This window comes from Neoarius graeffei, chromosome 5, assembly GCF_027579695.1.
Source record: "Neoarius graeffei isolate fNeoGra1 chromosome 5, fNeoGra1.pri, whole genome shotgun sequence".
Lineage (NCBI taxonomy): Eukaryota > Metazoa > Chordata > Actinopteri > Siluriformes > Ariidae > Neoarius > Neoarius graeffei.
The window spans coordinates 47,344,254-47,450,623 of NC_083573.1; the positions used below are offsets into that span (position 1 = coordinate 47,344,254).

A 106,370-nucleotide genomic window follows, 5' to 3' on the forward strand; every position below is an offset into this window, starting at 1 on the left:
GAGAGAGGCCTTTCACCCAAAATATTGTAATTCTATTGATATAAGATCTAACTCATTGATACGTGACAGTTAAAAGTTCAACTGTAGCTGTGTACAGCATTATAATGTTTTGGATATGTGCTTTATTTTTAATGTGTAAACACTACTGAGAACAGAGGCGTCACTAGGAATTAGGTTTTACTGGGGCACTGCCCCCCCGACACACACACAAAATCCCCCCCGCACAATGCACCTTAACGTTCCTGTCCCCAACCTATGCAAAGTGGATAATTCTCATGCTCTCGTGGATGAAGTTATGCGAGGAATAGGTCAACGAGACGGAAAACACATCCCAGTCCCCAAAAAATGTATTGTTGGCATTTGGGCTTTTAATGCATGCTGATGCTAAACGTGTCACCTCAACTCTCACGATTCACGAACTTAGCTGGTTAGTTATGACTGACTAGCACATAGCCTACAACCTTAATCTTACCTCTCTCACCCTCCTCCTCATCTGTCACTGTTTCCCTGCCCCTGTCTCTGCTTCGTGAGAAGAATTGTCTGATATCCATCTGGAAAAGTAATTTAATATTGTTTAATTCGATGGGTTTGTTAGAATATGGTTTGCTTAGTTTTGTTGCAAAAACTTCGCGCTACCTTAACTCATCCAGAGCCCGTTCTTTGACTCATCCAAAGAGTAGACTCATCTCTCCAGTAGGCTAAATGGACTCATGGTATGCCGCACGCACGCTATGTTTACAGTGAGAATCTCCCAGACCAATCAGAAAATTAGTTAGAAAGAAGAGGCGATAGAAGTTTGAAACACACTCTGTTCTACAACTTACAGTAGATAAATGATCTGCCAAAGAAACTAGTTTGTTACGTAAATCTTTCAACATTTTCTTACTGGGGCACAGCTGATTTTTACTGGGGCACGTGCCCCAGTAAAAAAGGCCTTGTGACGCCCCTGACTGAGAAGTGTGGCAGTAATCTTTGATCTTTGTGGAAGTCTAATATTTTTAGTGATTAAAGTTTTTCTGGTTGAAGTAATAAAAGTCTGTGTTAAGAGTTTTAAGATTTAGGTCAGTCAGCTTTCTCACGGGCGGCACGGTGGTGTAGTGGTTAGCGCTGTCGCCTCACAGCAAGAAGGTCCTGGGTTCGAGCCCCGGGGCCGGCAAGGGCCTTTCTGTGCGGAGTTTGCATGTTCTCCCCGTGTCCGCGTGGGTTTCCTCCAGGTGCTCCGGTTTCCCCCACAGTCCAAAGACATGCAGGTTAGGTTAACTGGTGACTCTAAATTGACTGTAGGTGTGAGTGTGAATGGTTGTCTGTGTCTATGTGTCAGCCCTGTGATGACCTGGCGACTTGTCCAGGGTGTACCCCGCCTTTCGCCCGTAGTCAGCTGGGATAGGCTCCAGCTTGCCTGCGACCCTGCAGAAGGATAAAGCGGCTAGAGATAATGAGATGAGATGAGCTTTCTCACTTAACTGACCTGACAAAACTGAATTTTCAATAAAATGTTGAAAAATTAAGTAATTCTTGTGTATATCACTCAACACTACTGATATCATGGGGGTATAATTTGGCCTGAGGAGTATGAATTGGCCTAGGCTATAATATACCCCAGAGTATAAATTGTCCGAGGCCATAACATACCCAGGGTATAATCTAGCCTAGGCCGCTTTAACCCCAGGTATAGTCCGGACTGGGGGTATACTATGGCCTGTTACACCGGTTCTTTGCCGCCATTGCTGTGAAGATGATCCAGAGATAAAAACATTACTACACATACTGTAAATTCAGTAGTAGTAGTGCACTTCATTATAATGTAACTGTATTGGGATGGTGCTCCCTGCTCGTTACATAAGCGGTATTTAAAGTAATTTAATTAAGTTAAATTAACTGAAGCAATATGTAGTTCAAATGTATTGCATATTACTTGAGGTTAAAGAAGTTAACTGCTGTGCTACAGGAACTCATCCACACAAATGAAGACATTTTAATTAGCTCTGCTCTGTCCTGGTGCTTCCTAAAGGCCCACTGTTACCGATTCCCTATTCAATTAGACAATCTTAGGTCAGCTCACCTGTAAGGAACCTGCTAAGAAGAATATCTCTTAGTAGGACTGAATAGTGGTTGATGCTTGTGTAAGTACAGTATATTGATCTATTTTCAGTACCATGAGCAACATAGGACCACTCTTTCTGTCCGTCCATCTCCACACCCCAATGCGCGGTAGTGTATCCCCTTTATGAGGCAGGCCATCGTTCAGGCTGATAGCAGTGACACTACAGCACAAAGCCTGTCCTCACCTCCTTTGTGTTTTCCCACTCAAAGTCCGATCTGTGTGCTGCATTTTGAATCACATGCTGAAAGGCCAGTCTTGAAAGCTGTACAGTTGGGCGCAGTGTCTTGTCTAGAGAGCCTTCCCAGTCTACCTGTTCTTCAACACGTCAGTGTTTTTAAAAACTTCTTGCTGAGAAGCGAATAATTTCAAGTCAAATTCATAATCCGATTCATAATGACTGGACACCCACTAAGCTCAGGTCAAACATAATACTGTATGTCCCCATGAGGACTTTCAGCCTTAAGCCTGAGGAATTTAATTCGGCTGAAGCGCAATGTTCTTTTTATTAGCATGCAATGGGATTTAAAAAGTGAAAGAAAAACAAATGTTCTGTCATGTGTCACAGTATGACTCACATAACAAGAAGAAAGAAAGCACAACTTTATTTATCACACACTTGTGAAATTTCCTCTCTGCATTTAACCCATCTGAAGCAGTGAACACACACGTATGAGCAATGAGCACACACACATACCCAGAGCAGTGGGCAGCCATGCTAACAGCGCCCAGGGAGCAGTTGGGAGTTAGGTGCCTCGCCCAGCCCATATAAACCTAACCGCACGTCTTTGAACTGTGGGGGAAACCGGAGCACCCAGAGGAAACCCACGCAGACACAGGGAGAACATGCAAACTCCACACAGAAAGGCCCTCGCTGGCCGCTGGGCTCGAACCCAGAACCTTCTTGCTCTGAGGCGACAGTGCTAACCACTTACACCACTGTGCCACCCAACAGTCATGCAAGGAGTTATTACACATGCAACTAAGAAGTCAGAAAATTAGAAACACCCCCTTCCAAGTTGTTATAGAATACTGGCTATATATGGTACTTATAGTGGGGGGGGAGATATAATTGAGTGTAATATTGCTAGCTTACAGTTTAAATGGGTTTCAACTAAGACAGAGCTTTTCTTAAGCCTAGGTCATAACCGGGCGTACGATTTTTTGGCCGTGCGATTTTTGGCGTTTCCCAAATCACTGCGTTTTTTTTGTTCATGGAGAAAGACGCGCGTTGGCCCTAAGTTTGTCTTGCAACCTGAAAAAAATGTAAGCGCCCGTAGAGTTTGTTTGACATGACAAAGAACCTCTGCGGCCGGTCTGCAGCCAGTCTATGGCTCAAAAATCAGCACGTCACACGCGCGCCCTCCGTGCGTTTCTTGCGTTTTTTGCACATAGACTGGCCGTAGGAGCACGTACGGCCGGTTGTGACTGAGGCTTTACCTGTCCCCTGGCCTATGGCAATTTACATTCTGTTCCAGTACTACTGGCACCCCTGGGCATGTTCTCCCCATGTCCGTGTGGGTTTCCTCCGGTTTCCCCCACAGTCCAAAGACATGCAGGTTAGGTTAACTGGTGGCTCTAAATTGACCGTAGGTGTGAGTGTGAATGGTTATTTGTCTCTGTGTCAGCCCTGTAATAACCTGGTGACTTGTCCAGGGTGTACCCCACCTCTCGCCTATAGTCACCTGGGATAGGCTCCAGCTTACCTGCGACCATCTAGAACAGGATAAGCGGCTACAGATAATGGATGGGTGGATGGATAGTTAATGTTCATCTAACTGTTTATTTAAGACATTGCATAGGCTTTTATTCATTTCATTTGCACCCTCTTCAGTGTAAGTACACTGTCAGAAAATAAAGTACATTATTGTACCTGTAGGAGTACAACAGTTTATCACTGGGGCAGTACCTTCTAAGGTACTTATTTGTACCCTTTATATACCGCTTGGGAACAGATACACTACTGTGCAAAAGTCTTTGGCTGATGATACATGGGGCAACTTTTTGGGCAATGTTGCCGGCAACGGGCAACCAGGTGAGACACAGGGCAACAACGAATCAGATAAGAGCAAATTTATTGCCAGGGAGACAGACACCACAAAGACAGACACTGAAACATTTGCAGCGGTAACTTTTGTCTTGGCTTCAGCCTTTACTTTGCTCGAGTATCATGTCTGGAACAAAACTGAATAGATACACTGGTCAAAAGATAATTTGCCATTATTTTAACATTTATACGTCAAAATAACCACATTATTCTGTTAATAATAAACACTTAAAATCTCTTTAAAAATGCTCCTAGCCTCAATCACATAAGCTATAACTAATAACTGACATATACATCACAAAAACATAATGGTTAAAAAAAAATCGTTTAATTCTCATCTCAGCAAAAAAGAGAAAAGGACATGGACCAGGAGACGGCTGCTGAGGAAGAAAAGAGGGTGACAGAGCTCCTGAAAGGTTTTCTCTCTCTTTTTTTTTTTTAAAGATCCCAAAGTTTGTACTGTTTCGTCCTTGGGTTCCACAAGTAGTCGTGTTCTGTCTGTGAATTAGATCAGACAATAAGTTAGACAATCTCTATTACAACTAAAATAAAATAAATCATGAGCTGCTCATCACTTTTAACTTGACGCAAGACAGCTAACATTATCCCTACATAGCTAGCGATAAGTTTCAAACTGTGTTAGCAAAAACCACTGCTAGTTAGCTAAATACCATTCAATCTCTATGGAGTGGTGGTTGGCTTATGGCAGTTTACACTTAGCTGAAAAAAAAATCAATATCTTAATTACAACATGAGCACATAAAAATAGATGTCTGTTGGTTTTCTAAGCATTTGATGAGGTAAATTCACCACTTTGGGTTTACAAACAACTTACCGGCATAAAAAGATACAAGTTCTCTCTTTTTCTTCGCTCCACTGCCGTTGAGATGCCGCCACCTTTGTTGAAAATTTCAGAAGTTCTCAGGTGGTCATGTGATTCACTGCTAGCACTCTGATTGGATGATCTTTAAAAATTGCCCAAAATAATCAGAATTGTTCAGATAGAAATTATGTCACCCAATCTCAATGGGAAAATGTCGGCGCGCAATTGCCTGGCAACACTGTCCAAAAAGTTGCCCCGTGTATCATCACCTTTTGGCACCCTATTTTTTTATACAAACTTTGTTATAGATTTCTATTTTATGACTTCTACATAGGGCGGCACGGTGGTGTAGTGGTTAGCGCTGTCGCCTCACAGCAAGAAGGTCCGGGTTCGAGCCCCGGGGCCGGCGAGGGCCTTTCTGTGTGGAGTTTGCATGTTCTCCCCGTGTCCGCGTGGGTTTCCTCCGGGTGCTCCGGTTTCCCCCACAGTCCAAAGACATGCAGGTTAGGTTAACTGGTGACTCTAAATTGACCGTAGGTGTGAATGTGAATGGTTGTCTGTGTCTATGTGTCAGCCCTGTGATGACCTGGCGACTTGTCCAGGGTGTACCCCGCCTTTCGCCCGTACTCAGCTGGGATAGGCTCCAGCTTGCCTGCGACCCTGTAGGACAGGATAAAGCGGCCAGAGATAATGAGATGAGACTTCTACATTATCGAGTCAGTACAAAAACATTTTAGAATCCAAACGTTCGTTTTCCAGCACAAAAGTAAATGTTACAGAACATAAAAGTTTGTATATGAGCAGCATATTACATAAGAGCGCACTTTTCAGATTAAAAAAGAAAGCATAATGAAGGCTACTGAGTTTTGCTATAAAATTAAAACGCGAGTGTGACAAAGTGTCCAGAAGAACTGTGGCTGGTTCTGTAAGATGCTCAGTAAAACCTACAACTCATTTCCTTATCAAACTGCACTCATTGTACCTGAGACCACTATTTTTTTAAAGCAAAAGGCCGTCTCACACCATTTGTTTCATTTATTATGGCTTACTGCTGTTTATAGTATTTTTTTAAATGTTGAAACATTTCATTTGATTATTTTTAAGCCATTTTTGTTCTACTGCATTTATTTACATGTGCCTAAGACTTTTGCACACTACTATATGTACCTTTTTGGCCCTAAAAAGGTACACATAATTACTGTGAGGTCCAATAATGAGCCCTAGGGATTACATTAGTGTAGACCGTACCTTGAGGAAGAGAAATGGACTCCTACTGTACCCCTATTTCTGATAGTGTTCTGTAAGAGCCAATACAATTATATTAGCTAACAAACCTTTCTAAAAAGCAGTCATGACATGACCCATGGTAGAGCCACTGCACCAAAGGACTTTTCCCTACCACCTGCCATTTAACATTTACGTAACGTTAAATTCCCCCTTTAATTAAAGCTTTAATTAAAACAAGAATGTTTCAGTCATGGCTCTGAACTTAATCTCTACAAGAATGAGCTCTATTTAGAGTAAAGCCCTCAGTTGCCTGTGAGAGCCCAAACTGTCTCACCATCTCTAACTTTGGAGAAGATAATATACAAGGTGTCCCAAAAGTCTCCATACTTTGGGTTGGTCAGATCAACAATTTCTCGGTTCTTCGACTGGTTGCTATGGACACGTGGAATGACCTCTGAGATCATCAGATTTCAGCCCATTTGATTTTTACCTGTGGGGGCATGTGAAGGCCATGGCATACCAGGAAAGGATGCAGCGCAAAGATCAGTTAAAGGAACACATTTGAAATGCAATTACACACAAAAAAACAGATGTAACACGAGTTCAGCATGAGTGGGAGAGATGACTCTGTGTGTGTGTGTGTGTGTGTTTACAAAGAAATGGAAATCATGGAGGGCGGCATGGTGGTGTAGTGGTTAGCATTGTCGCCTCACAGCAAGAAGGTCCCGGGTTTCTGTGTGGAGTTTGCATGTTCTCCCCGTGTCTGCGTAGGTTTCCTCCGGGTGCTCCGGTTTCCCCCACAGTCCAAAGACATGCAGGTTAGGTTAATTAGTGGCTCTAAATTGACCGTAGATGTGAATGTGAGTGTGAATGGTTGTTTGTCTCTATAAGTTAGCCCTGCAATAACCTGGCGATTTGTCCAGGGTGTACCCCGCCTCTCACCCGTAGTCAGCTGGGATAGGCTCCAGCTTGCCTGCGACCCTGCACAGGATAAGCGGCTACAGATAATGGATGGATGGATGGAAATCATGGAGATATTTTGGAAATAAGTGGTTACATTTTGCTAAAAAGCAAAAAAAAAAAATCCCTCATGGATGAAGACTTTTGGGACACCCTGTAATTACTGCAGAGACAAATGGCAATATATTAGGTTAACAAACAAACAAATCTTAATCCTAAAATGTGGTTGCCTTTCTGGATAAGTAAACTTCATGATATTTTCTGGACTCATGGACAGAAAAAATATGTTGAATCACTGAGAGCAGTGCAGAGGAGCATCTGGGGGTTTGTTTGTTTGTTTGTTTGTTTGTATCCATTAATAGTTTACCTTGTCATAGTGTTATGAACACAGCCTCACTCCAACTATTAAACAGTTACAGCTTTCCTAGCATCAAGCAGAATCCGTGCAAATCCGAGTTACAATCCACTTCAATCTGATTTCCTCCTGATGATCAGACACTGACTGCTGTGCATGGAGAAGAAAAACAATCCAAAATCCTGCAATAATAATTAAAAAAAAGATCTTACCTCCAGTCATGCAGACTTCACCTACAAACCATCGCATCCTTTATAGCGACAAATAAAACACGTTTCTTCTTCCTGAACAACACACAGTCGAATCCTAGCACTTTTCCGGCTGTAAAACTCCATTTCTGAAATATACCTGTTAAACATCAGGAGGAAAGTGCAGCAGGGTGAGATGCTGGTGTGCAGTGACACTGCAGCAGGTGAGCTCAGTCCGGTATCCGGTAAAATCAGCGCGCGCGCGGCGATGTGAAAGCGTCACCACTCAGCGCATCACTGCGTCATGACGCAGAACCCGAGCTCCTGCAGCCCACTCCGGGCTCTAACTCACACAGCATTTCTCTCAGTCACAATTCTCTTCTCACAAGTCAGAATGGCAATTAAAGATCTCCACAATAACATTCTTACTAGTACTGTTTCAGCTCATCTCATTACCTGTAGCCGCTTTATCCTTCTACAGGGTCGCAGGCAAGCTGGAGCCTATCCCAGCTGACTACGGGCGAAAGGCGGGGTACACCCTGGACAAGTCGCCAGGTCATCACAGGGCTGACACATAGACACAGACAACCATTCACACTCACATTCACACCTACGGTCAATTTAGAGTCACCAGTTAACCTAACCTGCATGTCTTTGGACTGTGGGGGAAACCGGAGCACCCGGAGGAAACCCACGCGGACACGGGGAGAACATGCAAACTCCACACAGAAAGGCCCTCGCCGGCCACGGGGCTCGAACCCGGACCTTCTTGCTGTGAGGCAACAGCGCTAACCACTACACCACCGTGCCACCCTGTAATTAAGATATCTAAAAAAAAAATCCTTAAAAAGTACAATTGTGCGTTTTAATTATATCTCTAGACTTGATATGCTTTATACTGCAAATAAAGAACATTTCAGATATTCACAACGTCATTCTTCCTACGAAAAAGTGATGTCACTCTGTCATGTGTATTGGGATTTCAATTTCAGACGTCCACAATGATATGTTTTTTGATATCTACAATGAGCATTCTGGATATCCATCCATTATCTCTATAGCCGCTTTATCCTGTTCTACAGAGTCGCAGGCAAGCTGGAGCCTATCCCAGCTGACTACGGGCGAAAGGCGGGGTACACCCTGGACAAGTCGCCAGGTCATCACAGGGCTGACACATAGACACAACCAACCATTCACACTCACATTCACACCTACGGTCAATTTTAGAATCACCAATTAACCTAACCTGCATGTCTTTGGACTGTGGGGGAAACCGGAGCACCCGGATGAAACCCACACAGACACGGGGATAACATGCAAACTCCACACAGAAAAGCCCTCGCTGGCCACGGGGCTCAAACCCAGAACCTTCTTGCTGTGAGGCAACAGTGTATTGGCCCAAGTACAATTTCAGATATCCTCAATTATGGCTAGAAACAAAGCAGTTGGGGTGGCACAGTGGTGTAGTGGTTAGCACTGTTGCCTCACAGCAAGAAGGTTCGGGGTTTGAGCCCAGTGGCTGACGGAGGCCTTTCTGTGTGGAGTTTGCATGTTCTCCCTGTGTCTGCGTGGGTTTCCTCCGGGTGCTCCGGTTTCCCCCACAGTCCAAAGGCATGCAGGTTAGGCTTATTGGTGGCTCTAAATTGACCGTAGGTGTGAATGTGAGTGTGAATGGTTGTTTGTCTATGTGTCAGCCCTTTGATGATCTGGCGACTTGTCCAGGGTGTACCCCGCCTCTCACCCATAGTCAGCTGGGATAGGCTCCAGCTTGCCTGCGATTCTACACAGGATAACCGGTTATGAATAATGGATGGATGGACAAATCAGCTGCATATATCCACAAATGTACTGTGGATACAATGGTGCTCGAAAGTTTGTGAAACTTTTTAGAATGTTCTATATTTCTGCATAAATTTGACTTAAAATATCATCAGATTTTCACATAAGTCCTAAAAGTAGATAAAGAGAACCCAATTAAATGAATGAGACAAAAACACTATACTTGGTCAATTATTTATTGAGGAAAATAATCCAATATTTCATAACTGCATGGCAAAAGTATGCATTAGCAGTTCATTTTAAAGTTAAAGTTAGAGTCGGGTGTTTTCAATCAATGGGGTGACAACCAGGTGTGAATGTGAGCCCTGTTTTATTTAAACATGGATCTATTAAAGTCTGATCTTCACAACATGTGTTTGTGGAAGTATATCATGGCATGAACAAATTAGATTCCTAAGGAACTCAGAAAAAGAGTTGCTGATGCTCATCAGGCTGGAAAAGCTTATGAAAACATCTCTAAAGAGTTTGGACTCCACCAATCCACAGTCAGAGAGATGAAGGAAATTTAAGATCACTGTTACCCTCCACAGGAGTGGTCAACCAACAAAGATCACTCCAAGACCAAGGCATATAATAGTCTGCAAGGTCACAAAGGAACCCAGGGTAACTTCTAAGCAACTAAAGGCCTCTCTTGCATTGGCTAAATTTAGGAGAGCACTGAACAACAAGAGTGTGCATGGCAGGGTTGCAAGGAGAAAGCCACTGCTCTCCAAAAAGAACATTGTTACCAGTCTACAGTTTGATTAAGATCTCCTGGACAAGCCAGAAGGCTACTAGGAAAAAAAACTTGTGGATGGATGAGACCAAAATATAATTTTTTTTTGTTTAAATGAGAAGTTTGGAGAAAAGGAAACACTGCATTCCAGCATAAGAACTTTATCCTACCTGTGAAACATGGAGGTGGTATTATTATGGTTTGGGCTTGTTTTGTTGCATCTGGGCCAGGATGGCTTGCCATCATCGATGGAACAACAAATTCAGAATAATACCAGTGAATTCTAAAGGAAATGTCAGGACATCTATCCAAACTAAATCTCAAAAGAAAGTGAGTCATGCGGCATGACAATAATCTGAAGCACACAAATCGTTCTACCAAAAGGGTTCAAGAATAAAGTTAATCTTTTGGAATGTCAAAGTCAAAATCCTGATCTTAATCCAACAGAAATGCTGTTTGAGCAGTTTATGTGAGGAAACCCATAAATATCCTAGAGTTGAAGCTGTTTTGCATAGAGGAAAGGGCTAAAATTCCTCCAAGCTGATATGCAGGACTGAGCAACAGTTACTGGAAACATTTAGTTGCAGTTATTGCTGCATAGGGGGTCACACCAGATACTGATAGCAAAGTTTCACATACTTTTGCTACTCACCGATTTGTAATATTGCATAATTTTCCTCTCTCTCTCTCTCTATATATATATATATCAAATCAATCAATGTCCTTCCCACACCATGTGGCACCAATCTCCATAGCCCTCATCCTCTCACGTAGCTAGGGTTACAGTGGAGGGCTAGTCCTCTGGTAACCACAAGAGTTTGACTCCCCATTCACATTACAGCATGCCTTGCCAGTAGGTACCATTTTTATGATGGTCTTTGGTATGACCCGACCATGAATAGAACTCACAATCTCCCATTCAAGAGGCGGACACGCTAACCACTAGGCCAACTCATGCTGTGTGTGTTATATACAGTACCAGTAAAAAGTTTGGAAACACATTCAAATTCGATGAAAACATGTCTGTGAAGATTCTCAATCATCCAGGTCATAGTAAACTGTGGGTGGTAGAAATGGGCAACTGGACTTGCTTGAAGATTCTTGAAAACATTTCACCTCTCGTCCAAAAGGCTTCCTCAGTTCTGTCTATTAGTCAGACAGAACTGAGGAAGCCTTTTGGACGAGAGGTGAAACGTTTTCAAGAATCTTCAAGCAAGTCCAGTTGCCCATTTCTACCACCCACAACTTCAAATTCGATGTTGTTTTTTTTTTTCCTACATTATAAATTAATACTGAAGTCATCCAGACTATGCAGCAACACGTAAGGAATCATTTAGTAAACTTTAAAATGTTAATCAAACCAAAATATGTTTTAGATTCTTCAAAGTAGGCACCTTTTGCTTTGATTACAGCTTTGCACACTCTTGACATTCTCTCAATCAGCTTCATGAGGTCATCACTCGAAATGGTTTTCCAACAGTCTTGAAGGAGTTCCCAGAGGTGCTGAGCACTCGTTGGCTGCTTTGCCTTCACTCTGCGGTCCAACTCATCCCAAACTTTTTCGGACTGACTGACCTTCATTTCTTAAAGTAATGATGGACTGTTGTTTTTCTTTACTTAGTTGAGTAGTTCTTGGCATAATATGGATTAGAACAGTACTCAAATAGGGCCATTCACTGTATACCAACTCTACCTCTTCACAACACAACTGATGGTCTCAAACACATTAAGAGGTCAAGAAATTCAAGAAATTAACTCTTGACAAGGCACAGCTGTAAACTGAAAGCCATTCCAGGTGACTACCTCATAAAGCTGACTGAGAAAATGCCAAGATGTGCAAAGCTGTCATCTAAGCAAAAGGTGCCTACTTTGAAGAATCTAAAATATAAAACATATTCTGGTTTGATTAACACTTTTTTGTTTACCAAATAATTCCATATATATATTTCTTCATAATGTCGATGACTTTCGTATTAATCTACAATTCAGAAAATTTAAAATAATGAAAAGCCACTGAATTAGAGGTGTTTCCAAACTTTTGACTGGTACTGTGTACACACACACACATAGAGAGAGAGACCTGAACAGGATAAGCAGCTACAGATAATGGATGGATGGATAATATTTTATCTCATTTGTTTAACTAGGTTCTCTTGATCTACTTTCAGGACTTGTGTGAAAAGCTGATGATGTTTTAGGTCAGTCATATTATACAGAACATATAGAAAATTCTAAAGGGTTCACAAATGTTCAAGCACCACTGTATCTCTTTACAGGTAGATAGATAGATCACCATTTTAATGTGAAAAGGGTTCTGTTATGGTAAAACAGCTTGCCATAAGCTCCTCAGTGTGACCTGCTCACATCTCAACACCTAACGCACTAATCACTGCATTAAATAACAGCCTGTGGGCAGCTTGCAGTCACTTTGGACCGAGATTGCTATAAACAGACAATATGATGAGCAAATGCCTGAATATCTAAATGATTATTAAATACTGTAAAGCAGGAGACTGTTTTATATATTGCATATGTGGGCAGAGAAGAACCCAATTCCCCACTGAAGTGCCTTGAAAAGGGAATGTGGGAGTCCAGTTTTGTTAGACTTTTCTATTTTGTTATTACACAAGGCCATTATTATCGACTAAAGTCCTTCCCGCACCATGCAATCGGGTGGCGCTGATCTCCGTTTCCATAGCCCTTGGCCTCTTGCCTGTATAGCTAGGGTTACAGTGAGGAGCTAGTCCTCTGGTAACTGCAAGAATTTGACTCCCCACTTGCATCTGTATTGCAGCGTGCCTTGCCAGATGGCAGTAGGTATCATTTTTTTGATGGTCTTTGGTATGACCCGACTACAAGTAGAACTTGCGATCTCCCAATCGAGAGGCGAACATGTTAACGACTAGGCCAACTCGCGGTATTATTACCTACACACTATTTAAAAATGTTACATCAAGAACACCAATATTTTATTTGGATTTCTCCTTGGAGGACCACTTTAAAGGCCCCATGTAGAATGCAACAACAATGGCTTTAATTGTCAGAGAGGGTTCCAAGCAGATCCCCTTTAGGAAGATAAGACCCCTATCAAAGAGTGTAATATACCTAGTCCACTGTGGTGGCTTTTGCTTAGATATTTCAAACATATTTGTGGCAGTATCAACTGGGGAAAGTCCTAAATGAAAGTGAACCCTCAGCAAGAAATAAATACAGTGCCTTGCATAAGTGTTTACCGTTCTCCTCATGTTTGTGTGAGTTTCCTCACAGTTTTTTCTCACTTTCCAAATACATGTCAGTAACTGGATTGGTCATGCTAAATTACTCTAAATGTGTTTGTGCATGTATGGTGACCTGCAATGGACCAGTGTTCCATTCAGTGTGTGTTCCTACTGTACTTCATGCAGGGTTACTGGGAAAGACTCTGGATCTACCACAACTCTGACAAGAATTAAGTAGTTACTGAAGATGAATGAATGAATGAACGAACGAACGAACAACCTGGAACTGAAATGGACAGATTTGAGATTATATTGCAAGTAGCCCATGACATTGAAGTGTGGGGAAAAATCAATATAGATATTTACAAAAAGCAAAATTATTTACAAACAAATTGTGCTTGCATAAATATTCACCCCCACTGGTGTGAAATTTCTCAATAGTTGTGGTGTGTCAAGTTCATCTCATCTCATTATCTCTAGCCGCTTTATCCTTCTACAGGGTCGCAGGCAAGCTGGAGCCTATCCCAGCTGACTACGGGCGAAAGGCGGGGTACACCCTGGACAAGTCGCCAGGTCATCACAGGGCTGACACATAGACACAGACAACCATTCACACTCACATTCACACCTACGGTCAATTTAGAGTCACCAGTCAACCTAACCTGCATGTCTTTGGACTGTGGGGGAAACCGGAGCACCCAGAGGAAACCCACGCGGACACGGGGAGAACATGCAAACTCCACACAGAAAGGCCCTCGCCGGCCCCGGGGCTCGAACCCAGGACCTTCTTGCTGTGAGGCGACAGCGCTAACCACTACACCACCGTGCCACCCGGTGTGTCAAGTTGAATCACATAATCACTATAAAAATACACTTTTCCTGGAAGGCTTGAGCATTTCTAAGAAAATATACAGTGCCTTGCAAAAGTATTCATCCCCCTTAGTGTTTGTCCTGTTTTGTCACATTACAAGCTGGTATTAAAATGGATTTTTGGGGGGTGAGCACCATCTGATTTACACAACATGCCTACCATTTTAAAGGTGCACTTTTTTTTTTTATTGTGACACAAACAATAATTAAGATGAAAAAAACAGAAATCTGGAGTGTGCATAGGTATTCACCCCCCTCAAAGTCAATACCTTGTAGAGCCACCTTTTGCTACAATTACAGCTGCAAGTCTCTTGGGGTATGTCTCTATTAGCTTGGCACACCTAGCCACGGGGATTTTTGCCCATTCCTTAAGGCAAAAACTGCTCCAACTCCTTCAAGTTAGATGGGTTGCGTTGGTGTACAGCAATCTTCAAGTTATGCCACAGATTCTCAATTGGATTGAGGTCTGGGCTTTGACTAGGCCATTCCAAGACATTTAAATGTTTCCCTTTAAACCACTCCAGTGTAGCTTTAGCAGTATGTTTAGGGTCATTGTCCTGCTGGACAGTCAACCTTCATCCCAGTCTCAAACCTCTGGCTGACTCAAACAGATTTTCCTCCATAATTGCCCTGCATTTAGTGCCATCCATCTTTCCTTCAGTCCTGACCAGCTTTCCTGTCCCTGCAGATGAAAAACATCCCCACAGCATGATGCTGCCCCCACCATGCTTCATTGTGGGTATGGTGTTCTCAGGGTGTTGGGTTTGCACCACACATGGCGTTTCCCATGATAGCCAAAAAGTTCAATTTTTGTCTCACTTGACCAGAGAATCTTCTTCCATGTGTTTGGGGAGTCTGCCACATGCTGTTGGGCAAACTCCAAACGTGTTTTCTTCAGCAATGACTTTTTTTCTGGCCACTCTTCCATAAAGCTCCATTCTGTGGAGTGTACAGCTTAAAGTGGTCCTATGGACAGATACTCCCATCTCCACTGTGGATCTTTCCAGCCCCTTCAGTGTTATCTTTGGTGTCTTTGTTGCATCTCTGATTAATGCCCTCCTTGCCCGGTCTGTGAGTTTTGGTGAGCGGCCTTCTCTTGTCAGGTTTGTAGTGATGCCATATTCTTTCCATTTTGCTATAATGGATTTAATGGTGCTCCCGTGGATATTCAAAGTTTGGGATTTGTTTTATAACCCAACCCTGATCTATACTTCTCCACAACTTTGTCTCTGACCTGTTTGGCGTGCGCCTTGGTTTTCATGTTGCTTGTTTAGTAGTGTTGCAGAGTCCGGGTCCTTCCAGAACAGGTTGATTTATACAGACATCATGTGACAGATCATGTGACACTTTGATTGCACACAGGTGGATCTTAATCAAATAATTATGTGACTTATGAAGTGAATTGGTTGGACCAGCTCTTATTTAGGGGTTTCGTACGAAAGGGGGTGAATACCTATGCACACACCAGATTTCTGTTTTTCATCTTAATTGTTGTTTGTGTCACAATAAAAAAAAAAAATAATTCACCTTTAAAGTGGTAGGCATGTGTAAATCAAATGGTGCTAACCCCCCAAAAATCCATTTTAATTCCAGCTTGTAATGCGACAAAACAGAACAAACACCAAGGGGGATGAATACTTTTGCAAGGCACTGTACAAACAAACAAAAGACCAAAAGAGATATCAAAACAACTCCAGTATCTGTCAGGGTATGGGTATAAAAATATCCCACACATTGAAGGTCCCACAGAGCACCATTAAAGCTAATCTCATCTCATTATCTCTAGCCGCTTTATCCTTCTACAGGGTCGTAGGCAAGCTGGAGCCTATCCCAGCTGATTACGGGCGAAAGGCGGGGTACACCCTGGACAAGTCGCCAGGTCATCACAGGGCTGACACATAGACACAGACAACCATTCACACCTACGGTCAATTTAGAGTCACCAGTTAACCTAACCTGCATGTCTTTGGACTGTGGGGGAAAACGGAGCACCCGGAGGAAACCCACGCGGACACGGGGAGAACATGCAAACTCCACACAGAAAGGCCCTCGCCGGCCACGGCGCTCGAACCCGGATCTTCTTGCTGTGAGGCGACAGCACTAACCACTACACCACCATGCCGCCCCATCATTAAATCATTATTTAAAAATTGGGAAAAAAAGATAACTCTGCCTAAATGAAGCTGTCTAACAAAATCAGAGGACATTAATCAGAGAACCAACCAAGCCAAGGATAACTCTGAAGAAGCTGGAGAGATTCACAGCTCAGATGGGAGAAGCCACTCTATAGCCACTGACACTTCACAAAGCTGAGCTTTTTGGAAGAGTGGTGAGCAAAATGAAATCCAATTTCAAGGCACATTGGAGATTCAAAAACAAGTGGAAAAGGGTTCTCTGGTCTGATGAGAGCAAAATTGAATTGTTCACCTTGGCACAAAGCCCCCATCCCAACACTGGTCATTAACACGAGATCACTACTCCCACAGTGAAGCATGGTGATGGTAGCATCATGGTGAGCATTACCTTTGGCCTTTTGGTTGTTAAACTGTAGGATGCATCTGTATAAAGCTGCATTGTAGCTGTTTAAGTGGCCATATCAAGTCATGAAATAGCTCTGTATTACCATGTTTTCTTCTGTTTTTCACACTCTGGTATCAGCCACAAAGTAATTTGCTTGATTCTTTATCAATGTTTTAGGAACTGTGCTTGCACAACATTTTGAAGAGGTGGAATGTTAAAATTAATGAATTCGGCCTTTGGTTAACTTGAATCAGGTTTACATTTTAATCTTTGCTTCAGACAGTGAAAGCAACAATATCAGTCATGGAAAATATCAACACTGTTTTGCCTGAAAGTTTTAATCATTTAATGGAGTCAACAGCTACTCTCTAAATGTAGCTTAGTCTAGAGTGTTAGTGTATAAATATGTTTTTGCCTGATTTACATCTGATATGCACACTCACTGAACACTTTATTAGGAACACCTGTACATCCATCCATTATCTGTAGCCACTTATCCTATACAGGGTCGTAGGCAAGCTGGAGCCTATCCCAGCTGAGGTACACCCTGGACAAGTCACCAGATCATCGTGGGGCTGAGACAAACAACCATTCACACTCACACCTACGGTCAATTTAGAGTCACCAATTAGCCTAACCTGCATGTCTTTGGACTGTGGGGGAAACCGGAGCACCCGGAGGAAACCCACGCAGACAACATGCAAACTCCACACAGAAAGGCCCTCGTCAGCCACTGGGCTTGAACCCAGAACCTTCTTGCTCTGAGACGACAATACTAACCACTACACCACTGTGCCGCCCACCTGTACAGCTATTCATTAATTCATTATCTAATCAGTCAATCATGCGGCAACAGTACAAGGCATAAAATCATGCAAATATGAGTCAGCAGCTTCAGGTAGTGTTCACATCAACCATCACCAATATGATTTTGTGATTTTGACTGTGGCATGATTGTTGGTGCCAGATGGGCTGGTTCTGATCTCCTGGGATTTTAATGCATAACAGTCTCTAGAGTTTACTCAGAATGGTGCAATAAAGAAAAACATTCAGTGAGCAGCAGTTCCACAGATGGAACTGTTTTGTTGATGAAAGACGTCAATGGAGAATCGCCAGACTGGTTTGAGCTGACAGAAATGCTACAGTAACTCAGATAACCACTCTGTACAACTGTGGTGAGCAGAAAAGCATCTCAGAATGCACAACACTTTGAAACTTTGAGGCGAACGGGCTACAACAGCCGAAGACTTTGTTGGGTTTCACTTCTTGCAGCCGAAGACAGAAAGCTGAGTCTGCAGTGTGCACAGGCTCACCAAAACTAGACAGCTGAAGACTTAAAAAAAAAACAAATAAACACACAAAAAAACCCTTAGCCTGGTCTGATGAATCTCGATTTCTACTGAAGCACACAGATGGTAGGGTAGGAATTTGGTATCACAGCATGAATCCATGGACCCAACCTGCCTTGTGTCAACACTCCAGGCTGGTGGAAGTGGTGTGGAGAACGTTTTCTTGGCACACTTTGGGTCCGTTAATACCAATCAATCATCACTTGAATGCCACAGACTATTTGAGTATTGTTGCTGATCATGTGTATCCCTTCATGACCACAATTTACCATTTTCTAATGACTACATCCAGCATGATGATTACATTACAGTACATTACAGGCATTTAGCAGACACTCTTATCAAGAGCGACGTACAAGTGCAAAAGTCAGGTACAAGAAGTGCTGAACTTCTAGACAAGAAAGTTCTAGTGCCAAATGAACAAGTGACAGAATAATGTCCAGTGTAATATTCTGCTGAAGTAACAAAAATCAGCAAAGACCGCTACGTGATTACACAGGGAGGCAGGGGAGAGGTGCAGCCTGAAGAGGTGGGTCTTCAGTCTGCACTTGATGGTGGTCAGGGAGTTGGCAGTTCTGACCTCGATGGGAAGGGTCATTCCACCAACAGGAAGCCGGGACAGACAGCAGTCTTGAGCGGGCTGGCCAGGAGTGGAGAAGAGGAGGAGGGGCCAGACAACCAGTAGCAGTGGAGCATAGGGATCTGGCTGGCATGTAGGGTCAGATCAGTCTCTGGAGGTATACTAGACCTAACCACGGGCGCAGATAGAGGGGGGGACGGGGGGGGATTCGTCCCACCCAGATTTAAATTCACCTCGTTCGGTCCCCCCCCCACTTATAGGGAGGAAAAATCATCTATGCTGTCTTTCTTTGCATAAGGCAAACCTCACGGAAAAATCAAAAGACTAATTACCATTCGGTTTATTGAGGTGCACAGCAGTACATTTTTTTTTGATTGATTGATTTCGCAATAGAAACATATACATAACATGTGAACATATAATATAAATATAAATATTGCGGAGGATAACACAAAAAGTAAAAATACTTATTTCCATTGTGGTCCTCGAAATACATACGTAGTTGCAACTGCGCAGACTGCACAGGTTGCGAGCTCGAGCTTGGTTGCTATGGTTACCGACAACATGTTTGACAGGCATATCAGGGACAGCGCCTCCTAGTTCAGGACCCCAACACGGCATGATGAAGGGTGCCAAAAGGCAGAAAACGATTGCATCGTTTTTTAAAAAAAAAAAAAAACGACTGTAAGTAAACTGTGCCTTACTTTATCATATCACCTTGCAATTTTTTGATAGTCTGTTCAAAGTAATGTCGTAGTGAAAGTAAAATCGTACGGAGTAGAGAAGCCTTTCTGGTAGCCTCCTTCTTTCGGTGGCAGCCTGTAGATACAGTGCTCAGAAGGCAGTTTTAATGTTTAATCTGGCGTTCCCTGCCATAATTTCAGCGAGCATATTGTTTCATAAGGAAACTTTGCGAAGAGTTGTTGACTGACTGCCACTCATGCAACACACAGGCATAGTTAGAAAGTCAGGATGCACTGGTTTACACTTTACACACACGTAGCCCAGCCTCTCGCTATGTTTAACAGTTGGAACTTAGCGGTTTTAAAACTAGTTTTGCAGTTTTGCAATTTCTGTGCGTGATGATAATGTGTAAACTTTGGATTTCCATAGGCTATGTTAAAATGTTATCATTGTCCTGGCCTGCAGGTAGTTCCTGGTGATGGCAGTGAGGGAGGTGAAAATAACATGTATATACACTACCGTTCAAAAGTTTGGGGTCACCCAGACAATTGTGTGTTTTCCATGAAAAGTCACACTTTTATTTCCCACCATAAGTTGTAAAATGAATAGAAAATATAGTCAAGACATTTTTCTGGCCATTTTGAGCATTTAATCGACCCCACAAATGTGATGCTCCAGAAACTCAATCTGCTCAAAGGAAGGTCAGTTTTATAGCTTCTCTAAAGAGCTCAACTGTTTTCAGCTGTGCTAACATGATTGTACAAGGGTTTTCTAATCATCCATTAGCCTTCTGAGGCAATGAGCAAACACATTGTACCATTAGAACACTGGAGTGAGAGTTGCTGGAAATGGGCCTCTATACACCTATGGAGATATTGCACCAAAAACCAGACATTTGCAGCTAGAATAGTCATTTACCACATTAGCAATGTATAGAGTGGATTTCTGATTAGTTTAAAGTGATCTTCATTGAAAAGGACAGTGCTTTTCTTTCAAAAATAAGGACATTTCAAAGTGACCCCAAACTTTTGAACGGTAGTGTACACACACACACACATATATACACAAAATGGAATCATTTGCTGACAGCTCAGTCCCCCCCAGTTCAAAAATCCTATCTGCGCCCCTGGACCTAACCCCTTGACTGCCTGGTAAGCTAGCACCAACGTCTTAAATTTGATGTGAGCTGCGACAGGCAGCCAGTGAAGGGCAGAGAGCAGAGGGGTAGCATGGGAGGAATGAGGGAGGTTGCAGACCAGGCACCGTTCTGGATGAGCTATAGGGATCTGGTGGCAGATGCTAGAAGGCCAGCGAGGAGAGAGTCGCAGTAGTCCAAGCAGGAGAGGATCAGTACTTAGACCAGGAGTTGAATAGAGTTGGAGATAATGCATCATGTCACAAGGCAAAAGATGTCTCAAACTGGTTTCACTGAGAGTAAAGGGAGGTCCTACCCGGTATTAGTATAGTGTTCCTAATAAAGAGTTCTGTGAGTGTATGTTTGTTCTTTAAAATGTAGGTTTCCTTACTGATTACACATATACTGACATCAAAGTCAAAGTCCCTCCGTGCCAGGACCTGGTCTTCCCAGGCAGTCTCCCGTCCCAGTACTAACCAGGCCCTTAAGGCATACTGGGCGGTGCTGATCTCGGTTTCTATAGCTCCCGGCCTCTCACCTACTACATACCTAGGATTACAGTCGGGGGTCAATCCTCTGATAACCACAAGAGTTTGAGTCCCTACTTGCATCTGTATTATGGTGTGCCTTGCCAGATGGCAGCCTATACTGTTAAAAGTATAACGTTAACACTATAATTTATTTTAGATTCCCTTAGTATCTTAATGCTGTATTGTCACAGTCTGAAAAAGCTGGCACATTAACACTCTGACTTCAGCAAACTAAAATAAGAACAATTTCACACAATATCAATATCAGTCTTGGAGGCAGTGCTGTATTCAGTAATCCAGTGGTAGTATTTCAAGTCCTATCTAGGGCAAATTTTCATCACAGAAATGTGATTGGAAATGCTGTATAATCCATAAGTGAAGAAGAAAATGGATGCTGCGACAAGGAGAGCAGGACAATCAGCAGATCATTTGAGATTATGCACACTGTTTCAAGATTAGATTTGAATATGGCATCAGTAGATTTAATCAATATTTATAACAGGACATGTGTCCTGTGTCCTTTTTGCTCCAGGTCTCCCAGAAAGAATGTAGTTCACGTTTCATCTGAAAATGAAACTGAAGCTGTTATTATGAAATCCCTGGGAGAGGAAAGGCAGATGTGACCTGGCTGTGGTCACATGACTGTGCAGAATCTGGATTTGGTCCTTTGTGTGGATGTGGATTCCTCACTGTGAAGATGTGCTGGAGGTAAGTCCTCAGTGCTCTCTTCCAATGGGGGCATACTAAAAATGGACAAAGTCCACCATCAGTCAGATTTCACTATCAACATCTGGTTAGACAATTATAATAACTGAACTGGAGTCTCATACCTACTTAATTCCAGTGGGGTCTGTTTGGAGGTTTCACACATGGCTTCATCTGTGGTAAAATATACATTGCTTCACACAGTGTAATCAGTGCAAAGTTAAAAAAAAAAACTCCAAATTTTAAGTATCATCTTATGAACGAGCAGCTCTTAATAGACATTCGAGTCTGCATATACCTACCCTGCTGCACGATCAAATGGGAGTCTGTAGAATTCTGACATTCAAGACGAGGTTTCTCGTATGTGTTATTCAGATTCCTGCCATGAAAAATCATTTACATTTTAAAATCAGTATGAGACCTTATTAAATTGCACATTAAGTAAAAACTAAAATTGGTATTCTACGGGAGCAGCACAGAAAGAGAGGTGGGTTGATAAAACGCCGAGAAATATAATGCCTATGGGACGTCACTACATTCTGTGCAGCTTTCCATCAAAGGAGAGCCTCTGTCCTTATGGAAAAATTGCTGCCCCAAAGGGAAATTTCCTTCTCTTCAGTTTTATTTAAAAGTCACATGTGGAGCTTAGCATTGTGTGTAAAAACTCAGGCTGAGTTTGAGTAGTTACTGTATATTGTATGCCAGTAAAATGATGAGAAATACCATGTTTCCCCAAATGTAGACACATTTGTACCTTTCCTGTGAGGTTTGCGTACTGTTACCTCGACCGCAACGGAGTAAACGGGGCGAGGTATTGTAATCAGCGAGGTTTGTTTTTACTTGCGAAAATCGGAGATTTTTGCAAGTACAGTATGTTGATCTGTCCATTTGTTTGTTGGTGCTCTAGCGTCATCATTTCTTGACCAATCTTCACCAAAATGCACAGGACAACTCACTAGGGTCACACAAAGACATCTTTAGTTTTTGGTGGGTCAAGGTCAAAGGTCAAGGTCAAATCTTGTAAAAACACCTAATCGGCCATTTCTTTGTGATTTTCGCAAGTATCGTGCTCTGCACGACTTTTCATTTTTATTTGCGTGTCTGTCTGTTAACAATCTAGCGTCTAGACAGTTGCACCGATTGACTTCAAATTTTCTTGGTAGGTAGGCAATGGTCCATAGAGTCTCGTCTCATCTCATGTCATTATCTGTAGCCGCTTTATCCTGTTCTACAGGGTCGCAGGCAAGCTGGAGCCTATCCCAGCTGACTACGGGCGAAAGGCGGGGTACACCCTGGACAAGTCGCCAGGTCATCACAGGGCTGACACATAGACACAGACAACCATTCACACTCACATTCACACCTACGGTCAATTTAGAGTCACCAGTTAACCTAACCTGCATGTCTTTGGACTGTGGGGGAAACCAGAGCACCCCGAGGAAACCCACGCGGACACGGGGAGAACATGCAAACTCCACACAGAAAGGCCCTCGCCGGCCCCGGGGCTCGAACCCGGACCTTCTTGCTGTGAGGCGACAGCGCTAACCACTACACCACCGTGCCGCCCCGGTCCGTAGAGTGTATGATTAAATTTTGGGGGTAATCGGTCAAAGTCAACGGAAAGGTCAACCTTTCGGTCAAAATAACATTTTCCATGATAACTCAAAAACGGTTGCCGATAGACAGGTGTTTACTATTATGAGCATATAGGAACTCCCATATGGCCTTTCATTCAGCACCATGATCTTTGACCTTGAGTGACCTTGATAGGTCAAACTCAAGGTCACAGATTTTCAGAGGGATGTAACTTGAAACGGTTGATCGTAGACAGATGTTTACTGTTATCAATGGAATGACTTTGAAATGTCAAACTCAAGGTGTAGTGAAAGTTCATTATGTCTAACTATTATAACTATTCTTTAAGTTCGTTTCTTAAGACACGTATTTTTTAGGATGTTACCTTGTTTGTTGACAGTTTCGGCAAACACTTCTGCCTTCTTCAAAACAGTCACCAGATGTCGAGTGGTGACGTGCCTTATCAGGTGATGTACTCTATGGAGGCATGAACGTCCCGCCCAATTTGACAGCTAGTCCACGCCTCCTGCTGTCAGGTCGCTGCCCCAGGACTGCGCTCCAGGTGTGTGACAGCACATACGCTCCCTCATCCCGGTTCATGGTCCTCTGCGCCCGCTTGCGTATCTCCACTGCCTCCAAAATCCAACGCTGGTATCTATTCTCTTCAGCGCGAATGACTCTGGCCTCTTCCCAATTCATAATATGATTTTGCCGTTTGCAGTGATCTGAAATGGCTGATATTAAGTTTTCTTGGTTTGCTTTTTCTTTTTCGGATCTTGTGAGTCTTTTTGTTGTTTCTTTTTCACATTCTAATTGGTGTTCTTTCCTGCGAGTGTGGAAGCATCTGCCCGTTTCACCAATATAGACTTTATTGCATGAGCGGCAAGGGATTTCATATATGATGTTGCATTTATTGTCCAGTTGTATTTTGTCTTTGGGGTGAAAAATGTGAATGTGAAATAGAATGAGGGAGCGTACACGCTGTCACACACCTGGAGCGCAGTCCTGGGGCAGCGACCTGACAGCAGGAGGCGTGGACTACCTGTCAAATTGGGCGGGACGTTCACGCCTCCATAGAGTACATCAGCTGATAAGGCACGTCACCACTCGACATCTGGTGACTGTTTTGAAGAACGCGGAAGTGTTCGCCGAAACTGTCAACAAACAAGGTAACATCCTAAAAAATACGTGTCTTAAGAAACGAACTTAAAAAATAGTCAAACTCAAGGTCATGGATTTTCATAGGACTATAACCTGACAGCTGATGATTGAGAAATATTACCATTATCAACATATAGGTATAAAATAAGTGCTGCCAGACGAGGTTTGTTTTTTGCCTGGCAACACTTGTTCAAAGATGTACTGGATTCAATAAATGCCCAACTGTACAGAAAGTTCTCAAATGTTATTGGAGGTACACATGTTGTTAAAGCCTCATGTCACTTTGAATAACACATCTGTGCTAATAGCTGTTCACTGTTGTAGTTACAGGAGAATAAACAGAAATGTTTGGAAAATAGTACATGAAAGCACTATTGAATGACCAGCCAACTAGAATGCATCATTTCCTGTTGTACTCACTGACACAGAATTTTTCTCCATATGGACAGAACTCAGATGGCTGCATTAATGCACATGTATTCATAAACTGTTCCTAAACATGCACATGTGACCCACAAAATAAACTCTCATTCATCAAAGATACATAAAATTAAGTAAAAACTTGATCATATGGAATGACATACAACAAATCTGCTTTCGATTCTGGAAATGATGACTTGATCATGCTGTACAATATCAAAATGAACAGTAATTTTAGTGCAGTTGATGGAAACAAGTCCCTTCCACTCACTAGTCCCTTATTTACATGTCAGATTTATACAGAATACCCAAATCTTCTCATATCCTTGACTTGCAAGTGATGTCAAAGCAAAATAGAAACCTGGATGTCGGTCATGTTGGTGGAGATACAAACGCGGGGTTAAGCGACATTCCATACAAAACGCAACTCTCTGTTTTTCCACTGCTTTAAGCATTCTTTTAGCTATGCCATATCTTTGTGCGGTATATGGTCGTGGTCGGACGGCACGGTGGTTAGCACTGTCGCCTCACAGCAAGAAGGTCCTGGGTTCGAGCCCAGCAGCTGGCGAGGGCCTTTCTGCATGGAGTTTGCATGTTCTCCCGTGTCTATGTGGATTTCCTCTGGGTGCTCCGGTTTCCCCTACAGTCCAAAGACATGCTGGTTAGGCTAATTGGTGGCTCTAAATTGACCGTAGGTGTGAATGGTTGTTTGTCTCTATGTGTCAGCCCTGCAATAACCTGGCGACTTGTCCAGGGTGTTGCCTGCCTCTCGCCCATAGTCAGCTGGGACAGGCTCCAGCTTGCCTGTGACCCTGTAGAACAGGACAAGCAGCTACAGATAATGGATGGTTGTGGTCACAACAGAACTCGTGACCGTGGCACGTTCTGATTTTTTAGAATTCCGTTCGTGATTCCGAAAGAGGAAACTCTGAGGCTTAGTACGGAGAGGAGACGAAGGGATCAGGACATTTCATCCAATAGTTAAGACATTCTGTCCAAAGCCTTTTTCAGATGCGCTATCAATTATTTTATATTTCAGGTATTCCTCGTGAATGAAAGCCCCGCGAGAGTGCTGCAAGAGTGCCTAAAGATTTAACATGATCCAGCCAGCTTTAAAAATTAATAACTCGGCCAATGGAGCTCTCAGCAAAGCCAAATTTGACAGGCACCTCCCTCTAAGCCTCGAAAGAGCATGGTCTCGGGTTGGTAGGACCGTGCCTTGGCCCGGGATTCACAAACGAAGCCCCCGTGAGAGCATTGCTTGGCGCCTAAAGCTCTAACATGATCCATACTATGGCACTAATTTGCTTTACAAAAATGTGTTTTGCTTCGGTCAAATTCCATTGAGAATTCCTCCTTTTTTTTTTTTTTTAGAACAAACAAATACCTGAAATATAAAACAACCGATAGTGCATATGAAAAGGGCTTTGGACGAAATAGCCTGTATTTGTACTTGATGTACTATTTGTACTAGAAGCATCTTATCTTCAGGAAAGCCTGACTTTTTTTTAAATAATATGGGTCAAAACCACACACATCTATCTTCGCTCGATTGTTTAAATCGTGGCAATACTGAGAAAATTCAGCATTGTTTACAGACACGCTTTCAGCAGCAACCATCCTAGTTGCTTTGTATATCCACCATCATGGCGGATGCTCATGACGTAGCACATTTTGATCACATGGTTGCAAGTCATCTATACAGTACTGTGCAAAAGTCTTAAGCACCTTATCTTTTCCATACAAACTTTGTTATAGATTTTTATTTGATGACTTCTACATTATCGAGTCAGTACAAAACATTTTAGAGTCCAAACGTTCGTTTTCCAGCACAAAATTAAATGTTACAGAAAAAAAGTTTGTATCTGAGCAGCATATTACACAAGGGTGCACTTTTCAGATTAAAAAAGAAAACATAAGGCTGCTGGGTTTTGGTGCAAAATGAAGAAGCGAGCGTGACAGTCAAAGTGTCCAGAAGAACTGTGGCTGGTTCTGGAAGATGCTCAGTAAAACCTACAGCTCATTTCCTTACCAAACTGCACTCACTGTACCTCAGACTACCATTTTTTCAAAGCAAAGGGTCGTCTCACACCAAATATTGACTTTGTTTCATTTATTATGGCTTACTGCCGTTTATGGTATTTTTTTTTCATGTTAAAACATTTAATTTCATTATTTTTGAAGCCATTTTTGTTCTACAGCATTTCTTTACATGTGCCTAAGACTTTTGCACACTACTGTAGACCTAATTTAAATGAAACACATTATGTCGCACTAATACAGGGTGTTTCAAAAAAATTTGATGATATTTCACAACCTACTAACTTTGCCAATTCTCGTTCAACTGACCTCAAATTTTAACAGCATGTGTGGAAACAGGTCAAAGTTTTATATTTAAAGCATATACCCAGAGCAATGGCCTCACTTTTGTTTATAAATGCCTTGAGACCTCAAGAATGGCACAGGAATAGTTTTAAGCATTAACAATAAATCTAATATAGTAATTTTTACGATTAAAGTGATTCATATAGGTAGCGGTGTGAGTGAATGACCTTGACGTCCGTAACATCACAGCAGGAAGTCTATCGGTCTCGTCGCCATTTCCGCTATACTAAAACACAGAGCTGACTGCAACTCTGATCCTCCATTTTGAGCTAATTTATCGCCATGCCACGTAGATGTGTTTTTGGCCAGTGCAGCAACACGACAGAAGGTGGATTTATGTTGCATTCATGGCCCAAGAATGTTCAAACTGCAAAGATTTGGACGGGTTTTGCAAGTAGTTCACGGGCCCATTGGGCAGCTATGAAGTGGTCTCTCCTCTGCTCTGCACATTTTATTGAAGCCTCGTACGAGACCTCTGATCTGTTGAGGAGCGTTGGCTATAAGCCTGTATTGAAAGAGGGTGCAGTACGAATAATTAAAAAAGAATAAAACAAGTATTTATTTTATTTTATTTTTTTAAAGCGAGTTCAGTTGCACCAGTCCTCCTGGAGCGTGAGCCGAGGGTTGCTGCTAAAACCTGGGACGGAACAGGACGGGACATATCGCTCGGGCAGTGACCTCCCCGCAGTTGTTGCTAAAACTGGTGACATCCCATTCCATCCTGGGTTTTAGTAATTGCCTGAGCCGAGCAGTAATGGCAGAATACACAGTATGGAGAGAATGAATGGAGCAGCCGTCTTATTTCTAAACTGGATATTGCTGCCATCTCGCCCTTACGTGGAAGAAGCAAATGAATGGAGAACTGAATGAACAACTGAAAGTCAGATTGTTTCAAAACAATCGGCCACAAGATCGGCCTTCAAGAAGCGAGAACACAGACGGGTAAGCTCCGACTCTCATTTGGATACAAACAACAACAAAAACAACACGTTGTTTACCTGCATTTAGATTAATACATGTAACTTGTATTACGTGTTTAAGTTACCGGTATAAGATTATTTAATTTGCCTCAGAATGTGATTGTCTCAGTTCATCTGATTATTTAATTAGCCTTTTACATTTTATCAGTGAAAATGCATGCATGTACATGTACGTTGCATAAGTTATAAAACCTATCCTGTTTTAATGAGAGTCAACCCACAATCAATGAAGTCAAATCAGTCTTAGTTGAGCAAGTCGGTAACGGGATTTCTTACTTCATCTCATCTCATCTCATCATCTCTAGCCGCTTTATCCTTCTACAGGGTCGCAGGCAAGCTGGAGCCTATCCCAGCTGACTACGGGCGAAAGGCGGGGTACACCCTGGACAAGTCGCCAGGTCATCACAGGGCTGACACATAGACACAGACAACCATTCACACTCACATTCACACCTACGGTCAATTTAGAGTCACCAGTTAACCTAACCTGCATGTCTTTGGACTGTGGGGGAAACCGGAGCACCCGGAGGAAACCCACGCGGACACGGGGAGAACATGCAAACTCCACACAGAAAGGCCCTCGCCGGCCCCGGGGCTCGAACCCAGGACCTTCTTGCTGTGAGGCGACAGCGCTAACCACTACACCACCGTGCCGCCCCGGATTTCTTACTTTCACCACAAATTTTTATTTATATGACTTTGGTCTACAGCTGTCAAAGGCCTCGGCCTTAAAACCAGTTACCGCTGTGACGTCACGCACTCAGGGCTGGCTGGCTCAGCGGGGCAGCTCGAATGCCAACTTTGTGGTCGATTTTAACTCTCAAAAATATATATTTTTGATTCCCATTTATGCAGCATACAAGAGTCAAGGATGGAGATACTATCCACTCAGAAATGTATTTAAAAATAAAGGTTCTGCGTATCTGCTTTAAGGTTTTTTGTTTTTGTTTTGCAGTATGTTTGGCAGGAGCTGGACTACTGACTTGACGTGTGCCGTGTCTCAGGCGACACGAATATTGAAAATTTACAAAATCATTCATGGAATCCACATACCTTTGACTTTCTCATTCAAAGTTTGAGGAACAAATCTTATATTGCTCAACATTAAGCCTGTTCAGTTTAATTTGCCTAGACTATCTAGTTTCTGGGATATTTACATCTCACATAATATATCAAATTTTTTGAAACACCTTGTATGTGTATGCAGGTTTTTCTGAAGGTGAGCCAAGAAAAGTTTTGAGGAAAAGTGAATCTGAGTTTGTCCAAGTTTACGGAAAACAAACATGATCTTTTGGAATCCTCAAATGAAAACTTGACAAAATCTAAAATAAAATCAACTGTTTCAATTGAGGAATGCTGGCAGCTTTTGAAATCCTTTGACTGTGGCAAAATTATTTATAGGAAGTCAGTACATAAAAATGTATAAAGATTTATGGAGGTTTGCTGCTTTCATAAAACTGAAGCATTTTCCACCTGCAGGTAGTTATATGAACTCGATTTATAGCTAGGTCAGAATAGATCAGGTTTAATTAATGCTTCATTGAAAAATATATAGATAAGCAAAGTTTCTATCCTGAATGAACCAACAAATCCTTATTTTGTATAAGCAAAATGCTGAAAGAAATTAATCGAACACTTAAAAGCAATCAAAAATCATTTAAAACTAAAATCATGTTCAGCATGTTGACATAACTGGAATTAAGTCACCATAGTCTTATAAAATACACGTTTTACTTTTGCACTATTGAAAAAAAAAACAATTGCTGGAGAAATCTTTACTTAAATAATTACGTGATTGCAGCAGTCAGTAAAGGTCAAAAGCAAATGGAAATCAATTGTGACTTTTGCTAACTCAATACACCCTGCGTGGGATGTTAGTCCATTGCACTTGCACACATATTCACTCACTCATTCACAGCTAGTTGTAATTTAAAGCAGCCAAGCACCTACTGGCAGGTTTTGGGGAGATGGGAGGAAACCGAATATAGAGTTTAGTGTCAATTGTCAATCAAAACTGTTACTTTTCATTCAGTCACTGCTCCAATTAATCTGACTGCCAAGAGGCTTACTTAGCACCAAGTTAGCACCAGAAGGTCAATAACATGCCTGGACAGTTAAGCAAAAAATAATTAAAATAATAAAACGACAGGTCTCGACTACCAAAACGATGGGAAATGAGTAGACGATCCCTAGCAGTCTATAAGAACATATCAAGTTCAGAGTATATATCTACCTATTGGCTTCTGGTAGTGCATTCGTGCAGTCAGGACGCTCTGTTTGTGTTGCTTTTGATGTTATTATCACGTCACCATGAAGTTTCCTCTGTCCACATGTTTCTGTAGGTCTCCATTCTGTGAAGTGAAATATAGCAGAAATGTAGCGCTGTACCAAAGTCCTTATGGTAAAGTCTGTGTTATCAACTTAAAGTGCCATTCCACCATTGGATGTATTTTTTTGGCATAAAATACAATATATTTTATGACAACATGACTAGACAGAGAAATCTTTTAGCTTCAAAATGATATATCAAACATAATTTTTTGACAACGACAAGTATATTAATTTTGCGACCAAAGTCACCTACCCTTTTAATTTCCGCGCGGTAGTGAAACGTGATGTCATCGGCAGGTTCCCCTTCTTGTGTGACGTGGCACAGATTATCAGCAATGGCGGATAGAACGCGATTGTCAGCTTCGGAAAAGAAGCGAAAGAAAATAGCAAGTGATGCCCAAAGGAGACGGTCGATGGTGAATATCGGCACAGCAACCGACAAGTGGAAATCGCGTTCTATCCGCCATTGCTGATAATCTGTGCCACGTCACACGTGACGTGGTACACAAGAAGGGGAACCTGCCGATGACATCACGTTTCACTACCGCGCGGAAATTAAAAGGGTAGGTGACTTTGGTCGCAAAATTAATATACTTGTCGTTGTCAAAAAATTATGTTTGATATATAATTTTGAAGCTAAAAGATTTCTCTGTCTAGTCATGTTGTCATAAAATATATTGTATTTTATGCCAAAGAATACATCCAGTGGTGGAATGGCACTTTAACAACCATCTTAACAATGCTCCTGGACAGTTACTGTGTTTGCAGAAATGGAAGAACAGGCTGCTGTCTACATTAATGAGGATGGAACCATAATCCAGAAATAGATTGACAAGATGACATTTCAAACATGGATTTCAAATGGCTGTTAAAGTCAGACATAAATTGCATAAGCAGTGCGTCATGTTTTTTTGGCTCTGATATAAAAAAATATACTTTTTTTAGGTTACTCCAGATACTGCACATTCATATTTCTCTATAACTGACAGAACAAAGTGTCCTATACATCAGCATCAGTGTAAGATTCCAACCAATCACTAGCATCTTTAACAGGAAAAATGACTGGATCTTTATATTAAAAAGGTAGTACTTGTTTATAGGTTGTGTTCAGTCACGTGACTTTTGCTCGCGAGTTTACTTCCGGTGAATGAAGTGGTGGTCAGACAAACCGATTTGGCTGCTGTTATGCAAAGAGCTAGTGAAACCGTCTCCGACTATTTTCACAGTTTAGAGGCCAATGTATGGTCAAGGTACCTTCAGAAAGTTGCTCTTTGCAATGGGATAGATCCTTACATGCTAGTAAAGAAGGATTTTTCCTACGAGTTGGAAAATTATCCATCCGTTGAGTTCCCCAACATTTCAAACTACCTGGTGCTGTAGACATCGTTCTACACAGACAACTAGATGAAAACCTGGAAGAGTATGGAGGCGTACAACTTTTTATATGTGGTTGGGTTAAAGATCCAGGGATCAGGACACTACAAGATAAATCCTCTATCGTTTTTGCCCGGGTAATTAGCATTTTTGGCTTCTTTGTATGCGTCTTTGTAAAGTTTGCTAGCACACTACAAGTTTTAGTATCGGGTGTAAACAAACCACAGCCGCTCGATTCTCAATCCTCCCTGCTCTTCGCTTCCAGGTAAATCAACCAGTCACAAAGATCCTCAGAAACCCCTTTTAAAGATCTGGGTATTGGTGAAACAGGACTGAGAAGTTATCACGACTCACTGTAACTGCATGACCGGGTAAGCAATTTCGTGCTGTTAACTCGTGAGCTCTGCTTTTGTGTTTACGTGGATTGTCTCGATTATCTTATCTCTCTAGTTCAGTGTAGGAACCACATCTACATTATCGTCCTTTTAAAGATTGCTCAGACATCCTGATAAATAAAGGGAAAACATACGCGTTAGTTTACAATATAGCGAACACGATCAAACAGTAAACAAAAACACACCTGAGGACTTAAGCATCTCCTGAACTTGAAAACATCACGAAATAACAGAAAATGGCGAGAAAAGTGATTTTGCAAACCCAAATGAAATAAACCGGAGGAATTTACAAACCTTTCACGAAGTGATCACTGCAAACTTGAGCGTTCTTTGACTCTGCTCCCTTCTATCGCAGCGAAAGGTTCAAGAGCCACCTCTCTCATCGTCTTTTGGTAAAATCCTTTGCTCTTTCACCCTTTTTATCACTTCATGGGGAACCCGGAAAAAACTTTTATCAGTTTCATGGTTTGATCGATTCAAACAGCGCAAAACAACACAAGCGTAGGACATTTTAATGACTAGCAAGGTGCCCCAGTGATAGTAACGCTTTGTGAACAGTGAGCTTAGCTGACCACCACTTCATGTCTTGCATATTTAACGAGGCGGCTGTGACGTCGTGACGTCGGATGCTATTAAAGCCACCTTGCTGAGTCTTACATGCTGTCCTATTCATGGATTCTGTAGATATATGAAATTTCTCAAACATCTCAGAAGCATTTCACTGACATCAAGTACATTCTGGAGCATTAATTGTAAATAACTCCAAGTTAAAGACTTTTTTTTTTGCAATATTCTTCCTCTGAACCTCCTTTCAACACTGTTTGCCCTTACTCTCGTTCAGCTATAGTCTGTAATGTCACCCAGAAGAGGATGGGTTCCTTTTTTTTCAATTCCCAACAATGAAGACATCTAAATCTTCTTTCTGTACTGCTGCTTTGTGACAACACCGATTATTAAAAGCATGACGCAAATAAAAATGAATTGAATATTGAGCTGAAGTATCACATCTTACCCTTATTCTCTACCCTGTGACTGCTCGGTAGTTCTTTTCTTCTGTGTTCGGCCATTAGTTCCTCAGTGTTACTCATCTGAGCTATTCTGCATGAAAGCAATTACAGGGAACCAATGGGATATGGCAAAATTCTCTTCAGCTCTTTGCCAGAAATTGCTTAACACATGAGAAGAGTGAGTACAGAGCCATGGGATTTGGAAATAAGATACGGTATTATCAGTGTTGCACAGAATTACCGCAGGTGCTGCCTGTTCAAGTTTCTCTCCTTGATAGCTTGCCTTGCGGGGGCGCCTCTCTGTATGGGACAATACAGTGAAATACAGTATGCAAAATTTCTTCTATATTCAAATCAAATAAAACACAGTCACATACAGTATCTTAGTAAGTTAAAATCAGGAGTTTACTTGCTGAGTGGCCAATTTCATCTGTAAAGCCTCACTTAGCTTATTGACAAGGCTTTCCTGCACAGAGCTAGAAACATCCTGGAAGCAAGACAGTGATGTGTTCAGTAACACTTATGACATACTTCAAGCAGTACATATTTAATAAATCAACAACAGCAGAGGGCAAAAATGTCAAGCGCATGAGAATTTACTCAGCTCTGGTGTGTCAATCACACAAATGTGTTGAGCTCTGATAAATGTTCCCATGATAAATGTATTTTTCACTTGCGCTTATTTTGTTCTGCTTCCTGTCAAAGCTAACTCTGTGTAGTTCTTTGCTGTCATGTGCCTGAGAAGATCGCTTGAATTTATTTACTGTGTCCTTTTTGTACTGCTGGACACACAGATTTCAGCTTGCAACTCCATGCTTTTGAGGTGACTGATAACTGCCCAAATCCATCAAGCAGATGTCCAGATTGGCGAGTGCATTATTCAAAGTGGGAGTATACTTTAGCCTAATGAATAAAATGGGTTGAGATCAAACCTTTTACCTTGCACTTGGACAATACTGCTAGAGCCTGCTTATAGTAGAAAATGGCTTTGTCTGGGTCTCTCAATCTCATTTTGATTCCACCCAGACCTTCACACGCTTGCCAATGCCCTAAGGAATCATCTATAGACAGACAGACAGACAGACAGACAGACAGACAGACAGACAGACAAAGTTACTTAGGTGAAATAATTGACGTCAAACAGTTTGCCACTGCAGCATCACAGTTTGTGTGGACATATTCAGGCATTCAGGTGAGTACCGCTATCTTTGAAAGCCTGTTGAGCATGTAGGTAGCTCTCTCCTGCCTCTTCCAGTTCCCCCAGTTCACTGAGCGCGTAAGCCAGGTTACAGAAACAGCAGCCCTGAGCCCGACGGCTACCCAATGACCCTACCAAGACAGCAGCAGAAATATAATGAGCAAAATAAATAGTGGTGCCTTTGCTGTAACCTTCAGGACTATGAGTCATCTGACATGCTACACTTCATTACTGTTGTCCAATTAAACATATTCATAACATATGAGCACAAGTAAAGAACAAACAAACAAACAAACAAACAAACACTAACACATCAAGTGACTCAAGCAAAACATAAAACCCAAGTTTTATCACTCAGCTGTGAATGTTTTCATCCCCTCTGTGTAATTATCTTAAAGGAAAGGGGCAATAAAACACAGCGAGACAGATATGCTAGTATAAGCTTTTTCTCACTGTTTCCCAAGACAGAGAGATGACCTGAAGTGAAGTATTTCATATGTGCTGCTGACCACAGCATTGCAATTACAGAACAGACACTTAGAGTTAATACAGGAGAAATAACACAGACTTACAGTTGTGGTCAGAAGTTTACATACAATGACGCGAATGTCATCTTGGATATGAATGTCATGTATTTGGGCTTTCAGTAATTTCTCTGAACTGTTCTTTTTTCTGTGGCAGAATGTACAGTATACAGCTTTTTTTTAAAAAAAAACATTAGAATTTGGTGCACAAGTTTTAATTTTCTTTGGGTTTTCTGAAATCAACACAGGGTCAAAATTATACATACAAGATCAAAAATATACATACCGCACACCTAATATTTGGATAAAATGTCTCTTCGCAAGATTCGCCTTGACCAAACATTTTTTGTTTACCATGAACAAGCTTCTGGCAGAATTCTGGTTGGATATTTCACGACTCTTCACGGTAGAATTGGTAGAGTTCAATTAAATTTTTTTTTTCTTCTTGGCATGGACTCGACTTATAAGCACGGTCCATATATTTTCAATAGGGTTGAAGTCAGGGCTTGTTTTAAGCTTAATATTAGCCTGCTTTATCCTCCACAACCAGCTCTGATGTGTGTTTGAACACAGTTGTGTTCAAGTTTCTGATGGTTTATGCTGAAGAATTCTGAGGTAGTCCTCCTCCTTCATTATTCCATCCAGTTTGTGCAATGAACCAGTTCCACTGGCAGCAAAACAGCCCCAGAGCATGATGATCCTACCACCACCACCAGCTGGTACAGTGTCCCTCTGTACATGGTGGTCATACAACTCAATCTTTGTCTAATCTGACCATACAGCTGTCCTCCAGAAGGCTTTTTTCCTTTGTTCGTGTGGTCAGCTTCAAACTTTAAGCTTGAAGGTGTCAATTTTGGAGCAGGGGGTTATTTCTTGGATAGCAGCCTCTTAGTCCATGGTGATCTGAACTGTAGACGGTGATCCATCAGCTTCCAGTTCATGGTAGGACTGTGCCATGGTGGTTCCCAGGTTGTTCCTGACCATCCAAACCAGCTTCCTTTCAGCTGAGGGTGACAGTTTGGGTTTTCTTGAAGCAAAGTGGCTTGGCAAAGTGACTACACCTCACAATAACTTGCATACAATTGTTTGAACTGATCTTGGAATTTGCAGTTGTTTAGAAATGGCTCCAAGAGCCATTCTGGAGTTGTGCATATCTGTGATCCTCTTTCTCAGATCTGCACTGAGCTCCTTGGACTTTCCCATTTTACTGTGTGTTGGTCAATCCAATGTGTGCTGTAAGCAAACCCTTTTTATGAAGGCACAAAGAAGCTACCAGCTGTAGTCAATCATAATCACTAACAGGACGTTAAGAGACCTCGACCTTGGCAAGATAAAAGACATTTTGGAAGTTTCAGTACTTCTGAATTAATAATCTAAGTGAGCGTATGTAAATTTTTGACCTTGTGTTGATTTCGGAAAACCCCCCAAAAATTAAAACTTGTGCACCAAATTCTAGTGTTTTTTTAATTAAAGATATATGCTGTACAATCATTCTGCCACAGAAAAAGAACAGTTCAAAGAAATTACTGAAAGCCCAAATATTGCCATGACATTCATATCCAAGATGACATTCGTGTCACTGTATGTAAACTTCTGACCACAACTGTACTAGAAGTGTAAATTGGTATTGACAGTGGGGCTATTTAACAATGTAGTTTAGTGACTGAAAGCATTTTTTGTGATGCATCATGCTGCCAGAATGTGACGATGTGCATAGTGGAAATGTGCAATATCAGAATTATATTAATTATGCAATTGCAGTGTTTGAACACTAGAGGTCCCAATCTGCCTATCCCAGAGAGTTAAACTATATAGAAAGCACACTGGTCATGTAATCATATTCTTTTTTGGAGAGCCTGAGGTGGGACTCATCTGCACTTCTGAAGAGACCGATAGCAAGATAGCTCCTGATTGCAATGACCAATGTACATTTAACAGTTATTCCACGAAATCGAGCTGTACATGAGCTGATAGCCGATGAGGTGCGTAACGCCGAGTCGGATACAAACCATGTATGACGAGATTGAGTGGAATAACTGTTTTATTATATTTACATTCACTGGATTTTGAGAAACAGAGCATCTTTATTTTATTTTTGCAAATCTGATAAATTAAAAAAAAAACATTATACAAAACGTCTGACAAAATCATTTCCACTTAGAATGTAAACAAACCGGTGAAATGATGGTTGCAATTTGTGAAAAATGCTATAATAATAATTCTTGAAAACTAAAATAAAAAAAAGGTATGTTCTTACCATCAAATACATTTATTCCATATTTTGTTGCTTTTTTGGGGTTTTGTTTTCAAGTAGAGTTTTTATTTCGTCCTCGGTTGGTTCAGGAACACGCGCCGCCATTTTGTTTTTCTTTACTCACAGTATATGAGCTGATAGCCTAGTAGTAGAGTAGCCAATCAGAGCACACAATTGCTCAAATCCAGTGAATGTGGATAGAATAATATACATTATACACAAACACGTCACAATGGTTAAAAAGAGCACTTCAGTACTTTCGAACAACAGCATCCTCACGCCTCTTTGATCTAGGGGGCCCAAGAATGAGGCCGTGGAAACCTGGGGCTCTATTTCTGCTATGGATCTCGATCCAAATTTTTGGGAGAATTTATTAAACGTATTTATTTATTGCTTAAGATACCGTGAACCTGTAGTACATTTTGTTTACAATATTAAACCTCATAGATTGCAGACCTGCCCAGAGTGTATCCTGCCTCTCGCCTGAAGTCAGTTGGGATTGGCTCCAGCTTCCCCCATGACCCTGATGGATAAGCGGTATAAATAATGGATGGCTATTAAACCTCTGTTCATAGCAAATTTTAATTTGAGTTTTATAGAGGCAAAAATGCATTGTTTTGCATTGTTTATAACACAGAAATAAAGGTGTAGGTAACACAGTCCGTCTTAGAACTACAACAGCCCGTCTCTTTAAGAAACTACATTTCCCATCAGCCAACTTCCACGTTGACCTACGTCACGCTGGGCGGGATCATCAACGTCACATCCTCCATGAAGGCATAAGTAACTGAGCAACACTTCCGTCTTTCTCTTTGGTGCTGTGAATATCGTCGCAAGCGGCGCGTTCTGCAGAGTTAAAGAGGCTGCTCAACTGAGCAAACCAGATAAAGACGTCTTTTCCTCAAGAATCAGAGTTTCGCGCTTTTCTTTCACCTTTGGCCACGGTAGATTCTAGAATCGTGTGATTTTAAACTCAGATTGAGCTACAACCGGTTTTTGTTTGTCTATCAGTAACGTTACCAAACTGCCGCCAAGCAGTTAATTTAAAAAGTTAGAACCGACCGGATCCTTCTAATTTTAAAGCGCTGTGCACATTGTCTGATCAGAGACTTTCTTTTCATCATGAGCGACCACGCGTCGGACCAAGAAATTCTCTGTGCTTCACGGAAGCCTTCACAACAGTGAAACTCCAAAAGTCTCGGAACATATCTCCATAATCTTGCTATAAGCAAAATACTGAAGTAAGATTGGCATTTTTGGGCAAAAGACTAGTCTTAGGAATTAGTTTTATTAAGTAGCGTGAATTTAAACTCAGGAACGGTTTAATTGTTTACACTGTAGACACGCAGCGTGTTGAATTGATGATTGTTCTATTTGTGTTGATCTCTCAATTGTTTAATAGATAGGCTGTTGCATGCTTTCCTCTTTTCCTTTCTAACACTTTAATTTCATTATTACACATATTTTGACCTCATCAAGGTTTCAGTGGATTTAGGAATGTATAAGCTAGTGAATTAGCATCCCACGCTAGCCTTTTGGTTAGGCCATAGGCCTCACAACACACACATCTTAATTAGCAACACAGAGCTAATTCCTTTGTCTCCACCACGTGGGTTAGCTACTGGCTAATCCTTTGTTCTCCTCAAATCCCACCCCCACACACGGCTAATTCTTTTGTCTCATTAGCAAGCTAGGCTAACTTTTTGTTTAGGCCACAAGGCCTACACCACGTGGACACACACACGTGGAGTTAGCTACCAGAGCTAATTCTTTTGTCTCATTAGCAAGCTAGGCTAACTTTTTGTTTAGGCCACAAGGCCTACACCACGTGGACACACACACACGTGGAGTTAGCTACCAGAGCTAATTCTTTTGTTTCCACCACGTGGACACAAACACAGCTAGCAACCAAAGCTAACTCTTTTGTTCTACTTAGAAACACGTGGTCATGGACCACACACACCTCAGATAAGATTCCAATCACTCTCACACATAACACACACACACACACTGTTTGCTGAAGATTTCAATTGCTATTATTCATTTTTTTTTATCTTTGCTATAATAAATTCAATTAATTATTGAAACTGTGTGTGTTTATTTGTTGTTCCGATATTTTTGAAGTTACTCAATCTCAAAGGATTCCAAGGTGCATATACAGTGGTGCTTGAAAGTTTGTGAACCCTTTAGAATTTTCTATATTTCTGCATAAATATGACCTAAAACATCATCAGATTTTCACACAAGTCCTAAAAGTAGATCAAGAGAACCCAGTTAAACAAATGAGACAAAAATATTATACTTGGTCATTTATTTATTGATGAAAATGATCCAATATTACATATCTGTGAGTGGCAAAAGTATGTGAACCTCTAGGATTAGCAGTTAATTTGAAGGTGAAATTAGAGTCAGGTGTTTTCAATCAATGGGATGACAATCAGGTGTGAGTGGGCACCCTGTTTTATTTAAAGAACAGGGATCTATCAAAGTCTGATCTTCACAACACGTTTGTGGAAGTGTATCATGGCACGAACAAAGGAGATTTCTGAGGACCTCAGAAAAAGCATTGTTGATGCTCATCAGGCTGGAAAAGGTTACAAAACCATCTCTAAAGAGTTTGGACTCCACCAATCTACAGTCAGACAGATTGTGTACAAATGGAGGAAATTCAAGACCATTGTTACCCTCCCAGGAGTGGTTGACCAACAAAGATCACTCCGAGAGCAAGGCATGTAATAGTTGGCGAGGTCACAAAGGACCCCAGGGTAACTTCTAAGCAACTGAAGGCCTCTCTCACATTGGCTAATGTTAATGTTCATGAGTCCACCATCAGGAGAACACTGAACAACAATGGTGTGCATGGCAGGGTTGGAAGGAGAAAGCCACTGCTCTCTAAAAAGAACATTGCTGCTCATCTGCAGTTTGCTAAAGATCATGTGGACAAGCCAGAAGTCTATTGGAAAAATGTTTTGTGGACGGATGAGACCAAAATAGAACTTTTTGGTTTAAATGAGAAGCATTATGTTTGGGGAAAGGAAAACACTGCATTCCAGCATAAGAACCTTATCCCATCTGTGAAACATGGTGGTGGTAGCATCATGGTTTGGGCCTGTTTTGCTGCATCTGGGCCAGGACAGCTTGCCATCATTGATGGAACAATGAATTCTGAATTATACCAGCGAATTCTAAAGGAAAATGTCAGGACATCTGTCCATGAACTGAATCTCAAGAGAAGGTGGGTCATGCAGCAAGACAACGACCCTAAGCACACAAGTCATTCTGCCAAAGAATGGTTAAAGAAGAATAAAAGTTCATGTTTTGGAATGGCCAATTCAAAGTCCTGACCTTAATCCAATCGAAATGTTGTGGAAGGACCTGAAGCGAGCAGTTCATGTGAGGAAACCCACCAACATCCCAGAGTTGAAGCTGTTCTGTATGGAGGAATGGGCTAAAATTCCTCCAAGCCGGTGTGCAGGACTGATCAACAGTTACCAGAAACGTTTATTTGCAGTTATTGCTGCACAAGGGGATCACACCAGATACTGAAAGCAAAGGTTCACATACTTTTGCCACTCACAGATATGTAATATTGGATCATTTTCTTCAATAAATAAATGACCAAGTATAATATTTTTGTCTCATTTGTTTAACTGGGTTCTCTTTATCTACTTTTAGGACTTGTGTGAAAATCTGATGATGTTTTAGATCATATTTATGCAGAAATATAGAAAATTCTAAAGGGTTCACAAACTTTCAAGCACCACTATAGGTTGTGTAATATGGTAAGTGATCATAATAATTTGGAATATACCATAATTTAGCTGTTTGGTAATTTATTATTAAGCACCAAAATTAATGGTATTAATAATGAGACTGATTCAATGAGACTGATTTAATGAGATTGATCACAATCATAATTGCACCTACAAAGGTCTCTCCAGTCATCATTTTTCTTCATTCAAATTTTCTTCAAATGTTCGGAGAATAAATATGGAATAGAATAGTGAATATGGTACTGTGAATCAAACAGAATTGTGACCAAAGAGTATCATTACACCCCTACTCAAAATATCTTTATTAATATATTAGATTTCTTGCTTCTCTGGGATCCATGTAAAAAAATCAATTTATCTTCTTGTAGAAATGTGTATTGTTTATGTATTTCAGTATCTCTAACATACATACAGTGCATTATAGTATGTCCAACAGAGCACCATACAATACAACTATTAGTTTTTACTCATCTCATCTCATAGGTGCAAACAAAAATAACTGTGGGAGCATTAGAGATTGGTCAGATTTCCTTCAGGAGCAGGCAGAATTGGGAATAAAAACTGTCCTGTCATGTCTACACTTAACCACTTATCCATAAAAAAGTGATAATATTCCATTAAAACAAACAAAAACCTGATCATATGACACCAACCAATCAGGGAGAGTGAAGGCAAAATACATGCTACCTCTAGAACATATGAAGCCAGCAATTGCAAGTTCTCAAACCACCGCTCATGCTGCATCATGGGGAAGCGTAACACACTCAGAGGAAAGTAATATCTGCCCTCTTATGTCCACAACTGCCTAGTGCTGCTGTATTGAAACTGACAAACTCTCGACTAATATTTTCTGTTGTGGTACACAAGAGCCACGAAAAACATCTTTTGTCGTCTCCACAATGTGCAGCTGACTGCAGAATTGGCTTCATCTAGTCTTAAATACAGTACAGTGTCTTGTAAAAGTATTCATCCCCCTTGGTGTTTGTCCTGTTTTGTCGCATTACAAGCTGGAATTAAAATGGATTTTTGGGGGGTTAGCACCATTTGATTTACACAACATGCACAACACTAGAGATGCAGATTGTTTTTTAAATTTTTTTATTGTGACACAAACAATTAATATGAAAAAAACAACAACCCAGAAATCTGGAGTGTGCATAGGTATTCACCCCCTTTCATATGAAACCCCGAAATAAGAGCTGGTCCAACCGATTCACTTCATAAGTCACATAATTAGTTGATTAAGATCCACCTGTGTGCAATCAAAGTGTCACATGATCTGTCACATGATGACTGTATACATCAACCTGTTCTGGAAGGACCCTGACTCTGCAACACTACTAAGCAAGCAACATGAAAACCAAGAAGCACTCCAAACAGGTCAGAGAAGTATAGACCAGGGTTGGATTATAAAAAATATCCCAAACTTTGAATATCCCACAGAGCACCTTTAAATCCATTAAAGCAAAACAGAAAGAATATGGCACCACTACAAACCTGAAAGAGAAGGCCGCCCACCAAAACTCACAGACCAGGCAAGGAGGGCATTAATCAGAGATGCAACAAAGACACCAAAGAGAACACTGAAGGAGCCGCAAAGATCTACAGCAGAGATGGGAGCATCTGTCCATAGGACCACTTTAAACCATACACTCCACAGAGCGGGGCTTTATGGGAGAGTGACCAGAAAAAAAGCCATTGCTTAATGGAAAAAAATAAGAAAATACGTTTGGAGTTTGCCCAACAGCATGTGGCAGATCCCCAAACACATGGAAGAAGATTCTCTGGTCAGATGAGACTAAAATTGAACTTTTTGGCCATCATGGGAAATGCCATGTGTGGTGCAAATCCAACACCCTGAGAACACCATTCCTACAGTGAAGCATGGTGGTGGCAGCATTGTACTGTGGGGATGTTTTTCATCTCCAGGGACAGGAAAGGTGGTCAGGACTGAAAGAAAGATAGATGGCACTAAACAGGGCCGCTGACAGCTTTGGCTGGGCCCGGGACAAAATGCTCTGAATGGGCCCCCCCGGGTCAACCCACACACACACCCACCTCTCTTATCCCAGTCTCTACTCACATGATTGGGGTGCTCTTGAAGGAGCAGCGATGGACGGGGGATTTCAGGCAGGGCTGGGGGCGAACATAGTATACTGTGTGTGCGTACTGTCCAGTGTGAAAAGCAGAGAAGAACACACCGCTCGAGAAACGGCAGGATATGATTGCGGGCTAATGTGAATATTCTTAGCTTCAATCAGATATATGAAACACAATGTTATTAAGCCATTGTGGTTATGAAATGATTCAATGCCCTGTGCGTTTGATATGGTGTTCAGTGTGACTTGCTCTCCCCTCGTTTGTAACATGAATTGCGTGCTGCGCGTGCCTTGGTTGGGGTTACTTTACGGGGCTGGAAAAAGTTGGCTGTGTCTTACCTGGCTCAGCTGCCCCACTGCCTTTGCTAGTACCTGCTGCATCATCCGAATCTTTTTTAAAATATTTATGCAGTGAGCCCCTGAGTCTCTTGGTTTCTTCCTCTCTTTTTCTCTTTTCTTTTCTGTGCTCCTGACTTGTGCATGTTGGCAAATGGCACGCACGCTGATTGTTGAAGCGCTATGATCGAACGATGTCGTTTTTTTCCCCTTAATCAAAGAGTCAGACCAAACCATTTTTGCATTAGGGGTGGTAGGGGGTTCTTGACGCCTTTTTCAAAGACAATAAAGGCAAAAGATCTAGAAATCATTTATTGAATGCAAATATAGCACATTTCTCCCCCAAATCAACACATTTTGAAATGAAATAAAATAATCGCAACTTCATGAGAGCCCAGTTCTGGGCCCCCCCCCCCCCCCATTCCTGGGCCCGGGACAACAAACCGGTTTGTCCCCCCCTGTCGGCGGGCCTGGCACTAAATACAGGGCAATTCTGGAGGAAAACCTGTTTGAGTCAGCCAGAGGTTTGAGACTGGGACGAAGGTTCACGGTCTAGCAGGACAATGACCCTAAACATATTGCTAAAGCTACACTGGAGTGGTTTAAAGGAAAACATTTAAATGTTTTGGAATGGCCTAGTCAAAGCCCAGACCTCAATCCAATTGAGAATCTGTGGCATAACTTGAAGATTGCTGTACACCAACGCAACCCATCTAACTTGAAGGAGTTGGAGCAGTTTTGTCTTGAGGAATGGGCAAAAATCCCGGTGGCTAGATGTGCTAAGCTAATAGAGACATACCTCAAGAGACTTGCAGCTGTAATTGCAGCAAAAGGTGGCTCTATAAAGTATTGACTTTGGGGGTGAATACAGTAAATCCTCTAATACTGGCCTGTATTCCATTACTGGCCGGGACTCTAATATTGGCCGGTCTCGCTGTCGGAGGAGGTAAATAATGGCCGGACTCTAATACAGGCCGGGGCTATAACCAACGATGTTTCTGAGATCATAGTGGCCTTACACAATCGTTCCGATCTGAAAGACAATTGTGATCAGTGGCGCCGCCAGGCGTATGGCCGTACGCACTAGGCGTACCTTGGGGAGAGAGATATTTTTTTTAATTATAATTGTTACCTGAATGCTTTGGCAATGCAACATAATTTGAGAAAGAGAGAGAGAGAGAGACGTGTGTGTGCCGGCGCATTTGTGTGCTTCAGGAGTGGGCGGGGTGTGCGTGACCAAGAAAGCTCATTGGTCAATGCAGATATACTTTTCTTGCACCACTGAGATTCTCTCCAGTTTTGAGAAACGGAGACAGACAATCGTCAGTAGTCAGAGCTTGTGCGAGAATTTATTGAGAAGCGAGTCAAAAATGAGTAAACGAACCCTGAAACAAACGAGCTTGTTTCAGACTTTTACGAAAAAGTCCAAAAGCAGTGATCCAGGGGTGTCATCTGCTTGCCAGTCCTCTCCAGTATCAGCTAGTAACACGGCACCGGCAGCTTCCACTCCTCCGCAACCGAGCAGCAGTACGCTGCAGCTGGATGCTAGCTCAGTTCCTTTGAGGGAATTGCCTTCATCTACCTCTGAGTTTGAAACTAGCCATACATCCAGTGAATTTCATATAAGAACACCTACATCTCCCCATGTCCCTTACGATCAGAAGTAGATGGTTGCTCCACCTTGCTGACAAATGAGCCATCAGATAGCTTTACTAATGAGCCACGAGTCAGCCCGCTATCACTGACATCAGATTTATCAGACATAGGGAAACTTCAACCAGATGCCTTAAAATGTGCACCGGACTCTGTAAAGCTCAATGTCCTACAGAACCGCTTCAAACCAGACAGAGGGTGGGTGGCTCCTTCTACTCTGATTTTCGGTAAACTCAGAAAAATACCCGAGGAGTTTTTCAGCGAGTCTATGTACCCCACGTTGCGCTACAGTGTGTGTCAGAGTCGTGCGTGCGGTAGTGCTGAGCAAGTTCACTAGATTCTAATCGAGGCTATAAAGAGTTTATTGTTTATTGTCGTGTGTAGTTCACATATGTTGTTCAAATATCAGCCTGTGTTCATGGAAGGCTATTGTTCAATTTCAAGTTAAAGTTCTATCGTTGTTTTGTGTATAAGCCTATAGATCGACTCTTCATAGAAACTGCAGCACGCAAGTGTTTTTTTTGGGGGGGGGTGGGGGGGGGGGATTACACCGCTAGTGCGTACCTTACAGTTCAACCCTGCAGGCGCCCCTGATTGTGATTACCGGTAGGTCTGGTGGTAACCAGGCAACCAAGCATCAACCTATTTTATAGGTTCAAATAGACACAAAATCTCGTTTTTATTCATTCCACTGGTAGTCTGTTTTGCTCAAATAGAAATAGAGGCCTGCCTCTAATTCTGGCCTCCTTCCAATAATGGCCTGGACCAAGATGCACTTGAGTGAAATAAAGGCCCCGGCCTATATTAGAGGATTTACGGTACCTATGCACACTCCAGATTTCTGTTTTTTCATCTTAATTATTGTTGTCACACAATTTAAAAACAACAACAACAACAATTTTCACCTTTAAAGTGGTAGGCATGTTGTGTAAATCAAATGGTGTTAATCCCCCCAAAATCCATTTAATTCCAGGTTATAAAGCAACAAAACAGGACAAACACCAAGGGGGATGAATAATTTTGCCAGACAGTGTATTTCCAAACTAAGAAAGTACATGCAAGGAAGCCATGGCCTAATGGTTAGAGAAGCAGCTTTGAGACCAAAAGGTTGCTGGTTTGATTCCCTGGACTAGTAGCAATGGCTGAAATGCCCTTGAGCAAGGCACCTCACCCCCAACTGCTCCCCAGGCTGCTCTGGGTATGTTGTATGTTGTGGTGGATAAGAGCGTCTACTAAATGCCTGTAATGTAATGTAGATTTTGCCTGCTTGTTATTGCCTTCTGCCTCTCTATTAATTTTTCTACCTATCCCACTTGTAGACAGCTCCAAACATCAGCGACAAATGAATGTATCAGTCAACTAGTCTATGCAACCCCAACATCACTTTTAAGACACGTGAAGAAAAAGCATGCCACAAACATGCATTTAATCAGATCACACAATCGTGACAAAAGTCATTTCAACAAAAGTGTGGGAAGAATGTGCTTTGAAAGAATTACATTAGGTAACAAAGTAGAGCAAGGGAAAATAAACTTCAAAATGGATTTTTGCAGTTAAATCACTATCGAAAAATATCATTTTAATAGATGGTTCTGACAACCCAAATTGACATTACATTTTTACGAAAAAGTCTGAATGTGTCGATGTGTACTATGTATATTATGTATAGAACATATTCTGCATATCCAGTGATCAGGAAATGTCTGAGCAACGAGCAACTTGGCGTGGTGGTTTGCTCACCGTGCAGTGCAGCTGCTTCCCTGTGGTACTCCATGGCTTTACGGTACTCTGCCAAAGAGTTGTGGACCGCACCCAAATTCTGCATGACCACAGCTAGCTTGCGTGGAGTGGAGCGGACCAGAGGCAGAGCCAGCTCATAGCACTCAGCAGCCTCAGGAAAGAGCTTCAGCTGAGAGAAACTCAACCCTACTGCGTTATACAGCTTACCTGAAAAACCCATTAAACAAATAGTACAGGATAAATATCTCATAAGGATTAAGGTCGTTTCCTGTCTCACTGCTCTGTGTAGAAAATGGTTGTAGTCATCAAGGCCATTACTCTTTCTAGCAGTTAAGACTAACTAACATACAGTGCCCTCCACGATTATTGGCACCTCTTGTAAAGATTAGTTAAAAAAAGTTTAGATTAAAAAAAATCCACCTTTTGGTGAAGTAACTTCATCTCACACTGGAAAAATAAATAAATAAATAAATAAATCCAACATTTAATTGAGGGCGGCACGGTGGTGTAGTGGTTAGCGCTGTCGCCTCACAGCAAGAAGGTCCTAGGTTCGAGCCCCGGGGCCGGCGAGGGCCTTTCTGTGTGGAGTTTGCATGTTCTCCCCGTGTCCGCGTGGGTTTCCTCCGGGTGCTCCGGTTTCCCCCACAGTCCAAAGACATGCAGGTTAGGTTAACTGGTGACTCTAAATTGACCGTAGGTGCGAATGTGAGTGTGAATGGTTGTCTGTGTCTATGTGTCAGCCCTGTGATGACCTGGCGACTTGTCCAGGGTGTACCCTGCCTTTCGCCCGTAGTCAGCTGGGATAGGCTCCAGCTTGCCTGCGACCCTGTAGAAGGATAAAGCGGCTAGAGATAATGAGATGAGATGAGATGAACATTTAATTGAAATAAATTTATCCAGAGAAAAATAAATCCCTCATCAAGAAATAATTATTTTCAACAAAAACACGTGCCACTTTTATTGGCGCGCCTGCATTTAATACTTTGTACAACCTCCCTTTGGGCGGCACGGTAAGCACGGTCGCGTCACAGCAAGAAGATTCTGGGTTCGAGCCCAGCGGCCGGCGAGGGCCTTTCTGTGTGGAGTTTGCATGTTCTCTCCGTGTCTGCGTGGGTTCCCTCTGGGTGCTCCGGTTTCCCCCACAATCCAAAGACATGCAGGTTAGGTTAATATGGGACGGCCTTGGGCTGAGGTGCCCTTGAGTGAGGCACCTAACTCCCAACTGCTCCCCGAGCTCTTTTAGCATGGCTGCCCACTGCTCTGGGTATGTGTGTGTGCTCATTGTGCATGTGTGTGTTCACTGCTTCAGATAGGTTAAATGCAGAGAGGAAATTTCACAAGTGTGTGATGAATAAAGTTGGGCTTTCTTTCTTTCTTTGCCAGTAAAACAGCACTGAGTCTCTCCTGGAACATTTTATAAGGTTGGAGATACAGAGCAGGGCATCTGAGACCATTCCTCTTTACACAATCTCTCCAAATCATCCAGGGTCTTTGGCCTTCATTTTTCTCATTTTTTCAGCACGAGATGAAGCTACTTCACCAAAAGGTGGATTTTTTTCTCACCATTTTTACTCATCTTTACAAGGGGTGCTAATAATCGTTGAGGGCAGCGTATATATCCTGTTTAAAAAAAACAGGAGATTACTACTAATATAGAGTATTATTGCTTATACTTCACCTAGTGTCGCTGGTTCTGTGATTTTGGCACTCAACTCCAAACAGTCTGTGAGAACGCTAATGACATCATCTGCTGAGAAGCAGTCACATTTCAACATGTGATTCCCAGCATCCTTCAGGGCCACAGCAGCAGAGGCCAGCATTCCTGCCACCTTATAGCTTTCTGCTGCCCGCAGGTAATTCTCTGCTGCATCAGCCCACTCCTAAAACACAGGACAGATGTCTGAGCAAGTCACTGATAGCGATATGGACTGTACACAACAGTCGGCACGTCACTGCATGGAATCAGAAGTTGTTTTTTTTTTAGATATTTTTGGGGCTTTTTGCACCTTTATTGGATAGGACGGTGTAGAGACAGGAAATGAGCAGGAGAGAGAGACGGGGAGGGATCGGGAAATGACCTCGGGCCGGAATCGTCCCCGGATTTATGGTATGGCGCCTTATCCACCTGAGCCACGACGCCCCCATCAGAAGGTTTTTAATACAAATCACACCAATATTTCTAACATTTGGCACATCATGATTCCAACCCATGACTGTGGAATCTACAAGTTATGACAATTCTGGTAAAACCAAAGACTTCACATATGATAAGATTAAAGGAGCAATCTGTAATTTTTGAGCCCTCTGATGCCTGCACTCGCAACAGATCACCTCACCTCTTCTGCTGAATCTCTGGCATAGGCGGTTTTAAACGGGGGCCAGGGGGGGCCAGTGCCCCTGTAAAATTGCTCCTGGCCCCTGTTGTGGCCCCTGTGCTGAACAGGTAACAAGATTTATTAATTTTGACGTGCGCTGGCTCGAAGATCGGAACTGACATGACGGAGTGTTCTACACGGACTCCTTAAAGCGCTACACGCACACTGTTACCTGCAGCAGAAAGACCCGCAGCAGTGCGAATTGTAAACTTCGGACGTGAGAGATAACAGCTGCAGCCCTGCAAGGACTAGGCTACTGCAAAGAGGCAAAGGTAAGGAAAGTTATTCAATTTCGTAACGTCCGTGTTTTACTGTTGTTGTTCACTACAATAATAAATCCGTTTTATTGTGCTTTCTTAAAAGTGCGTTGCACAGCAATAAGTAGCCTAACTTAATATTTTTGGGAAATGGGTAAAATAACCGACAGTGTTTAACCTTCTTGTAAAACTTTAATGGCCTTTTGATATGTAGAGGCTACATTCCTCTCCGTTTACTTTTTAGTATAGACCTACTGTAGGCTATCATCATGGAAAGGAGCAAGGACATTATGTCCTTTTTTGCCCCTGTTGGCAAAAACCAACATAGAGAGAGTAAGGAAGATGAAGATTATGAAAGAGGAGAGCGAGCCAGAGGTGGAGAGAGAGCCAGAGGTGGTGGTTGGAGAGGTGGAAAGTGAGGCATCTGAAAGGCAATCTGAGAGTGAGGATGAAGACATTCAGGATCAGATTGAGGGACAGAATGAGGGACAACCCAACAAGTCATTGGTACAACCAGATTCACCATGCATATCAAGTACAGCACCATCAGGTTTGTGATGTTGAACAAATGCATGTGTGTGAGCAGTGTCGACCTACAATTCATATAGCCTACCCTGAAAGTGTGAAGTCTGAATAATAATTAATAAATATAAAATACAAATAATAGATATAATAATAAATTAATAAATGAATAATGATAAATAAATGTTGTTCTCAGTCGCACTCTCATATTTACTGTATTCATCTTTCTCCAGATATCAGCAAGTGCTTGGACAACACTCCAGTGCAGCCACGTCTGAAGAAAAGGTTCATTGTATGCAAAAATAGAAATCTTATTTTACAAAAAAGAGAAACATGGTTTTAAGATTTACTGAGCACAATTTATTTTATGTTTAGGCTATTGAGACAGAATGTTTATCTCATTGTATTTATGCTCAATGTATTTTGTTTTGGTTTTAAATAAACTAAATAAAACATTTTGACCGCTTACATATTGCCATGTTTTGCCCATATGTGCCCCCCTGAAAAAACACTGGCCCCACCTCGGCCCCCCTAGTAATTTTGGTCTAGAACCGCCACTGATCTCAGGGCACTTGTATACCTACTATGTTTGATATAAACCAATTGTACTTTATCTACAGTTTGGTCCATTTCAATCAAACTAGTACAGATTTGAGAAAACAGAAAAGGTATGAAAACATCCTAAATAGGCCTAGTGAGTTTCCAGTTAGAGAAGGCAGAGCTGAGAAGTTCTATTTTATCATGGAACTATAGTGGGGCAGACCTATCAGTTTAAAATATCTAAGATATTTTTGTAAGCATATGATAATTACACAACCCCAATTCCACAAATCTGGAACACTGTATAAACTGTAGATAAAAACAGAATGTCATAATTTGCAAATCATGGAAACCCTATATTTCATTGAAAATAGTACAAAGACAACATATCAAATGTTAAAACTGAAAAATGTTATTGTTTTTTGAAAAATATATGCTCATTTTAAATTTGACACACTTCAAAAAAGTTGGGACAGAGGCATGTTTACCCCTGCGTTGCATAATCTCTCCTTTTAACAACACTCTATAAACTTTTGGGAACTGAAGAGACCAATTGCTGTAGTTTTGAAAGCGAAATATTGCCCCATTCTTGCCTGATACACAATTTCATTTCCTCAATAGTTTGGGGTTTCCTTTGTCATATTTTGCGCTCCATAATGCACCAAATGTTTTCAGTAGGAGACAGGTGTGAACTGCAGGCAGGCCAGTTTAGCACCCGGACTCTACGGTGCCATGCATTTGTAATATGCAAAGAATGCAGTTTGGCACTGTGACGTGGTGTCCATGATTTCCAAAAAGAATTTCAAATTTCGATCCGTCAGACCACAGGACAGTTTTCGACTTTGCCTCAGTCCATTGTAAATAAGCTCAGGCCTAAAGAAGGGGGCAGTGTTTCTGGAGATTGTTTATAAATGGTTTTAACTTGCATTTGTGGATGCAGTAATGAACTGTTTTCACAGACAATGGTTTTCTGAAGTGTTCCTGAGCCCATACAGTGATTTCCACTACAAACATATGTCTGCTTTTAATGCAGTGTCACCTGAGGACCTGAAGATCACAGGCATCCAATGTCAGTTTTCAGCCTTGTCTCTTGCATACAGAGATTTCTCCAGATTCTCTGAATCTTTTAATGATATTATGTACTGTAGATGATGTGATTCCCAAATTCTTTGCAATTTTACACTGAGGAATGTCATTCTTAAATTGTTGCACTGTTTGCCCATGCAGTCTTTCACAGAGTGTTGAACCCCTCCCCATCTTTACTTCTGAGAGACGCCGCCTCTCTGGGATGCTCTTTTTATACCCAATCATGTTACTGACCTGTTGCCAATCAATCAATCTAATTTTTTTTTAAGCCTCACTCACAACCCGCCGTAAGTGTTTTGGACACGCACAGGTCACAGGGTTTGGTAGCTTGCAGCCATGCTGCAGGGTCGCGGTGAACCCGGGGGAAAGTTTGGGGGAGGAGTACAGGCAAAGTATTTGTCAAGTACAGGTTGCATGCCTGACTTCTTCAAGGCGTGGGAAAAATTGCATCGTTAGCCCGTGGAAAGCGTATGTCTGGCGCACGTGATCAGTGCGTGTTTATTGAGTGTGGAGTGTGTGTGACTTGCATTTTACCAGTTTCCTGCACTACGAGTTCGGGCTGCACTTGTGAAGCATGTGTGACATGTGATTAGCACGTTACAATTACTTATAACTTGTGTGTGACGCAAGCCAGGAGTGGGTATAAAACCAGCATGTCTACAGCATTCTGCATCTGTCTTTCGACTGAAGAACACTGGATATTTTGTGGGAAAAATTTTAAACTTTTCAGTTTAAAGTTTAGAAAATGGGATCCAAGAAGAAGCAAGCAAAAGTGAAGTAACCCAGCCTGAAACAGCAGAAGGGGAGGAAGAATTTGATGATGATGGTAGCAGCACCGGCAAGCCCTGCATGGACAGGGAGAAGTATGCCTTCAAGCCGGCAGAAGGCACAGCACCCCGCCAGAGGTATTTTCACAGGTAAATACACATGCTTTAAACATTCATTTCAGTATCTATGTGCTTATGTAATTAATATTATATATGCTGACTTTCATGTACAGTGGTGATTGAAAGTTTGTGAACCCTTTAGAATTTTCTATATTTCTGCATAAATATGACCTAAAACAGCATCAGATTTTCACACAAGTCCGAAAAGTAGATAAAGAGAACCCAGTTAAACAAATGAGACAAAAATATTATACTTGGTCATTTATTTATTGAGGAAAATGATCCAATATTACATATCTGTGACTGGCAAAAGTATGTGAACCTCTAGGATTAGCAGTTAATTTGAAGGGGAGGTCGGCAAGGTCACAAAGGACCCCAGGGTAACTTCTTAGCAACTAAAGGCCTCTCTCACATTGGCTAATGTTAATGTTCATTAGTCCACCATCAGGAGAACACTGAACAGCAATGGTGTGCATGGCAGGGCTGCAAGGAGAAAGCCACTGCTCTCCAAAAAGAACACTGCTGCTCATTTGCAGTTTACTAAAGATCACATAGAGAAGCCAGAAGGCTATTGGAAAAATATGTTTTGTGGACAGATAAGACCAAAATAGAACTTTTTGGTTTAAATGAGAAACATGTTTGGAGAAAGGAAAACATTGCATTCTAGCATAAGAACCTTATCCCATCTGTGAAACATGGTAGTGGTAGTATCATGGTGTGGGCCTGTTTTGCTGTATTTGGGCCAGGACGGCTTGTCATCATTGATGAAACAATAATTTCTGAATTATACCAGCGAATTCTAAAGGAAAATGTCAGGACATCTGTCCATGAACTGAATCTCAAGAGAAGGTGGGTCATACAGCAAGACAACGACCCTAAGCACACAAGTCATTCTGCCAAAGAATGGTTAAAGAAGAATAAAAATGTTTTGGAATGGCCAAGTCAAAGTCCTGACCTTAATCCAATCGAAATGTTGTGGAAGGACCTGAAGCGAGCAGTTCATGTGAGGAAACCCACCAACATCCCAGAGTTGAAGCTGTTCTGTACGGAGGAATGAGCTAAAATCCCTCCAAGCTGGTGTGCAGGACTGATCAACAGTTACTGCAAACGTTTAGTTGCAGTTATTGCTGCACAAGGGGGTCACACCAGATACTGAAAGCAAAGGTTCACATACTTTTGCCACTCACAGATATGTAATATTGGATCATTTTCCTCAATAAATAAATGACCAAGTATAATATTTTTGTCTCATTTGTTTAACTGGGTTCTCTTTATCTACTTTTAGGACTTGTGTGAAAATCTGATGATGTTTTAGGTCATATTTATGCAGAAATATAGAAAATTCTAAAGGGTTCACAAACTTTCAAGCACCACTGTACACTGAGTGCAGAATTATTAGGCAAGTGAGTATTTTGACCACAACATCCTTTTAATGCATGTTGTCCCACTCCAAGCTGTTTAGGCGTGAAAGCCTACTACCAATTAAGTATATCAGGTGCTGTGCATCTGTGTAATGAGAGGGTGTGTGGTCTAATGACATCAACACCCTATATGAGGTGTGCATAATTATTAGGCAACCTCTTTTCCTCTGGCAAAATGGGTCAGAAGAGAGATCTGACAGACTTTGAAAAGTCTAAAATTGTGAGATGTCTTGCAGACGTATGCAGCACTCTTGAAATTGCGAAGATGTTGAAACGTGATCACCGAACAATCAAGCGTTTCATTGCAAATAGTCAACAGGGTCAAAAGAAGCGTGTGGAAAAAAAAAGGCGCAAAATAACTGCACATGATCTGCGGAAAATCAAGCGTGAAGCTAACAAGCAGCCATTAGCATCCAGTTCTGCCATATTCCAGAGTTGCAACATTCCTGGAGTGTCAAAGAGTACAAGGTGTGCAATACTGAGGGACATGGCCAAGGTAAGGAAGGCTGAAAAACAACCACCACTGAGTAAGGCACACAAGATAAAACGTCAAGACTGGGCCAAGAAATATCTTAAGACTGATTTTTCTAAGGTGCTGTGGTCTGATGAGATGAGAGTGACTCTTGATGGGCCAGATGGATGGGCCTGTGGCTGGATCAGTAATGGGCACAGAGCTCCACTCCGACTCAGATGCCAGCAAGGTGGAGGTGGAGTACTGCTATGGGCTGGTATCATCAAAGACGAGCTTGTTGGACCTTTTCGAGTTGAGGATGGACTCAAACTCAACTCCCAGACCTACTGCCAGTTCCTGGAAGAAACCTTCTTCAAGCAGTGGTATAGGAAAAAGTCAGCATCTTTCAAGAAGAACATGATTTTCATGCAGGATAACGCTCCATCTCATGCGTCCAAATACTCCACTGCGTGGCTAGCCAGTAAAGGTCTGAAAGGTGAAAAAATAATGACATGGCCCCCTTGTTCACTTGACCTAAACCCCATAGAGAACCTGTGGTCCATTATAAAACGTGAGGTCTACAAAGAGGGAAAACAGTACACCTCTCTGAACAGCGTCTGGGAGGCCGTGGTTGCTGCTGCACACAATGTTGGTCGTGAACAGATAAAGAAATTGACAGAATCTATGGATGGAAGGCTTTTGAGCGTCCTCATGAAGAAGGGTGGCTATATTGGTCACTGATTTGTTTTTGTTTTGTGTTTGAATGTCAGATATGTTTATTTGCAAATCTGGAGTTGTCATATCAGTGTACCTGGTGAAAATAAATAAGTGAAATGGCTACATATTTGGTTTTTATTAAGTTGCCTAATAATTCTGCACAGTGAAAGTTACCTGAACACATACATATTCTCCTAAAATGGCCAAAACTAAAAACGCCCCACTCTAACTTCCATACATATTCAGCTTTGATATTTATGAGACTTTTTGGTTGATTGAGAACATAGTTGTTGTTCAATAATAAAACTAATCCTCAAAAATACAACTTGCCTAATAATTCTGCACTCCGTGTATGTTTCAGCTAACGATGCCCAGAAGTGAGGACATTACAATCCCATCATCGCTGTCAGGCCATTGTGTCATGCTCAGTGATAAGGACAAGGACATCCCGACACCCCGTCCGACCACTCGGCAGAAGTAGGAGCAGGACAGCAGCTCGGAGTCAAAGTGTGTTTCAGTGTTCAAACTGTTGGGCTATTTACAACCCCGATTCCAAAAAAGTTGGGACAAAGTACAAATTATAAATAAAAATGGAATGCAATAATTTACAAATTTCAAAAACTGATATTGTATTCACAATAGAACATAGACAACATATCAAATGTCGAAAGTGAGACATTTTGAAATTTCATGCCAAATATTGACTCATTTGAAATTTCATGACAGCAACACATCTCGAAAAAGTTGGGACAGGGGCAATAAGAGGCTGGAAAAGTTAAAAGTACAAAAAAGGAACAGCTGGAGGACCAAATTGCAACTCATTAGGTCAATTGGCAATAGGTCATTAACATGACTGGGTATAAAAAGAGCATCTTGGAGTGGCAGCGGCTCTCAGAAGTAAAGATGGGAAGAGGATCACCAATCCCCCTAATTCTGCGCCGACAAATAGTGGAGCAATATCAGAAAGGAGTTCGACAGTGTAAAATTGCAAAGAGTTTGAATACATCATCATCTACAGTGCATAATATCATCAAAAGATTCAGAGAATCTGGAAGAATCTCTGTGCGTAAGGGTCAAGGCCGGAAAACCATACCGGGTGCCCGTGATCTTCGGGCCCTTAGACGGCACTGCATCACATACAGGCATGCTTCTGTATTGGAAATCACAAAATGGGCTCAGGAATATTTCCAGAGAACATTATCTGTGAACACAATTCACCGTGCCATCCGCCGTTGCCAGCTAAAACTCTATAGTTCAAAGAAGAAGCCGTATCTAAACATGATCCAGAAGCGCAGACGTCTTCTCTGGACCAAGGCTCATTTAAAATGGACTGTGGCAAAGTGGAAAACTGTTCTGTGGTCAGACGAATCAAAATTTGAAGTTCTTTATGGAAATCAGGGACGCCGTGTCATTCGGACTAAAGAGGAGAAGGACGACCCAAGTTGTTATCTGTTAGGCCAGCCTGCAGTCCAGATCTTTCATCCATAGAAAACATTTGGCGCATCATAAAACGGAAGATACGACAAAAAAGACCTAAGACAGTTGAGCAACTTGAATCCTACATTAGACAAGAATGGGTTAACATTCCTATCCCTAAACTTGAGCAACTTGTCTCCTCAGTCCCCAGACGTTTACAGACTGTTGTAAAGAGAAAAGGGGATCTCACACAGTGGTAAACATGGCCTTGTCCCAACTTTTTTGAGATGTGTTGTTGTCATGAAATTTAAAATCACCTAATTTTTCTCTTTAAATGATACATTTTCTCAGTTTAAACATTTGATGTGTCATCTATGTTCTATTCTGAATAAAATATGGAATTTTGAAACTTCCACATCATTGCATTCTGTTTTTATTTACAACTTGTACTTTGTCCCAACTTTTTTGGAATCGGGGTTGTATATACACCCAGAGTCTTGCCCCTCGCGTCTCGTGCGGGTCACGTGCGCTGCGTGCACGCCACACATGGGGTAGAAAGTGAGATGTACTTCTGTCTTTCGGGCCACACAAATAGCAAGTGTGGAATACTTGTGTAGTACTTCTGAGGCACGTCACTCGTACAATGACCGTGCGTCACTCATGCGTCTTACTGTCATCGCAAAACGCCCCTACTAGCTGTGCTGCTGACTTGGTTCAGGCGTACAAAAGGAGTACGGGTCCTGTACGTAGTGTATGCGTTCATGGCACTCAACTCCAAACAGTCTGTGAGAACAGTCTGGAGACCAAAAGTCTCCACGGGCAGTCTGTGACCTTCTACAGCGCTGAACACACGCAAGTGTCGCGCAAGTCTCAAGCACGGTTTTGCCAAATGTTTTCCATAGCAGCACGAATGGTGGGTTGTGAGTGAGACTTTATTTATTTATTTAATTTTTTCATTTCACAACTTTTCCAGTTGCCCTGTCCCAACTTTTGGTGGCACATTTTCCTGGCACTAAATTCATATTTTTCACATATTAAAAAAATACAATTTCTCAGTTTCAACATTTGATATGCTGTTGATATGTTCTTCTACTTTCAATGAAATACAGGGTTTCAGTGATTTGCAACTCATCATATTCTGTTTTTATTTACATTTTACACCGCTTCCCAACGTTTTTGGAATTGGGATTGTAGGTTATTGAGATCAAAGAAATGTAGATGAGGTCAGCTGGCCATGCTAAACCACCCATAGGTGTGAATGTGAGTGTGAATGGTTGTTTGCCTCTGTATTAGTCCTACTCTGTATTGGTGACCTGGCCAGGGTGTACCCCGCCTCTCTCCTGAAGAGACACTGACCTTCCTGCGCAGGTGACAGTGGGCGAGTCTGATGCAGGTGTCCCCTTCACTGCTCCCATCTCCCTGTGAGCGATAAAGCTGTGCAGCTTGTTGGTAATGTTTGACAGCTTGCACATGGTCATCCAGAGCCTCATGTGCTGCTGCTAGATTAAACTGCAGATCTGCCACACGCTCACATCTTTCACTTGTCTCAGCTTGTGACAGAAAATCAAGCCCTTTCTGGGGCTTACCTGCCTCCACATATGCTGCTCCAAGGTTAAAAGCACAAGCCCGCTGTACTTTAGTCTCTTTGAGCTGAGAAAGGACGAATAAAGATTGTTTTTAACGCAACACACAGAGATAGATCATATATAAATCATCAGCATGGCAGCAGATAGAATCTAAAACGTCTTTAGTGGTTAACTTAATCCCTCAACCCTTTCCTTACATGCACAGCAGTTTTGAAAGCCTTTTTGAAGTATTCCAGAGCCTTTGAGGTGTCGCCCTGTTTTAAAGCGCTGTGTCCACATGCTGTAAGCTGCTCAATCTGAACTTCCACCTGGACCTCTGTGTCCTTTCTGCAAGTCTTCTTTTTCTTCTTCTGAGAATCTTGTGATGGTGAACCATCAGAGGCCATTACAGGAAACAGATTAAGGTCATGTACTGGTGTGATACTAAAAGAAAAGGAAAAAAAAGAACTGAATGAATAAATTTGCTGAAAATGGCCAAATATGTGACTCCGTAGTTGTGTTGCAGAAGAAAGCATATCCTGGTAACGGTGTCAAACCACTAATGATGTAAAGTCACAGATAGTGTAGTTGTGATCAGTTGCGAGGATTCACGATTCACTAATGAATGTTTTATCACCAGTCTAAAGTATCAGCACTATACACCCTTTTCCAAGCACACTACATTCTCACATTATTGTACCTTTAGGGGTACAATGGCTTGTCACTGGGGCAGTACCCTCTAAGGTATTTATTTGTACCATTTATATACTGCTTGGGAAAATATTTGGCCCTGAAAAGGTACACCTAGTTACCTTCAGGTTCAATAATGAGCCCTAGGGGGTACATTAGTGTAGACTGTACCTTGGGGGATAGAAATGGACTCCTACTTATAAATTATGCTTCTTTTAAAATTTATTTTAAAAAAGTGGTTAATTAGTGGTCAAGGCTGTCAACATTAAATTTTAGTGCTTAATTTTTCTCCATGTTTGCTGCCCTGCCTGTCGATGTTTTTCTGATGCCATCCGTCATGTTGTCTTGTCAGTTTGTCTAGTATTATTGTTAATTTTTGTGTATGTTTTTTTTTATTATGTGTTTGGTGTTTATGTCCTGCTTGTTTATGGCTTGTTAGTTTCTTATTGTGTCTTGTATTATAAAATGTTGTTGATGTTTGTTGCTTAATGTTGTTCTTGGTTTTGTTTGTAGTAATTGTCTGGTGTTGAGTTTATGTTGGTTTGTGTGTAAATGTATTTTAGTTTTGTTTTTTATTTTTATTCAGATTTAGTTTTTTATTTTGGAAACGTTTTATTTGATTATATTTTAATTTTTGTTCTTTTAGGGTGACTATTTTAACATCAGTCCAGGGACAGCAGATGCAAAATAGCCTTCTGGCTAATTCTGGCATATTTGTTTAAAGTGCCATTCCACCATTGGATGTATTCTTTGGCATAAAATACAATATATTTTATGACAACATGACTAGACAGAGAAATCTTTTAGCTTCAAAATGATACATCAAACATAATTTTTTGACAACGACAAGTATATTAATTTTGCGACCAAAGTCACCTACCCTTTTAATTTCCGCGCGGTAGTGAAATGTGATGTCATCAGCAGGTTCCCCTTCTTGTGTACCACGTGTAGGTCTATTTTTAGACCAGGAAACCCCCAAAGTGAGAGAGTCATTTCTCCTCGTATATGGGGGCCAAAAAAATTGCGAAAAATTTTGAGTTAATCTTTCAGTTAGCTAGATTTATTGGTATTATTTTTATCGCGTTCTATCCGCCATTGCTGATAATATGTGCCACGTCACACGTCACGTGGTACACAAGAAGGGGAACCTGCTGATGACATCATGCGCGGAAATTAAAAGGGTAGGTGACTTTGGTCGCAAAATTAATATACTTGTTGTCAAAAAATTATGTTTGATATATCATTTTGAAGCTAAAAGATTTCTCTATCTAGTGATACCATTTATATATGTTGTCAAAATATATTGTATTTTATGCCAAAGAATACATCCAATGGTGGAATGGCACTTTAAATGTTTTATTAATGTGCATTGTCCCTGATAACTAAACCTTTAAATAAATAAATAAAATAAATACTGTACGCCTATTTCTAACAGTGCATGATTTACAGTGTAAAACAGCACTTTAGTTCACTTCAGAGACTAGAAAGCTACTCCTAATCAGCTAACTCTGGCTATGACATGAACACATTCTGCATGCACTGACCGGTGGATCAGTTAACTGGCACATTAGCCAACTAGCAACCGTAGCTATAACATTACTGTTCAACTTACTCTTTTTGGACGTGAAGCCATGTTTATTGAAATATTCAGCTGGAGCAGCAAGCACCACAATAATACCTACTGCCCAAGGAGCGGCTCAGTTATCCAGGTAATCACACAATGAGTCTAATTTGACAGGTGCGGAGTGAGAACTTCTGCCTCTTCACACGTGACTGTTTGACTCGGTTGCCATGGTGACACAATTGCAAACATTTCAGTGTCTGAAATAAGTAAATAAAATACCCAGCACACTTAGAAGCAGATTCGCTTCTTTGCTATCGATGCATGCTCGCGAATTTCACTCGTTGGGTCAATTCTCAACAAAGGAAAAACAAGTGAACTTATTTAATGCGGAAGTGTCACTCAAACCGAGGACAGTTAATGGTTTTCCAAAACCAGAAACTATTCCCCTAGTTGACAGTTTTCCTTTTTGGGAATATCCATCCCCTGAAGTGGACCTTGAGCTAAAAGAAAAGTTAAATAAGAAGTCTGATAATATTCATGTTATGAAATATTTATCGAGGGAACACATGAGAAAATATTTTGGAAGTTTAGAAATTTATACTGATGGATCTAAAGCTGATGAAAAATGTGCAGCAGCATTTCATATTCCTGCTTTAAAGTTGACACAATCTTTCAAAATTGGTAATGGATCTGTTTTCAAAGCTGAAATGATTGCAATAAATAAGGCTTTGGAAGTTTTAATTAACAAACCTCCTTTAAGATGTGTTATTTTCTCAGATTCCTTATCCGTCTTACAAGCTATTAATTCAGATGATTTCAAAAACTTTGACTTTAGGGATTTCCGTTATCTATTTTACCAATTGTCTAATATAGGAGTTGAAATAATCTTTTGTTGGATTCCTTCTCATGTTGGCATAAGAGGAAATGATATTGTTGATCTGGCAGCTAAAAAAGCTTTGAATAAAAACTATTTGGATATTATTTTCCCATACTATGTTGATGATGTGGCAAAACTAATTGAAGATGTTTGTCTTGTTAAATGGCAAGATCGTTGGGATTCTACTGATAAAGGTAGATTTTATCATTCTATAGAACCAGCAGTTTCATTCAAAGTTAAATTTGCTAATAAAAATAAAATGGTACAAACAACTTTTACTCGTCTGAGGTTTGGCAAATGCCTTTTCAATAACATGATCTTGTTTAAAAAACAAGAAAATGGTTTATGTGATACTTGTGGAGTCTTAGAAAATGTACAACATGTTCTTCTTGATTGTGTCAAATATGTTAACTTCCACCAACAAATTATATTAAAGTTAAACGAAGAAGGGTTAAATATTTCTGTATATAGTATTTTGTCTCAACCAATGTTCTATAATGATGTATATAAATTTATTGTTGAAAATAATATTTTAATTAAAAAAAAAAATATATATATATATATATATATATATATATATATATATATATATATATATATATATATAAACTTGTCAAACTCTTGAGTGGTACTGCATTAAATATTTAGTATTTTAATAAGATAAACCAAACATTTACAGGACGCCATATCAATTTTCATTGGGCGCGTCCTTAAACCCCTTCACAACATAACATAAACCGAGGACAACAATAACCATCATGCATTGCGCGCGTCAGGATAGCCAATGAGATTGCGGCGGGATATTCAAACTGCCCGGAAAGTAAAAACAGGCCAGGTGTGACTTTAGTCTTTCAAACAAGTGCGTTAGACCGAGGATTATTATATTCATTTGGGACTTAGCTAGTAGTTTTGCAGCGAAATCGGCTTTATTTTGTTGCTGATGAAGTAGCGGAGCCACTTTGTTGTGGTAGTTGTTGTTTTTAACAGCGTTTCAGCTGGTGTTTTAGCAGACAAGGAGGAAAATATATATCCAGGAGGTGTTAGTGTCGCAAAAAAACCCGATAACTGCAACTAGAGAGCTGCAAACTATCAAAAATAATCCAGCTTGCTTTATCCATATCCAAAACAAAGACAAAATGGGAGAATCCGGTGGTCATCTCCGCTCAGGATGTGAGTAAACAACTTCAGTTACTGTTCTATAAGTGGAAGCTAAATGATCAGATGAACTCGTGATATTTGTACAACTACAGAAACATTAGCAGCTATTAATAACTATTTAGTTATCAGTTGTTTTCTTAACTTTACGTCACTAAATTTAATCAGCCCCTTTCCGGCCTTAATAATAATAATAATAATAATAACTTCTCCTAATGAGGGCATAATTATGAAAAATACTTTATATTCAGTCTCATAAAGAGATCTTATCTCATAATAATGAGCAAGTCATAATCTTGAGGAAATGTTCTTATTATGAAATAGTAAGTCATTAATATGACAAATCATGACATGTAGTAGTTCAAGTTGAAAGTGTTTATTGTCATATGTACAGTAAGGACATGTCCTCTTGCACAATGAAATTCTTCGTTTGCTGTCCACCATGAATGCCAATTACAAATAAATAAATAGGCGGAAGAAGCAACACAAAGTAAAGGCAATATAGTGCAAAATAAAGGTAAATGTAGTGCAAAATAGGTAGTGTAATACAAAAATAAGGCAATAATCAGACGTAGCAGCAAAATGGCAGTAATGTGCAAACAATGTAACCAGATGTAAGCAGTTAAGGAAGCAGAATGGCAGTAATATGCAATATGTGCAAACAATGTAACCAGATAAGGAACAGCAGCAAAATGGCAGCAATGTGCAAACAATGTAACCGGATGTAAACAGTCAAGGAACAGCAGCAAAATGGCAGTAATGTGAAAATATGTGCAAACAATGTAACCAGATGTAACCAGTCAAGGAACAGCAGCAAAATGGCAGTAATGTTACATTGTTTGCACATATTGCATATTACTGCCATTTTGCTGCTGTTCCTTGACTGTTTACATCTGGTTACATTGTTTGCACATTACTGCCATTTTGCTGCTGTTCCTTGACTGGTTACAACCGGTTACATTGTTTGCACATATTTTCACATTACTGCCATTTTGCTGCTGTTCCTTGACTGTTTACATCTGGTTACATTGTTTGCACATTACTGCCATTTTGCTGCTGTTCCTTGACTGGTTACATCCGGTTACATTGTTTGCACATATTTTCACATTACTGCCATTTTGCTGCTGTTCCTTATCTGGTTACATTGTTTGCACATATTGCATGAGATAAGGAACAGCAGCAAAATGGCAGTAATGTGCAAATATGTGCAAACATTGTAACCAGATAAGGAACAGCAGCAAAATGGCAGTAATGTGCAAACAATGTAACCGGATGTAAACAGTCAAGGAACAGCAGCAAAATGGCAGTTATGTGCAAACATTGTAACCAGATGTAAACAGTTAAGGAAGCAGAATGGCAGTAATATGCAAATATGTGCAAACATTGTAACCGGATGTAAACAGTTAAGAAACAGCAGCAAAATGGCAGTAATGTGAAAATATGTGCAAACAATGTAACCAGATGTAAACAGTCAAGGAAACTGCAGCAAGAGGGGCAGTAAAGCGCAAACAAATGTAAACAGTCAAGGACAGTTTACAGGGAGGTAGTCCATAGTTACAGACTCCTGTCAGCTGTTCAGGAGTCTGATGGCGGTGGGAAAGAAAGAGTTGCACAGTAATGTGCAAATGTCTTATGCACATGTAAAGAAATGCTTTACCAAAAATGGCTTAAAAATAATAAAATTGTTTCAACGTTAAAAAAAAAATACTATAAACAGTAGTAAGCCATAATAAACGAAACTGTTGTGGTGTAAGGGGAAGCCATGACCTAAAGGTTAGAGAAGCAGCTTTGGGACCAAAAGGTTGCTGGTTCAATTCCTTGGACCAGCAGGAATGGCTGAAGTGCCCTTGAGCAAGGCATGTAACCCCCATCTGCCCCCTGGGCTGCCCACTGCTGTGGGTATATCAGGGTCCTGTTGTATGTCGCTCTGGATAAGAGTATCTGCTAAATGCCTGTAATGTAATTTCATTTGCTTTTTGATATGGCTCTTAATCTTGATGGATGGATGAATATACAGTACTGTGTAAAAGTCTTGGGCACATGTAAAGAAATGCTGTAGACCAAAAATGCCTTAAATAATTAAATGTTTCAATATTTAAAAAAAAAAACTATAAACAGCAGTAAGCCATAATAAATGAAACCAAGTCAATATTTGGTGTGAGACGACCCTTTGCTTAAAAAAAAAAAAAATCGTAGTCTCAGGTACAGAGAATGCAGTTTTATAAGGAAATGAGCTGTAGGTTTTACTGAGCATCTTACAGAACCAGCCACAGTTCTTCTGGACACTTTGACTGTCACACTCGCTTCTTCATTTTGCACCAAAACCCAGCAGCCTTCATTATGCTTTCTTTTTTAATCTGAAAAGTATGCTCTCTATGTAATATGCTGCTCAGATGCAAACTTTTTTTTTTTTTTTTCCTGTCGCATTTAATTTTGTGCTGGAAAATGAACGTTTGGACTCTAAAATGTTTTTGTACTGACTCGATAATGTAGAGGTCATAAAATGGAAATCAAAACAAAGTTTGTATGGAAAGAAAATAGGGGGCCTAAGACTTTTGCACAGTACTGTACTATGTGACTTTTTATTTTCCCCCCCCTTCAAGTGGTAGAAACCGCCTGCCATAAAAAGCTACTACTTAAGCAATAAATGTTATCTGGGTTTGTAACTTAATGAATGAGCCCTAACCTACAAAGTGAGCTCTGGTGCAGGTCTACTAAGATTAACTTGCTGCGCTAATTAACTGCTACTAGTGTGAATATACTTGCACTCTTGCAGTCTTACGCTTGTCACATACAGTACTTGAGAAGCTGTTTCAGGTGTGTGTTCAGGTTTAAACCTTTCTTTTTGGAACTCATTTTAAAGATGAACGATTGACGGCAGAAGAAATGGATGAACAACGCATCCAGAATGTGGCCTACCAGTACCTGTGCCGCTTAGAAGAGGCAAAAAGGCAAGACCCTTCCTTCTACTGTACACCATTCCTACAGCTTCTTCTTAACGGAAAACTCCACCCTGAAGCACATGTTTATATTGAAATATTTGTGATGTGTTGATGATGGATGCTGGTGCTAATGTGTTGGTCGGTGAGGTAGTTTTGTCATTCCTGAGACAAGTTAGCATTATGTGCTGCACTGTTTCACAGCGGCGTATTACTAGCACATTTATAGTGGCATTTATTTTGGAAAAAATCTCAAGCATCAACCTCAATCACTGTTACAGTGGTGCTTGAAAGTTTGTGAACCCTTTAGAATTTTCAATATTTCTGCATAAATATGACCTAAAACATCATCAGATTTTCACACAAGTCCTAAAAGTAGATAAAGAGAACCCAGTTAAACAAATGAGACAAAAATATTATACTTGGTCATTTATTTATTGAGGAAAATGATCCAATATTACATATCTGTGAGTGGCAAAAGTATGTGAACCTCTAGGATTAACAGTTAATTTGTAGGTGAAATTAGAGTCAGGTGTTTTCAATCAATGGGATGACAATCAGGTGTGAGTGGGCACCCTGTTTTATTTAAAGAACAGGGATCTATCAAAGTCTGATCTTCACAACACATGTTTGTGGAAGTGTATCATGGCACGAACAAAGGAGATTTCTGAGGACCTCGGAAAAAGCGTTGTTGATGCTCATCAGGCTGGAAAAGGTTACAAAACCATCTCTAAAGAGTTTGGACTCCACCAATCCACAGTCAGACAGATTGTGTACAAATGGAGGAAATTCAAGACCATTGTTACCCTCCCCAGGAGTGGTCGACCAACAAAGATCACTCCAAGAGCAAGGCATGTAATAGTTGGCGAGGTCACAAAGGACCCCAGGGTAACTTCTAAACAACTGAAGGCCTCTCTCACATTGGCTAATGTTAATGTTCATGAGTCCACCATCAGGAGAACACTGAACAACAATGGTGTGCATGGCAGGGTTGCAAGGAGAAAGCCACTGCTCTCCAAAAAGAACATTGCTGCTCGTCTGCAGTTTGCTAAAGATCATGTGGACAAGTCAGAAGGCTATTGGAAAAATGTTTTGTGGATGGATGAGACCAAAATAGAACCTTTTGGTTTAAATGAGAAGGGTTATGTTTGGAAAAAGGAAAACACTGCATTCCAGCATAAGAACCTTATCCCATCTGTGAAACATGGTGGTGGTAGTATCATGGTTTGGGCCTGTTTTGCTGCATCTGGGCCAGAACGTCTTGCCATCATTGATGGAACAATGAATTCTGAATTATACCAGTGAATTCTAAAGGAAAATGTCAGGACATCTGTCCATGAACTGATTCTCAGGAGAAAGTGGGTCATGCAGCAAGACAACGACCCTAAGTACACAAGTCGTTCTATCAAAGAATGGTTAAAGAAGAATAAAGTTAATGTTTTGGAATGGCCAAGTCAAAGTCCTGACCTTAATCCAATCGAAATGTTGTAGAAGGACCTGAAGCGAGCAGTTCATGTGAGGAAACCCACCAACATCCCAGAGTTGAAGCTGTTCTGTACGGAGGAACGGGCTAAAATTCCTCCAAGCCGGTGTGCAGGACTGATCAACAGTTACCGGAAACGTTTAGTTGCATTTATTGCTGCACAAGGGGGTCACACCAGATACTGAAAGCAAAGGTTCACATACTTTTGCCACTCACAGATATGTAATATTGGATCATTTTCCTCAATAAATAAATAAATGGCCAAGTATAATATTTTTGTCTCATTTGTTTAACTGGGTTCTCTTTATCTACTTTTAGGACTTGTGTGAAAATCTGATGATGTTTTCGGTCATATTTATGCAGAAATATAGAAAATTCTAAAGGGTTCACAAACTTTCAAGCACCACTGTAGTTCCATAAACGAAAGAACAAACTTCTTTCCAGTGATGTCTAATATCACATTAATGAGAATGTAATGAAGAAGCAAATGCTGGCCTTGTATTCCCGCAATGCAGTCCAGCTGTACAACAGTTATTCAGCTTGACTAGATAGTGAGTCAAGATGACGTGTATGGTGGTGTTGATGGATGGCGGTGTTAAAGCAAGGTGAAGATTTGGAAGCTGATCTTTTTAAGCCAAGTGTACAGCTTTATAAAGATTTATGTGCAAATCATTCAGGATGGATTTTTCCTTTAATGACTGACTTGAATTGGTTGGAAGCTGTGAAATTTTTTTTTTTTTAATATAAAATTGTTGTGCTTTTATAACCTTTCTCTCAGGTGGATGGAGGCATGTCTGAATGATGAGCTTCCACCTCCAACTGAACTGGAGGAGGCACTGAGAAACGGTGTTCTGTTAGCCAAGCTTGGTCATTGCTTTGCTCCAAAAATTGTTCCTCTGAAGAAGATTTATGACCTCGACCAGGAACGTTACAAGGTCTGTATAATATGGAAGAGTTCAGAAGCTACCAAAATATCCAAGCACTGTTGTTGTACTGTATAGTCAGACACGAATGCTGATAAAGGACTAGGCAATGAAAACGGAGCTATAATCTCTTTACACCCATAAGCTGCTCCTACAAAGCATAGGTGTCTAATAAAAACCAGCATTGCTGCTTCCTCAATGCACACTACTGTGCTAAAATAAACTGCTGCCTAAATTCCCCTGATACACTCGTACCAGCATTACCCACTGCTATGCTACAATTATCCTCCACATAAATAATGTGTAGCAACAGATGTTAGGAATTGTCTATCCACTGTGTCTGGTAGGTATGTCTAATAAACGACGAGCCACTGAGTGCATTTAACCACAACATTCAAACCGGTACGTTTTTTTTTTTTTTTTTTATAGGGTTTAGGTTTGCAGTTCCGTCACACCGATAACATCAACCACTGGAGGAATGCACTAGTGGAGGTTGGCCTGCCAACGGTAAATTAAACAAATATTGCCTATTTCCCTTCATGTTCGGCTTCTTTCATTTAAAATAATGACCACACACAAGCATTACAGTAATGCATGCATTTCCTCTCCTGTCAGATTTTCTACCCTGAGACCACAGATATCTATGATAAGAAGAATATGCCACGAACTGTCTATTGTATCCATGCTCTCAGGTCTGTACCAGCTTCTCTACTGACACTGAAAATTGGAGATGATTTTTTTGGAGACGTATTTACAGAACTAGTGTTTTTTAGAATGAGGTTTCTGGTATACTTGCACTGAAATGTTCATTTACTTTTGGTGTTTTGTAGCCTGTATCTCTTTCGCCAGGGTCTGGCTCCTCAAATCCATGATCTGTGTGGCAAAGTCAAGTTCACAGGTAGAAACATAACCCCCCTTTTTGGGTTCGTTTTCTGACTGCTTAAAGGTAGACCGCCTTTCAGATTTTTCAAGCGTAGGTCATAAAAATAATTTTCCCTCGACACCCAATTATTTTTGTTTAGTGGACTGAAAGCTGCTGAATTCAAATCACAGACTTCCAATTTTATTAGTATTTTAAAAATGGAACAATTAATGAATTTAGGGCCATGTGGCCCTAAATTCTCCGCTATTCCCACCCCCCGCTTCACCATGACCCAATTCAAGATACTACGTCATGCATCACGTGGTGGGCTTTCCCCGTTCGTGCAAGGCATTGTGGGATAGAAATTTGAAACCGGAGAGAAAAATGGAGGATGTGAGTGTGTGAATGAAACGTGAAAGACCAACTACAGTAACGGAAAGCGAGAAGAAAAGACACTGTATTGTGAAAGAAAGGAAACGCAGGACCAAACTAATAAATATCTGCGATCAGCCGAGAGGGTGGGATGATCAAAGGTAAACTTGCTCATGCACTTCTTCCGTTTGCTTGACTGCACGAACCGGGTGAGCTCATGCATGTTATTTGCTATGGAATCCCCTCAAATTAGATATGTTCCCAGTCATGGAATTGCCTAATATTTTGTGAGATATTAGAGAAATAGTCATACATCATTATGACCAAGTTTCAAATGGAATTAAATTTTATCCATTTTATTAAAATTGAAAGGCAGTCTTCCTTTAATCTGAATATTGATCTACTTTTTTCATTCCTTTGCTTAGATGAGGAGATCAACAACATGAAGCTGGAACTGGATAAATATGGTATTCAGATGCCTGCTTTCAGCAAGATTGGAGGAATTCTAGCTAATGAGCTGTCAGTGGATGAGGCTGCTGGTAAGAAGAGTCGCGTCTAGGTTTAGCTGTAGTGTGATTGTGCAGGTATGTGTTTGTAGGGAATCAGTCCTGAAAAGCCTGCCGTCGGCTCTGATGCTTATAAACGTTTTGCCGTTCTGCAAAGCGATCATGAGTGCATGATTATTTTATTATTGACATAGTATGAAGGACGGGCGGCACGGTGGCGTAGTGGTTAGCGCTGTCGCCTCACAGCAAGAAGGTCCGGGTTCGAGCCCCGTGGCCGGCGAGGGCCTTTCTGTGCGGAGTTTGCATGTTCTCCACGTGTCCGCATGGTTGTCTGTATCAGCCCTGTGACGACCTGGCGACTTGTCCAGGGTGTACCCCACCTCTCGCCCATAGTCAGCTGGGATAGGCTCCAGCTTGCCTGCGACCCTGTAGAACAGGATAAAGCGGCTAGAGATGAGATGAGTATGAAGGACAGCCTGTTCACTATTCCTCATTATAAGCGATGATCTTTCCCCAGTACATTATAGTTCAGCTAAATTAGGCAAATCGGGGATGTGAAAATCATCTTTGCTCACTTTCCTGGTCATGTGTACAGTGCATGCAGCAGTGATAGCCATTAATGAGGCAGTGGAGCGGGGCTGTGTGGAGGACACTGCACTATCACTGCGCAATCCCAACGCCATGCTCACTAACCTGCAGGAGCAGCTTATGGCCGTCTACCAGGGGATGCTGCGCCAGGCTCGTGCTCACAAAGCGGCCAAAGCTTCTGCTAAAGTAAGAGAGATGAAGTCTGTCATCTAAATTAAATATATGTCTGAAACAGAATGCAATTAAGATAAATTATTCAATGTTTTTAGGCAAACGGCTCCACAGAAAAGGACATTTATGAAGAGTATCTGACACAGAATGAGATTCAAGACAACATCACAAAAGTTAATGGTGAGCCACCATTCCAGCGCTGCGACTAAGGGAATGTTTGTTGTATCACAACTTGTCTAATATGATCTATTTGTGGTGTGTGTGTAGTACGTGCAGCTGTAGAGTGTGTTGATGAGGCAATAGACTGTGGCGATGCCCTGGCTCTGCTCTCAGCCCTGCAGAACCCGAGTCTCAGTCTCAAAGGGCTGCTTAGAGATAATTCTGACTGGTATCTGGAACAGCTCACGGCAGACCGTGAACAGAAGGCCCTGGTGGGAAATTTGCAACTCGTCTAGCCTTGCATTGTGACTTCTTTACATCTGTATGCAATGCTTAAGGTGCGAGTCACTACTCGTGTGTGTGTGTGTGTGTGTGTGTGTGTGTTCGTTCTAGGATCTGGGGTGTGTGGACCCTCTGGAAAGAGATGAGCTGCAGGAAGGCATCAGTGTGGCCAACGAGGAAGCTCAGCGCTCACAAACAAGTCAGTTCAAGGCCAGCTTTATGACTTGATTAAATTAAAGTGTTATTCAAGAGTTGACCGTGTGCGCCTGTGCGTGTGTGTGTTTATGTACAGTGCTGCAGGCAGTATCCAAAATCAACGAGGCTTTGCGATGTGGCGAGCCACGTCAAACGGTGCGTGCCCTGATGAACCCTGATGCCCATCTCCCTGATGTGTACCCTTTCGCTGCTGAGCTTTACCAGAGAGAACTCGCTCCTCTGCAGCAGCAGCAGTGCCCTCAGGTGGCTAATACAGCACCCCATCTACCACAAATTACATATTCATACACTTCCCCTTGCTCTCGGGTCGTTAAAGCCTGCTAAACTGTAGTGGTTTGGTTTGTATATCGCTGTCAAAACTTGCACTGGCTAAGCTAAGATTTTGCATATTAGACACTTCTGTAATCTAGTTCTCAGCCTCCCACAGGTAGGGCCAACACGATAATGAAATTTAACATCAAGAAATCTGCAGCCTGAACTCCAAATTCAGCAGTGTGTGCGCGCATGCATAAGCAATCATTAACACACAGCTTGCCCAAGGCTTTTCTTTTCTTTACGTTCTAGAGCAGGGGTGGCCAACCAGTTGGAGACCAAGAGCCACATTTTTGACTGTGTTACCGCAAAGAGCCATATCATACACATGGGCACACGAACATCACCCATCCCTTCCTCTCTCTCTCTCTCTCTCTCTCTCTCTCACACACACACACACACACACACACACACACACACACACACACACCTCTGCTCAGCCAGGTTAATAGTAAATGTCACACACCAACATATTTACTCCTACAGTACTAAGACCACAGGCTGAGGCCAGTCATTTTTAACAATGAACATTGTGTGCACTTACTATGCATGCTGCTTAGTGGGACTTATGGTCATTACCAAAAAAAAGCCACACCATACACATGACCGCACATGAACATCGCCCCTCCCTCACAGACGCTCATGCACGCACCTCTGCTCAGCCAGATTAATAGTAAATGTCACACGCCAACATGAGAGAAACTTGCTCCTTCAGTCAGTACTAATACCACAGGCCAGTCATTTACAGCAATCAATACTGTGTGCACTTTACTATGCATGTTGCTTTGAAATGAGCTAATGACGACTGACATATAAGGCAGAATGGCTTGCCATTACGTTCAACAAAAAAGTATAAACTCTCCCACTCTGTTAAAAATGTCTTATGTTCGTCTTCATATTTTCGTTTTGCTGTGCATTTTTTCATTGCCATTTTGAGAGGCCACTTGACACAAGATGCACCTTGCCCAAAATCTTAGCGATTATCTCACGCACATGCACATTTGACATCTCATCTCATTATCTCTAGCCGCTTTATCCTTCTACAGGGTCGCAGGCAAGCTGGAGCCTATCCCAGCTGACTACGGGCGAGAGGCGGGGTACACCCTGGACAAGTCGCCAGGTCATCACAGGGCTGACACATAGACACAGACAACCATTCACATTCACACCTACGGTCAATTTAGAGTCACCAGTTAACCTAACCTGCATGTCTTTGGACTGTGGGGGAAACCGGAGCACCCGGAGGAAACCCACGCGGACACGGGGAGAACATGCAAACTCCGCACAGAAAGGCCCTCGCCGGCCACGGGGCTCGAACCCAGGACCTTCTTGCTGTGAGGCGACAGCGCTAACCACTACACCACCGTGCCGCCCCCGCATTTGACATGACCTGAAAATACCGTAATATACCCAAGCAAAGCGAAGATGCATTTGACGAAAATACCATACTGAACTCAAGCAAAGCGCACACGCACATAAAAAAAACACAAACTTCGATATGAACGTAAGAGCCGCATGCGGTTCGCGAGCCGCGGGTTGGCCACCCAAGTTCTAGAATATGAAAAGCCACTTTGATTAAGATGTGATGCGTCTTGGCGAACACTGAAAAGTGATATTTGGTTAATTTATTTCTGCCTGTTTTGTTTGTGCACGTGTGATTTGTGTAGGGTGACCTGCAGCAAGAAGAGCTGTTTGTGGCCGTAGAAATGCTGTCTGCAGTGGCGTTGATCAACCAGACGCTGGAGACCAAAGACATGGGAGCATTCTGTGCCACTCTGGTCAGCCCTACTGCTGGCCTTGCAGATATTGATGACAGCTTAATGCAAAGGTGTGTGTGTGTGTCCCCACTCTCACACACACTACATATGATTGTTTTATCATGGCCATTGTAACTTGGACTGCTTTTCTTTCTTTCAAAGTTTAACTGATGTGTGTATATAACCAATCAGATGTCACAGCTGATTTTAACCAAAATAGGCTTTTTCTGTGAAGAATATAATTTGACGCTTGAATATATTTTGCCAAAAAAAAGGACGATTTTATTTTGGTTATTTTCTGACCTTGCCTTGGTGTCTGCCTGCAAAGATCACACTGATTAAGGAGTCGGTTTAACAAACATAGTAATCATTCAGTCTGCCCAAAGATCTCAGCTTGCTTGTGGTGTGTCTTTTCAGTGAAGTTGGGTTTAAGTCTTTAAATGCATATTTCTCCTTCAAGTTTTTTTGGGTAACTAGATTCTAAAATGCTATAAGAGATCTCAGTTCAGGAAAGCGTGTAGCTTTAGAACTTGTACTACTTGTACTTGGGCAAGTCTTCATTCGCTAAGCGAATCTGCCTGCTCGCAGATATCTCGCGTGACGACGGACCACAGGAGGCGGCGCCAGCCGACTCGATCAGCAGCGCACTTCGCTCCGTCGGCCAGGCCGCAACTTTCTCCAAGAAGATGTTGTAGATCGTCGGTTAACAGTCTATGCATGTTTAGCCTCGGGCAACCAGAAGATTTGCATCCATGGGTGGGGACCCAGTCCAGCAGGCATCTTGGAATTCGGTCATCCGGCATTCTTGCGACATGACCGAAGAAGCGAAGGCGATGAAGACGAATGATCGTTTCCATACTACGGCAGCCAGTTCTCTCCCTGATCTCACGGTTTAGAATGAAATCGAGAAGCCGAACCTTCAGCATTCTATGGAGACGGTTGTGGTGAAAAGCATCGAGGCGGCGCAGTTGGTGTTGCTTGAGTGCCCACGTAGCACAGCCATAGAGGAGGATTGTAATGACTCCACTCTCGTATATTCTGACCTTAGTGCTGATCGAGATGCCACTGTTTCTCCAGATGTTGTTTAGGGAGTTAAATGCACTGGATGCAAGACCTATCCGGATGTCAATCTCCTTGTCAATAGTACCATCACTTGAAATTATTGAGCCGAGATAGTGAAAGTGATTTACTTGCTCGAGAGGATTCCCTTCTACCTCAATATCTAATGACTCCGAGAGAGGGCAGGGATGCTGGTTGTGAAATTTTCCAGCAAGCATAGTTTTTGTTTTCTTTGCGCTAATCTGTAGGCCTGCTTCCTTGCCGTAGCTCACTATCAAGTCGGTTGTTTCTTGAAGACCGGCCGCGGAGCTATCCAGGACAGCTAAATCATCTGCATAGTCCAAGTCAGTGACATAGGATGCAGGGTAGCGCGAGCTTCTCCTCTTTTGGAGCAGGAAGCTTTCGGAGATGGCTTTAGAACTATATAGACAAAATATTCAATACATTTCTAATTAAAAGTTTGACCATCTGAAAGGTTTTCCCAGGCAGGTGTGCGTATGTATGTATCCGCAGACGTTTATGTTTGGTACGATATTATGCTTAGGTATTTTGAGGAGCTTTCTGACCTGAAGAGGAAGGCTGGCAGAGTGCTCCTGACCTGGAATGAGCTGCAAAGTGGAGTGAACAGCGTCAACACGGCAGCTCAGGAGGAGCACGACCGTAAGTACATGCCTCTGAGAGGGTTTTTTTTTTTAACCGTTTTCTTTGTGTTTGTAACTTATAGAAAACCTGTGCATATTTCCTCTTGTTTTTAACTGCAGAGATCCTGACTATTGGACTGATCAACCAGGCCCTCAGTCGCAGTGACCCTCAGAAAACTCTGGCTGCGTTGCTGTTGCCCTCTAGTGGATTGATGGATGTAGTGCCACAGAATGGCAAACGCTACCATGATGTACTGACCCATCTCAAGAAGCGCAAGGCGGAGGTATCATATACAGCAATATGGAGAAAGGATCATAGGCTTATTGGCTTTTTTTCCTTTAAATTAACCTAATTAGTTTTTATTTTAATTTCTTGTCTTTCTGTGTGCATGGTGCAGATGAGTCGGGACCCTGGAGCAGAGCTGTGGTTGGCGGATGTTCAGGAAGGAGTGAGCCTGGCTAATCAGGATACTCAGAAAGTTCTGAAGAGTGAGTGTATACAGTATACACAAACACAGTGAAACATTGCATTCAAGACATTTTAAACTCAGCTTGCATACCCAGGACTGATCCAGGTGTGCATATGCCCTTGGATCATCCATTTATAAGAATACAGATTTCTCTTTTTCTGCCTTTAAGAGCGTATCTCAAAAGGTCTTCTGTGTGACTTTATGTTGTCAGTGTCTCTGGGTCTGGCTGCTGTTAATCAGGCAGTGAAGGAAGGTAAAGCCTCTCAGACCCTGCGAGTGATGCGTTTGCCAGAAGTGGCTCTGAGGAGTGTGGTGGCGGAGTGTGCGACTACGTACCAAACTGAGCTGTCAGCCTTGCTGCATGCCAAGCGCATGGAGGGTCAGTCTTATTGTCATATCTTAGACCATTACTGTACTGCACTGCGACGCAAACTGTTTGTGCTGATTTTTTCACGTACTATTGGTATGTTTCTGACCGGGCTTCAGAGATCGGTGTATATAGTAACTGCACCTTTTTACTCGTGTCTCTCATTCTAATCAGGTGATAACAAAAGCCCATGGATTAGGACAAAGACTGTAGATGGCAGCTCTTACTACTTCCACCTGCAAAAGCTGGAGGGTACCTGGGAGAGACCTCATGGATTTGTCCAGAATAGCATCTTCCTCAGCCGTGAAGAAATCCAGGTACTCACGCGTACTATTGGTTACTACAGCGACAAATAAGGGATGCCTTCACGTGTCAGTTCTTTCTTGTGCTCCATTAGGCAGTCAAGTTCTCTTTGCTGTTTTTGGATAATCGTTACTTGCAAACTTTAGAATTTGAATGCGTTGGAATATTAACGAGCCTATAAATTTATACTCCTCACACAAAATGAAATATTGGAAGCAACTCTGAACTCTCCGTTTATGTTGCGTAAACCAGATGGGATGGAAACTGTGAGGGTTTGTTTTTCTTTCGATAAGCAAAAGAGGAGTGTTATCCTTACACCCCCCCCCCCCCCCCCAAAAAAAAAAAGGAAATTTAAATTTTTTAGCCACACTATTTCTTTATGTTCTATGGCTACCCAGGATGAATGTTTAAAAAAGTAACATTTTCTTGTGTGTGACTTAATATTTACCAGCGAGTGGCCTAGTGGTTAGCGTGCTCGCCTCTCAGTTGGGAGATTGCGAGTTCTACTCACGGTTGGGTCATAGCAAAGACCATCATAAAAATGGTGTCTACTGCCATCTGGCAAGGCACGCTGTAATACAGATTCAAGTGGGGAGTCAAACTCTCACGGTCACCAGAGGACTAGCCCCCCCCCCCACTGTAACCCTAGCTATGTAATCTAGGAGAGAGGCCGAGGGCTATGAAATGGAGATAGACGCCGCCAAACGCGCCATGAATGGTGCGGGAAGGACTTTGACTTTTGATTTAATATTTTAAAGCTTCCTAACCAATTGTGCTACATCCCAAATGGTGTCTTCTTCACTATACAGGATTAGTCAAAATCATGTTAACACTTAAATGGTAGAAACCAAGTTCATCAATGGCGTACTGCTGCACCATCTGTAAGTAGACGTCTGATGTCACTGTTGGGGTGTCAAAAAAGTAGGGCCCAATTACGCCAGCAGCGGTCACGGCACACTATACATTCAGGAGAAAAACAATCCATTAGTGTTAACATAATTTTGACTAACCCCGTATATGCTTACTGCACATGGTGTTATTCAACCAGGGTATAGCGTGAACACGTGAGAACAAAAATGAGTGTTGGAAAATATTTAACTACTACATAAAACTAAATAGGCGGCACGGTGGTGTAGTGGTTAGCGCTGTTGCCTCACAGCAAGAAGGTCCGGGTTCGAGCCCCGTGGCCAGCAAGGGCCTTTCTGTGCGGAGTTTGCATGTTCTCCCCGTGTCCGCGTGGGTTTCCTCCAGGTGCTCCGGTTTCCCCCACAGTCCAAAGACATGCAGGTTAGGTTAACTGGTGACTCTAAATTGACCGTAGGTGTGAATGTGAGTGTGAATGGTTGTCTGTGTCTATGTGTCAGCCCTGTGATGACCTGGCGACTTGTCCAGGGTGTACCCCGCCTTTCGCCCGCAGTCAGCTGGGATCGGCTCCAGCTTGCCTGCGACCCTGTAGAACAGGATAAAGCAGCTAGAGATAATGAATGAGAAAACTAAATCTCGTCTCATCTTCATCCGCTTATCCGGGGCCGGGTCGCGGAGGCAGCAGTCTGAGCATGGAAGCCCAAACTTCCCTTTCCCCAGACACCTCGGCCAGCTCCTCGGGAAGAACACCGAGGCGTTCCCAGGCCAGCCGAGAGACATAGTCCCTCCAGCGTGTCCTGGGTCTTCCCCGGGGCCTCCTCCCGGGGGGACATGCCTGGAACACCTCCCCAGGGAGGCATCCAGGAGGCATCCGAAAGAGATGCCCGAGCCACCTCAGCTGATTCCTCTCGATGTGGAGTAGCAGCGGCTCTACTCCGAGCTCCTCCCGAGTGACTGTGCTTCTCACCCTACCTCTAAGGGAGCGCCCAGCCACCCACCCTGCAAAGGAAACTCATTTCGGCCGCTTGTATCCGCAATCTTGTTCTTTCGGTCATTACCCAAAGCTCATGACCATAGGTGAGAGTCGGAATGTAGATCGACCGGTAAATCGAGAGCTTCGCCTTTTGGATCAGCTCCTTCTTCACCACAACGGACTGGTAAAGCGACCGCATCACTGCGGAGGCTGCACCGATCTGCCTGTCGACCTCACGCTCTATCCTTCCCCCACTCGTGAACAAGATCCCGAGATACTTAAACTCCTCCACTTGAGGCAGGACTTCTCCACCAACCTGGAGAGGGCAAGCCACCCTTTTCCGGTCGAGAACCATGGCCTCGGACTTGGAGGTGCTGATTCGCATCCCAGCCGCTTCACACTCGGCTGCAAACCGCCCCAGTGCATGCTGAAGGTCCTGGTTTGAAGAAGCCAACAGGAAAACTCAATACTAAAAAAAAAAATAATAATAATACTTTTTGTGCAGATACTTTATTTTTACATTTAATTAGGAAAGTGATGCATAATTATGAAAATACTTGCATTAAATTACACACATTTCTTCAAGGGGTGGTGCGGTGGTGTAGTGGTTAGCGCTGTCGCCTCACAGCAAGAAGGTCCGGGTTCGAGCCCCGTGGCCAGCGAGGGCCTTTCTGTGTGGAGTTTGTATGTTCTCCCCGTGTCCGCATGGGTTTCCTCCGGGTGCTCCGGTTTCCCCCACAGTCCAAAGACATGCAGGTTAGGTTAACTGGTGACTCTAAATTGACCGTAGGTGTGAATGTGAGTGTGAATGGTTGTCTGTGTCAGCCCTGTGATGACCTGACGACTTGTCCAGGGTGTACCCCGCCTTTCGCCCGTAGTCAGCTGGGATAGGCTCCAGCTTGCCTGCGACCCTGTAGAACAGGATAAAGCGGCTAGAGATAATGAGATGAGACATTTCTTCAAACCCATTTTCTGGAACCAAGGTAATTAAAGTATAGGAATCACATATTTTGGCAATTCTACATTTGAATATTCAAATTATTTATGTATTATGAATATTGTAGTAGCATTGATACAGCAAAATTTATTCTGACGGCTCTTACCTCCATAAACCACCTTGATGTATCCCTTTGCAGGCAGTGTGCAGCAGTGTAACTGTGGCCCACAGTCGGGAGGTGCAATGGAAGGCCAGTGAGCTGCTGGTGGTGCAGCTGCAGGCCTGTGCACGAGGCTTCCTTCTCCGGCAGAAACTCTCGGAGCGTCTGAACTTCTTCAACACTCAGCTACCTGCCATTATAACCATTCAGGTAGGGAAACATCAAATGCTACCACTGATTTCCTGACAGCTGCTCACAAAGACAGCTCGAGATTTGGCGTCGTTTTAAAGGAACAGTCCACCGTACTTCCATAATGAAATATGCTCTTATCTGAATTGAGACGAGCTGATCCATACCTCTCCGAGCTTTGCGCGACCTCCCAGTCAGTCAGACACAGTCAGACGCGCTGTCACTCCTGTTAGCAATGTAGCTAGGCTCAGTATGGCCAATGGTATTTTTTGGGGCTGTAGTTAGATGCGACCAAACTCTTCCGCATTTTTCCTGTTTACATAGGTTTATATGACCAGTGATATGAAACAAGTTCAGTTACACAAATTGAAACGTAGCGATTTTCTATGCTATGGAAAGTCCGCACTATAATGACAGGCGTACTAACACCTTCTGCGCGCTTCGGCAGCGCATTGATATCTGAGCTCCGTGTCAATGCGCTGCCGAAGCGCGCAGAAGGTGTTAGTATGCCTGTCATTATAGTGCGGACTTTCCATAGCACAGAAAATCGCTACGTTTCAATTTGTGTAACTGAACTTGTTTCATATCACTGGTCATATAAACCTATGTAAACAGGAAAAACGCGGAAGAGTTTGGTCGCATCTAACTACAGCCCAAAAAAATACCATTGGCCATGCTGAGCCTAGCTACATTGCTAACAGGAGTGACAGCGCGTCTGACTGACTGGGAGGTCACGCAAAGCTCGGAGAGGTACGGAGCAGCTCGTCTCAATTCAGATAAGAGCATATTTCATTATGGAAGTATGGTGGACTGTTCCTTTAAAATGGGCCAAATAATTGTACTGTCATGTTTGAGAGTTGTCGAGAATGATGCCTGTTTTGCATTATTGGACAAAATAGCTAATGTTTGTGTTGGTTTGTTAGTCTCACTGGCGGCGGTGTCTGCAGCAGAGGGCCTATAGGAAGAGACTGGTGTACCTCTATCAGAACTGGAGGGTGGTGGTCAAAGTAAGCTTACAGTATATACCTTTGTAAAGCATATAGAAGTCCTATTTTTCATATAGTTTCTCATCTGGCTGTGCTATTCTAGATCCAGGCTTGGGTGAAGATGTGGCTAGCTCGTAGGCGGTATCTGGCTCGTCTGCGCTACTTCAGAAGACATGTAAGCATCTTAGCTTTGCTGCAAGTTAATGTTGAGTGTATGAGGGGGAGGGGACAAATTATAAATGTATGAAGTTTGTCTTCTAGGTTGGTGCCATTATAAAGATCCAGGCTTTCTTCAAAGCCAATAGGGCACGTGAAGAGTACAGGATGCTGGGTATGATCTTTTTTTTCTTTTTCTCGTTCATTTTTAATTTTTTTCCCCATCTTAAACTTCTAAAGAGACATTTGATTTGATGCTATTTGACATCGGATCAGTGAGCTTGTTGTAAAATTGTGCTGGAATCTTCCCAAAAGATTTAAAAAAATTTTTTTTTTTCTTTCATGCCTATCTCTCTGTCCGTGTGCACACAGTGCACTCCAGTACTCCTCCTCTGTCTGTGGTGCGGAAGTTTGCCCACCTGTTGGAACTGGGGGACGATGATATCCGTCAGGAGGGGGAGCTGCTTCGCCTGCGGGAGGAGGTGGTGCGTACCATCCGCTCCAACAGACAACTGGAGGCAGACCTGGACCTTATGGACCTGAAGATCGGTTTGCTGGTCCGCAACCGTGTCACTCTCCAGGTTGGAAACCACACACGAAGGGACATTTGGCCTTCTTAGACTGTGGACATGATGTTCTTTTACATCCCGCATGACTTGCATTAGTTAATCATTTCCAGAGAAATATCAAATGGCAACGTGTGTTAGTTGTTTATTCTGGGCGCCAGGATGTCTGTTCATGAAAATGCACTCCATGTGTGACTGTTCTGTTTGGTCTGATCCTGGTGTGCAGGAGGTGGTGTCACACCATAAGAAACTTACCAAGAAGAACAAAGAAGAGCTGTCTGACATGATGGCGCTGGACAAACACAAAGGTCTCAAGTCTCTGAGCAAAGACAAAAGGGAGAAGTTGGAGGCTTATCAGCACCTGTTCTACCTGTTGCAGGTACATCCATTTCCTAGCTGCATATAGACCTTGATATGGAAGGAATGCTCCAGTCTTTCAATCAAATGCTTATGCACCATCTGTAGTGTATATCACTGACATTTAAGACGATATATCACAAATTTGAAACTACAGCTTTTACATTCTAACTGTATTGGTCTTAGAATGAAGCAATAGAATGTCTTGCTATAGTGATTATGTAGTTTTATCTGTGTGTGTGTTCCCTGTAAATGCTGTTTGAAATCACCTATAATTTGTTGGGCTGGTGCAGTGGTCAGCACTGTTACCTCACAGCAAGAAGGTTCTGGGTTGGAACCTTTCTGTGTGGAGTTTCTATGTTTCTTCCCGTACCTGCATGGGTTTCCTTCAAGTGCTCTGGTTTCCTCCCACACTCCAAAGACATGCAGATTAGGTCAACTGGCTACTCTAAATTGCCTATAGGTGCAGTGTTGTAGTCGAGTCACTAAACCTAGAGTCCGAGTCCAGTCTCAAGTCCCCAGTGTTCAAGTCCGAGTCATTAAAGAAAATTCTGAGTCGAGGCCAAGAACATGACTCCAATCGTACCATTGGACAGTGGCTGTTGCTGCCTTTATGTGAAAGCGTCTTTGCTACTGTGTTGGACTAACGTTACTGCTCCACTGCCCCATTTTAGTTAACAGGCTACAGATAAAAAGCTTGTTCATCGCTCAGCAAGCCCTGTCCACTATCAACAGGGCAAATAACATGAGGGGGTTAACACTAGCTGGTTCATCGCTCAGCAAGCCCCGCTATCAACAGAGCAATGAACATAGCGTGTCACTTCCTTCTCTGGGTGGAGTCTTACCAAATGACAATTGAAGTTCGAGGTTGTCCCCGCATACCTGCCAACCTGTACGCATCTTGCGTAGCCGCTACGAATTTTTACCTCATTGTACGACTGTACGTTTTCACATTAAAAAGTACGCATATCGTCCGAACTCGCATTTCAGTCAAGTTCTCGCTGAAGTTGATACCACTGATCTGTGAGAAAACTCAAAGCCAGAATGGAACGCTTTGCCCAATCCCCCCGCCCCTCTTCCAGAGCGTGTGGCTCTGCCCTCTTCACCCCTCCCCTTCCTCCTTCGCGTCTCTGACCTGAGTGCAGCGGTGCAGCCAGGTGGCTAGAGCGAGTCGGGGATTGAAACGTCGGTTAGAGACGACGTTTTTATATTTGTAACAGAAACGGTTGTGTTTCACGTGTACTCGAGCTTCCTAGCCGTTATTTTGTGCATTTACAACACCAACAGTACAAGCTAGTTCTTTATTTAACTTCGAAGCCGTCACTCGAGGTTGCATATTCTGAAACCTGATTACAGTTCCTCTCGCGCTCTCATTGAATCACTATGATAAGTACCACTTTATTGATGTGCTCAACAAAACGTAGCGTGTTGTATATCTTAAGGGCAGTTGGTAACTTCTGTCAGTGGTAGCCTAGAATGTTTGCAGATGATGTGAAGTCGAAAATTGGTCATCCCTCTTATGAAAAAACCTGCGTGATACTGCAGTATCAAATGCTTTTTTATACAGTATTACTGCAGTAAATGCAATATTTCGAATGCAAATGCAATAGTTTGCACATGAAAAAGGCATACTACAAAATACTGCAGTGTACTGTATAATGCAATATTTTTACTGTATAATGCAATATACTTCCAACATGTTAAAAAATGCAAAAGTCTAAACTTATTGCATGGGAAATTTGTGCATACCATGTTTTGTGTTGAAAGTGCCTTTTTTACATACTGTATTAATTTAATGTGTTATTTATTTTGAAAGAGTGGCTCTGGTTTAATTTCATTTCATTTGCACATGTATTTAATGTTTGTTGTGCTTTTCAAAACGGAAGGAAGTTCCCAAGAGCCATCAATAACAGTTTCCCAAAGTCTATCTATAGAGATCTTGCAGTCACGTGACCGGAAAGTACACAGCCGCCATCTTGTCGGTAAAAAACACAGCTGAATACTGCTGCACTCGTGTACAGAATGGATCAAGTTCAACCGACGGCCTACACGGCTCATTTTTCTAATGAAGAGATAACTAGATATATGTCTAAAATAAACGATCTACAGATTAGTGACCCTTATGGCTTACCGGACGGAGTTTTCACGACCGTGTCAGTGGATATTGAACTGCTAGCGGAATACCCAGACGTGTATAATTACCTCATCAACTTTCCCTCGCTGTTCAGTGGTGAAGCACTGCGTGCTTATAAATCTCTGGACAGTTATCTTTACAGAAATTCAGGATTTGTCGGCCGCGGCATCTTGTAAACAAGAAAATAATCCTCATTGGACGGGTAAGTCACTTAAGTATTGAGTATAGCACTGACCAGCCGATTATAGAATAGAATAAGGTAATTCCAGCTGTAATTCCAAATCGTCCGTCTTGTTTACCATGGATCTGGCGTTGGAGAGATAGAGGCTTAGCAGTGGAGATTTGAGTAGCTGGTTTCTGAGCTTAGTCAACAGGCCGGCTCTGCCTGCAGCCTCGCTTTTGCTTCCGCTTCCGACGCCGCCTCCTTCGCTTTGCTTCCGATAACAATCCACGGAGACCCCGCTGGTCTCGCTATCTCGTCCGGAATGTTGTGCATGCGATGGAAATCACTACAAACCGTCATTTTCTGCTGGAAACCAATGTCCAGTAAGTCCATACGGTTGTAGTGGATATTGAAGTCCGGTACAGACGAACAACACGCAAAAATGCACACAAAAAACATAAAAAAACGTGCACAGGTAGGGAGAGCTTGTAGCCGCAGCCGTTGTAGTAGAATTGTATATAGTAGGATTTTCCAGAAGAAAAGGTAGAAGGTGGAAATATGGCGTTTGACCGACAAGATGGCGTCTGTCACAATCTGGATCGGCTGTGACGTCACATGCAAGTCCATAGGAATGTTTTACAAAACTGGACTATGTTCCCAAGGTCAATCAATAAAACTGGATTGAAAGTGTGTTTTTGGTCTGCTGGTTGTGGTCTGTGGGGGCGCATGCGCGCCGGGTTGGGGTGAGGTTGACGCGAGGGGGGTACTCATGAAATTGTAAAATTGTACTCATAAAATTTTTTCAAGGTTGGCAGGTATGTCCCCATAGTCTCCTCGATAGTTCTTCTACGTATGGAACACATAGCAGTGCATTTTTTTTTTTCCTACTGCACGAGAAGTCTGTATAAGCAAAGTGGACAATCCTAGGGGCGTTCTCTCCAGGCATTTTAGCGCCATTAATGTTTAGTTTGTTCCTGAACATGACGTATGAACAGGTGAATGTGCGTTCTCTTGCACAAAATTTAGTATAAAAATGAATGTAGATATATTATGCCAAATTATTATGGCATGTTACAAAAAAATAAAGAAAAATTCTGAGTCCTCGTCTCCAATTTACAAGTCCAAATGCAGTTAATGCATGAGCGCTGAAGTCCAAGTCAAGTCACGAGTCTTTAAAATTAGGACAAGAGTCAGACTCGAGTCCTGCATAGGTGTGAATTGCTGTCTGTGTTATCCCTGTGATAGATTGCCAACCTATCCAGGGTGTACCCTGCCTCTCACCCAAAGTCAACTGCAGTTGGCTCCAGCTCACCCCAAACCCTCAATGGGTAAACGGTATAGAAAATGGATCGATGGAGCAATACAAGTTGGACTTGAATACCTTTTGGTTCAGAAATTCATTAGTGTTCTGCACAAATGCTTCATATAAAGGTTGATTGCCTGCTCCAACAACTGCCCTTAGACTTGTATTATGTATGATGGATGAGTAAAATTTTGTTTTCCTTTCATAAATTATATAATTTCAGTGGCTATGGGTGATTTGATTATCAGGAAGTTCACTTATGCTAGTGATGCAGCAGATGGAGATTTAGATTTGAAAAAAAAAAATGCTGTAGAATTACAAGAGTTAATCTGACAAGTATTACTCTGGAGTGTAACGCTGTGCTTGTTTTTAGTATTTATATTTTTCGGTTCTGCATAAACGTACAGATATTGATGTGTATCTGTCTGTGTCCACAGACCCAGCCATCATACCTGGCCCAACTCATATTCCTGATGCCACAGAATAAAAGCACACGCTTCATGGAGACTGTCATCTTCACTCTCTTTAACTACGGCTCAGACTGTAGAGAGGCATATCTACTGTTGCAGCTCTTTACTGCTGCCCTCCGCCACGAGATCAAGTATAGCTTCCACATCCACACTTTTTTTTTTTTTTTTTCCCCTCTTTCTTCTGTACTGGTCTTAATTTAGCTTGACGTAAATGTTATACTGTGTTATTTATATGTAGCATTTTCTTTGTCTGTGAGAAAGACTGAAGGTGGACCAGCCTCAGGAGGTGGTGACGGGGAACCCCACAGTCATAAAGATGCTGGTGAGTTTCTATCGTCATGCTCGTGGCCAGAATGCATTGAGGGACATTTTGGGGCCAGTGGTGCGCGAGGTTCTGCAGGATCACACACTCAGCATTCGCATAGATCCTGTGGAGATATACAAGAGCTGGATCAACCAGACAGAGAGCCAGACTGGCCACAAGAGGTCAGTGATTCATCTGGTACTGTATATTGGGTACCATATTCTTACATTATGTTGTTGGTTAATCGTGTTCTTGTAGAATATGTTCATGCTGTGTTTGTGGTGTTTGCACAGCTCGCTGCCGTATGAAGTGAGTGCAGAGCAGGCACTCAGTCACCCAGAGGTGCAGCAGCGTTTAAACATTGCAATCACTAACCTGAAGACTCTGACTGACCGCATGCTCCATGCCATCACCAGCAACCTGCACAAACTGCCGTATGTATATACACACAAGCATAGTGTTTGTCGGGTCTTTCCAGGTGATCCCAGACGACTTGGCCTTTTTGTCTTGTGCATGGACATTTATAACTTTTGAACCATGCTTGTAGAAGAAAAGTGTTTGTCAGGTCTGATATTTGGTTACTACCTTTTGGAGGTCCAAGTTATGTGATTTGTTAAATACATTTTATTTTATTTTTTTTTTTAAGTTAGTTACTCAGACTGGGGCGGCACGGTGGTGTAGTGGTTAGCGCTGTCGCCTCACAGCAAGAAGGTCCTGGGTTCGAGCCCTGGGGCCGGCGAGGGCTTTTCTGTGCGGAGTTTGCATGTTCTCCCTGTGTCCGCGTGGGTTTCCTCCGGGTGCTCCGGTTTCCCCCACAGTCCAAAGACATGCAGGTTAGGTTAACTGGTGACTCTAAATTGACCGTAGGTGTGAATGTGAGTGTGAATGGTTGTCTGTGTCTATGTGTCAGCCCTGTGATGACCTGGCGACTTGTCCAGGGTGTACCCCACCTTTCGCCCATAGTCAGCTGGGATAGGCTCCAACTTTGCCTGCGACCCTGTAGAAGGATAAAGCGGCTAGAGATAATGAGATGAGATGAGTTACTCAGACTTTTCCCCTACCTCTCTCCCAGTTGCAGTGATTGCCAGTTCTCATCCACTATCGAGTTCTCCCTGTTACACTATAGCTAGAAACTAGAGAGGGTGAAGCCTCAGAACTTAGAAAGCACTAGTTGCCCTCTTACATGTACATGAGCTCTCTCTCGCTCTCTCTCACACACACACACTGGTTAATTTCCCTTTAATCGACAGGGAGAGCCTAATTCCGTATCGTCTGTTTTGCTACCTTGGATCACTCTGGCCTTAGATGGCTGTGCCATGGTTAGGATTTGAGCTCACAACCTCCTTACAGTTGGGTGAACACTTTTTTTGTTTGCACCACTCAGGAGCCATGCCATTGGTGGCTTCTAAAGGGAGGAGGTTTACTACATAAAGCCATTTCGGGTGTTCCTGTGGTTCTTGCACGCAGATCTAGAACATATTCTATGCGCGCACACACCCAACAGACCTTGTTTTTCAGACACTGTAATTGCAAATAATTTGGTCATTTAGTAAATAAAGCTTCCACCCTCTGTCTTTCAGCTATATTGAGGAGTATTTTGCTCTGATGAGAACTTTTACACTTCTGTGTCTTTTTGTACGTGTGTTAGGTATGGGTTGCGTTACACTGCTAAAGTTCTGCGAGACTCCCTACACGAGAAGTTTCCTCAAGCCAGTGAGGAGGAGTTGTACAAGGTTAGCAGCAAAAAGGGGTTTATTTCCACAAGCAGAGATGGATGTGTGAGAATTTTGTGTGGTTTAGTCAGTAGAAGTTTGTGCTTCTGTGTCTCTTTGTATACATAAATTTTTGTGTGTGTGTAATATCTGTGCTGTTAGATTGTAGGTAACCTGGTATACTACCGCTACATGAACCCTGCTGTCGTGGCTCCTGATGGATTTGATGTGGTGGAGTTTGGCGTAGGTTCGGTTCTTCTGCCTGATCAGCGACGAACCCTCGGTTCCATCGCCCGAATCCTGCAGCACAGCGCGGCCCACAAGTACTTTCATGGGGACTCTGCACACCTGAATGCCCTGAATGACTATATCACACACATGCACAGCAAGTTCAGGTGGGTTCAGTAGATTAGATTAGATAAAACTTTATTGATCCAGTAGTCACTTGTTAAATATTGTCACTGGACGAATAGTTGGAATTTTGAGAGTAGTGACTGGAACGTTCCCTATTTGACTAATAGGAAGTTCCTGAAAATGGTGTGTGATGTTCCCGAGCCTGAGGAGCGCTTTAATATTGATGAATATTCTGAGATGGTCATCCTCAACAAACCTGTTATCTATATCTCTATTGGCGAGCTCATTAACACACACAAGGTATGCCTGTTTATTGTTACCCTATTTGTTCACATTTTCTACGTTAAATGTTCTATAAAAGTCGTTCTACTGTTTGTTCTGATAGCGTTTGTGTTTTGCTCTGCGTTCAGCTGCTGCTGGAGCACCAGGATGCACTGTGTCTTGATCAGAAAGATGCTCTCTTCGTTCTGCTGAGGGACCTCGGCAAAGTGCCTTCTGTCCAAGCTCTCATTGGTTAGTCTGCACACCTGCGTACTCTGAATAACTGTCGCACATGGTCCCAAAATAATCACCCTCCCCGAAATCTCAACCTACCTTCTCTAAATAGAGTGGCCTTTCTTTAACACACATCTTAAAACAATCTTGTACAGCCTTCTTTAAGCCTAGGTCACAACCGGACGTACGATTTTTTTGGCCGTGCGATTTTTGGCGTTTCCCAAATCGCTGCGTTTTTTTTTGTTCATGGAGAAAGACGCACGTTGGCTGTAAGTTTGTCTTGCAACCTGAAAAAAAACGTAAGCGCCCGTAGAGTTTGTTTGACATGACAAAGAACCTCTGCGGCCAGTCTACGGCTTGAAAATCAGCACATCCCACGCGCACCCTCTGTGCGTTTCACGCGCGCCCTTCGTGCGTTTCTTGCGTTTTTTGCACATAGACCGGCCATAGGAGCACGTATGGCTGGTTGTGACCGAGGCTTTAGTGTGTTTATTATTTTTGGTGGTGTTTACCTGGAGAGAACTGATTATTATTCAGTAGTATAGGTGTGTTAAAGAAAAGAGCATATAAGGCATTCAGTGTGTGAATGACTTGGTTGATTCTTACTCTAAAAAGTTATTTAAACTTTTTCCAATTGTAATGGTCACTCACAGGAGAGGGAGTTATCAACTCTGCAGACCCAAACCTGGAGCAGACTTTGGCTCAATACAATAAGATGGAGGTATCCCTCACCCTAACCAACAAGTTTGACATCTTCAAAAGCTCTGATGAGAAACCTGATGCCCGAGGCATTCTGCTTAGGTGAGACAGCATTCTGCTGAGGTGATGTTGCCTTGCTTTCAACAGCAATATGTTAAATATGAGTGTATGGTGTTACCCAATATGGGCAAAAATTTGCAGACACCTCACCTTCACACCCGTAATGTTGGCCTTCCCCCGAAAGTTGGACACGCACAATTGTATAGGATGTGTTTTTATGCTGTAGCATTTTAGAATTAACCTTCATTGGAACCAAGGGGCCCAAACATGTTCTCGCATGACCATGCACCTGTGCACAAAGCAAGGCCCTTAAACACATGGTTTGCTAAAGCTGGTGTGGAAGATCTTCAGAGGCCGGCACAAAACCCTGATCTCAACCTCACTGAACACTTTTTGGATAAAATGGGTTGCAAACTGCACCCCAGGCCCCCTCACCTGACATTTAACACCTGACTTGTTCATTAATGGGCAAATCCCTACAGCCATGCTCCAAAATCTAGTGGAAAGCCTTCCCAGAAGAGTTGAAGTTATTAAAACCGCAAAACTCTACTAAATCTGGAATGGGATGTTTAAAAGGCGCATATGCATGTGATGGTCAGGTGTCCACAAATTTTTGGACCGTGCGTGTGCATGGTATGGTTTTGAGTCTGACACTATACTGACCTTGTTTACACAGAAACCATATTTTAGCTCCATCACATTATCACTATTGACTTTTAAAAAAAAAAAAAAAAAATAGTGTTTGATTCTTAAAGCAGCAGGATGTAAGATTTTGCCCTCTGGTAGTAAAATGTGAGCTACATGCAGAAGAACACTTTCTAATGTGCATTATGCTATGTTCTCTACGATGCAAATTAATCTAAAGGCTGTGTGTATTACACTTTCAGCAAGAATTCGTGGTTGCATCCCAAACCGCATCAGGAGGTTGTTTTCCTTGCCACCGTTGCCTCTGGCTTGTAATTAAACTTTGTGTGAAAATGTCCATTGTTAAATGCTGTATAAATAAAATTGAATTAATTCTATGCACTCAATAGTATTACTACATAATGATACCATAGGTATAATGTTGTCCCTTCTATTTTAAAAAAGCATTATGGAAATAAAAGATTAAATTTTTATTGATAGATGAACTCCACTGAAATGACCAAGTATGTCAGTTAAATACATGGAAGCGTGAACTAAACGCCATTGCTTTACTCACCAAATAAAAATCCCTGTTAACATGACGGACTAACAGATCAGATCATAAATGGACACATCTGTCCAAGTTAACCAGACCAAGAGTGATCAGAAATGTTAAGCGATTTGTTCTTGCACAGTGTAATGGAGTATAAAATGCACAACTCCTCAATCGCACACCATTAGGTACAGACTGGCTTACTACAGCAGCTTAACAAATGTCTATTGATTCTAATGCCCCAAACTGGCTAGCTGTCATTTGACCCACTATCATTTACTTCTCACCAAATTTCAGAACAAATAAATGTCCGAAATCATGCCTGAATCAATTTTCCGTACAGTATCATATTCTCATCTCATCTCGTTATCTCTAGGCGCTTTATCCTGTTCTATAGGGTCGCAGGCAAGCTGGAGCCTATCCCAGCTGACTGTGGGCGAAAGGCGGGGTACACCCTGGACAAGTCGCCAGGTCATCACAGGGCTGACACATAGACACAGACAACCATTCACACTCACATTCACACCTACGCTCAATTTAGAGTCACCAGTTAGCCTAACCTGCATGTCTTTGGACTGTGGGGGAAACCGGAGCACCCGGAGGAAACCCACGCGGACACGGGGAGAACATGCAAACTCCACACAGAAAGGCCCTTGCTGGCCACGGGGCTCGAACCCAGACCTTCTTGCTGTGAGGCGACAGCGCTAACCACTACACCACCGTGCCGCCCTAGTATCATATTAAACTTTTAATTCTCTCGCACTCTCACTCTGTATTCTGATTGGCTGTGGATCCTGACAGCCATTGTAAACCCCACATCCCAAAATTTTAACCAATTATATCTCCTGTAGGGCGGCACGGTGGTGTAGTGGTTAGCGCTGTCGCCTCACAGCAAGAAGGTCTGGGTTCGAGCCCCGTGGCTGGTGAGGGCCTTTCTGTGTGTAGTTTGCATGTTCTCCCCGTGTCCGCGTGGGTTTCCTCCGGGTGCTCCGGTTTCCCCCACAGTCCAAAGACATGCAGGTTAGGCTAACTGGTGACTCTAAATTGACCGTAGGTGTGAATGTGAGTGTGAATGGTTGTCTGTGTCTATGTGTCAGCCCTGTGATGACCTGGCGACTTGTCCAGGGTGTACCCCGCCTTTCACCCGTAGTCAGCTGGGATAGGCTCCAGCTTGCCTGCGACCCTGTAGAACAGGATAAAGCGGCTAGAGATAATGAGATGAGATCTCCTGTATTTTTAAGGCTAATTTAATTTGCATTGCATTTCATACCACAAAAATACATCAGACTTTTTAGACCTTTTTTTTTTTTCCTCCCCTCTTCAAAGATGAGAGCAAATGACTGTCAACATATCTAATATTCGAAGAACAAAGCATTATCCAGCTTTTTAACAGCCTTAGAACACTGATGCTTTCTTCTTCCCAGCAACATAAAAGGCGAAACACGTTTGTTTTATAATTATTACATCTAGTGCAAATATTTCACCTGTGTTCCAGCACTAAGCAGCTGATAATTGACGTGATAAGAGCTCAGCCTGGAGATACACTGAGCGAGGTTCTCCGATCCTCCGTCTCTCAGGATCAGGTATAAGAGACCGCACATCCACACACATCCACATCTACCTCCTCTAGTCTTCCTTTTAGTATGTTCAGGTACGCAGGAGACAAAATGCTGTACGTTGTTTATGCGTGTTCAGGAGGTGCAGCACGGCTGGATGATGCACCGCAGGGCGCAGCGAGACGCCCGCACCCCAGAGAAGATGAAAAGGAATCAGTCTCTGATTGCTGACAGCAACCTGACGCTGGAGGAAAAGAAGCGGAAGATCCAGCGCAGCCTGAGGAGGCTGGAGGCTCTAGGAGTACTTACCCCACCAGATTCTGAGACTCGGATACTTCAGCTCATTGCCAAGGTACGTACACACACACACACACACGCGCACACACAGGTGCATGCGTTCATGCTCTCTTATGAAGCATAGTACCCATATGGCACATTTTTAATGTGTAATTTAGCTGTAAATCTTGTGTTGCCATCTACTAAAGGTCTTCACAAATAAAAAAAGCAAGGAAATGTAAAACTAGAGCATTCCTTTCCAGGAGCTTTCACCTATGCAGTGTTTTTATCCAACATCTATACTGCTTATCTGTCAGGGTTGCAGGGGAAGCTGGAGCTAATCCCAGAGGATCGGCTATCTATCGCAGGGCTAGCACAGACACGAACAGCCATTCACGTTCGTTCACATGGGCAGTTAGAGTAGACAGCTGACCTAATATGCATGTCTTTGGGCTGCAAACCGGTGAAGCCAAAGGAAACTCGCACAGACCCAGGGAGAACATGCAAATCCAACACAGAAAGGACCCTGTCGGCCACAAGGATTGAACCCAGAACTTTCTTGCTGTGAAGCGACAGTGCTAACCACTACACCGCTGTGCTTCCCATGCAGTGTTTACTCCGTTTGAATTGAACCCTGGTGTGCGTCCCCCTCTGTGCAGTTTGTTTCATTAGGTCTGAACACAGCATGATTCACTTGTGGTGAGAAGGCAATTTGACTCTGAATTGACTCAACTGCAGAAGGTGAATCAAATGTGTGTTTTGGGTTGCAGGCAAACCACATTTTTTCTGTAGATGTGAGCTGCTGAATGGAGCCCTAAGTGCTGGACAGAGCTGTAATACTGCAGAAATATCCACTAAAACACTGGATGCATTTAATGTTTATAAACTAGTTATTTCTGTTCATTATATAGTCATTTATGGAGTGTCTCCGTGTTCTGTGCTTGGGTAAGTTTTATAATTTCTACTCGCACTTGGGTGGACCTTTTTCTGACGTATTTCTGATCAATGAAAGCGTTTTGAGTGTTTTTAGCTCTATACACCCGTCAAACAGTGGGTGGGGTCTCCCCCCCCCCCCCCCCTTTTTTTTTTGTTTTTTTTTTATTTGGACTCTGAAATGGACTAATTGGATGAAAAATCCACCTCGAACATTTGTGGGAGTTGAGAAATAAAATGTGGAGTGTTTCGTTTCTACACATCCACACCACCAAAGCAGACATCTGTGCGTTTGCTACTGGATGGTTCATGGATTGCCCTTGGACACTAGGACTAGATCTATACTTTATCCTTAGAAGTACAGAAGTGTATGTGTGCTGTTTTGTTGTAATACACCATGTCCCTGCTTATAGGATATCCGTCACCAGCGTCTGCACCGGCAGAGACGGCAAGCTGAGCTGGTGAAGCTCAAACACACGCTGCACAGCCTGCACTGCAAGAGCTCCTTCTACTCTGAACAGATTGATTACTACAGCCAGTACATCTCCACCTGCTTGCACAACCTCACCGCCAGGTAACACACACACACACACACGGGTACATGAGTACTAAAGCATATATAACCTGCTGACTGCATTGTTTCTCCTGGCCATTCAGTCAGAAAAATGGGAAGAAGACGGCAGACGGTAAGGGGAAGAAGAGCAAGCAGCTGATGCTGACCTACACCGCTGCCCGGCTCCATGAGAAGGGAGTCCTCCTGGAGATAGAGGACCTGCCCGTCGCACAGTAAGAACAAATGAAAGCTGCCGCCTGTGCACGTGTTGTTGTTGTTTTTTAATAAATACTTAGTTTCTCTTTTAAATCCGACATGCCAGCAGAGCCTGGCATTAAGCACAAGGATTCTTGCTTGTGTTACAATTGTGTTAGAAAATCTCTGTCTGGATAAACAGAAAGGGAAAAGGCTGTTTTTAGATGAACTCCCAGGAAAGCTGAAAACTTATCAGTGTGACCCAAAACAACACATCAGAGCACTATCAGAAAATGGGAGTGCTACTCTTAAGCTGTTTGAATATTTGTTTTGGGCTCGTTTCAAACCTGTGTGTGTGTGTGCGCACGCGTGTGCAGGTTCAAGAATGTGATCTTTGACATCATACCCAGTGAGGAGGAAGGCACCTTCCTGGTTAAAGCTCGGTTTTTGGGAGTGGACATGGAGCGATTTCCCTTGAAATATCAGGTAATTACCAAAAAATGCACAAATGCTGTTCATGTAAACACAGGTCATCTGGATTGTATCAAAAACAGACCAGTGCTTTCTGAACATTATAATGCTATGCAAATCTTTTTTTTTGTGCAATTAGTGGGTGGTGGTTTCCATTGTGTCAGGAAATTGCTCTGTTACTTATGTAGAGGTGTGTGTGTGTAGGACTTGCTGCAGCTCCAGTATGAAGGAGTTGCTGTGATGAAGATGTTTGATAAGGCCAAAGTCAATGTCAATCTTCTCATCTTCCTCCTTAACAAGAAATTCTTCAAGAAGTGACGTGGACCAATGATGGTCAGGTCCTCTTCCCATACACACAGAACACTCCAAGATTCAGTGCTCAGCTTTATTTGATAAAACACCACAAATTGAACATGTGCACTTTATTAGATATTTAAAAATAAGCAAGGAAATAAACAAGTGACTGGAAAGCCTAGTGAGTTTTATATCCAAATCATATGATGACATTATTATAACCAAATGTGCCAGGATCAGCTAATATTACTTTCTGGGGGTTGTTGGGGAATATATCCATATAGTATATAATGGATCTTCTTTGTTGTTTTTTGTCTCTTTAAAACCATGTACTACTTGTGTATTGATATTCCATTACTACTCAGCCATTTTATATTCAAGTGAAAGGTAACACTTTAAAGCTTCTTTGCAGTATATTTTATAAAATACCGGGTTTGGCTTAGCTTACTGTTCTATGTGGACCTGTCTTTAACACTAAATTCGCTATGGTATATCCTTTATATCCATCAGCCACCGGTGTTTTTAATGAGTAGTATACTGTATCAAAAGGGAATGTTGCATGTATTATTTGTATTTATTCCTAACTTGTCTCTTGTTTGTCTGTGTTATCTGCTTGTGTACATCACCCCATTGTCTGTCTGTCTTGTGTCTGGTATTTAGTGCATTATTAATTGTGTGCACTTAAATAGAACACTCCATCTCAACGTTACTCCAGCAGTATTGGGTTTTACCCACTACTTGGAAAAAGTTGTACTCCAAAACCACACACGCAGCTTAGATGCTAGTGTATGACTGGCAGCTTTGACTTGGCGCCATGAAACAATTGATAATGCAACAGTTTTGAGTCCCACAGCTGGTCTGAAACTCTGAGAGAGCTTGAATCGAGCTCAGCGTGAGGGTGTTTGTTATTGCGGCAGAATGTCAGTGTTTAAGCTTTTTAGTAGTACAGTAGTAAGTTTCTGCAATATTTGCTTATGCCTGCATTTTTTTTCTTCACTTCAGCATGCAGTTGCAGCATATGGCGTCAGACTGATGCTTGTTTGTGCTCTGTATATATTTTCTGTCCACTTACTGTAATCACTTATTTCTTATCTTTTTTTTTTCGTTCTTGTGATCTGTGACTACATGCTGCCTTAAAATATGACAGCTTTGTGACAGTACCAAATTGTTTTAAAATAAAGTGCCATTCATTTTATATGAGAAGGTGTTTTTGTTAGTTAATTTAAAGCTGAAGAATATGCAACAGGATTGAGAGTTATGGTGGACTTGGAGGGCTGGGACTACATTTCAAAACTGCATGCCACTCTGCAAACCATAGGGCGTCCTGGAATAAACCCCTGTTCTGCATGGTTTTTGTTTTAAAACAAGGTGGTGGTGAAGAAGCAGCAGCCTTTGTCACATGCACACTCGAGCATGGTGAAATTTGTCCTCTGTATTGAACCCATCGGAAACAGTGAACATGCGCGCACACAGCAGTGGGAAACTATGCACTGTAAAAAAAAAATTAAAAAATGCCTCTCCAACATAATTTCTAGTGACCCGTTGCACCTAAAATTTTTAGCTGGCCCAATTTCAGTTGTGGAAACCAACTTTTTTTTGTTGTTGTTGTGCTGACTACCCCTGCGTGTAGACCAAACTTGAAATAATGTGTTTTAAATATTCTCTGTTGACTAAACATAGCTAGTTAGACCAACAAGCAGACTCAAATTTAAATAAAATGTTGTATTAATTAAATATTTCATGTTAGCCAAAAAGTCTGCTTTTCATTATTTCAAATAAATTACACACTATGCTCTGATAAAGTACATTTTATTTATTTAAATCTATATGAACTCGCCTGTTAGGCTCAAGTGCAACATTACACAAGTATTCATTAAAAAACACACAGTATTCCCCACTACTTTCAGGCTACAATGGTCACTATTTAAATCAAAACAGTGCTATAAAATGTCTGCCATAAAAATGAAACATTCTGATATCTCAGAGGATGACTGCTTTACAAATCAAATATCAGCATGAACTCAGATACTGTTGAAAAAAAATTATTCTCTCTGAAATTCCAATTACTTGGAAATAAACTGCAGTCTGGGGGGGGGGGAAGAAACACAATGATCCTTTGATTCTTACTTCAGACATGTTCCAGGGCAGTTATAAAAATTCAACAACAACAAAAAAAAATCACTGGCATGTTAACAGAAACATTTGCAATGAAACCTTTGATACCTCAAAATACCTCAATGACTGGCAATTAACATGTAATGACCATTAAACCTGTAATAACTTGTTCTTCAAGGACTGTATCCTTGCTGTGCACTCTTTTTCCAGGTTTAAGAGAATCTTTTGGACTGCCTCGAATGTGTTCCTTATGGTACTCCATATTTAGAGCATAAAGCAGACCGAAGAGGATCATGAGGGCATTTGTGAAGTCTCCCAGATTGTCCATGACAACTTCCTCCTCCAGTATTACAGCCACATTAACCACTGTGGAATATTATATGGGCCTGAGTTGGTAGAACTGTCAGTCACTTCCAGGATCCCCATTTTCATGGCCTTTGTGTGTGGCCCCAGTGCCTCAGTATCCTGTGAAACACAATAAATGACACTTGGTGTCAGACTGAAAGCATAATGTCTTATGCAATCATTACTGCATCTGAAGCAGTAACACCATAAAGTTCTCATCTCATCTCATTATCTCTAGCCGCTTTATCTTGTCCTACAGGGTCGCAGGCAAGCTGGAGCCTATCCCAGCTGACTACGGGCGAAAGGCGGGGTACACCCTGGACAAGTCGCCAGGTCATCACAGGGCTGACACATAGACACAACCATTCACATTCACACCTACGGTCAATTTAGAGTCACCAGTTAACCTAACCTGCATGTCTTTGGACTGTGGGGGAAACCGGAGCACCTGGAGGAAACCCACGGGGAGAACATGCAAACTCCACACAGAAAGGCCCTCGCCGGCCACGGGGCTCGAACCCGGACCTCCTTGCTGTGAGGCGACAGCGCTAACCACTACACCACCATGCCACCCCACCATAAAGTTGTTAAAATTAATTACCTTAATAGTCTTTAAAATCAAAGCTGGCTCTCTCAGGTACAGGGGAAGACCACGAAGAACAGCAGACCTTCTATAAGCAGTTAGATCTGTGGTCTGTCAAAAAGACAGGTCATCAATAAGACATTATTAAGTCACCTAATTCACAAAGAGGTTATGTACATCTACTCTACCATGCAACAGTTTAGGATCACCTACTCCTTTCACCATTGGGCTTCATTACAACCAACTTCATGAAATAGTTACCTGAAATGCATTAAGATTACAATCTGCGAGGGATAATCAGCTAACAAGTGCTGTAAGTATGCAGATCCCTTACGACTGTTGGAATAACATTCCCAGAGTCTACTGAAGTTAGATACTGAAAGTGGATTTCTAACAGTCCTAAAAGAGATCTCAAACATGCTGTGCCCTTGTTGGCTGTTTTTTGTTCAGTCATATTGACCAAAAGCATGTCAGGTGACTTTCATGAGGCTGGTCAAGATGAACCAATGTTGAAATTAGTCAATTTAGCACAGTAGCAGTGTTTCCCATACATAGACGAAAGTATGGCACCCCGCCATAGTTTAATTTCTTCCACCATAGTTTAAAAATTGATCAAGGATAAAGTTTGTTTCGCAAATGAACCTCATTCAGTATTAAATGCGCTGGACCGCTTAGTAAGAATCTTCCCAGCTGATTTGACTCTTCACCCTTCTGTTATATCCAGTTGCCATAGCAAAGCGACCCCCCCTCCCATCGTGAGCTTGACAGCGAATGCACGACTGCGCGTATATTATTTATTCTGAGGAAAACTGACAGCCACCAAGTGAAGCGACGAGCGCCCATTTCTTCGAGACATCTGGAAATACTAATCAGTTTGTCAAGTGATGTAGTACAGTAAACTGAAATGTTTGTCTTTGTATTTTATATTTAGTTAGTTAGTTAGTGAGGTAGCTGTTTATTTCATGACGGTGTTTTTGTCTGAATCTGCCCCGATTCAGTCATAGCATCAGGGATGTTCATTATGATAAACTATTTAACATTGTGACTACAACATTTTGAGGTGATGTTAATGTTAGTAACCTATCTAAAATGTTGTTTGCGTGTGTGAAATCGCTACTTCAGCTCATCTAGCAAGGTAGCTAGCATCTTCATTTTCTTGACAGACCCGACTCCTCTTTTGACGTCTGAGACATTAGCAGAGAAACGTCATAAATTTGACAGTGGCATAGATAGCCTACTTTGCCCAGCTATATACCATAACAACACCTGACATAGCCTACAGCTATAACTTTAAATAGCTAGCCTAGCTAGAAGATGCAATCAGCTGGGTTACTTACGTTCGTTTTTTGAAATAGTGTTTGGCTAGCGCTACTTACGCAATATTGTTTAATGTTGTTCTCACAGAAAATCTAATGCTTTAACACAAATACACCCAATACTTGGGTATGCATCCCTATCTCATTGTGTGTGAGAAAGAGATTATTTTGTCTGTTTAGAAATGTAATATAATAAACTACTCATACATCTATTTTTGAAAATGTTTAACCACAAATCTTAGCCATGTTTTAAGAGGTAACCTTCTTCACCATGCCTTTACTGAATGACCACAAAATTCTCCAGAAAAAGCAAAATCTAAGCGTATTATGTCTCAGAATTTGGACCTCAAAATTCACCAGATTGATGCATTTAAATAAAATATATACAAAATTTTCGCCTGGGGGAGCATGCCCCCGGACCCCCCTACAGGGTTCAGGTCGCCCACCCCCCATAGTTTCCTAAATTCCTGTGGGAAACACTGCAGTAGTGTATGTAGGTGCTGGTCAAATGGAGCTATATGATAGGAGATAATCTATGCACAACAGCTACACCAAAATCTTTCTGTGTAATGCACACATGTTGATCACAAGGTCTTAATCAGGGAAGTTGAGTGCTTTGACCTGTTTTGTTATCCATACCATCTCATTCAAACAATAAAATGGCACCATAATCAAAGTCTCACAGAGGTTCCATGTACACCCCATGTAAATAAGATAACGTAAACAGTAAGTGTGGCATCCCACAAACAAGAAATAAGCCATCATCTCTAAACACCATTTATGGCATCCTTATATTTGTGATATTCTTGTACACCATTTTCATTCATTATCATTATCTCTAGCCACTTTATCCTTCTACAGGGTCGCAGGCAAGCTGGAGCCTATCCCAGCTGACTACGGGCGAAAGGCGGGGTACACCCTGGACAAGTCGCCAGGTCATCACAGGGCTGACACATAGACACAGACAACCATTCACATTCACACCTACGGTCAATTTAGAGTCACCAGTTAACCTAACCTGCATGTCTTTGGACTGTGGGGGAAACCGGAGCACCCGGAGGAAACCCACGCGGACACGGGGAGAACATGCAAACTCCACACAGAAAGGCCCTCGCCGGCCCCGGGGCTCGAACCCAGGACCTTCTTGCTGTGAGGCGACAGCGCTAACCACTACACCACCGTGGCGCCCTTGTACACCATTTTCCCCTCACATTTCTACAACCTACAAGTATTTGTGGGATTTGTACATGTATTGTAGATCATAAACATCAGGTATACATGGAACCTTTTTTGACACATTCTGATCATATAATGTAATTCTATTGCTCACATAATGAGCAATGGATAAATGTCACAAGACAAAGGTATCAGCTCAACTGACAGAGACCTTGAAATTAAAATGTTGAGTTTTGCAGTTAAAAGTTTTTGTGGAGCTGTTGGCAGTTTCTTCTCTTAAACAGGTATCAGTAAATGATATGTTACACTGTTTAACACTGTTATATACAAAGAAATGATTAACATACCTGGGCATCCATTTTCTCCAGAAGTTCATCCAAGTTGTTCCACCTTCCCTGTCTTGCTTTGGCTCTGTACATCTTCAGCAACCCCTGGGTGTGATTGTCCAGCGATGTCAGGAATGTTGACTTCAGATCAATACGGTTGATGCGGAAGAATTCAGCACAAACCTGTGGGTAATGAGAGATTCAGAATAAGCAAACAAGTAATAGCAAAGCAAATGATTTCAAGACATTCAATTCCATTGGTGACAGAGGAAAAATGACTTACCTCCTCCTCAAAAAACAGTCCTGGCCATCTTTGCTTGATTGTTGACGCCAACGGCTGATCCTGCACAATTTCCTTTCTCCTCAAGGAAAATGTCGTCTCCATCTTTGCATTCAAAACAGTCAAGCTCAAATTTCTGTTTTTCACTTCTTCCTCCATCGATGACCTCTCCTTCTCCAATTCTTCTTCATCCAAACCAACAGGATGGTCGGGAAGAAAGTTGAGTTCAGATCTTCTGGGTCTCTTGAGAGATCCTCGAGATGAACCTTGTCGTATTCACAGCCATCTCACTGCTTCCTGCATTGCGGAGTTTCTGACGATAATCAGCCATTTTAAACTTCAGGCTAATTTTCCATGCTTCATATCCCGTCATGTCAGATCCTGGGTCTTTAAGACATGGGTGTTTTTCTACCAAAGCAGATGCAACCTTCTCTATTTCAGAGTCCTTTGGGTAGGTTTTGTAAGAGTGCACAGTTTCAGCCAATTTGTCCAAGATATTCATTTTCATGTCTCTTGGAACAATCAGGGCTGTTCCATTTACTTGAAGATCCTCATTAGCTTTTTTCAGCCTCAACTCCACATCATATGAAAATGAAGGCACTGGAAACGAGTTCCACTATGAATGAGACCTCTGTACCAACAACCAGAATACTGTGAATTCAACCAAACTCTGGAAAGCCATCACTAAGTCCAACTGGTAGAATCATTCCTTTACTATACAAAGTCCCAAGCAATGTTGCACTTGATGCCAGGGACAAGGAACTCAAATTTGAATATTTGTTCTCAACAGCTGTCCGCAGCCGTGGATCAACAACCAACATTTTGACCACTTTCAATTTTTCAACATGCAATGGTGCTTTGAAGAAATTGAGAGTCCAAAGCAAAAGCAATCATTGATTGATGCCTACTTGCCAACGTTTTGAAGGGATTTTTGAAATTGTGGATGTCGTGCACCACCCTCTTGAACAAGCTATACTTCGCCTCATACCGCTTTGTCCACAGATCAGCCAAAGGCCCAAAACAGCGGATCAAGTTTGGATAATGCTCAAGGTAATGATGTTTAGGTAGAAACCTCTCATTGGGAAAAACATCAGTGAACAACTGGCGATGATCAGAAATTTTACTCTCTAGATAACAGAGAGATTCTCCTGATACACTGCAAAAAATGTCCTTTCAAAAATAAGAAATAAAAGATTAAAACAAAGCATATTTGCTTGAATCAGGTGAAAAAAATCTGCCAATGGAACTAGTCAAATTTGACTTGGTAAGATTTCTTAAAGTAAGATGAAAAATCTAACCTGCTTTTAGATGAAATAATTCCAAAATAAGATTGGGGAACTTATAATGTGAGATCTGATTAACTCAAAATAATCAAAATAGTTCTTATAACAAGATCGTACTTCTTACATTTAGCCATTCAAGTCATTTTTTATTTGTTTCATTTTAAGGGTATTTCACTTAAATTCATGACAAAGTCTTAGCAGTATAAACTGAATTTAAGATAAATATACTAATATTAGGATTGTTAAATTCTACAACTAAGCAGTGCTAGCTTAAAAGATTCTCCTTTTGTGACCTGTAATTAGTAAAATACCGTACTCTAGATATGAGACCAGAGACTATCTTGAATCAAGTTGACGACACGTGTAGCATTGCAACAAGTTTTTTTTTTTTTCCCATTTCAACATTCAAACATTAAAACATCTCTTAAGATTCCACTTCCCCAGGACCTCAGGCACCAAAAAATAAAATTAAATTAAAAAAAAGTCTACGCATTTTGACTTACAGTGCTTACACAACGCCAAAGCAACAGTGCAGTGTACGAGGGGTTTACAAGATCAGGCACAAAAAAAAAAGTCTACGCATTTTGACTTACAGTGCTTACACAACGCCAAAGCAACAGTGCATTTTGGGGGCACTGACTATTCATGTGTACGAGGGGTTTACAAGATCAGGCACAAAAAACAACAACAACAACAAAAAAAAACACTGAACTTAACTCACAGCATTCCAAAAAAACCTCACTAAAACGCCCTCCACTCACTCATAGCCTTTTTGAAGGCACTTGTCTGGTCTAGAGTATGTACAGCATCTAGAAGGAGCTCACTCTGAATGACTGAGAAAACAGTCGCAGTAAACTTAGGATATGTAAGGTGGAGTTGAATTGTAATGAAAGATTCAAAGATTTCAGTAAAGTTCATTTATTTCCAAAACAAGCATACTTTGTTTTTTTTTCTTGAAACAAGATGAACCGCATTTGACAAATGTCCAAAATGTACTTACTTGTTTAAAAAAAAAAAACTTTTTATTTTCAAAGGTGCTCCAAATAAGACTATTTCAAGACATTTTGTCTATACAAGATTTTCAAGTTGGACTGTCTAAAAACTAGCCTTTCTAGCTAAATGAGGTTTTGCTTGTTGGGCAATTACGTCTTATAATAAGGGTGGCTAGATGTTTTGACTTGAAAATAGACAAATAAACTTCCTAAGATTTTTATTTTTTGCAGTGTAGGTTTGAACTAACCACTAATTCCATAATGTCTTTTAAGTCCATTAAAAGTTGCCATGCTTTTTCATCCTCAGGCACCATACCACCTACCATGAGAGGGAACAGTCTAATTAAGGCCCAATTTTCATGTGCATTTCCTCCAAATGTTTTTTTCAAGTGAAAGTTCTTTGAAATTCTTTGAGGGCGATTCACTTTATCGGAATATGAGTACTGAAATGATTGGATAATGTTACTGAGCTGCTCAAAGGTAAAGTATTTGGCACCAATCAATTTCTGCAGACACAGGGCCAATTCCCTAGGTATTACCCCTTCAAACAGATCGTGTAAAACATCTGGAGGAAAACCAGTAATGACATGAAAGAAGGATAGGTGTTTCTGAAGAACACATTCAGCTTTCACACCATACACATCAGTTACAAACTCATTGCTCTTGAACTCAGCAATGCATTGATCATGTTGCTCAGGACTTCTGAGTGGAAAGAGTCCCGGCCTAACTTCTGTGGTCTGAATGTCTTTCAAAGATGCTAACCAAAACCTGCAGAAATTTTCAACACGAAAACTTTCTTGAAAACCTCCAAGTCCATGCGCACCAAGATTGTCTGCAGACACATTAAGCACAGTTCCCCTGACATTCTCACCTATCTGTTCAACATACAAGCCTTCATTCTCTAGGCTCCTCAAGTCACGTAAAAGTGGTTCAAAAAATGATTCATAACCATACACTCTCACTTCAGAACTTTTCCCAAGCAGCGCCAATTGTATAGAGTGGAGACTCGATCTGTACTGTGATTCCCAATTCAAAATGCCCCAGTAGACTGCTGTAATTTTATGCTTCTTTCTAGAAGTTCCCAATGGATTGGCAATTTCAAAATCATCAATATAAAACCCAAGTGAAAGTCTGAAATCTTGACCATTAACAAGCTTGTTAACTTTGAAATACTGACCATCCTAAGGTGAGGTATAGATGGTATATAGGCGTACCCTCCTTTATGGGAAACGTCTTCTCAAGAATGTCAGGTCGCTCCAACAAAGACTTCAAAGTCTTCAAAAGAGGAACATAAAAAAAGTGTGATTTGTACCCTATTGAACACATATTCAACAGGTTCAATTATGCCAAAATTGTTTTTAAAGTAGATGTTTCTCTTATGATTAGTTGAAAGGGGACCTTTGTCAGTGGTGGCACTCAAAAACGGGTTTGTTTTTTGTAATGCATCAGTAATGTCAGCAGCAATAGACTCATTGACATTGCAGTTGTGTTTAAGCAGAATATTTTTAATTGCATGCAGTGTATTTGAGTTAGCAATTGAAAGAATGTCATTTACATTATCAATAATTTGCTGAGAGGCACTTTGGGACACATACAACTGTGACTGCATACACAAGAATAAGGCAGCAAGTTTGTGTTCAAGTACTGGCTCACATTCCTCAAGGTCCGAATCTGAAATATGAGAATCTGCCTGAATGTCATCAGCTTGATTTGATAGACTTTGTGAAACTGAGACTGTGTCAAACTCATTGTCTGTACTGCCTACTGTACAAACAGATGTGCAGAGGTCATTCAAAGTTTGTTTTCTGTGTTTCTTGGACTTGTGAGCTCTGAAAGTTGTGCTGTTGCTGCTGCTAAAATCACAGTTGGAGAATGGACAATGAACTTGATCATGGTTTTGCAAATGTCTTCCTAAATCTCATCTCATTATCTCTAGCCACTTTATCCTGTTCTACAGGGTCGCAGGCAAGCTGGAGCCTATCCCAGCTGACTACGGGCGAAAGGCGGGGTACACCCTGGACAAGTCGCCAGGTCATCACAGGGCTGACACATAGACACAGACAACCATTCACACTCACATTCACACCTACGGTCAATTTAGAGTCACCAGTTAACCTAACCTGCATGTCTTTGGACTGTGGGGGAAACCGGAGCACCCGGAGGAAACCCACGCGGACACGGGGAGAACATGCAAACTCCGCACAGAAAGGCCCTCGCCGGCCATGGGGCTCGAACCCGGACCTTCTTGCTGTGAGGCGACAGCGCTAACCACTACACCACCGTGCCGCCCGTCTTCCTAAATGTTTCAGAAATTGATTAAGTGAGCAAATTTCTGAGAATTCACATAATTCACACCAAAAACTGGCATGGTCAGTGCATGCAGAGCTAGGCCTATCTATTTTAGGATGTGCTCTCCATAAATGGGTTTTTAAGGCCCCTGTTGTTGTAAAAACACAAACACAGTATGGATGAATGCAGGGAAAAGAACCTTTACCTGCTTGCCAGTGATGAAGCCTGTAGTGCTTAAGCAGGATGTCTTGCTGCAGATGTGAACATTTACAATAGCGGCACTGCATTTAGTTTCAAGCCTGAAAAAAATACCTGAAATACAAACAAAGACAAATGTATCAATAATTCATAATTCTATAAACAGAACAACCATACTAAACTATGCTTAAGTATTTTTAGGGCATTCTTAAACCTAACAATGGCGCATTCGCCATCATGCCTCTTCTAGGCTAAATATAGCTGGGTACCAGGCTAACAGGGGGTTTGGTGAGGCAAATTGATTGCGTACAAATATGTTAAACAGCTTACAACTCCAGTAGCAGCTATTAGTTTTCGTGTTAGCACAACTGGTTATTTTTTAATCGGACTGAAATGTTATTGCACTCTTGCAAAAGCAGACTTTGTGCAGAGTACTAGCTACAAACACGAAGGCACATGTGCTTTGAATGCCAGCCAAAACTAGCCTATCTGATCAGTCACTCTGTGGTAGCAAAGCGCTAACGTTAGTTGCCAAGACTAGCTGGCTGTAGCAGAGTGAATTATCACACACATCATAAGCCAGAATGCAAATGGAATTTGAAAATATTGACCATTAAAAATACTAAACGGGAACATGCCATGCAATGTAGCGATACGTAACCGTTAGGGTCAACATTAACCACATGCCAGTTGGAAAGGAATGCTAACCTTTATGAGCTAAAAATGTGATTTGCCAGCACTGCTAATCGCTGCAGGTACTGACAATATAACTATTTCAAACTTTGTTGATAGACAATAGATATATTCTTAACCTAAATTTGTTGATTACCTCGCAGCACAAAGACAGGGAGCTAACTTGGAGGCGCTCACCACTTCAAACAACGTCGTGACTCATGAAGGAAATTCCAGAAGCCTTGTAGAACTCTGCGCATGCCCAGCCAACATAATATTTGGCCAGTTGTCACTGGTCCCCCTTGCTCGGCCAACATAATATTTTTTGTGCAACGTTAAAAGTTCCGTGGACACAATTTTACATTTTCTCTTGATGAACATTTTGTAGTACAGTAATGAAAATCATGCAATCATTGACCAAACATATTTTTCTTTGATGACACAACCATTATGTTGAGCCAACATATATTTCCT

The 106,370-nt window shown here is 41.9% G+C and overlaps 2 protein-coding genes across 2 annotated transcripts; one reads left to right on the plus strand and one right to left on the minus strand.

Annotated features, from left to right (window-relative positions):
* Positions 1 to 21,775: 21,775 nt before the first annotated feature.
* LOC132886779 (tetratricopeptide repeat protein 24) lies at positions 21,776 to 58,695 on the minus strand. The gene is made up of 13 exons (XM_060921840.1): positions 58,507 to 58,695; positions 58,080 to 58,373; positions 48,730 to 48,931; positions 47,052 to 47,258; positions 34,675 to 34,803; positions 34,407 to 34,535; positions 33,884 to 33,993; positions 33,716 to 33,774; positions 33,480 to 33,565; positions 30,601 to 30,718; positions 22,149 to 22,225; positions 21,972 to 22,020; positions 21,776 to 21,884 (listed from the first exon to the last, which is right to left on the minus strand). The coding sequence occupies exons 1-13, from the start codon at positions 58,693 to 58,695 to the stop codon at positions 21,776 to 21,778; spliced, it is 1,758 nt and encodes a 585-aa protein (XP_060777823.1).
* A 3,518-nt stretch (positions 58,696 to 62,213) lies between these two features.
* Positions 62,214 to 95,524, plus strand: iqgap3 (IQ motif containing GTPase activating protein 3). Its single transcript, XM_060921842.1, has 38 exons — positions 62,214 to 62,589; positions 65,438 to 65,525; positions 67,775 to 67,931; positions 68,349 to 68,426; positions 68,535 to 68,611; positions 68,750 to 68,817; positions 69,579 to 69,692; positions 70,255 to 70,433; positions 70,517 to 70,598; positions 70,686 to 70,849; positions 70,971 to 71,058; positions 71,152 to 71,318; positions 73,055 to 73,215; positions 74,748 to 74,863; positions 74,965 to 75,128; positions 75,243 to 75,333; positions 75,526 to 75,693; positions 75,856 to 75,998; positions 78,958 to 79,128; positions 80,031 to 80,114; positions 80,197 to 80,268; positions 80,355 to 80,424; positions 80,622 to 80,830; positions 81,042 to 81,194; positions 85,210 to 85,373; positions 85,504 to 85,728; positions 85,840 to 85,980; positions 87,195 to 87,279; positions 87,421 to 87,653; positions 87,780 to 87,912; positions 88,023 to 88,125; positions 88,761 to 88,908; positions 91,539 to 91,626; positions 91,739 to 91,951; positions 93,222 to 93,382; positions 93,466 to 93,594; positions 93,934 to 94,042; positions 94,232 to 95,524. Exons 1-38 carry the CDS (start codon positions 62,556 to 62,558, stop codon positions 94,343 to 94,345), a joined length of 4,944 nt encoding a protein of 1,647 aa, XP_060777825.1. The 5' UTR covers positions 62,214 to 62,555; the 3' UTR covers positions 94,346 to 95,524.
* The last annotated feature ends 10,846 nt before the right edge of the window (positions 95,525 to 106,370 follow it).

What these genes read in the sequence shown, in the direction of transcription:
- LOC132886779 (XM_060921840.1), bottom strand. Translation starts at nt 58,695, where the DNA reads ATGGCCTCTGATGGTTCACCATCACAAGATTCTCAGAAGAAGAAAAAG. An exon ending in GTCCAAGTGCAAGGTAAAAG is followed by an intron (nt 33,994 to 34,406) that starts GTTTGATCTCAA and finishes GTATGTCATAAG; the next exon opens with TGTTACTGAACACATCACTG. An exon ending in TCACAGGGTAGAGAATAAGG is followed by an intron (nt 30,719 to 33,479) that starts GTAAGATGTGAT and finishes TTCACTTCACAG; the next exon opens with AATGGAGACCTACAGAAACA.
- iqgap3 (XM_060921842.1), top strand. Translation starts at nt 62,556, where the DNA reads ATGGGAGAATCCGGTGGTCATCTCCGCTCAGGAT. An exon ending in CGGCCAAAGCTTCTGCTAAA is followed by an intron (nt 70,434 to 70,516) that starts GTAAGAGAGATG and finishes CAATGTTTTTAG; the next exon opens with GCAAACGGCTCCACAGAAAA. An exon ending in GCATGCCAAGCGCATGGAGG is followed by an intron (nt 75,694 to 75,855) that starts GTCAGTCTTATT and finishes CATTCTAATCAG; the next exon opens with GTGATAACAAAAGCCCATGG.